General features: G+C 46.6%; 2 protein-coding genes across 8 annotated transcripts; one reads left to right on the top strand and one right to left on the bottom strand.

Moving 5' to 3' along the window:
- Positions 1 to 3,658: 3,658 nt before the first annotated feature.
- Positions 3,659 to 11,200, bottom strand: AP2S1 (adaptor related protein complex 2 subunit sigma 1). 3 transcript variants are annotated; one of them, XM_081515553.1, is made up of 5 exons: positions 11,118 to 11,200; positions 8,573 to 8,722; positions 4,727 to 4,840; positions 4,212 to 4,271; positions 3,659 to 4,034 (listed from the first exon to the last, which is right to left on the bottom strand). In XM_081515553.1, the coding sequence occupies exons 1-5, from the start codon at positions 11,118 to 11,120 to the stop codon at positions 3,933 to 3,935; spliced, it is 429 nt and encodes a 142-aa protein (XP_081371679.1). In that variant the 5' UTR covers positions 11,121 to 11,200; the 3' UTR covers positions 3,659 to 3,932. The 3 variants fall into 3 exon arrangements, with proteins under 3 accessions (XP_081371679.1, XP_081371680.1, XP_081371681.1); XM_081515554.1 differs by lacking the exon at positions 11,118 to 11,200 and adding an exon at positions 11,007 to 11,015; XM_081515555.1 differs by lacking the exon at positions 4,727 to 4,840.
- Positions 11,201 to 23,877: 12,677 nt separating this feature from the next.
- Positions 23,878 to 139,461, top strand: ARHGAP35 (Rho GTPase activating protein 35). Of its 5 annotated transcripts, none has more exons than XR_014060855.1 (8): positions 23,878 to 24,093; positions 63,263 to 67,139; positions 80,211 to 80,355; positions 125,761 to 125,838; positions 127,349 to 127,480; positions 134,140 to 134,245; positions 134,975 to 137,158; positions 138,774 to 139,461. XR_014060855.1 is itself a non-coding variant. In XM_081515551.1 (8 exons), the coding sequence occupies exons 3-8, from the start codon at positions 63,456 to 63,458 to the stop codon at positions 135,330 to 135,332; spliced, it is 4,503 nt and encodes a 1,500-aa protein (XP_081371677.1). In that variant the 5' UTR covers positions 23,878 to 24,093; positions 61,223 to 61,365; positions 63,263 to 63,455; the 3' UTR covers positions 135,333 to 139,461. The 5 variants fall into 5 exon arrangements, 3 of the variants coding, with proteins under 3 accessions (XP_081371677.1, XP_081371678.1, XP_081371676.1); XR_014060854.1 differs by having other exon boundaries at positions 134,975 to 138,642; XM_081515551.1 differs by adding an exon at positions 61,223 to 61,365 and having other exon boundaries at positions 134,975 to 139,461.
- Positions 139,462 to 142,363: the final 2,902 nt, after the last annotated feature.

Raw genomic sequence — 142,363 nt, 5'->3', positions numbered from 1 at the left:
AGCCATTCTCAATCATTAATCTGCTCTTGTCTACTCGGATCGGCCTAGGACTTCCCTGGTGGTCCAGTGGATGAGACTCCACCTGCCAATGCAGGGGATACACGTTTGACCCCTAGTCGGGGAAGATCCCACATGCCACAGGGCAACTAAACCCATGAGCCACAACTACTGAGCCCTCACTCCAGAGCCTGTGCTCTGAAACAAGAGAAGCCGCTGCAACGAGAAGCCCCAGTACCACAACTAGAGAGTGGCCCCCCACTCACTGCAACTGGAAAAACCTGCGCATAGCTACGAAGAGCCAGGGCAGCCAAAAATAAATAAATAAACACACACAGGAGTTTTAAAAACATGGACTATTCTGGAAATTTCATATGATACAGAATCATGTAATATGTGGTCTTTTACCACTGTCTTCTTTCAGTCCTCATACATTTTCAGAGTTCATCCATATTGCAGTATGTATCAATGTTTCATTCTTTTTACACAGTTAATAATCATCCATGTAGACATAGAATATCTTACTTATCCCTTCATCAGTTCACAAGTCTCTGGGTTGTCTCCATCTTTTGGCTAAGGTGAGTAATGCTGCTATGAACAATCACGGACAAGTTTCTGCATGAAACTAGGTCTTCATTTAACTTGGGTTTAGGTAGAAATTTTGTACATCAGTTTTTATTTCCCTTGGGTAAACAAATAGGAGTGGGATTGCTGAGTCATAAAGTAAATGTAATGTTTAACTTTCTAAGAACCTGCCAGATCCTTCCAGAGAACCTGCCCCGTTTTCCATTCCAAGCAGCAATGTACAAGAGTTCTGGTTGCTCTGTGAGCTTGCCTGGCAAGCTCTGCATTCTTTTTAAATATTTATTTTTTATTTAACTGTGCCAGGTCTTCGTTGTGGCGTGCAAACACTTCGTTGTGGCATGTGGGATCTAGTTTCCTGACCAGGGATCCAATTTGGGCCCCCTGCATTGGTAGCTCAGAGTCTTAACCATTGCACCACCAGGTAAGTCCTTTGCACTTGGTATATTTAATGAACCATTCTCATAGAGCTGTGGTGATCTCAACAGCATTTAATGTGTGAATACTCTCTTTTCCTGAGCACGCTTTTTTCTCTGCTTCCAGGATGCTGCACTGAACAGTTTTCCTTCTTTCTCATTGGCTGTCCCGCCTCGGGTTCATTTTCTGATTTCTCCTCTTCCTAATCTTGGTCTGTAGATCTTTTTTCCCTTCGCACCTGTCCCCTCGGTGATTTTGGCTGATCTCATGGCAGTAAACACCAACAGCGTTGTAGTGTGTTCAAATATCTCTCTCTTGCATCTGTCTTCTGAACCCCAGACCCACTGCCTCCCCAGCATCTCCTCCTGGAGGCCCAAGAACTCAAACTTGACCTGTTTCCCCTGCCACTGACTTCTCACTTCTGGAATAGGTGATTCAAGTCTTCCAGATGCTCAGCTTATAAAATTAGGAGTGATCCCTGACTTCTCTCCCACCCTACATCAAATCATCAGCAAATTCTATTGATTCTACCTCCAAAATGGATCCAGAATCTGATCACGTCTCTCTGCTCCCATCATCTCGTCCCTGGCTTGTCCCAAGCCAGCATCACCTCTCACCTGGATCATTGTAGTCACCTCCTGACTGTTCCCGGCTCTCACCCTTGACTTCCTACATTGAACATGGCTGATAGTTGTCCCTCCTCAGCTCAAAACATTCCCACTCCCCACACAGTGTACAATTCCATCTCTATGAAATGTCCAAAATGCGCAAATCCACAGAGTAGATTGTGGACTAGTAAATTGACTCAGGGCTGGGGTGGGGGGAGGAGGGGATGGAGGGATTGAGGGGTGGTAGCTTAGCGTACGGGTTTCTTTTGGGAGTGATGAAATGTTCTGGAAAATATTTTCAATTTTATTACTCATTTATTTAGGCTGTGCTGGGTCTTCCGTTGTGGCACATGGAGATGACCTCGCCTCCCACCCTGTATCACCCAGCTGCAGGTCCAAGCCTCGGCTGGGTGCCCTCCTGCCATGCTCTCAGTCCTTACGAGCAATCACAGTCCTGTTGGTTTAAGCCACCCAGCTCGTGATAGCTTGTTACAGCAGCAACAAGAAACAAATGCACTGTTGGAACGATTTATCTATAAAAAGAATTCACCTCCCCAAGCCTCAGTGTCCCAAGTAACATGAAGATGATTATGTGCTCACCACCCACGTCTATAGGCATCTTGTGTCTCTCATAGGGCCATGCACACAGCAGGCACTTAATGTCTGTGCAGTGAATGCGTGCCGACCTATGCTAGGTACTACCCAGGATTAATTCATTTACTCCTCAGGGACACTCCATGAGAGTAAAAACTATAGTCGACCCACTTGCCAGATGAAGAAACAGAGGCAAGAGGGGTTAAGTGACTGACCCCACGGTTGCACAGCGCGCCTGTGACTGAGCTGGGACATGCCCGTCCCCTGCAGGTGGGAGACTGACACGAAGCTGTGTCACATTAGTAGGAGCGGATGCCACATGCCTGACATTCTCAGCTCTGCCAAGGGTGCCAGCCATGGCTGCAGCTGGTGGCCACCACTCTGTTCTCAATGGGCATGGGGGGAGGGGGCACGGCCACTTCAGAGGGCAATAGAAACATGTGTGGGGGAATTCCCTGGTGATCCAGTGGTTAGGACTTGGTGCTTTCACTGTCAGGGTCCCGGGTTTAATTCCTGGTCGGGAAACTAAGATCCTGCAAGGTAAGCGAGGTGGCCAAAAAACAAGAAAACACGCAGGAGTGTTTGCTGTTGTCAGAAGGGCTGAGGGCCACTTGGTGCTGGCACCTAGCAGACTGGGGCGGGCAGGCCAACCATGCCTGGGGCAGCCTCACACAGTGAAGAACTGACCTGCCTGACGGCCGGCAGTGTGGCAGCTGAGAACCACTGAACGCGGGGCCTGGAGCCTGCACCTCGGGCCTTGTGCCTGAGAACTAGGATTCTGGAGCTGCCTGCCTGGGCTTAAAACCAACCTGGTTCAGGACTTCCCTGGTGGTCTAGTGGTTAAGAATCCACCTGCCAACGCAGGGGACACAGGTTCGATCCCTGGTCTGGGAAGATCCCACGTGCTGCGGGGGCAACTAACGCTATGCCACGATGATTGAGCCTGAGCCCCACAGCAAGAGAAACCACTGTGGTGAGAAGCCCGTGCCCCTACTCGCTGCAAGCCCCTGCGTAGCCATGAAGACCCAGCACAGCCAAAAATAAAATAAACAAGTAAAATGTTTTTAAAAAATCAAAAAACCTGGTTCAGTCGCAGACTCATTCTGTTACTGACTCTGAGCTGAGTGATCCCCTCTAACCGTCCCTTCCGCATCCTCCTGTGAGGATTAACCAAGGCACGACGTGTCATGGCTTAGAACCGCCTGAGATGTCGGCGTTGGCTCTGAGTGGCATTATTTAAGGAGCGAGAGCTCAGTGTCTAAATCTGTCACCCTTTCCAGTCCCCTGGGGCTGTGTGTGGGCAGCAGCAGGTATGAATGCCCCTGCCCCCACCCCACTACCTGAGGACTCAGCCCAAGGTGCGCTTGTTGACTGACTACCCGACGCACCAATGGCAGGGCCCCTGGAGCTGCCTGTGGTTCCCAGGGAGGACAGGCAGAGGCGCAAGGACACGAGGCCAGGCGGGGACCACAGGTTTATTGGGGGCTCCACGCACACGCTCACGGCATCACACGAGGACAGCACGGTTACTCGGTACACGCGAGGTGGCCTCCGCCCACAGCTGGGGCCCCGAGGCCGTGGGGTGTGGCCTCCTCCCTGGTGGCCCAGACCCAGCTGGGTGCCTTCCTCCTGGGCAGCTGAGGGAGGGGGCCACTGGGGTGGACCCCGGGCCCGGAAAGGGGAAGCGAGCAGGCTAGTCCGGGGAGGGACCGGGGCGGGAGGGGCCGGCCACCCTCACTCCAGGGACTGCAACATCAGCAACTGTTTGAGCACCTTCGTCTGGCTGGTCTCACGGATCTCGCCGGCCAGGAACATCTCGTCCACGACCGTGTAAACCTGAGGGAAGGGAGGGCGTGGGGAGACCCTGGGGTTAGCCGTGGGGGGGACCCCCGGGGAGCTGGGGAGTTCTGATGCCTGGGAACTAGGAAACAGACCCCAGCAGAGGCACCGGGGCTTCTGGCCCCCCACTGACCGCCTCCTCTGACTCCCTCCTCATCTTCCTCAGGAGCCCACCTTGTAGAAGTTGAATACCAGGTCCAGTTCACAGACGTTGTGGAAATATTCATTTAAGACCTAGGAGAAGAAGACAGAGATGGTGAGAGATGAGCAAGGAGACACACTCACACACACACACAGAGACAGGAGCAGAGGCATCAGAGAGAGATGGCACAAGAGCAAGGCAGACGGGGACTTCCCTGGGGGTCCAGGGGCTAAGACGCCGCGCCCCCAAGGCAGGGGGCCCGGGTTCGATCCCTGGTCAGGGAATCAGATGCCACACGCCACAACTAGGGAATCCTGCATGCTGCAATGAAGACTGAAGATCCCAAGCGCTGCAACTAAGTTCTGGTGCAGGCGAAATGAATAAGTAAATATTAAAAGGAAAGAAACAAGGCAGAGAGAAACTGAAGGGAAACAGAGACCTGAGGAAGGTGGGCAGAGAAAGACAGTGTCCCCTCCCCGCAAGCGGAGGGCCCTGCATCCTAACGGAGGGGATCCAGATGGTGCCCGCCGCCCACCTGCCCACGCACCTCCACGAAGTTGTGGATGGCCTCCAGGTAGGCCAGGTTGTTGTCGTTGACGTCCACACAGATGCAGAAGTAGAGGCCGGCATAGCGGCGGTAAATGATCTTGAAGTTCCGGAACTGCGGGGCAGAGAGGCCGGCGGTCAGCGACAGGGCATGCCCATGACCCCGCGTCCTGGGCAGGATGGTACCAACATGTGCCGTCCTGCGTTCCGCACGTGGTCCTGGAGGCCCTGCTCTGTTGTCTGACTCTGTGCTGGGGACAGAGGGGTGGCCTGGCTCTCCCTGCCTCAGGCTCACAGTCCAGCGGAGTGTCATCCTTAGTCACCCTCTGAGTGGGCAGCAAGGGGCTGTAGGTGCTCAGAGGGGACAAGAGGCTGACCCACCCTGGGAGTCCGGGAGGGCTTCCTGGAAGAGAGGGCATCTGCACTGAGATCTGGAGGATAAGCAGGAGTGATCGGGCAGGAGTGCTTTAGGCAGAGGGAACAGTACCATGCAAAAGCCCAGAGCCGAGAAGTGCGGGTGTTCCAGGGTATCCATCTCCCTCTTTCCGTGACTCGCTCTTGCCTCTGGAAGGAGTCAAACTCCTCAGCATGGAACTAATCTAGCAAATCCTTCCACAAACACTGCCTGAGTACATGATGTGTGGCAGGCTCTGTGCTGAGCAGTGCAGGCTCACTGCCTCCTGTAACCAAGACAATCCTAGTCCTGCCCTTAACTGAACCGTAATATAAATATTCCTACCATAACACAGAAATGCAACCCAGGAATAAATATTCATGAGCCAGGAACGCAAACTCTAATTTTATACCATGTGGAAGTAGATAAAGCCATAGACAGAGATCCATGATGTACTGGAGGGCAAAGCATCTGAAAAATCCAGTCCAGCATGTGTGTGTGGCGCCATCTGCTGGCAACTGCAAAAGCTAACTCAAGCCCCTGATTTTTCTTCATTTCCCCCCCAGCTGATCCTTTTGTGAATGCCTATACTTTTGAGCTGTTGTTGTTTAGTCCTTTAGTCCCTAAGTTGTGTCCGATTCTTTTGAGACTCCAGGGACTTCAGTCCGTTGGGCTCCTCTGTCCGTGGGATTTCCCAGGCAAGAATACTGGAACAGGTTGCCATTTCCTTTTCCAGGAGATCTTCTCGACCCAGCGATCGAACCCACATCTCCTGCATTGGCAGGCGGATTCTTTACTGCTGAGTCACCAGGGAAGCCCAATATTATTACAGTAGCTCCTGCACATAATCCATGGGTTAGTAAGAATATATCAGGATGTTAACTCTACTTAAAAAAAAAATAGATACACGATCAAATGTTTGAAGGCCCTTGCTCTGGAGGGGCGGGTTCAAGACAAGAAGCCACGAGGGCAGGAAGACTTGATCAGGAGACGTTACCAACCAACCGTCACAGCTGGCGTGGCCTTGGCAGGGTCTAACGCTGAACAGCACTCTTTTCTTTCCTGCTATCATCCGCCTGGCTCCTTCCTGTCACTGCTGTGTCACCAGTGCTGCCCTGCACAGGGCTACAGTCTGGAGTGGGCCTGGGTCGGGAGGGATCTAAGATGGTCCGGCCCCCTTGTAACATTCTCACCTGGCATCAAACCTTTCTGGCTCCTCCTGTCTGATCCACCTCCCTGCCCACTCAGGGTCCCTCAGATGCTGTCGTTTCCAGCACTCAGCGTGGGACTGGCCCTGCGCTGGTAGCATGGTGCCCCGGGAGAACTGACATCCCTTACACCCTGGCTCCCTTCCCTTCATCATCCCGCCTCCCACAACTCCGCTGGGTTGGGAATGGACACCTCACTGCTGATCTTCCCTGGACCTGTTCTTTGCTAAATCAGCCCACCTGATAAAAATGACAGCGCCCCCTACTGGTGGCCCCCTTCTCTTTCCCACACCTCCTCCAACCTTTGGCCCTTCAGTTGGCTCTCCTTTCAAAATGCTTCTCGCCACCTCCACTGTTTCCATGACTGTGCAAGTCCCCAGCATCTCTCACCTGGGCCGCAGCAGTCACCTCCTGAGCAGTCCCCCTGATTCTGCTCCTGCCCCTTAGAGAGGGATCCCTAAAGCCTAAGCTAGCTTACCTCCCTCCTCAGCTCAAAAGCCTCTTGTGGCTCCCTTCTTGCTCAGAGTAAGGGCCCAAGTCCTCATGACAGGTCACCAGGCCCTGAACCTCCTGCTTCTGTTCTTGGATCTCATGTGCTCCCACCTTCCGCCCTAGCTTACTCCACCTCAGATACTGGCTTTCTTGCTATTCCAGGAATGCCCTTGTACGCCCTGCTGCCTCAGGGCCTTTGCACTTATTGTTCCCTGGGCTTGGAATGTTCCTTTCTCAGATATCATCTCCTTCCACTTCTCCATTCCTTCCAGTCTGGGTTCAAACGACCCCTCTTCAATGAAGACTTCCTGATCAAACCATTTAAACCTACCTTCCACTCCCCAGCCCCCACTGTATACACCCCAGGCATTCCATCCCCCACAGCTGCTTCCTTTTTCTCCCTGGCATCTATCATACCTGATACACTATATCTTCATTATAATAACAGCCTCCCATCAACTAAAAAACGTCAGCGGTCAGCTCTCCGAGGGAAGGGGCTGGGTCTGTTTCATTTCCTGCTGTATCACCACTGCGTAGAACAGCACATAGCGAGCCGTCAATAAATATCTATTGAACTCTACATGGACAGAGGAGCCTGGCGGGCCACAGTCAACAGGGTCACAGAGAGTCAGACACGACTGAGCGCGCACACACACACACACACACACACACACAGGACAATCAGCCTGGTCTCTTAACAGGCTAATACCATGAGAATTACAGCTAGAAGCATCTCAATAAAGAGACCAAAAGCAATGCCAAGATCCTTGACTGGCTTTGGACCATCAGTTTTGATGACCTGTGCTATGCTAAGTTGCTTCAGTTGTGTTTGCCTCTTTGTGACCCCATGGACTGTAGCCTGCCAGGCTCCTCAGTCCATGGGATTCTTCAGGCAAGAATGCTGGAGTGGGTTGCCATGCCCTCCTCCAGGGGGTCTTCCTGACCTAGGGATGGAACTTGGCGTCTCTTACGTCTCCTGCATTGGCAGGCGGGTTCTTTACCACCAGGGCCACCTGGGAAGCCCTCTGATGATCTGGGGGAAATTTAAATATTGGTTGGGTTTAGAGTAATATTAGTAAGGAAGTATGACTCCTTTTATCAGGCCTGATGATACTGTGATCATGGAAGGCAGTGTCTTTATTTTCTGAGATGTACCCTGAAATATTTCGAGATGAAATGTCATTATCTCTATACCTTTCTTTTTGACTGCAATACCTAGCTTGTGCAAGCTTAGTTCCTCAATCAGGGACTGAACCCACACCTTTGGAAGTGACAGCACGCAATCCTACGCTCCAGACGGCCAGGGGACTCCCCCATGATCTCTCTAACTTAACTGAAAGCACCACAGCCAGGGATGGTTCGTTATACCATTCTCTACGCTTATGTGTTTGAGCATTTTCGTAGTAAGTTTTTAAAAGGAACGAGAAAAAAAAAAAGTTCTTTGGCTAAAAAAAATAAAAAGAACAAAAGAACAAAAATGCAAACTCTTAATACTGATGAGAACTGGGGGAGTTTTCAGCTGACTTCTCATTATACTAACCCGTATGTCTGGAAATGTTCACCCTGAAAAGTAACCCACTCTCCTCAAAGGAAAGAAGACAGCAGGCAAGCTGAATAAATGAATGCGGGGGTAGGAAGGAGAATCTGAGGGGTTATTGCCATCTGAGGCTGGGCAGGAGGCTGGGAAGGGGGGGGCGTCAAAAGAAAGCAGGGGAGTGTGGGAGGCACTGGCGGGGGTGGGGGTAGCTGTCACCTCCACAAAGTTGGTGTGTTTGGCGTCTCGGACAGTGACCACGGCGTGCACCTCCTCGATCAGCTTCTGTTTCTCGTCATCATCGAACTGCATGTACCACTTGGCCAGGCGCGTCTTGCCTGCTCGGTTCTGGATGAGGATGAAGCGGATCTGGGGGTGGCAAGAGGAGGAGGCGGGGAGAGAGGTGGGGTGGGTGAGTGAGTGCAGGGCGGCCCTGCCCAACAGCCCCACCCAGCCCCACGGGGAAGATAGGGTCCGTGTGTCCCAGCTGCCTGCCTTCCAAGGGTCTCGGCCACTCCCTGGAGCCCAGCCAGGCTGACCTGGCCACATGCTCCGGTCCCAGGTCCCTCCAACACCCCATGGAGTGATTTCTCGTCCACTGGCCAACTCTGTGGTCGTTTCTAGGGCGCTGAGTCCCAAGCTCCACCAAGTCTTGTCTCCCTGACCTTGGACAAAAGATCCGCCCATCAATGCCTCAGTTTCCCCATGGTGAAACAAGTTTTCCTTAGAAGACTCACCTTGTCAGGGTGTTTAGAAGGTTAAATAAGTTTACAAATTTAGTGGCTGGCACTAACAGGCAAGCCAGGTGTCAGCGGCAATTATCATCAGTGATAGCTAGGAGACGTGAGGTGTTTTTAAGATTCTGAAAAGCCAGCTCAACTGTCACAGGGCTACTGTGAACACTGAATAAGTTGATCCCGGAAGTGTTTTGTATAGTCCCATTTATACTGAGTGTTCAATAAAATTAACTATTATGACTGATGCATTTGATCAAGTGGTTAAAAACACAGACTCTAGAGCCCAAATGAATCCTGGCACTGTTGGCTGTGAATCTGTAGGCAAGTTACTTCACCTCTCTGGAGCTCAGTTTCACTGTCTGCACAATGGACATAATGAGAGCACTTCCTTCATGAGACCATTGCATGAGTTCATGAACACAACAGGGATAAAACAGTGACTAGCACATACCAAGCACTATACAAATACTGGTTCTTAGTGATATAATTCATTGTCATTTGACTTTAAGAAAACCACAGGCCAAGTGCATGCAGCTAGGAAGCTGTCTTTGAGCCCAGTTCTGTTGGAGATGGGCAAGCTCTTGTCCATTTTATAGATGAAGAAATCGAGGCTCAGAGAATGGAAGTCTCACAGCCAGAAAGCAGAGCTGGGAGTCCAAAGGCTTTGCTCTGAATCCCCTTACCCTGACTTGTGGAAGCCTCCACTGGGTCATGAGAGGCTGCTCTCTTTCGTAAGCCTCATTCTCCACATACTCCATCCCTCCTCCCCCAATTCATCTGAGCTGGACGGGAACAGGATATTACACTCTCCTTCCAAGAACCCCTTCTGCTGAGCCAGGGAAAACCACTTCCTAGCAAGGCAGGGGTCCTGGCAGGCAGGCAAAGGGCATGGGGTGGGGAGTGGGGCTGGGACCCACGCCAGGCAGCCACACCTAGGGGCCAGAGCCAGAGATAGATGGAGGATAGAGGGAGGAGAGATGGGAGCAAGGCTACAGAACTAAGGGAGAGCTCTGTCTCTGACTCCTGAATTCCCTTATACACCTCTTCCTGTTTCTCCTCCCAACTAGTCTCTCCATCTCAGGGAATCCACACTGAGAAGTCCCATCCTTTCTGTATCCTCACCCCTCTGATGTCCCCTCTCAGTGACCACCCACTCCCAGCCTTCTCTACCTCCAAGTCCCCCCTCCCCCAACCCCGGCCCCTGGGAGTTGCTCTCTTTTGACTCTTGCTTTCTCAGTTTCAGTGCTTTCTGTCAGGGTGCCCCATCCCTGGGGATTGGTGCCAGCTCCAACGTCCAGTCCTTGCTCCCCAAACCCCCTCCCCACCTTTCACTTCCATGCTTACTCCCTACTCTCCTCTTGCAGAGACCTGTTCCATTGCTCCCCATTCATGTGTAATATTCACTCTGTACTCCAAGCCTTCTTCCCTCTTACAGCACACTTTCTCTAACTCTAAAGCCCCATTCCCTACAGGACTTCCTGTCTCCAGGGTCCAGTCTCTTACCCTTGAGACTCTCTCTCACCAGCAGTATCCCACCCAGTTCCAACACCCCCTCTCCGCCTGCAACATCAGCTTCCTGCCCCTAGAGACCCCCTCTCTCCTATCCCAACGTCTCCCATTCTTCTCCAGCTCTTCTGATGCACTCCCGGAAAACCCTCCTCTTGGGACGCCCCCTCCCCACCTCCAGTTCCTTCTCTCCGCTTCTGAGATCCTGCCTCGTGAGTTGCCTCCCTGTTTCAAAACCCTCCAACCATCTCGAAAGTCTCCCTCCCGCACAGCCCTCTCCCCTGGCCCCTGGTCTTCAAAAGCTCCCCTAGCCTCAATAACCTCAGCACATACTCGCGCCCAGAACCACCCCCCAGTTGCCCCCTTAGCCGGCCTTTGATCGGCCCCAATCCCGAGAGCCCGCGCCCGGCCCAGACCATCGCACCGCAGCAGGAGCGGCTTGTCAGTATCCCACCGAGCCTGGAGTACCTGCACGTGGACCCACCCTTCGCCCGTCCCCAGCGTGGGCGCGCCCTCGTTACCATGGCGACCCCCGTCCGGACCCCGGCGGCCCCGGTCCCGCGGCTTCTGGGTGGCTCCGGCTCTGGCAGCTGTTGGGGGATCCAGGGCTAGAGCGGACTTCCGGCAGAAGAACTCGCCCGCCCTCTCGCGCACAGCTCGCTGGGAATTGTAGTCCTAAAAAAAAAAACACACACAAGCTCGCCCGTCCGGGAGGCAAGCCGGGAAAAGAGCCGGACCCGCTTCCCAGCATGCCGCGCGACTGGGCTTTTCCTACGGCAAGGTTCAGGCTCCAAATGCATGTTGGGAGCCGTGGGTTAGTATCTCCTCGGAGGACTACAGTTCCCGACATGCTTGACAACAAGCGAGACGAGAGTTGCATCCTGGGAAAGGTAGTTCCGTCAGCCCTCCCTCCACCTCCCCGCCTAGGCGAGAAGGACGTGTTGGGAATAGCTGTTTTAAATAAAAAACTGCGTTGGTAAATGTAATTACCTTTCCGTGCTTGCCTAGTGCTCTGTTTAAAATGTGTTGAGTGTTTTCTCTGGGAGACAGACAGTGGTTTAATAGCATCAATTTGGAAGTCAGAACTGTGTGCAATCCTGCCGTCGCATTTCCTAGCTCTGTGACTTTGGGCGAGCAATTTCACCTCTTAACTCAATTTCGTCATCTATTAAAGAGAAGTGATCAAAGGGTCACCTCAGTAGGGTGGTTTTAAAGCTTCGGTCAGTTTCCCAAGTACTTAGCACAGTGCTCGACACAGGGTAAGCGCTCAAAAAGTATGAGGTACAATCATGAATGTTCACTGTTTATATCAGGTAATGGGGTCTTCTTGCTTCCTATCCACAGGTACACCTGTCTTCTTACGCGGCCCGGCTGTTGGGGACCCCTGACTAGAACATGGTGGCACATAGTAAGCACTCGATAAAGGTATTGCTACTGAGGGGAGACTTGCCATAATAAAAACAAAACATATCCTGGATGTAAATTAAAAGTGTAGTATTAGCAGAAGAACTAACACATAGGTGTTGAATAACTGTAGGGGCAGAAAGAGGTAAGAGATCATTTTCAGTTCTTGCACTCCTCTATCTTCTACAGGGTTGGGACCAGGATAAAGTAAGCAATGTGCCCAGGGTGCAAAATTTTAAAAGGCACTCACTCTTAGATGTTGACCCAGTCCTTGCAAGAGCCTGAAAGTGAGCAGCTGGCTTGCCTCCCCTTGGTCCCAGCCCTGATCTCTAGCACTCAGCTAAGTGCCTGGCACAAGTCTGGTGTTTGACAAGTTTCCTGAATGAATGAATGAATAGGAATCAAGGAAACAGACATCCTTAAGGCTAAGTAAAAGAAGTTTTACAGGAATGAGTAGTTAGTATGTAATTTGTTTGAATGACCATGAAGACTAAAGTTGGTAAAACTGATCTATGATGTAAAAACAGGAGCAGTGATTATCTCTGTGGGCAGGGGGCTAGGAGGCGAGGGTTATCCTGGATTTGGCATAGTAATATTCTGTATCTTGAAAGAGGTTTTAGTTACATAGATGTAGATGCTCGTCAAAAATCAGCAAACAATACACAGGATTTGTGCATTTCACCTTACATAAAATTTACCTAAGGGGTTTCCATTGACTGTGCCCCCACCCCAAAATTGTTTTTACCTGAACAAAAAAAGTCAAAAATATTGAACCTAGTTGATGATATGCATACTGTTTTGTTTTTTGTGTTTTGGCTGTGCTGCACAGCATGCGGGATCTTAGTTCTCAGACCAGGAATCGGAACCATAGACTCCCACAGTGGAAGCGCAGATTCTTAACCATTGGACTGCCAGGAAAGTCCTGGCAATTAACCTTAAAATACATCAGAAAAATAAGTTAGATTAGTGGATAGAGAGATTAAAGGATAGAGAGGTGAAAAATAAATCAACCAAAATTATAGACTCTAGACGCTGAGTATATGGGTATACACTGTGTAAAGCTTTCAAACTTTATGCTTGGAATTGCCATAATAAAAAAAATGAAAGAAAAGAAAACAGACACTGTCCCCACCCCAGCAGCATTCATGGTCTAGCAGAGGAAATAGACATATGCAATAGACTTAAATGACAATATGCAATAAACTTAAATGACATATGCAAATAAATAACAAATTGCTGAACAAACAATGACAAATATTTCTTATCTTCCGTAGATTGGGAATTTGGGAGCTGCTTACCTAGGTGATTCTGGGTGGTGTCTCTCCTAAGGTTGCAGTCAAGATGTCAGCTAGGAATGAGGTCATTTGAAGACTCGACTGGCGCTGAAGGATCTCCCTCCCAGGGGCTCCCTAACAGCGTTGGCTGATTGATGCTGGCTGTTGGCAGGAGGCCTCAGTTCTTCACCAGGTGGCCCTCTCCACAAGGACACGTGAGTGTCCTCACGTGACAGTGGTTTTCCCCCAGAGTGAATGAGCCAAGAAGGGGCAGGTCAATAGCTGCCCTATTTTTTATGACCTGGCCTCAAAGTCACACCCTGTCATTTCTGCAATATCTTATCAGTACGCGGAACTGCCCTATCCAATGTTGGGGACCTGAATACCAAGTGAGAATCAGTGGGGTCCGTCTTGGAGGCCCGGCTACCACAATTGCTTCAAGTAGAAGCACCTGGCCCAGATGAGGTGTTAGGGACAAAGTCAGGTAGAGTGTGCAAGCAGGGAACAGACTTTGTCTCTGCTCTCAAGAATCTCATGGCTTGGGTGGTTTGGAGTGTGCGTCTGTCTATATATAATATGTGTGTGTGTGTGTGTGTGTGTGTGTGTGTGTGTGTGTGTGTGTATGTATACACATATATATATAACAATATATGGGAGCTTCCCTGATGGCTCAGTCAGTAAAGACTCCAGCTGCGATGCAGAAGATACCGGAGACTTGGGTTTGATCCCTGGGTTAGGAAGATCCCCTGGAGAAGGAAATGGTAACCTGCTCCAGTATTCTTGCCTGGAAAATCCCATGGACAGTGGGGCCTGGTGGACTACAGTCCATGGGGTTGCAAAGAGCCAGACACAACTGAGTGACTAAGCACAAGCACGTGGCAATATATATACGTATATATTACAATATATGTAACAGATATCTAACAATATACCTATGTATTCTATAAATATAGACCGAAATCTGTCTGGAATATATATCTATATTCTATTTTTTAAAATCTTTTTTGAGCATCTGATATCTTAGTTCCCCAACCAGGAATTGAACCTGCACCCCCTGCAGTGGAAGCGTGCAGTCTTAACCGCTGGGATGCCTGGGAAGTCCCTATCTATTTTCTGTAGCTACAGACAGAAAGGGCCAGTCCCAGCTCTTCCTCTTTAGAACCGAGAAGGATCCTCTCCTTTCAATCCCATTACAACATGTTTGTCATAGATAAAAATTGGAAAGAGACAAAATGCGCATTGATAGGAGGAAAGTCAACTAGTACATATGCAGTCACAACAAAATACTTGCATTCAGGCAAATATATAGAGAAGTCTAGAAGAAAACACATTTTGGGAGAGGCAAGAGGATGGGGTTGGGTTGTCCAAGGAGACTCCATCTTAGCTGGAGTATTTTTTGCAAGGATGAGAAATTAATGTGTTATTAGGTATTAAAAGTAATTAAGAGTATATAGCAATAGAAAATGGGCAAAGATTTGAACAGCATTTCACAAAAGCTGCTATTCAGGAGGTTCATGTATGTATGAAATGATGTTCAACCTCATTAGTCACTGGGGAAAGACAAATTAAGATCACAATGAGATACCACTACACAGCCATTAGAAGGGCCAACATTAAAAGGATTGGACAATATCAAGTGTTTGGGAAAACATGGAGCAGCTGAAATTTTTCTAAATGTCTCTAAGAATATAAATAACATCCACTTTGGGAAACTGGTTGGAGTGCTCATGTACACCCTGTGACCAGCAATCCCACTCTTAGGTACATACCTAGCAGGAATGAGTACACATATTTGCCAAAAGATATGCTCTAGACTGTCCATAGTAGCACTATTCACGATAGCCAAAAAGTGGAAACTACTCAGATGCTCGCCAACGGGAGAATGAATAAATACATTTTGTGTTTGTGTGTGTGTGTGTGTGCGCGCGCGCGTGCGTGCGCTCAGTCGTGTCTGACTCTGCGACCCCATGGACTGTATGGCCTGCCAGGCACCTCTGCCCATGGAATTTTCCAGTCAAGAATACTGGAGTAGGTTGCCATTTCCTTCTCCAGGACATCTTCCTGACCCAGGGTTTGAACCCATGTCTCTTGTGTCTCCTGCATTGGCAGGTGAATTCTTTACTAGCTGAGTCGCCGGGGAAGCAAATACATCCTGGAGCCTTCATTCTGTGGAATACTACACAGCACCAAGAATGAACAATCTCCATTTATTTAAAATAATATGGGTAAATCCAACAAACTATGTTGATCAAAAGACGTCACTTAATTCCGTTTATGTAGAATATTAAAACAGACAAAACTAAAAAAGGCATAGAAATAGATGACTGGAAAGGGACACGGAGGGAGGTCTTCTCAGAGATTGGTCATATTCTGTTTTTTTTTACCTGGGTGCTGGTTACAGGGGGGTGTTCTTTTGGAATATTCATTGAACTATACACTTATGATTTGTGTTCTTAGTATACATGTTATATTTCCATTTTAAAATATAGGATCTATCAGGACTTTCCCTGCAGGGGGCGCTGGTCTGGAACATGCCACACCTCAGGACTAAAATAAATAAATTAATTTAAAGACAAAGACTTTTAAAAAAGAAAAGAATAGGATCAATCTTTTCTTTTTTTTTTTCACTTCTCACAAACTTTGTTTAAAAGAAAAAAATCTGAAGACACTTGAGGCAAAAATTACAATATCCAATATGGTGCTCAGTATACAATGAGAAACTATTTAGAACAACTATATTAAAAACAGGGAATGTAAAAGAACCCTAATGAAATCAAGGTCTCTATAAATCAAAGTGCTGAAATACTGATAACAGTCTGGGATTAAGTTATATATATGTAATACACTACACAGAGTAAAAAAATTGAGATACATACTCAAAAGCATTATAGATACATCAAGTGGAATTCTAAAAAATGTTAATGTAACACACAGGAAGGACGGGAAAGCGAAATAACAAGAACTAGAAAACAAGAGTAACACTATAAAGGGAATACAACAAAAAAACAACTAAAATGGTACACTTAAGCTCTAATGTATCATTAATTATTTTAAATTTAGATGATCTAAATTTACGAGTTAAAAGAGAGTGGCAAAATGGATTACAAAAAATATGACCCCAACTATTGCTGTTACAAAAAACTTAAAAAATATAAACTGCAAACATTACAATTTCTTAATTATACTTCAAGACTTCATCATTCCTCTCTCTGCAACTGACTAGAAATACTACACAGAAAGTCAGCAAGGATATAGAAAATCTGAAAAATATCCCCAACAAAGAAAATTGTGTAGACATTTATAGAAACTCCACCCAATGACAGCAGAACACACATTCTTTTCAAGAAGTCTTACAGAACATTCAACAAGATAGACCACACGCAAGGGCAATAAACAAACTTCAACAAATTTAAACAGACAAACCAAACGTGATACAAACAAGAAATCAACAACAAAATACCAGAAAATGGTTCAAACAGTAGAATATAAAACAATAAACTTCTAAATAATCCACAGGTGACAGAGGAAGTCCCTAAAGGAATCAAGGGATATTCAGAACTGAATAAACTGTAATAAAACCTTGTGGGATAAAGCTTGAACAGTGCTGTGGTAGAACTTTATAATACTTAATGCTTCATAAGAAAACAAAAAGTGTCGAATCAATAATCTCAGCATCTCTCAAAAAATAAAAAGTGCAAAATACAATCAGAGAAAAGTAGAAGATAGGCTATCATAAAGACTGGAATAGAAATCAGTGAAAGTAAAGACAGAAAGGAACAGAAAAAAATCAATAAAGTGCTGGTTCTTCAAAATGATTAGTAAGATTGCTGCTGCTGCTGCTGCTGCTAAGTCGCTTCAGTCGTGTCCGACTCTGTGCGACCACGTAGACGGCAGCCCACCAGGCTCCCCTGTCCCTGGGATTCTCCAGGCAAGAACACTGGAGTGGGTTGCCATTTCCTTCTCCACAATCTTTTCTTTGTTTCTATTTTCTGGCCACGCTGTGTGGCATGTGGTAATCTTAGTTCTCTGACCGGAGATCGAACCGGCGCCCCCTGCAGTGGAAGCGTGGTCTTAACCACTGGACTGCCAGGAAAGTCCAGGATCTGTCTCTTTTTAAATTAATTTTTTAAGCTGTAAAATTTTATTTTTTGGTCCAGCGGAACGGCTTGTGGGATCTTAGTTCCCTTATCAGGGATTGAGAGCACCAGGGAATTCCCTCCATTGTAAAGCTGATAGAAATTGGGAGGTTCATCATCGATCTTTCCATCAGACGTTTATCGTGTACCCACCATGCCCGGATTTTGCAGTGAATCCATGCATCCCCGCTTCCTGTTCCTTCCTCGTTATTGGCTGCTCTTCCGGCCAATGGCAGAAGAGTTCACCCTAGAAGCGTCAGCTAGCTGTAGCTTCCCCAGTTCGGTTTGTAGGCGGCGCTGTGAGCTCACTGACTCTTTGGTCAATGTGAGACCTGGTCCCCACCCTTTGATTCTTTCAGACTCGGAGGAATGGAGAGAGAATATGCCCTAGCACTTACACCCTCTGCGCAAAACTCTTTTGCAGACTTTTCTATCTGTGCATCTCTCGAATGTGGAGCTAGATTCTCGGGTCCTTCCTCTGACCTACTCCAGCTCCACGGTTAGTGGGAAATCCAGTCCCAGCTATCTGGGCCTCTAGGGCCATGCTGGGGAAATTTTGACAACTTGACAATGGCCTACGTTGACAGTCGGCACCTCTCTCTGTCAGCTAATTGTTTACTCGCTTATCTATTTATCCTGCAGTGGAAGTTAGCTGGGTGCGAGGGAGGGGTGGGGGTCGTGCGGCTGCCCCCAGGGAAACCTGCTTCCGGTGCTTGGCTTGCTCAGCTAACACCCGCTCTTTTGTGCACTGGAAAGAAATGCAGAGCTGGGAAGGCCCTCCTTGATGGTTCCCTTTGTTCATCCAGGGAAACACTGCCCGCGCCCCTGCCTTGTGCCTAGACAGGTGCTAGGAACATTAGCGTCAACTGAGACAGCCTCAGCTGAGTCTTGTCCTCATGGGGCTCACAGTCTGGTGGGAAAGACCTATCACTATATGGGGAACCCAGGGAGGTCAGGGCTTGGTTGGAGGACCCAAAGGTGCTGTGGAAGCCTAGTTCAGTCGCTCAGTCGTGTCTGACTCTTTTCGACCCCATGGATTGCAGCACGCCGGTTTGCCCTGTCCATTGCTCAAACTCATGTCCATCGAGTAGATGATGCCATCCAACCATCTCATCCTCTGTTATCCCCTTCTCCTCCTGCCTTCAGTCTTTCCCAACATCAGGGTCTTTTCTAATGAGTCAGTTCTTCACATCAGGTGGCCAAAGTATTGGAGTTTCAGCTTCAGCATCAGTCCTTCCAATGAATATTCAAGACTGATTTCCTCTAGGATGGACTGGTTTGATCTCCTTGCAGTCCAACGGACTCTCAAGAGACTTCTCCAACACCACAGTTCAAATGCATCAATTCTTCGGCATTTTTCGGCGCTCGGCTTTCTTTATGGTCCAACTTGCACATCCACACATGACCCCTGGAAAAACCATAGCTTTGACTAGACAGACCTTTGTTGGCAAAATTATATCTCTGCTTTTTTTTTTTTTTCAGTAAACAACTTAGCCTTTTATTTGCCCAAGGCCAGTTGTTGCAGGCACTGAGGCCCTAAGACTTCCAGGAGGGATTGGGGAGGGGGCGAGCCATCCTGCCTCCCAGGTGCTGCCTGCCCCGTCTTGCTTCTTACAGGAGATGGGAGAGTAGATAAAGTGTACCCTTGCACCATCAAATATCTCTTCAACTTTGTCTATGCGTCAGTCACTCAGTTGTGTCTGACTCTGTGACCCCATGGACTGTAGCCCACCAGGCTCCTCTGTCCAAGGGATTCTGCAGCCAAGAGTACTGGAGTGGGTTGCCATTTCCTTCTCCAATGTCTCTGCTTTTTAATATGCTGTCCAGGTTTGTCATAGCTTTTCTTCCAAGGAGCAAACGTCTTTTAATTTCATGGCTGCAGTCACCATCTGCAGTGATTTCAGAGCCCAAGAAAATAAAGCCTCTCTCTTTCAGTGTTTCCCCATCTATCTGCCATGAAGTGATGTGACCTGATGCCATGATCTTGGTTTTTTGAATGTTGAGTTTCAAGCCAGCTTTTTCCACTCTCCTCTTTCACTTTCATCAAAAGACTCTTCAGTTCCTCTTCGCTTTCTGCCATAGGGGTGGTATCATCTGAATATCTGAGGTTATTGATATTTCTCCTGCCAATCCTGATTCCAGCTTGTGCTTCATCCAGCCGGCATTTCACATAATGTACTCTGCATATAAGTTAAATAAGCAGGGTGACAATATACAGCCTTGACTACTCCTTTCCCAATTTGGAAACAGTCTGTGGGAGGGCCTCTTGGAAGAGGGGACATCTGAACTAGTATCTGAAAGAGGATTAGAGTTAGTTATAAAACAAAGATTGTGTCCTGGCTACCATGCCCTCAGTGCCAGCCATCATTCCCTTTGTTCACCATTGGATTCACTCATTTATTCATTAGCAAGTATTTAGTGTGGGTCATTTTTCAGACTGAGGATCTAGCCAGAGTTCCTGGCTTCGAAGGGTTCCCACATAATATGGTGATGCCAATACTTCAACCTCTGATGGAGTGCTATGAAAAAGAACAAAGTGTGTAACTATCTGACCCCTGTTGTCTGAGTTTGAATCTCACATTTGCCACTCACTAGCTGTGTAACCTCTCTGTGCCTTAGTTTAATAGAATAATAACAATCCCAACCTACCTGTAAGGTGTGAGGATTAAGTGAGTTAATATATTTGAAGTGCTTTAGAATGTTGCCTAGCATAAAGTGCCCATTTTTATAAAGTATGAGGGGTCAGGTCACATCTGGGAGGCCACCCAGAGGAAGTGACCTCAGGCGAGACTTGGATAAGGCAGAGTTGATGGGCTCCAAAAGAAGGGGAGAAGGGCATCTGGATCCAGAGTGAGCCCAGGCTTCTCTCTTACCTAGGTGCTGCCAGTTCAAAAATTTCCCAATATTCAACGGACCTAGAACACTGCATTGGAGTTATAAACACATATTAATTTGAGGTAGGGGAATCCGATGTCCCTTCTCCCCAGGTTTTTCTGGTGTTCTCAAGTGATAGATCTCAAAATCACTTACAAATCAGGGCTTGCAGTGACATGTAAAGCAAATCTGGCCCAGGCACTGGATTTGTTTCGCCTACAATGCTAAAAAACAAACTTTCAATAATCAGAAAATCTTTATTTAGTGGGACACTTTATATAAAATTTGAGCGCATCTAGCACAACATTGTAAATCAACTATACTTCAATTTTTAAAAAGCAATAAGACCTCCAAAAAAACCCACCAAAAAACACAATTTGAGAGCATGTAATTTTATTTATCAACGTTTATAGAGCAAGGAAAGATAAGAAAGCCTTCCTCAGTGATCAATGCAAAGAAATAGAGGAAAACAATAGAAGGGAAAGACTAGAGATCTCTTCATGAAAATTAGAGATACCAAGGGAACATTTTATGCAAAGATGGGCTCAATAAAGGACAGAAATGGTAGGGACCTAACAGAAGCAGAAGATATTAAGAAGAGGTGGCAAGAATACACAGAAGAACTGTACAAAAAAGATCTTCACGACACAGATAATCACGATGGTGTGATCACTCACCTAGAGCCAGACATCCTGGAATGTGAAGTCAAGTCGGCCTTAGGAAGCATCACTATGAACAAAGCTAGTGGAGGTGATGGAATTCCAGTTGAGCTATTTCAAATCCTGAAAGATGTTGCTGTGAAAGTGCTGCAGTCAATATGCCAGCAAATTTGGAAAACTCAGCAGTGGCCACAGGACTGGAAAAGTCAGTTTTCTTTCCAATCCCAAAGAAAGGCAATGCCAAAGAATGCTCAAACTACCGCACAATTGCACTCATCTCACACACTAGTAAAGTAATGCTTAAAATTCTCCAAGCCAGGTTTCAGCAATATGTGAACCGTGAACTTCCAGATGTTCAAGCTGGTTTTAGAAAAGGCAGAGGAACCAGAGATCAAATTGCCAATATCCACTAGATCATTGAAAAAGCAAGAGAGGTCCAGAAAAACATCTATTTCTGCTTTATTGACTATGCCAAAGCCTTTGACTGTGTGGATCACAATAAACTGTGGAAAGTTCTTAAAGAGATGGGAATACCAGCCCACCTGACCTGCCTCTTGAGAAATCTGTATGCAGATCAGGAAGCAACAGTTAGAACTGGACATGGAACAACAGACTGGTTCCAAATAGGAAAAGGAGTACGTCAAGGCTGTATACTGTCACCCTACTTATTTAACTTATATGCAGAGTACCTCATGAGAAACGCTGGGCTGGAAGAAGCACAAGCTGGAATCAAGATTGCTGGGAGAAATATCAATAACCTCAGATATGCAGATGACACCACCCTTATGGCAGAAAGTGAAGAAGAACTAAAGAGCCTCTTGATGAAAGTGAAAGAGGAGAGTGAAAAAGTTGGCTTAAAGCTCAACATCCAGAAAACTAAGATCATGGCATCCGGTCCCATCACTTCATGGCAAATAGATGGGGAAACAGTGGAAACAGTGGCTGAATTTATTTTGGGGGGCCCCAAAATCACTGCAGATGGTAATTGCAGCCATGAAATTAAAAGACGCTTACTCCTTGGAAGGAAAGTTATGACCAACCTAGAGAGCATATTAAAAAGCAGAGACATTACTTTGCCAACAAAGGTCCGTCTAGTCAAGGCTGTGGTTTTTTCAGTAGTCATGTATGGATGTGAGAGTTGGACTATAAAGAAAGCTGAGCACCGAAGTATTGATGCTTTCGAACTGTGGTGTTGGAGAAGACTCTTGAGAGTCACTTGGACTGCAAGGAGATCCAATCAGTCCATCCTAAAGGAGATCAGTCCTGGGTGCTCATTGGAAGGACTGATGTTGAAGCTGAAACTCCAATACTTTGGCCACCTGAGAAGCTGACTGATTGGAAAAGACCCTGATGCTGGGAAAGATTGAGGGCAGGAGAAGGGGACGACAGAGGATGAGATGGTTGGATGGCATCACCGACTCAATGGACATGGGTTTGGGTGAACTCCGGGAGTTGGTGATGGACAGGGAGGCCTGGCGTGCTGCGGTTCATGGGGTCGCAAAGAGTCGGACACGACTGAGCGACTGAACTGAACTGAACTGAGAGAGCAAGGCATGATTTTCAGCGCTTTACAAATAGAACTCATTTAATTCTCCCAACAAATCTTACTAAGAGATAGGATTATCATTCTACTTTTAAGATGAAGAGACTGAGTAAAGGAACGAAAAATGCAATAAGAAACATAGCTTTTCTTCATGCATTCCTTAAATATTGACTGGGTTCCCAGAACACTCATCTTCCACGATCCGTACTTCCGGAGGGCTCCCAGAGGAACCCCTCTTCAGTTCAGAGGAAGGAACTCAGGGGTTACAGCGGTGCCCCTTCCCTTCACTACTGTTTCCCCTCTGGGCGCCCAAACTGACATTTGATTTGCAGTCATTGGCACAATGCTGACTTGGAGGCCAGGGCTGTATACGGGACCAGGCCCTCTCCCGTCTCCCGAGATTTGGCGATCACCGAACCCAAAGCAATTTGTAATAATGCGCGCGTTGCCTGCAGATTTTCTTCGCTGCCAGGGAAAAGAGCACGCGCTTCGCAGCCCCGCCCCTTCTTCCGGAACGACGAATTTTGAGGCTCCTATTGGGCTGAGGCGGGCCACGCCCCCCGTGTCCCCCAATCACCTCCCCACTGGTTGCGCTCCCTCCTCCTCAGCCCCGCCCCACCGCCCCACCGCCCCACCGCCCCACGTTACGTCGCTCTTTCTCTCCGCCTCTGTTGTCCCGGGGGCTGCGCTCGCGCGGCAAACCCACCTCCCCTTGCCTCTCATTGGCCGGTCAGGTCCCGCGCGAGCGGGATCGCGCCCTTCGCCCCCCCCCCCAAAGCCCGGCCATGCCTCTCCCCTCCCGCTTTCTCCAGGAGCCGGCGCGAGAAGGGTTTTGGCTGCTTCTGGCGCGCGCAAGGGTGCGCGCGCCTCCCGAGGACCACTCCCTCCGCCTCGCGCGAGTAGCCGCAGCGGCTGGCAACCGCTCCCGCGCACGCGTGCTGGCCCACCCCAGTCCTCTGCCCGGTCGCGGGTCTCCTCGCGCCCTGTCTGGCGCTGCAGCGACCGCAGTAGCGGCATTTTTTTTTTTTTTGGTTGTGGGGGGAGCGCACGCGCACTGCTCCCTCCGCGCCCGTTCCCTGGACGCGGCCGCTGCGGTGGCAGTGAGTTCCTCGGGCGCGCACGCGCTCTCGCTTCTCCCCGCCACGCGCCGGTTATCCCCTCGCGGCGCGCGCTTCAGGGGCCGTTATCCCCCTACAACGGTCCCCGCGCCACGCACGCGCAGTAGCGAGGGGGAGCGCGCGCGGGAGCGGCGGCCGCAGGAAGGAGGCGCCGCCGCCGCCGCCGCCGCCGCCGCCGCCATTGCGAGGGAGGGAGGGAGGGAGCGAGCGATCGAGGCTGGTCCGCCCTCCCCCTGGTTCCCGCCCCTCCCCCCTTCCCCTCCCCGCCCCCCCGCCCCGAGGGAGAGCAGCGGAGCGGCGGGAGGAGGAGGTGGAGGAGGCGGAGGAGGGAGCCCGCGAGGGAGGGTCCGCCCGGCCCCCCGCCGCCGGAGCTGCCGCCGCCGCCGCCTCAGCCGCCGCTGGACGAGAAGCAGCAGAACATGGCGCCGGGGCCGCCGTCGCCGCTGCCGGGATCCCGAAGGCCAGGGCCGCGCTGAGAGCGCCCAGCTGGTGAGTGCGCGAGCTCGCGGGCCCGGGCGGCGAGGCCGGGCGCCGCCCCGCTGCGGGGTCCAGGGGGAGGCGGGGACGGCGGGGCCCGGAGCCCGCGAACAATGGAGGAGCCGGAGGGGGAGGGGAAGGAGCGGCCCCCCAGCCCCCCGGGCCCCGCCGGCCCCGCCGCCTCGCGCTGCGGCCCGGCCCGCCGGGGCCCGCCTGCCCTTCGGACTTGCCCCTGCCCGCCGCAGCCCTGCTGTCGCCGCGTCTGCCCCCACCCTCCAATCCTTTGAGATCTCCGTATCTGCCTCGGCTCCCCCCCACTTCAGCCACTCTGCTCCCAATTCTGCGCCTCCGCCTTCTCTCTTCCGCCCCTCAGTAATGCCCTTCGCCCCCCCACCCCCCACCCCTAGACTCTGCAGTGCTCTTGGGACCCTTCCGCATCCCTGAATTCTGGACCCCCACGTTCAGATTCGTGACCGTTCTGCTTTCTCCGATTACGCTCTCACCACCATGGGTCCGTCCCCTTCTTTGGCCATGTCCTGTTCCCCTCCGCTGTTGCACCCCCAGGAGCTGTCCGTCTAGGACCTGCGGTTCCACCTCCTCGGTGATTCATCCGAGACCCTCTTCGTCTTGGCACTGGTGCCCCCAGATCTTCTCCTTGGGCTTAACTCCACGTCCCTCTTGGGCCCTACTGCCCACTGACAGAACCTGCCGCCTCCCCCCGGCCCCACTCCCCACGGGATACCCCTGGACTCTGGCCTCTGCCGATCTCGAGGCAGTCCCCTGCCCCCTCTTGGACTCCGACGCGCCATGCTCGCCTCCTCCCCTCCGATCTTGCTCCATTTTTTGCCATTCAGATCCTTTCCGCTCTTCCAGACCCTTCTGCCTCCCCACTCTGTCCCTCGTCCAGTCTCCGATCTTGCGGTGCCCTCCAGCCTGCTTGCTTTTTGACTTGGCCTTCCTTGAAGCAGCCTCCACCCCCTTCTCTAACCCTGCAGCCGCAGCCTGACGGCCTGCAGTCCCCGGTTGAGATTTCTTCTCTCCCCCACCTCCTTATTGGCCCTCTTTTGAGCCGTTGCATTCATTTGTTCCTGCTTCTTTTGACTTGTCTCCCCTTCATTTCTTCTTTGCTGAAGACCTGCTTGCAGCCTGTTTCTCCAAGGCCTGTCCTCTCCGTTTTGGCCCTCACTGAAAGACTGGGAATTTCTCTCTGATCCATTACCCCTCTTCCCTTCCCATTCTGCACCCCAGACCTGCCCCAGATCCTTTTTGCACCTGCTCTTGGCATTTGTTCAGTTCCACTCCATCCTCTCTAATGTTTTCCTCCCAGCTCTGCCCCTTTGGGAGCTGTCCACACTTGTCCACCTATGTTTTGGACCCATTTTAATTTTCCTACTGCTGTCTCCTCTTGGAGTGGTCCTCTTTAACTCTGGTCATCTTATAACTGCCTCACCTCTCTGTTGCCTCTCAGTTCTAAGTTTTCCCCCGATCTTCTCCCCCCACCCCATTTTGATTCAGCCCTCAATCTCTGCTTTCTCCTTTCTTGTATGGGTCCTCCCCCTTTTGCCCTGCCTCTTCCCTCCTTTTTGAGTCTCCTTCCCCCCAGGTCTGCTCAGTATAGAGATGTTTCCCCAAGCCTCCTACCTGTCACTCCCCCCAGCCCAGCTTCCTCTTGAAGCTGAGTTCTTAGCTAGGTCTCTGTCTCTTTTGTGATCCTTCTGTCCCAGTTCTGGTCTTCATTGCCTGGTTTTCTCCCTCATCTTTTCTTTCCTGTTGTATCTTGCTAGACTGCTTCTCTTCCCTTGTAGTTCCTATCAAATTTGCTTCTCCCAGCTCCCCTCTTGACCTGCCTATTCCCCACTGGGTTACTTCACTTCTTCAGGTATGCGTTTCTCTAGTCTCCATCTCACAGCTTTTGGGGGGAAGGGACTGGGTTGGGCCTAGGCTGCTTATGTTCACATTTAGACTACAGATTCGCTCAGCACTCTGACTCTGAGGGTTTTATCTCCAGGGATCCTGTGAGATCTGGGTAGATAGCTGGGGTTGGTTGATTAACTACTGCTCTCTGAGTCTGGTAGGGTCGCCCCTATTTCCCCCACTTTTACGAAGCGTAGTGGTGGAGGTAGTTCTCTTTCCATTGCTCCACTTTTCTTTCCCACTCCCGTTTTGCTTCCCCGCCCCTTTGAGTCCTGAGGCTTTGCAGTTTTGTGTCCTTTGGAAAAGGAGAATGCAGCTGCTCACAGGTCTGTCTTTTCTTTCTCACTTTCTCTCCCTCCTCCTCTCAGCTATCGTAAAGAACAGTTGTACCCTCTCCCTCTTTCACTTCCAAGCCAGTATCTTTTGGGAGAACTTAGGAGTGTGTTTTCCAGCTGACAAGTCCTATTTTTGTTTCACCTTTAGCTGGAGAAATGCCAGTTCTCAACTTCTCCCCAGCCCCACAAAGGTTATGGCCACACTTGGTGTTTACTGCTCTGGGTCTGCAGAAGCTGCTAGTCTTGCTTGGCTTCGGTGATGGCCTCTGGTTTGCTGTGTGACCTTTGGGAAGGGTTGGAGGCAGGGGGGCTTATTTCTTTTTCACCTCTGCCCCAGGAAGGATTCAGCTTCCTGGTCTTCAAAATGGTGAGGGCCTGGCTTTGGAAAGCTCTTTGCGGTTGTTTGTTGAAACAGAGAGTGCCAAGTGTCACTCAGATTTCTGCCCTCTGGTATTGCAGGCGCTTCCAGCCGCAGAAGCTGAATTCTCTAGATAGCTCCATGCTTGGGAGAAGGAGGGAACTCATTGGTGAACCAGGAGTACGTGGGTGGGCCCTGACACTCCCAGGCCTTTTGACTGCCCTGATTTGGTAGAGAAATGAGTGCCAGGAATGGGCTGATATGATTGGGTTTTTGGTTTATTGCCTTAAAAATGTTATCTTTGCTACCTTTCCCTGAGCTGTTTTCTCCAGTGATCTTCTGTTGGAGGTGGAATATAGGAAATTCATTCAGAGGAAGAGGTGGTTTTACAGAAAACCGTCCAAGCATTTTCCTTCCTTAACTTGGGAGAGGGGAACCTTTTGCATGTTCTAGGTTTATTTATTTTATTTCTTAAGTAGATCGAAAGCCTGATCTTTTTTTCCCCCTGTGGCCTAGGGCAATTGCATATTAAAGCAGCCATCCAGCTGTGAAGGAGCATTTACTGGAAGGACTTTCTTAACTGAGCTATGATCAAACTTTGTTTACTTCACTTAAATTTAGAAATAGTTCTGTATGAATACATGTGAAATAAAAAACATTCGTTGTCATCTGCAGAATTAGACCACTGACTCATCAAACGTTAGGGCATTTGTGTATGAGACAGTGAAAGGGAATGAATAGTAGATCTTTATGGCTCCTAAGTTCTCAGGACTTTCAATTTTGTGACAAGCAGAATCTGGTAAATTATCTTTGACATTTGTCTTCACCATTGTTGACTTGAAGGGTTTTGGTTCATTTTGTTCATTTCTGTTCATTTGATGAACAGAATTCTGATGAATTCTCTGAATTTATTTGAGTTTTTATGTTCCCTATGTTGGTATAAATAGTTGTTTTGGTTTTTATTCTTAATGTCCAAGTGACAGCTAATTAAAAATAAAAACAACTGTGTATGCAGTACTGCTTAAATTTGTGTTCCAGGGTTTTCACATCACTGTCAGCATAGGAAGTTTTTGCGTGCCCAAAGCCTAAGTTTACATAATAGGAGGAGAGGAGACAGAAGAACAAAGAGCTGTTTTTCTTCTGAAACTGGTAACTGATGTTCCAGAGATTGTCAGATTTCTCTGATGGTGACAGAGGCTCCAACCCCTGTATCAACATTTGTTTTCATGATGGAATTGGGTGCTGCAGAAATCTGAGGTGATAGCCTTGGCCTTCTGGAACATTTAATGTGCCAGTTGAGGGTGGGGTGTGGAGTAGAGGGAAGGCAGTAGATGACTGTTTTCAACCTAGTAATGTGTCTTCAAGGGCTCTTGCCCTGCTTAGAAAATCTTTGTATTACTGGCCTAATTAGAATTCTATCTTCATTTTTTATACTAGCCTTTACTTTTGGCTACGTCCCCTCTCCCTTATCTGTTGCCCCTTTTTTCTTGCCATGATGAAGGCCAAAGATTTAGGACAATAAAAGGATCAGAAAATAGTCATTCCTGGGATTCCCTGGCAGTCCAGCGGTTGGGATTCTGCCCTTCCACTGCAGAAGGGTGCAGATCCCTGGTTGGGGAACTAAGATTTCATATGCTGTGAGGCATGTGGCCACACACAAAAAAATAGTTGTTCTTCTTGGTACTGGACACATGGAACGAGTTGTCCATGTGCATATCCATGGACCTGATGGTGACTTTCTGACAAAGGACAGTCTGGGGAGAGGGAGGGTTGTATAGGTGACTGAACTATAGCCTCATAGGTGTGGTCAGTCTGTATATAATGAGGAAATGCATCGGGCCAATACAGTTGGAGATTGAAAAGGTGAGCGTGGTGGTTTCCCTCTAGTCTTGTCTGCTTTCCCCTCCTCCGTCTGCTGTGGTGTTAGGGCCTTTCGTTGGTAATGTGCTCCGACTATTGTCATTCACCCACTGACAGTCTAAACAGTGTGTTAATAGACCCAGTCCCTGTGACAGTTCATTGACCATCTAGTTCAGTCACTTAAAATTTCTTTTTCACACTATATGAAACAAACTTGGAGAGTCTCCGTTTGAAGAGGGAAAGTGACCAGGAGAAATCCTTTGGCTTTGAAACAGCAGTTTGAGGATCAGTGCCTAGTCTAGCCTCCTCGGTTATAGTTGGGGAAATGGAAAGCTTGCAAGGGGCATGATGACAAGGCTTCCTGTCATAGCTGAAATAGTATTGGGCATACAGGTAGAAGACCTGGTCCAGGCTCTAACCTAATTAGATGGACTCTTGGACAAAATGCTTTACCTCTCTGGGCTTCTCGTTCCCAGCCTGAAGTCTTGTGTGCCATCCAGCTCTAATTGTAGATTCTTGTTCTGGATCACAGACAGCAGGACACCTGGGATTGGCCTCCTGGTTCTACTCGTAACCCCCCCCCCCCCCCCCCGTCCTGCCCCCATCAAATCCTGTAACCCAGAATGGGCCAGGCAGTGGTGGGGCAGGGGGGCTCTTCCCCCAGGGAATGCAGTAAAATGAATTGGATTATTTTTGTTGTATGCTTTTTCAAATATAAAATAAACACTTGCCTCTTTTTCAGCCATTCACATGAAGATAGTTTATAATTTGGGGAGAAAGGAGCATCCAGATTGTATTAACTACATAACTAAAACCATATACCTCCTAAAAAACAGTATGAAATTTTTCAAGCTGAGTCATTGTTGACCTAGACTCTCAAATAGCAGTGGTTTGAATAGCACTTGAATTGCTGTATTAAGAAATGCAAACAAATCTTTCATGTTCATCTTCCCCAAAATTTATTTCTATTTAATTTTTGACAAAATGCTTTATCAGACTTCGTCTATGAAGAGTTCTTGAAAATAGTATTTGGCATCTGTCAGTCTCATCTTCATTTCTTTGCTTTGCTAATGTTAAGAGACATCATTAATTTGATGTACTAGCAGAGAACCAGCCATGAAACATCCTCACAGGAAAGTAGTATTTGTTTTAGTCAAAAGTAGCCAGACTTGCCTGTCTGCTTTATCTTCCTTTATTGAAATGGACACATTGTCATTTTATGAAATTTGCAGCAGTTGTGATGTTGCATCATGCATCTATAGGTACTTCAGACTGTTTCTGCTTTCCTAGTGTCTGCATTCTTTTTTGGAAACTGTTCTCTTACTAGTCACTATTGTAATATTTGTGCTTGGTAATCAAACTTGAATAATTGAGAGACAGCTTCCTATGGTAAAGAATGTTGAATTGATCATGAAGAAACCTGGGTCCTAGCCCTGGCTCTTGCGCTTACCAGCTGTGTGACTTTGGCCAAGTCATTTTACTTCTGGGCTGCAGTTTCTTCATGAGAAAAATGAAGGTATTATACTAGTTGGTTTCCATTTCCCATCCTACCTAAATATCTTGTGCGTAGTAGGCCCTCACTACTGCTGACTGAAACCACACTGGTGCCAAAGACTTTTCTTTTTTGGGGGGGCATGCCTGCCGCTTAAGAATTTCAAGCCTAAAAATGGCCATTATGGTTAGTGTACACATCTCCCTGACGTTTTTGACTTGCCCTCCTGGTCAGCATTTAATCCCTATACACACACACAGCCACACACATGCACACATATAAATGTCTTGACCAGGGCTGCACAACTAATATATGAGCTAATGTATGGTAAGCTCATGCTATGAATCCATATCTGTCTGACTCTAAAATCTGTCTTTATTTTATTAGACTGCCTTGCCTCTCTGGGCTATAAGAGTAAGCTGTAGTTCAATTCCTTGAGGAATTGTAGTCAGTTATAAACAATTAACTATATATGTAATATGGGGTGGGGTGAGGGAAGTAAATGTTGAATAGACTATTCTTAATAATTTCTAGCTGTTCCGGAGGTGGTCCCATAGTAATCTGAAAGATTCTCATATTCAGAGACTGAGCACACATCAGGTTCCATATCTCAATATTTTAAAAGGGATCCACAGCCACAAGTACCAGCTTGTCTTTGTAGTCAGTGTATTGAAGACGTTGAGCATTTTATTTCTGACCTGGATTCACACTTGAGGTAGCAAAACTGTAAGTAAATTTATCTAACAGAAATAAGGTAGAAATGTTTGGTTATGGAGTGGCCTTAAATCTGTCTTTTCTTTAGCAAATAGAGAAGTGTCTGAATAGCCCCTAATTGAGAGATTTTATTCTGAGAAAACTCTCTAGGCAGCTAGAAATATATAGATAAAAATATACTTTGCTCCTTGGACTTATTTGTATGGAGCTCCCTATAATTTTTTAAAAATTGCAATTCAAAAAGTTCTTAAATGATGTTGGGGTGCAAGAATGTTTCCCAGCTACAGTTAATAGCCTCCTGAAGTGTAAAATACTATCGTTGCATGGTACTTCTTCCTATCTCTATTTAGAGATAGAAAGGTCAAAACCAAGGCTATCTATTTCGGCCTGCACTATTTAAGAGTAAGATAAAGGAAAATGATTACTGTTAATTGCCATGGGCAATTAAAAAGGATTCTTTGTACAGTAACAAATTGATTGTGTACAAATGAAAGTCAGCACTGCATTAATACAAGATTATTAGATTCTTGAAATCAGCATCTTCAACCAGAGTGGCTTTCACTTCAAGGTAATTGTTTCACTGGGAATAGTGTACCTAAATGCTTGGTGATTAAAAGTATCACTAGGTCTTTATTTTTCAAAAATGCTTATTAAGTTTATAGGTAGAAGACTGGTGGGTGCCTCTTTTGTAATACTATTTTTAGTGGACTGATATCATTGAATACTTTAATGCTGCTGACATATAGGAAATTTATTCCACTGATTGGTCAGTCAATTGAAGAATGCAGATAAAACCTTTGATAAATGAGGAAAAGGGCCTCTGACTGCTGTGGGTGTGGGCTGTTGGCATATGCCTAGTGTTAGTCACTAGGCACAAAGGCTTAAAAATGGCCACTTTAGCTAAAGTAGTTATAATTTGATGTGTATACAAGGAAGATGTATTTTCTTACATACATGTTGTACAGACCCCTTTTTCATATGCTGAGGCACAATTTTCTTTTTCACATAATTTTTTTTTCCCCACTCAGTTCTTCTTTTTAAATTTTATTTTCTCCCACACGGTTCTTAATAAATTGAAAACTATTTAAGAGTCTCTATCTATAAGGTACTTCTTAGGGCTTTAATATACAAATGTGAATGAGTGGGATCATATTTTTAACTTTTACAAGTTTGTTCAAAGTCACATACCTGATAATGAATGGGTTAATGATGATCTTGTACAAATTACAAGTGTCAGAGGCATCTTGTACTTACAGATCATTTCTATTTGTGTTGTAATTCCAGATTTTTGGGGTCTTTGTTTACTTGGAATTAAAAGAAGATAGGTATGGTCACTGCTCTGACTTCATGATGGGACTGTCAGACAGGCAGACTGGGGCAAACTTTCTGGATAGCAGTTTGGCAAGAGATACAATCCTTGGTTTGGTTATAGGTATCTACATGGACCAAGAACTGGAGATGAGGACCAAAATTTCATATGAATATGTTAATTATAGTGATGTGTATTGGGGAAAAAAAAGAAACAATTTAAATGTTTTAACTTTATGGGAATGGTCACTTTATGTAAAAGTCTGGAGTCATAAAAAAAGATGATTTTGGAGAATTCTTGACATGGGAAAGTACACACAAAATAAAGTTAAGTATGAGAAAAAAGCAGGATATAGAACTATAAACAGTATGATTCCAGTTATTTTAAAGTATATATGGGAAAAAGTGGAAGAAATATGCCCACATGCTATTAGTATTTATCTCTGTGTTGCAGAAATTTGAGTGATTTTTTACTGAGTTTTCCCAAGTTTTCCAAAATGATTTTCTATTTTTGATTCAGAGAAAAAGGATTAAAAATATATTTTTTGCAGTGTGGTTGTATAATGTTTGGTTTTTCTTGAAAACATGAAGGAAACATTGAGCTGAAAAGCAGGAAATGAGTAATCATGAGATGTGTTGGAGTTTAGCACCTTCGAAGGTAAAGGCAGTTGCACTTCTTAGAGCAGTGATTAAATTGATGACAGCAGTATAGCCTTCCTGGACGGCAACTAGTGTTGAAGAACCCACCTGCCGATGCAAGAGATGTGGGTTTGATCCTCGGGTTGGGAAGATCCCCTGGTGGAGGAAATGGCAACCCATTCCAGTATTCTTGCCTGGGAGATCCTGTGAACAGAGGAGCCTGGCGGACTACGGTCCATAGGGTCACAAAGAGTTGGACACGACTGAAGCAACTTAGCACGCACGCATGCATAGCAGTATTACCATGTAATAGCAACAGTTGCTTCTTGAGTACCAGGAGATTCCTGTGTGTTCCCTCACATCCTCCTCACCATAATCCTCTGCTCTGAGGTAGGTGGTACAACATTGGGGGAACTGAGGCTCCCTAAGGGTACTTACCCAAGGCCACCGGGCTGACAGGTCAGCAGTCTGGTTCAGAGCCTTTGCTTGGAGCCCCTACTTTCTAGCACTTTCTCTGGTGTGCCATATACTTTACAGAACTGATTTCACCCCAGAGATGAGAAGAATAGAAGTCTTACTTCCTTACTGATTTGCTATGCCGTAGTCACTCAGTCGTGTCCACCTCTTTGCAACCCCATGAACTATAGCCTGCCAGGCTCCTCTGTCCATGGAATTCTCCAGGTAAGAATACTGGAATGGGTTGCCATTCCTTCCTCCAGGGGATCTTCCCGACCCAGGGATCTAATCCAGATCTCCTGCATTGCAGGCAGACTCTTTACCATCTGAGTCACCAGGGAAGCTCTGTTCTCTTCAGCATGATGATATCCCCCTGCCCTCAACCACGCTTGTTTTAAAGGAACCGTTAGTGTATCACTTTTTTCTTTTCTCAGTCACAGGAACGGACATGGAACTAGTTACGTCCTCCCTTTTATGGGCTAAAAATCTTTAAGAGTTAAATTATTTCACATTTGATTAATTTTAGTATTAAAATAAATTAAGGACTGTAGAGCAGAAGAGGAAAAGAAGAGGGAACGTACTAATTCTTTGTAGCTCCAGAGGATAGAGGTGTAGGGAGACAAGTATTTTTCCTTTTTTCCTCCCTGTTCAGCCAGTGTTTAGGGGAGGGTCTATACCATGTAGAGTACCAGTTGTACAGAACATGCCTTCTCTCTGAGAGTTGACACACCATTTATAAAACAAAAGCAGTTCTTCCTTTAGAGGTAACAGAAGGAACACCCTGTTTCTGTACCAGAAAGTAAAAAATTTAGAAGACAGTGGCTTGAGGTTTTTTTTATCTTATCTTAAGGAATTAAGTGTGATTGAACATTCAAACACAATGCGTTGACCAGGGAGGTAGATTTCATCTTATTATGAGAAAGAAAGTGGTCTAAGTTCATGTTTTGTTTTGAATAAGGAATAATTTGGAAATTTAAATTTTCACCTTCTTTGTATTGTTGTTACCAACAAGACATTTGCACACATATATACCTATTCTTTTACTGGTCATTCTTTGTTTCACCAGGGAGAGCACTGAAGACCTGATGTGCATTTGTAGCGGGGGTAGCGGGGAGAGGGGGGTTGACAGTTAGATATCAGGAAGAAATTGGAAAACAGCTCGGAAGCTCCACAGGACTTTTCGTTTTGTTCTCCCGTTTATCCTGTGAACCCATCGCTTTTATCCTAGAACACGTCAATAGGTGCACAGTATTTGTTGAATTAAAGATAGGACTTTAGAGAGAAACCAGGGAAAATAAAGCCTCTGAAGTCTTTCAGTCCTTAGACTCTTGGGTTTCCTCTAGTGACGTAAAGAACCCTTTCTGCTGTTAGTTTTCATTTTGCTTCTTACCAGCTTTTGACCTTGGACATCATTTATCTCAAGTTCTTATATGTAAAATGGGCCTCAATACTATTCTGCCTGCTGCGGAGACTTTTTGTGTCCAGATTATTTTTTTTTTGAGAACTAAATGCCAACAGTGGATGTGGAAATTCTGTCACATTGGACAGCCTTTCAGTTTTCTGGGAGGATGAAAAGGAGCAGTTTGATTAATGAAGCTGTTTAGGTAAGCCAGCATGTTAGAGTGCCTCAAGAGGAGCCTGGAGACTGTTCTGAATCAGTGGAGCAGCAGTGCTATTGATTGGTCATCTTGTAATTACGGCTGCAGCAGCCGGTTTTAGGGTCTTCCCGGGGTCTCACACATCTAAATGTTGTAGGTCACAGGCCACAGAGCAGTGTTAGGACTGAGGCCTCAGTTACTCCTCCTCCCATCATGACACATGACATCAGGTTTCATCCCAGTCCCATCTCCTGGCAGCTCTGCACCCTCACATTGGTGCCTTCAAGCACCTCATCCATAAAAAGGGGGAACAGTGTCTACTCACAGGTTCACTGTGCAAATTAAAACAGTTCATTTAAGAAGCTTAAGATCATGCCTGGGTCACAGTAAATGCTTTGTAATGTCATTATTTGTGCAGTGGTCTTGACTATTACAGGTCAGCTGACAATATGGTGGTGGGGCAAAAAAAGTATTAATTTATGAATTTTTAGTTTCGCCAAGGAGGACATTAAAAAAACAGGGCAGGGGGGAACTACTCACTGTATTTTGTTAAAAGAAAAGGATCCACTGTCAGAGTAAAAGATTGCCATTTTCCTTTTTTGGCGGGAGGGGCGGGAGACGCACTTCTGGCTTGTAGGATCTTAGTTCCCCGACCAGGGATCAAACCCTGGTCCCCCTGCAGTGGCAGCGCGGACTTCTAGCCACTGGACCACCAAGAATTCCCAAAAGGTAACCTTTTTCAAGGAAGATGGCAGCTTTACACGGACATACATGAGTGTATGTTTCTAATTCTCATTTTTACATAGACTGGGGAAAACTGCCACAGGCCAGCACCAGTTGTATGTAGACAGGCATGAAACAGATTCCTGTCCTAGTTCCTCCATTTATTGTCACCTTAAATAAGCTCTTTGACCTCTCTGAGCCTTCTTTTTCTTGTGTAAAATAAAGATACTAATCGCTATCTCACAGGGTTGTGAGAAACCAGGGTAACTTATGAAAAATGTTTGGCATACAGTAAGTGTTCGGTTGATAGAGATCGTCACTCTCAAATGGTTAGTTAAGTATTAAGCCAGGTAAGCAAAATCCCCTGTGCTTTGTGCCATTGGGAATTCCAAGAAGTAGGGTTATCAGGCTCGATTGCAGAATGTCCTCCAGAAGCGTCCTCTCCATTCTGTCCTCTCTCGTTTGTTCTTAGCAAGTCGCTGGAGGCACTAAGCAGAAGCTGACTGTTGCTCCCCCTCTTTCAAACCTTGAGTGCTTTTCTGTGGCCTGTAAGATGAAGTCCAGATCGCTAGTGTGGTCTGTGTCTTCCTTTACGGTTTGGCCCAGCCTGGTCACTCCTGGTCTCCAGAACGCTCTCTGTTCTTTCTCTGCCTCTGTTTTTGGTGAAGCTGGTTCCTCTTGAGAGTCCCTTTACCTTTCCTCCGATTGGTGAATTTCCTGCTCACCCTCCACATCCTCTCAAGTGTCCACTATTCTGAGGCCTTTCTTCCAGGGGGTTTTCCTCAGCTCTGTTCCATTAGCACTTTGCTGGTGGCGTTAGACACATGCCTTGTTTCGTGTAGTGATATGTTTGTGCAGTTCTGAGTCAGCAGTCACAGAACACCTCTGTTGTTTCCTTATCCCTGCCCCCCTCCGCCCCCACCAGCCCAGCCATACAGTTGTTCTCTTTGGAGACATCAGTTTTCTACCAGGGATTTTTTTTTTTCCTTCCAGAGTTGCCTTTTGCACACATAAACGAGCAAATAGAAATGATATATGCGTTCCAATAGAAGCATACTGTGATTCCTGTTCTGCGTCTTCCTTTTTTTCACTTAATATTTTGGGAGATGGTCAGTGTTAACACAAAGGAAGCTTCCTTGTTCTTTTTCAACAGTTTCATGGTACTCCACCATACAGATACACTGTAATTAGCCAATCTCCTAGTGATGGACATTGGATTTGTTTCCAGTTCTTTGCTTTTGCAATCAGTGCCGTAGGGGAAACTTGAAAATAATTTGCACAAGTGAAATTATTCCTGGAGGTGAAATTCCTAGAAGTAGAAAAGTTGTCTTCTTCTTTTTTGGCCGAATGGCTTGTGGGATCTTAGTTCCCTGACCAGTGATTGAACCCGGGCTACCGCAGTGAAACCGCTGAGTCCTAAGCACTAGACCGCCAGGGAATTCCGTCTCCTACTTCTTCTTTTTTTAAAAAATATTTATTTTTGGCTGTGTCGGGTCTCCGTTGCTGCGTGGGCTTTTTTCTAGTTGCGGTGAGTGGGGGACTTCTCATTACGGTTGCTTCTCTTGTTGTGGAGCACAGTCTCTAGGGCGCACGGGCTTCAGTAGTTGCTGGTAAGCCAAGATGGATTTTTGAAGCACATTTTGATACCCTGAGTCCTGATATTGGGGGTCTGCGGCTAGATACTAAAGCTTGCTGAAGTTCTGGCAGCGGTCCCCCCATGGCTTTGGGTATTCTGGTGGCCCGTAGGACACGGTTGGAAGATGTCTGTGTAGCTCACTCAGCTTGGGACAGATTGGACTTTTCAAAAGCCCCCTCCCAACATGACAGTCAGTACAACATCCCTTTCCCCTGTGAGCTCACTCCTGGGGAAATCCTTTTACCCTTCACCAAGTGAAACTAGGTCCTCAGGGACTCCTGCACTAATAATAGCCAGTACTTGCTTAGTCTTCTATATCCTAGGCACTATCTTTTGCATTTTGCATGTATTAACTCAAGGTATCCACCTAACAACTCTCAGAAATAGGTGCTGGTACTATTCCTGTGCCCGTTTTACAGATGAGGGAACTGAGGCATCTTGTGTTTAGGTAATGTAGGTAGACTCAGAGAAAAGAGAGTAAGCAAACCCTTGCTCTTTAGAAACCCGTTGTGCTTCAGTTTTACCACACTGGTTTTGTGTGTGTGCTGTTTTCTCTGTCTCTGCAATGTCACCTTAATTGTTGACCTTGATTATTGGGTAATGGTTCTTCCCCTGAAGGGTATTTGGATGAGCATAGTGCGTTCTTTTGTTTGTCCCCTTGATCCCTAGTTTAGCTTACCTGTTAAAGATTTCCAGAATGATCTAGCAGTTAATTCCACTTCCGTTTCCCACTCCTTTTTAGTGAGATCCTAATTGGACTTTATAATCCAGTTTTTTCATCAAAGCTTATCTTAGCAAACTACAGCCAAAGCTTGTTATTACTCAATTCTTTCTGTAATGCTGTCTTGAAACACTTTGTTTTTGGTTTGGGGGAAATAGCCCTGGAAATTTTGATATTGCATGATGCTCAAGGGGAGGGCCAGTGGCATGTGTTATGTGTCATCAGCCGGCCTGGAATGCTCACTTTAATAACCATGTCAGATGCCTGTCTTCCCAGAAGCCTTCCCCCGATCCTTCCTCTGCTTCCAAGATCTGAGTTAGCATCAGGGCTTCTTTTAGATCAGCCCTGTCTAGTCAGCCCTGTCCTTGACAACAGCTACTAGCCACATGTCTCTGCTTGACATGTAACTAGGGGGACCAAGAAACTGAATTTTTAATTTTACTTAATTTTGATTAAACTTTAAATAGACAAAGTATCGGGGAGTGCAGATGTAGACAGTATCCTCCACAAGGGAGGGGTTTTTCTTTTTCTGCTTCTAATTCTGACACAGGGCCATACTTATGTGTTTGACGAACGTTTGATCAGTAGCCCTCAGTGGCTGAAATACACAGGGAAATTAAAATATTCCTTAAATTCTACTTCCTAGGGATAGCCATTTTTACGAATTGTGTTTTAGTTGTATAAAAAATTGCCGGTTTTCATTGGCATTTCAGTGATTTTTGCACAGGATTCATCCTTGATTCTAGGAATTGACATTAAACAGGGTTGTTGTAGGTTTGGGAATTTTAGGAGATGGAGGCTTAGAATAAATGTAATAGAATGGGTCATAAGTTTAACAGAAGTATGACTAATATTGGTCAGGTAGCTTTATGAAGATTGTTGTGACATAATGGAATTCTGTCCTCATGATTCAGGTCCTTAGTGAAAGTCTAAGAGGATAAACCATCATTCATCTTTCCACTTCCACTTTCCACATGATTTTGCTGGCATTTTGTTTTGAGGATAAATTGGATGTTCAGGTGTTTTGGCTTGACTTCTTGGAGTGGTTGGACTCTTTAGAGAGAGAGGTTAAAGGATTCACGACGTGGTAGCAAGACTAAAGAAGCAGAAGTGTATCTGCTAGAATTTCTTCTGTCTTTCATAGTGGAAGCAGCGCTGTAGGCCAAATCTTTTTTGTAAAGGGGAGGATGGGGTGTGTGTGTGCATGCGCGTGCTCACGCACATAGGCTTCTTGCCCGTGTAAAGCTGTCACTGGTTTAGTTTTTATTACATTTCTTTGAATCCCTAATAGTGTTCTCTAAATCATTTGTTTTTGGGAACTTCTCTTCTGTTCTGAAATGATGTGGTATTTACATTCTAAGTGGGCTGGTGATGTTCAGGCACAGCGAGGCATGGATAAAAAAGAGGGATGAAAAATGGCAAACTGTGGTGCTCAGAAGTAAAGAAAGGAATTTTATAAAAGTCGTTGAATTAATGGAATATGGCATTGAATCTTGGAACAGAAAAGAGAATTAATGGAAAACTGAAATCCAAATAAAGTCTGCAGTTTAATTTTTTTGTACCAAAGATAAAATCTTTGTTTTGACACGTGTACCATGATTATGTTAACATTAGGGGAAGCTGGGGAAGGGCATATGAGAACTGTCTGTAATATCTGAAGCTTTTCTGTAAGTCTAAAATTATTCCAGACTTAAGTTTTTTTTTTTTTAAAGAAGCCAGGAAGAGCATGAGCATTTAGGGCTGTGACTTCATTAAGGGGGTGGGGTCTATATAAATTTAGATTATGTAAGGGCCCTCTGGGAGCTCTGCTTCTCTCCCCACTTCCCTCCTTAAACTCAGTGTTGCAGCCATGTTGGATGACGGCAGCTCTCCCAGAGATCCTTGCTTCTGACACTTTATGTACTGTTTTCTTTTTTATGGTATGCTTTCCTGCTACCCCAACCCAACCAAAAATAAAATAATAAAAACAACTCCTAAAAACAAGCCCCCCCAAAACAACCCACTTAACTAATTCCTGTTAATTCTTTAGGTCTGCCTTAGATTTTATTTTCCTCAGAAAGCCGCTCCTGACCTGCAGTGGTCAGCCTCTTGCCTGAGTTTATTCCTAATGTGGTACTTAGCACTCTGTGTTCTAATTGGCTGTTTTCTTTCCTCTTTATCCAGCTACATTTTAAACACCTTAAAACGACAGGGGCTGTGCTTTCCTTCATTTTATCTCTAAGCATATGACCCAGGAATATAGACATCATTGATGTTCAGGAAATATTTCTTGAATAAATATCTTTACAATGAGAAGCAAGACACCTGCTCACACCCCCTCAGACCTCTTCAGTGAGGCAGTTTCCCTCGCTCCCTTAGGGAATGGTGGCTGTAGTTGGCTGTACGCTGGCATGTATACCATAGATGGCCACATCCCTGCCAGAAAGAGAAATCAGGACTATGGAGATGAGAAAGGCCTTTTTTAACAAACTTAGTCTTTTATTTCAAGCTCCCAGGAGTCCAATTGAGGAAAATATTTTGTTTTAAAATCTGCTAGTTATGTACCAAATTATCTTTTCCTGTACTACGTTAATTTATATCTCACTTTACTATAAGAAATAATGTGTAGGTTATTTTAAATCTGTTCTTTAAGTAAACCATTATCTAGATAATTAAGACTGTCAGATATGGCCCCTGCTTTTGAATTTCTTACATTCTATTTGGAGGAGAGTAAGCGTGCTTACGTCACAGTTTTGTGGCGTAAAAACATGATTCAGGTAGTGAGATGATCAGGGGCCTTTCACCGTGGTGGGCAGTGAGGCAGCGCCGGGGTAAGCTGTAGCCTCTGTCTTCAGTGTCCTTTATGTTGGTAGGACCGCTAATGAACAAAAAGGTTGATGAATTTGGGTTGCCTCTAGCACAGCTTCCCTGGTGGCTCAGACGGTAAAGTGTCTGCCTGCAATTCGGGAGACCTTGGTTCGATCCCTAGGTTGGGAAGATCCCCTGGAGAAGGAAATGGCAACCCACTCCAGTACTCTTGCCTGGAAAATCCCATGGGTGGAGGAGTCTGGTAGGCTACAGTCCATGGGGTTGCTAAGAGTCGGACATGACTGAGCGACTTCACTTTTCTAGCACAACAGGGATTAGACATGCAGATTCTAAGGAAAAGTTATGAACTCAAGGGTCTGTGGACCCTTAAGTGATTAAAATGGGGGAGTGTCCATGATGCTGTCAAGGGTATGTGCTGAATTTGGTTCTGTTTATTTTCTGTGAAGAGAGGATCTGTAGCTTTCATTTAATTCTCAAAGGAATCCATGACCCAAAAAAGATTAGAACCCTCACTGGTTTAGCGTAACACTGAGACCCATGACCTCATTTTGTCTCCCTTTTATTTCACCCTTTTAGATAGAGCACTGCGTTTTGTTTTTCCCTGATACTTATTTGGAGGAGTCAACTGTCGAACATCTAAGGGAGGCATGTGTAAATTTTCTTTTTGGAAGCTTGGCTTATGGCTCTTAAGCCTTCATCTGTTCTCTCATTGTTTAGTAAAAATGACTTTGTATTTGAAATATGAGCACTGCTTTCCTGGGTCTGAGTAGCTGAGCAGTGGTCATATAAAGATGAAAATGACTAGGTTCTGACCTTAACTAGGCTTTCAGTGATATACAGTTTAAGTGCTCTGAAATGGTAGCTAATAGTCTCATGGGAACAACTATCATGTAGTGTCATGGTTACAGTCTTGGAAGGTGTACAGGGTAGAATAGGAACATGTGGGAAAGGTTATCTTGACTTTGTTTCATTGAAATTTCACTGTTGATTTATTTCATTACCTCACTGGTATTTTGCAAACCTTTGCATGTGAGGCTGTAACATAGCTGAGGTGCATAGGGTCATTGACAAGCCGGAGAGGCCCAGCTGGAAATAAAACAGTGACTGAGGTCCACACTGTAACACATGCATTCATGTGGCACTCTTAAAGACTGTTGACACCATTTCCCCCTTCTGTGGACAAGGTTCTCATTGCCCTTGGTCACTCAGCAGGTGTTTATTGGCCAGCCATAGGGTGTGTAATACTGGACTGGAACCTTGGACTGGACTGTTTACTTACTAGGAGATGGCAGTGTCTTCTGGTTGCTCCCCATAATCAATATGGTGACAAGGTCCTTTTTGTTGGGAGGCAATATAGATGGACTTTGGAAGTCAAAATGCCAGAGTTCTAAACCTAACTTTGCCATTTTCCAGTTAAGTAGCCTTGAATCAGGTCAGTTGACCCCTCTGAGCTTCTGTTTCCTCATGTGTATACAGAGATATAACTATTATGTAGGGCTTTTGTATTATATACTACATATCAACTGTTTTACAGAGGACATGTCATAGCTGGGCCCAATAAGTGGAAGATATATTGTTGGCTGATGGGCATTGTAAAACTGGAGAAATTCTCTCATTTTATTTAGTCACTAAGGATAATTACTATGTCATTTGAAAGAAAGATTCTGTATATGTGAATGGGGAGAATGGGGTACTCCTGGTTAGTATTAGAAACAGTGGTGATGTCTTTTTTTTTGGTTGGTCTTGTTTATTCCATTATTTTTACTAGGGAAAGGTTCTGGGTCTGGGTTCCTGAATTTTTTTGTGTAAGTGCATTTTTCTGAGAGAGGGTCCATATTTTCATCAGATTGTCAAAGAGATCCTTAACTGTCAAATGATTAAGAGTTAGTTAATTGACCTAAGTCACAATTAATACACTTGGTCTGAAATTATCCATTAAAGTAAGAACTGAGAGAGAACTTCTCCACATAAAAAGAATGTAATGAGGCTATATAGTGAATATGCAAAGCCTTTTATGTGCTGCTCTTTTTTGTTTATTTTTTAGGCTGGGAGGAAGTGGGACAAGTAGGAAGGGAAGAGGGGTGTCAGAGGGAGTAGTAAGGAACCCCCTGAAGAATTAAATGCCAGCTTCTTGCCTGAATATTCCACAGATTGATTCTAGGTTATCGCTCAGCCTCCTCTCCCTGTACTCTAACTTCCGATCAGACTGGATCACTTGTTTTCTTCTGAACACGCTTTAAAGTTTTATTAGCTCATGCTGGTCCCTCTGTCTGGACTCTCCCTTCTCCCATAATTCGCTGGTCCAGTTCTCTGTGCTTCAGACCCCCTTTCTGATGCTGCCTTTCTTAATTGTCATCAGTTTATAAATCCCTTTAAAGCACTCGCTCATTCAGCTTTTGTCCATCAGAGGCACAGTTCTTTGCATAGAGTTAGGCATTTAATAAAAGGTTGTAGAACTAAGGTGAAGAATGATGCCTAAGATGGAACTAAGTTTGTGACTCATGCACTGTAGCCTGATAGGCTCCTCTTTACATGGGATTCTCCAGGCAAAAATACTGGAGTGGGCTGTCATTTCCTTCTCCAGGGGGTCTTCCCAACCCAGCGATCAAACCCGGGTCTCCTGCAGATTCTTTACCATCTGAGCCACCAGGGAAGCCCATAGGTTCAAATGATTGAAAACAAAAAAAAAATGATCAGATGCCAGTGTGAGTTCTGAGTTCTGGGAGAGAGTTTGGGGAACCTTTTTATAGCCTCAGTGACAGTCTGGCTACCCTGAATTAGGAAGCAGGAATGTGGAGAACTAGTAGCCAGCATTATAGCCTTGGCCAGGTGGTATTTTTGGATTGGGGTTATCTTCCTGGAAGGTGGGTTGGACTTTTTGAGTATGTAATAGCGATGGTATTGATGAGCATCTGCCATGTACCAGGTGCTGTGAGAGTATGATAGGGAACAACCAGGCAAGACCCCTGCTTCTATTCTAGTAGGGGATATTGGGTAGGCTAGTCCTTCATCAGCCTTAAAATTCTGTGATCTGGAGAATGGGGCACCAGCCCCTGCTTGGGATTGTTGTGAGGATTAAACGAGAAAGTGCTTTGAAGATTATATAAAGTCCTCTTATTTATTTTGAGTACCCTCCACCCACCCACCCCCATCTTTGAGCTATAACTTAAACAGATTAAAAATGTTTAAAATGTGTATGAAGGTCACTGGCAGCATTTTTGCATTAGCCAATCCCCAGTGAGTTTTTCATGCCGTATTGTAAGCACATTAGCATAGGAAGATTGGTAGAAGCTTTTTGCACCAGTAGGAGTATGAACTAATGATCCCAGGGTTTAAGTAGATTCAGGCACTTAATTCTTTCCATTATAAGTGAATCCCTTAACAGGATTGGGACATAGATTTGTAATACCATCTTCCCCCAACTCTGAGGAGTACATTTATTTATGAATGTTTTTTTTGGCTGTCTCTTAAATTCTTAAATGCAATTTCATGCTGGTGAAGGCTGCATGTTGGGGAAAACCAAACTTCTGTACTGATTTGGGGCTTTTTTTGACCATAAATGGGGGGATACAGTTATTCTGCTTCCATTTTGTGATTAGGATGAAAATTTTAAAACACACCTCCCTTGTCCCCAGAATCCTTACCACAAAGAGCAAATGATGCAATTAGGACGCAATCCATTGCCTGTGGATTTCAAGGGAAATTATTTTCTACACAACTTGGAAGCTCATGGATAAAGTCATGCTTCCTTTTAGTTCTGGTGAGTTTTGTCAAAACTGACCTGATAAGGTGAGATTCCTACCTTGAGGTTAGAATTTTTGGTGTTAAGCAGTGCTGTGAAATTTCTAAGGTAGCTTTGATTTATGAATAAAGTGTCACTTCTGATTCATTCTTTGAATTATTTTTATTCTTTTTTCCTTGAAACTATAAATGGAATTGACTTTGTTCGTACTGTATTCTGATCTGGTGTTTTTCATTTTCGGTAAAAGCAACAACTTGGCTCCCTTCCCGCTGCCTCCTGTGTTAGGTCTACTCTGCTGTTCTGTGAGTTCTTGGGATTGAGATAAAAGATGAATTTTTACCTACCCACTGATTTTTAGTACAGGTATTTTAATTTCTTTAAATTTGAGACTGACTTTCTTTCCATAGAATTTAATTTGATGATTGTCCCTATTTGGGGCCAAACCCCTCAGGACCCATATGAACACTGCCCTCTGATCAGTAAGAGATACTTTTTCCAGAGTCTTGAAAGAGTATTTCTGTAATAGTGGAGTCACAATTTCACTTTTTTTGGTGACTTTTCAGGTGTATTTTCTGTATGAGTAGAATTGAATTTTTGCAATGGGTTGAGGAAAAAAATGAGGTTAAATTTAAGGGCAGAAACTTAAAGCATCTTCTCCCGTCCATTGTTTGAGAACTGAAGAAAGGTACAAGTTAGTGTTTTTTCACAATTTAATGCTCAGTTGACTGAAGTCATAGTAATTCTTAATTGCAAATAACTTAAGTTTTAAAGACCACCATTTTCCATCAAATTTCATTTTGGGAATGGTCTTTGTGGTTAAAACCAAGGGAAGACACTCTGTTTCTGCTGTGTCTTGGGTGACATCTGTGTGTCCATTGAGGGGACAGCATATTGAATCCTGACTTACCTTCCCTTCCCAGGTGGGTTTGAAAAGCTGTAAGACAAGATATGTAATAGTACTTTGAGCAACATAAGGCACACACACATTTTTATGGGGAGTATATTATTAAGGTTTTGCCTCTAGGTAAATAAGTGACTGCCCCCCTTACAATGGAGAGCTCTGCTAAAAGAGGCTGTGGATTATAGGGAGAGTCAGTTCTATTTTCTCCAGAAAACCCATGCTGCACCGCTGGTTTTGTCCATTCTGTCTTTGCTGAGGGCAGCGTTGGGGTTAAGCCATGGGCTTAGGTTTCAGAAGCAGGCAGCTAGGGCCGCATGAAGCTTGGGTGATCTAGAATGAGTCACTTGACCTCTCAGAGCCTGTTCTTTTTCTCATCTGTAAAATGAGGATTATAATAATACCTGACTTGGGTTATTGTGAAAAATGAAATGAAATCACATATGCATATTGTTTATTTGGTACCGTGCCTGACTCATGAATATTTGCTGTTATTACTTATATAAAAGAGATGACTAAATGGGAAAACAGCTAGCGTAGGCGTGTGTATGTGTGTTTAAAGCCAGTTCTAGGGCATCTTCTGTTTGGTCATTTACTTACTGTGCAGTGGGAAGACTTTACGTTGGCATGGAACTCCTGCTCTGATGGTCCTTTCATTTCTCATCTGGCCCCAAGAAGGCCTTCAGTAAATGTTAAATAAGGGATGTACCTGAAGCCCTTCATTGAAAAGTGCTGGCTTATTTATCAGAGAAAGGTGTGGTTTTCTGTGGTAACTGCTAGATATATTTTTGTATATTCCAGTTTGTTGAGAGTTGATTATCTATGAAGCATTCAGCAAACCCCATCTTTTCATTTTGCAGTCTCTGAATTTATTGTGCCTGACACTTGGAAAGGCTTCTCTTGGGTTGTACAGCATGGTTTCCTGTGGTGAGGTTGTTAGAAGTAGTAATGGACTAGCTAACAGTGTTCAAGCATTTATCTGTGAGGTATGTTGGCAAATGAAGTATGAAAATGACAACAGCTGGATGGCCCAGTTTCATCAGTCAGCCTGGAAATCAGCGAGAATCAAGCTTCTTTGTTCCCTGGTTGGAGGTTATATCTTCTGTAAGGTTTCATCTCATGGAACATTTTTTTGTTGTTGTTAATGGAAATCTGGGTCCCCAGATGCTGTGATGAAGCGCCATAGGTGTGGTTTTCATAATTGTTAATCTCCAGAGTTACTGGGTTTTTCTTTAGCCTTTTAAAAAGTTTATACTCTCCAGCCCTTCTCACCCTTATCTAGGTTTAAAATAATACCTGAATTTGGATTTAAGAGAAGACTTAGAGATGTTTAAGTGGTCTCTGAGCAGGTTGGAAACACACACACTTTCAGGAGCCAGAGATTTGCATCTGTTCTAGATTGATTCAGTTCTTCCTCTTTCTGAGAAAGGTATTTTCAGGCTAGGTGTTTAACCAAAAAAAAAAAAAAAGAAATAGAGACCCTCATCAGAAATACAGGTTCAAGGGTGGCTTCAGCAAGGAAGAAGCAAAAAATCCTGCCTCGTCTGCCAATTGAATTCCTCCACCTCCCCTCCTTAGTGGCTGCATTTCAGGACTTGAAAGAGCTTTGGAATCCTTTGTTGGGTGCTTCAGATGAGATTTGTATTCAAGTTGCTTCTTAGAACTAGGCTGACTGTTTGCTTGGCCTTCATCCCCAATCTCTATGAATTCCAACGCTGCGTAACAGACATCAGTTTTGGACACCAGATACCTAAGAAGTACCTCCTGTGTGTGAGGTTCTGGGGAAACAGAAGCAAACACATAGAAGAATTCTAGTCCCTAGAAACTCAGTGAGTCAAGCAGAGAAGCGATACTGACTTCCTTTAAAAAAAAAAGCACAGCTAAACTACACTGTAAATATACACCTAAATAAATATATAGCTAAACTAGCATTTTAATCTTGCGAACTCAAAAATGACGTTGTATAATACACCTTAGGACACATTTTCTAGGATTTCATTTTATGAAATTAAAAAAAAATGGTGGTCTTCATTCTTTTGCTGTTTTATATTTTCATTTTTTTAGTTGCTGTTACTATTTTTATTTCCTCATTATCTGCTGTTGTATCAGCCGTTGTCCAATCAGGTGGACAGTAATTGGTGGTCCAAGCGGAAACCACTCTAGATCCTTCAAGTAGAGAGGGATTCAAATGCAAGAGATTTGTGCAGAATTAGAGACACAGACAAACTTATGGATATCAAGGGGGAAAGGAGAGATGGAAGGAACTGGAAGACTGGGATTGACATATATACACTATTGATACTATGTATAAAATAGATAATTAATGAGAGCCTACTGAATAGCACAGGAAATTCTGTGGTGATTCTCAGTTCTCTGTGGTGACCTAAGTAGGAAGGAAATCCAAAAAAGAGAGGATATATGTATATGTATAGCTAGTACATATACTTCACTTTGCTGAGCAGTTGAAACTCACACAACGTTGTAAAGCAACTATATGCCAATAAAAATTATTTTAAAAATTATTTTAAAAATTAAAAAAAATTGCAAAGGCTATGTTATAGAGGTGTTAGAAGGGCTGAAGGAGCTAAAAGAGGAAAGGAGGTATGTGTGGCAGAGCACAGGGGAGAAGGGAGTGCCTAGCCAGAGAGCAGAAAGCTGCCTTTGGGCTGAAGTCCAGGCGTCTGCACTCACAGATGAGCTGGGAGCCATATTGCCACAGTTTAGCAGGAACCCAGAAGGCTGTGCTCCACCAATGCTGCTGGAGCCTGGGGTGTGTGCAGTTGCCTGCAGTCCTCCACAGTTGCTGACAGCTGCTGCAGATATACCAGAAGCAGGAAAAAAATTTTGCATCCCTCTTCCTGAAATCCAGCCTCCAGCAGAATCTTAACTGGAAGCTAGCTAGCAAAGGAGTCTGGGAAATGTAGTTTGTAGGCTTTCAGTTCTGGTGATACAGAGAACAGTATAGGAAGTGCCAAGTGTGGCCAGTGAGTAGGGATGCACTGCTTGGGGATGATGAATTTGTCATGTGGTCCTGAGTGCAGAAGGCATTATTTTAATAAACTGATAACATTCAGACAGGAGGAGAAATGGAATGGCATTCCAGCTAATGGGTATAGCCTGGGTAGAGGTGTGAAAGCAGGAATGCACACGACATGTTCAGGGAATAGTGTCTCTGGAGCTTGAAATTCTTATTGAAGGAGAGTTGGAAATAAGGTTGGAAAGGTAGGTTTTAGAGTCAAATTGGGGAGGAAGTATTGTGACAGAACTGTCTTAAAATTAACATGGAGCAATGATTTGGCCTCGGAGAGACCACTGAGGAAACCCACATGATAGTGTGTTTGTGATGAAAAGGACACAACTAAGGTCACAGTAGTGGTGTTGGAGAGGAAAATGCAGTCCAAGGTAGGTAAACTTTTAACTGGTATATGTATCAGGGTGTTGGGGCCAGCCATTGGAGTAAATAATGAATTCTGATTGTCTCTTAGTTTTTCCGCATAAATTGACAGTGTTAATTACTTCATGATCATTGAAGGTCTCTGTTTTCTACTTTATATGCTTTTCCCTCTCTGGGATGATCCTTTAGTGAGTAAGGTTCTTCATAACTTGTATGGATCTCTGTCAAAGTGGCACTTCGTTAATTGTGATCAGAAACTGTATTAGTAAATCTGCAACCTGTGTAACCTCTGCAGGGGCCTGGATTACTTGAGGTGACACTTTTATTACTTGGGGACACCTTTTTGGCCTTTTCTTTAGACATGAATTCACTTATCCAATTTAGCGAGTAATTATTAAGCCCTCTACTGTATGCGGTGCTGAAATTGAATGGGGAGTGGGATGGATAGGACACTGGTCCTCCTCTAGTTGGAGTTAACAATTTTAACACACATGTTAAAGGGAAAATATTGCTCAGCCTTAGAGCCTTTACATTTGCTGTTCACTCTGCCTGGAACGCTCTCCTTTCGGCCTCCCACCGTATTAACTCCCTCACTTTTTTGTTCTGTGATTTTTTTCCCTTTGTTAGAATATGAACTCCGTGAGGGCAAGGATCTTTGGCTCTTTTGTTCATTGCTATATCCCTAGTGCCTAGTGTAGTGCCTGGCACAATAGTAGGTAATTGACAAAGGCTCAGTATTTTTTATTTATTTATTTATTTTAATTGGAGGCTAATTACTTTACAATATTGTGGTGGTTTTTGCTATACATTGACATGAATCAGCCATGAGTGTACGTGTGTCCCCCATCCTGAAACCCTTCCCACCTCCCTCCCCATCCCATCCCTCAGGGTCATCCCAGTGCACCAGCCCTGAGCACCCTGTCTAATGCATTGAACCTGGACAAGGCTCAGTGTTTTTCTGTTGAGTGAAGAAGTGAATAGGGGCATCTCGGGAAGTGAATAAAGGCCACAGTAGTTAGTCTAGTGAGAACTAGAATGGCAGGGATGAGATCCCACAGGGATGGGTAAGACTTTGGGGTTTTATTAGAAGGACAGAGGGACGTTCTGAGGGGTTGTCAGCAGGAACTGATCTGTACTCGTAAAAAGGTAATCTGCCGCTCTACAGAGTACGGGATCGCAGAGAGCAGTAGAGTAGGAAGGGCACTTGAGGCTATGGGGATCTTAGCTTCCCTGCCTGCGGGTATGTTTTCTTTCTCAGCTGTTGAATTCGAGTGTCTGTTCCAAGGGTAGGGATTGATTGTTATCAGTCTGATTATAATTGCATGCACTCAGGTTATCATTTGCCCCAAGAGACCTACCTGTCTCCTTGAAGAACGTCATTGTCCAGTGAGCCTGCTGACGGACAAAACCTGTCAAGATAGCTTGGTTGTGAGATGCCATTTAGCTAGTTTGTATCTGTGTGCGCCTCCCCTCCCTTCTGTGAGATTTAATGAGCTAGTTGGGGAGAAAGTCCAGGCCGCTTGGCTACTCTCCAAGTGTTCTACCACTAAAATGTTGATATTACCTTTCTCAGAATTCTTCTGAATCATTTGCAGGCATGGTAAGTGGTTTTTTAAACTTTGATTTTGCCACTTTAAAGACTGTGTGTACTAGTACTTCTCGCTGTAGGAATTTGAGTTTCTTTGGTTACTGGAAGAAGGCCTTTTCACTTGCCTCTGCTGTTTAGAATGGAGTTGAGTAGTTCGTGATAGGTAGGAATGTTTCTGCCTCCTGACATGGTAGTTGGCAAAGTAGGAGAGGCAGCTCTGCATAAAGGTCACTTTGGAAGAGTATTATTTAGGTACTTAGCATTCCTGGCATTCTTGTGGAATGATACAGGTTTATGGCCTTTTTATTAAGTTCTTAAAATTGAATGATCTTTAATTAGAAGCAAGCACATATAAAATTTTGTGACTCCAGACAACACTGGCCTTACTGTATTAGATTGTAGAGTAAGGTTTGCGCCTGTAGAAATAGGGGCTTTGGAGGAGGAATCAGAAGGGGTGTGAGAAGGCTATATTGAACACATCCTAGCCCTGTCCAGGCCATCAGCTCACTGCAGCCTTGACTATGTGGAATGTGGAACATACACTTTTAAAGCTCAATTGCCTTTTGATTGCTCCTGACTAGACTGTTAGCTCTCATGATTCAACTGGTTGAATTTGAGCTTTTGTTACTAGTGTAGAGAATGGCATTCAGTAACTTAAAAAAAAATTTTTTTTAACTCATGTTACTATAAGACTTGACAAACCGTGATACATAGATTTGAATCATCATCTTTGAAATGGTCTGCCCTTATGTTTTAAATAAGACATTGGAGGAATATATAAATTGAAGGACTAAGTTATTACAACCCCCTTCCCACCCTCAGCGGCCACCCCCCCCCCCGCAACAACAAAAAAGAGACAACAGCAAGAGAAGTCCCACCGTATTCTTGTGTAAAATTCTTGACAAAAAGGACTCAGAAAAGTGTGTATCATCTCTTCATCCAAGTGTAACTCAGAATGTCCTTAATGAGGAAAACTGACTGGTTGGTGTATTTGACAGACATTTTGGTATAAACAAGTTGTATAAAAGTTCACCTGCTGATTCCTGTGCTCTTTAGGGAAGTTGGTAGCCAGAGGGATCATCCTGTCATGGACAACAAAATTAAGCCTTTGACAGACTCTCTTAATGGTGGGTTTTCTTAGCAAAAAAGTTGAAATAACAGTTGGATTGCAGGAGCAAGTAAGCGGTCTGAAGATTTGGGAAGAAAGCCCCCTGGATGCTGAATGTGAAGGAGCTGAGCTGAGTCGCATCTGTTCATCACAAGACTTCTCTTCCTTCTACCGATGGTAGTAGTCACATAACCATGTTATAAACGTTTTCATTTAAACATAGCTGGTGCTGTAGGTAGGTAAAGTCAGTCTACTGATAGGATTGTAAAATGTTGCTATATTTTTCTATTCTGTTTTTTCAAGTGTGAGTTAGAAATCAGTAGCTGTTTGTTGTACATCAATTTTAAGACTTTTCCAAAGAAAGTAGCTGTGCTGTGTTCCCAGGGCCGTGTGTAACCTGGGGAGTGGGAGGTGAAGTCAAGGAGGGGGGCACTCACAGGTTTATGTTGGAATGGAACAATGTGAGCCTGTGCACAGATAACTGAGAAAGGTGTGGTGTCACCTAATGTGAGTATAGTTTTGATAATTTGAACTCAGAGATGTGGTTTTCTGAGTAGCAGCCAAATCCACGAGGTCAGGTGATTTCCTCTTATAGGTAGGACAGCCGTCATGGAAGAGTAGGCTGGACCTGTTTTCTTTCTGAAGTCTGAGGGTTGCAGCACTGGTTAGAGATGACTCATTGGCTTTGATGAAAGTTACTGGCTAAGGGCTTTCAAGGAATGGTGGTTGATAAGGAGGAACTAGGTACTATTCTGGTGAGTTATCCAAGGGAAAATCATGAAGCTAGCATTTTATAGAAAATGCCGTTTATTATATTCCTCATATGACCACGGTGTTTTCTTATTTTTGAACTCCCCAGTAGGACGTTGTACTTTGAGAGTTTGATGTTTATGTTGAAGTAATAGGTGCTGTATGTATGGAACGTCCAGGAGAAACTCATGAAAGTATAGCTACGGTGTGAGACAGGTTGTAGCTGCGATCAACGGTACTGACTGGAGGACACTCCCTTTTTGTCCCCTTCCTGATCATCTTGATTCTAGGATTTTATTAACCTGCCCCTGGCAGGGAGCGATGTGTAGAAACAGCCCTGGGCTGGGGGTGACATGGGGGAGGCCTCGCCTGGAGCTGGGCTGACTGCAGCCCGGGTGACTTCCCTTTTCGTCTTCAGCTTCCGCATCTGTTACCTGAAGGAGTCGGCTGCCAGCTGTCCGCAGCTCTGCACAGATCAGTTCATCTAGACGTCCTCTTAGTTGTTGATCCCGAGAAGAATCTTAGGAATTTTTTTGGCCAGTTTTCTTCAGATTTTGCTTCTTATTTATCTGCCCTTTCCCCTTGGCCGGCTTCCTTGACAGTGAGACACAGGGTCATCGGCTTAAGTATGGGAAGGAAATTATGGCCTTGAGCACAGTCAGAAAGAATCTGGCTCTCAGGCACTTCCTGTGAGCCACCACTAGATTACAAAGACTGGGCCCTGACAAGGCTTTTCAAAGGGGCGTCGTACACCGCCACTGTGTCAGCAATTCCATCGTAAGCAGTTGTTTTTCATGGTGCTTATTACAACCAGGTTTGAAGTGGCCTTTACACGGAAAGCATTTACCCAGTAGGGTGAGTGAGGGTAAAATAGCGGAGAGAGAGAGATGGAGGGAGGCGGAGACTACAAAGATTGCTTTCAGAATTCCCTCTTTCAACCTGCACTAACTGTGCCATTCTTGCTTAGAATCCTGGGGCTTCCTTAGAGGATGAAGTCCAGACTCTCCTTATTGTGACAGGGCCTACCACACAGGTTTGCCCCCCACCTCTCCCACCTTCCATGCCTTATGCTCTCTGTTCCAGTTCTTTGGCCAGGACAGTGTGGTAGAGTGGGGAGACAGGGCTGGGTGTAGGGATTTAGGGGTGGGGGAGCTGGCAGACCTGGGCCTGTCAAATGAGGCTGCTGCCCTACTAGCCACCTTACTTCCTTGCTCTGTGTGTCACTAGTCACTCCACGGCCTAAGTTTCCTGAAGGAGAGTTTCACAAAGGCTCCTTTGCCTTTGGGGACAGGCAAGAGACTCTTTTTTGACCCTTGTTTCTTTGGTAGAATCTGGGGAATTAGACCACCAATGTCTGATCATTAGATTGGTTTTTGAACCATAAAGTTTTTTTGAGCTTTAAAAAAGTTTTTTGAGCTTTTTTTTTTTTTTATAAAAACAACTATAGAAGTTGAAAATTTTTTTCCTTTTTATGTGGAATCTTAGCATATAAAGTAGATCAAATTGAGCTGCTCTGCTTAAATGCTGGGAGGTCTGATGTTCCACCTGTTCAGCCTTCTCCATGGCCCTGAAGAACTGCCAGTTGCATCTGGGGCCCTCCAGGGCACTGCTCCTCAACCCTTCTTCTCATTGATACGTGAGGATTAGAGTCACCGGTTTGACAGGACCCCAGGCAGAGGCCTGGTATAGAAGGGGGAGAATGCATCCCAGTGGTAGAGAGAGGGCTGGGTTCAGATTCCAGCTCTACTTGTTAGCTCTGTGAACCTGTGTTTCTTCATTTCTCCGAACTATATCCTTTTGTAAAACAAAAAACTGTAAAGAAAACTATATAAAGCATGCGCAGTTGGAACAGTTATGAAGTGAATGCCCTACCCATGTAACCAACCCAGGTCAGGAAATAGGAGCTCCATTCATGCCCTTTTTCTATCACACCTCCTTTCCTAGCCTCAAATAGTGAGGTGATAAATATTCAAATAAGAAATAATGTTTTTCATAATGCCTGTTTGTTAATAGTGCCTATATGTAACATTTTTTCATTCAAAAAATCATTTTGTGTTATATTAATTTACAAGTCCATCACCTTTAGAAGATTGGGATAAACACCTCAATTTAGAAGATTTTTAAAAATGATGAATATGAGTCTAAGGCATGATTTTTGTCCTAATTCCAGGCTCCTTCCCATGTTCTGTCTTGTAACTGTTCATTTTCCATTTCTCTCAGACCTCTGCTTTCAACTGTGTTTTGAAACAAGGCAAGTATATAAGTAACTGAAGCTTATGAAAAATGGGAAGGAGAAATATAAGTACTGGTTTTGTTAGTGTGAGTCCTAAATAAGTTTTTTTAAGCTGTGAATTCTGATTGTTCCCTACTAAAATTTAGTGGATTTAGAAGTTCTTTTCTGTTTCTGTGTGACCATTGTTCTTATCTTCAGTACAGGAGGTAAAAATAAATAACAATAATAAAACCAACTGTTCTTATTTAAAAAGTTTATACCTGTGCATAACTTATTACTAGCAGTGGTCTGTTTTAGGACTGGCAGTTTATAGAGTCATGCAGATAAGTTCAGTTCAGTTCAGTTGCTCAGTCGTGTCCGACTCTTTGCGACCCCATGAATTGCAGCACGCCAGGCCTCTCTGTCCATCACCAACTCCCGGAGTCTACCCAAACCCATGTCCATCAAGTCGGTGATGCCATCCAACCATCTCATCCTCTGTCGTCCCCTTCTCCTCCCGCCCCCAATCCTACCCAGCATTAGGGTCTTTTCCAATGAGTCAACCCTTCGCATGAGGTGGCCAAAGTATTGGAGCTTCAGCTTCAACATCAGACCTTCCAATGAACACCCAGGATTGATCTCTTTTAGGATGGATTGATTGGATCTCCTTGCAGTCCAAGGGACTCTCAAGAGTCTTCTCCAACACCACAATTCAAAAGCATCAATTCTTCGGCGCTCAGCTTTCTTCACCGTCCAACTCTCACATCCATACATGACCACTGGAAAAACCATAGCCTTGACTAGACGGACCTTTGTTGGCAAAGTAATGTCTCTGCTTTTAAATATGCTATCTAGGTTGGCCATAACCTTCCTTCCAAGGAGTAAGCGTCTTTTAATTTCATGGCTGCAGTCACCATCAGCAGTGATTCTGGAGCCCAAAAAAATAAAGTCTGACACTGTTTCCACTGTTTCCCCATCTATTTCCCATGAAGTGATGGGACCAGATGCCATGATCTTAGTTTTCTGAACACTGAGCTTTAAGCCAACCTTTTCACTCTCCTCTTTCATCTTCATCAAGAGGCTCTTCAGTTCTTCTTCACTTTCTGCCATAAGGGTGGTGTCATCCACATATCTGAGGTTATTGATCTTTCTCCTGGCAATCTTGATTCCAGCTTGTGTTTCTTCCAGCCCAGCGTTTCTCATGATGTACTCTGCATATAAGTTAAATAAGCAGGGTAACAATATACAGCCTTGACGTACTCCTTTTCCTATTCCATCTGACCTGTCTCTTGAGAAACCTGTATGCAGGTCAGGAAGCAACAGTTAGAACTGGGCATGGAACAACAGACTGCTTCCAAATAGGAAAAGGAGTATGTCAAGGCTGTATATTGTCACCCTGCTTATTTAACTTATATGCAGAGTACATCATGCAAATAAGTAGTGAAGAATAATTAGAAATAATGGGCTGAAATCCTCCTGTCATCTTAAACTGCCACCAGGGGTATTGAATAGTGAGGCTTACTGTTGGACTTGGATAATTCGACCTATTTTCCCCAATTGAAGAAATGCCTGTTTCTCCCTCAGCAAGACACATTTGGCTGGACGGTGCCTCCAACTCTTGTATATTCAGATAAGTTTTTATGGAGAATGTTCCTTCAAAAAAGTTTTTTGTTTTTCTGCTGAGTTTTTTTTTAACTGAATAGATCAGAAGTGCTCAGAAGCAACTGCTGAGATAAATTTATAGCTTTACCGTTTCAAAATTTAAATGTAAAATTGACCTGAATATCAGGGAATTCAAAGGTAAGACATGGCTGTATTTTTGTGTCTTGGTTTGGTAAGAATCTCAGCTCACTCTATTAATGGTAGATAGGCTGTAATACCAAGGCGGATTCGAGTGATCTCAGTTTCCATTTGGTCTCGGTGTTACATTTCCTTTGGCATGGAGTGTTTTTGAATGTTATTAGAAGTTGTATGTTGTTGTTGTTAATGTAGGTAACTGGGAGAAACTGTACTGCATCAGTGAGAAGGGTTTCTTAGCCTTTGGTTTTGTCTTTGTTTATAGTGGCTTTGATCAGAGCCTGATCAGAACTCCAGAATTATCTGAGAGAAAGCTGCTGAGGATAAAGTTTAAGGAAGTGCTTTTGCTGAAAGCAACTCCCTTCATTCATCAGGGGAATTTGATTTCATCCTGTGAATAACTTGGCTTAGAAATTTTGTTTCTTTGGGGACCGGCTTGTGGAGTTCTGCATGAGAACTGTGTCATGGTGGAAAATGGGCTATTTGCTTTATTCTGTGTGGGCCGGCTCTGATGGTAAGATAACATAGCTATGTTTTTCTACCTTGGAACATGGCGGTATCTTTACCAGGGTTTGCGGGGGGAAATGAATCAAGAGGAGCATTAAGGGACATTGGTAAAAAATTATATATCTAACGTCAGAGAATCTTTCATAGCTGTTCTTTAAAAAATTAACTTTGGGCCAGATTATTTTCAAAACAGACATCTGAATCATCAGTCCTTGAAAATTGTTTTTGATCCCTTTGTATTTTCTGCATTGCGCTCTCTGGAGAGTGCTGTCCATTGCGTTTGCATGGGGCATAGTAAGAGCTGACTGCACATGGATACCCAGTGTCCAAGAATAGCCCATCTGTTGTATGAGATTACATGTTTCAAGACCAGGTTGGTAAAACACTTAGTCTTTCCAAAGATGCAGATGACCCATTTCAGAGATTTCCTGTACTCAGAGCCCTGGGGATAGATGGGTTGCGGTGGCCATGAGGAAATCCTCCCCCCTTCACTAACCAGGTATAGTGTCTGTAGCCAGTGCAACCAGAGGCCTGTGGAGCACTGTAGGGTGGGAGCACCACCGGACTGTTCTGGGCTAATATGTACTCTTTGCTTCCTTTGTAAATCTGTGGCTTTCTGCCCTTTCCGCATCATACTATTTTAATTTGCGTTGGCCTGAATGGTAGAAATATAATTGCCAGATTCAAATGATGTTTTCTTTCATGTATTGATAAGATGATCAGTCCCTTAGACTGTGTTGATTTGTTTGGTGAGGAGTTGAGGTAGCAGTGTTACCAACAATAAATCACACTAGTGGAATAAAAGATTATTTTCATGTTAGATGCTCACGGGTAAAAATACAGTCGGTCCATCGTCTGAGCCCTGCTGCCCTTTTTCTACCTTCCATGCTTGGAGAACTCTGTGCCGGACAGTATGTCCATTTTGGTCACCATCATTCATACCTTTTCACGTCTTTAGAATACCTGGCCATCTCTCCCAGCCCTGCCAGTCTTTTCTCTACCAGTTCAGATTTTACTTCTGCTCTGACGCCATTCCCAGTCTACCCCAGATCTGAATGATTGCCCCTTCTTTCTCTGGATCCGCGAAAGTGGTCTATGCCATTTATTGTCTGTGGTCTAGTTATTTTCTAAGTTTAAAATATTGTGTGTCTCTGATAAATTATTAGATTCCCACCAGCAAGTGCAGTGCCCTGTTTCTACTTTGTTTCATCGCATTGTCTTAGATGTAAGGATGTATTTGATTTGGTTGGTAGACAGGTTCTCAATTCTAAGAACTAGAGACTAGAGAAATAAAAAAATGGTTAAGGCGCTCTGAAATACTATGAAGGAAGGAGAGAATTTCGCTGCTCTGTAAGTGAGGTCATCAAATGGCCTACCTTTCTCTTTTATTCAGCCTTAAAGACTCTGTTGTGCTTGTCGGGTATGATGTAGTCATTTCAAAAGACACTTCTGCAGTAAAGAAAAGGGCATTACTTCAGATTTTGACAGAAATCACACAGAAAATGAAGACTCACTCTGATTGTATTTTGTTGTCACGTTCATAGGATGATAATTCCTATTTATAGTTAAATACTCTGATACACTGTGCACATCACTAGCTTTAAGGTTCTGTAAATTTATCTGGATTTCACAGATGAATGAGTTGAATAAACGAGGACCTTAGACTCTTTTAATTTCTTTTTGTAAAGAAAAACCCAGCTAAAACCTTAAGAAATTTTACTTTAACATTTAATAGTATGAAAATAGAAACATTGGGTTTTTAAAGACTATTTTGTTTCAATTCAGTGGCTCAGTGAACTAGAGAGTAGTGTTTTCTTCTTATTGGAGCTTTTATAGCACATCCTTTCTGGCCTGATTGGAAAGTAAATTCCTCTGAAAAATTCTCCTTGTGAAATTTCTCTTACGGGGAAAGTGCTTCCTGGTTACATCCCCTCTTTTTGTTCTCCCTCTCCCCTCTGGAGCTGTGAGTCTTACCATGTGTCCTTAATGCAGACATTTTAACCAGCTGCTGATGGTAATTCATAGCTTTGAAAATCCATTCAGAAACTGAATGTGGTGAGAAGTATGAGGTATTGAGGACATTTAGAAAATGCTCTGCTTTCTGTTAGATTACAATGTGTATTTCCAATCCTTTCTCCTATTGGAACTAAGAAAACTTGTGGTAACAAGGGTTTTGCTTCCTTTGCTAGTGGCTCACTATGAAATTATTTCCTTATATTATCGTATAACATATAATTATTACACGGTGCTATCTTATTAGTTTTGGTGGTGTTTGGTATATGGTTGTTTGAAATGAAATGCCTCTCTATTCTTCTCGTAGGTAGAGAGAGTCGTTTGGGTTACGAATAGTGGTGGTAGCTCTGTCTTACAGGGCATTCCCGATTACAGAGCGCGCAGCGTTTCCTCTTGGGTGGGGGTAGGGAGTGTGAGGTCGGGGACGGGAGGGTGAGGCACACGCTGACAGAGCCGTTGCCAGTATGAACTTGAGCAGTCATGGTGCCGCTGGATCACAGTGGCATTCTGTGTCCCGTGAAATGTGTACTATCTTGGGAATGTTACCGCTTCTTGCCCTGGGTGTTTTGTAGAGGTGTTAAAAACAAGAGCACCCTCCTCTTACCTTCCAGTTGAGGTGCTCTTTGGGGAGCTAGTGTCTTGGTTAAACAAGTCACATAAACAACGATGGAAGCTTGGTGACAGGTTCTAAAAGAGTTCTCAGAAGTTGGCATTATGTTTTAGTTCAGCATGTATTTGTGACAACGAACTGAGAATACTTCTGAAGTGTTTTCCTTTGTGAAGTAGTTGACCTATGCGAAGCTAAATGTTAGGTTCTGTGTTTTTATTTTTCCAATGCAAGTAGCTCAGTAAAGCTTAAAGATAAAAGGAGTTACTGTTTAAAGGAATATTTTTTTCCTCCTCTGCCGTTAATTCTTCAGTTTTGAAAGGATTAGTATTGGCAAATTATTAGAATGGGTGTTCAGGTTGTGCTGTTTGAGTAGCTTAGTTGCCCGGGAAGAACACTGGTTCCCATCAGATTTAAACTGTGAAGACATTGTGAAGTCTTGAACATATCCCGTCTTCTACTTTCTCTTTCTTTGTGGCCTTCAGATCATTAAATTTAGTGACTCAGCTAATTCTTTTTACCCACCTCTTAGAAAAGTTGAACGTGTTTGTGACCAAGCACTTAAGGTTATTTCCTTTAAACCAAGTGTTGAGACGTTTTTAGATTTATAACAGTCTTTGTTTACCATGTAATTCAGTCCAATTGAGGAACGAGTAAAACTGCATTATCCAGACATCAAAGCAGACGTGTTAAGAAGAGTATACTTACACCAGGGAAACTATTAGGTTTCTAACAAGTGGGAAGTTACCAGATGTCCAAAAATTAACCACTCCTGTGCCAGCTAATTTTCATTTCTTACAGCTTTTTTAGTTTAGCCAGCAGCATTCTGGGTTTAAAATATCAGTTGCCACATTCTTGAGAGTTGAGAGTGTTTTCTTTTCCTTAGCATCATTCAGATAACTGAAACTTTGACTTGAATGGGCCAAATAGAAACCCTGCCATTAAAAATTGTTAAGTGACTGGGCGTTGAATGGACTATACTTTTTAATTTGGTTCAGAATTGAGCCACTGTCTATTTCTTGAGGTTTACAAGCAGGTTGTGGTTTTGTTTTCCTGAGATGATTATTCAGCCCACTTTCCAGAGGGTAAGTGGGATGATTTGCCAGCTGCATGTACCATTGGCTTGAAGTAGGACCCATGTCGCCAAGTTACATTTCAAGATTGGTGAAGTGGGTGACCTTGAGTCTTGCCAGACCCTGAGATGAGGGATTATAGAGAAAGGCTCTGGTAGGGGAGCACCCTTGACTTCTTTAAACTTCCATCAGCATTCCTACCTGAGGCTCTGTTGAACCTCAGTCTCCTCATTAAAACAAAATTGTATATGTATGCGACTGAGTAATGTGCAAAAAGCAGTTGGATTTTGTACAAATCTTTCCTTTTCAGATATTTCAGAGATGTATGTAAACATGCATTAGATATTCATAAGCATCTTTTAATTTCACTTATGTGAACAATCACCTAGAGAAGTGGAGGGTTGGGAGACTGGGTTTTTCTCTTTCCCAAAGATCCTGTGCTTGTTCCTGCTGAAGTTTGGAGCTCAGCTTTTACAGGAGCAGGCCATTAGGTTATCTGGAGGCTGTTGCTTGCCGGCTCTGAGATTTCTCTTTTGAAAATGGTCACTTTTTACATACCATCTAGCAACATTTTGTCTCCAATAGAGGGCTTGACTTTCTGGTTTATCAAAGGAAGACACGGATGTTTGGGAAAGGTCTTTGACCTTTCAAAGTTATCATCACAGGGGCCAGCTGCTCTCCCATTTGTTACCCCCTTGAATCAGTCAGAGTAACATGTGGTGGTCTGACTTCCTGTGGCATTTCTTGTGAGACAGGCTCACAGAAGTATATTAAGGTTGTAGAAATGCTGAGTTCCTACCAAGCATAAATGAGATTCAAAAGAAAATTGCTCTGTTATTTCACAATCTTCTCTTTGGAAATGTCTCAGGAGACTGTTTGTTTGGCTACAGGTGCGGCAGTTACACAGTCACGTTTACCTGTGTAAGCAGACTGCGGTGCGGTGTAAACTGTAGCAGCCAGAAGACCATTTACGCAGAGGTGGCCAAAGATCACGCATTTTCCTTATTTCAGCTGGAAGGTTGCTGAAGACTTCGTAAGGCATTATCATAACTTCGTTACTTCAACTGTTCAGACTTCAGGTGCTTTAAGGTGCCACTTCTCAGCCACACTCTGTGACTCCCCGTAGCTCTTGGGGAAGAATCCGAGCTCTTTGAAAGTGGCTTCGTCTGGTCCCTGCTTACCTGCTAATGCATCTCACCCGTCTCCCCCCACACGCTCTGTTTCAGTTGATTCCCCCGTGGGCTGCGCCCTTTTCTGGGGAGAGAGGAGTCTTTGCACATCTCATCCCCTCTACATCTCACCTGAGGTGGAACTTCCTACAGCAAGGCTTTCCTGAATCTAAAAGCCTGAGTTTGGGGACTCTTTAATATGCTCGAAGAGTCATTCATTAATTCATTCCTTTAGTAAATATTTGTGTCAAACATGGCATCATAGCCTGAAGACACAGAAGTGAACAAGGTGGGGTGATAGGTTCTGTCCTCTGAGTTTATGTTCTTGTCAGGGAAACAAGCCCATATTCACAACCCGCACCCCCCTCCTCCCGTTTTTGTTTTTGTTTTTAAAAAGCTTTTTATTTGGAAATAATTACAAACTTTAAAAAATGAAAACAATACAAAGGAATATCCTGTGCATTTTACCCAGATTCACGTATTGTTAATATTTTACTTTATTTGCATTATTCTTTCTCAATATATAGATGTAATGTTTTTTGAACCAGTCATGTCCATTATGGTCTTTTTCCCTCTTAATACTTCAGTGTGCATTTCCTAAGAAAAGGGCTCTTCTCTCACGTGATAGTAATAAACTTCATAAATTTACACTGATAAAATACTTTTAATCTAATTCCAGTCATAGTATAGTGTCATTAAATGATCTAATGATGTGCTGTGTAGCCTTCCTCCTCCAGCCCCTCCACCCCGACCCCATATAGAATTCAGTCTAGGATCTGATAATCGCACTTACTTATAATGTCTCTGTAGCCTCCTGTTGTCTGGAATATTTCTTTACAAAGCCATTCTTTGTCTAGTATGACACTGGTTTTTTTTTTTTAAACAGGACCCCACCACCACCACCATCACCTTAGTAGAATATTGCTCATTTTGTGTTTGTCTGGGGTTTCCTGGTGATTAGGCTGAGGTGTAAGGGACTCCAGGCCATCTACTGCATGGAGATGTTGTGTCCTCCGGGGGTGTCACATCTGGAGGCCCCTGGTGGCCTTCTGGCCTGTTTGATGGTGATCGTTTTCATTAGTCAGAGTGTTGTCCAGTATCTCCACTGTATAATTAGCATTTGTTTTTCTTCTTCCCTTTGCATCTATTAAGTAGTCTGTCAGGAGAAACCTCACTTCTGTTCAAAATCCTGCTCCTAATCAAAATTTCCCCCATAGATTAGCGTTAAGTGATAATTGTCTGATGCAGTAGTATGAACCCCAGTTCCTGTTTGTTGCAGTGGATCGTAATTCGTTTCTGTACTTAATCACTTTGGTGTCCAGAGTGTCCCAGACTTGACCAGTCGGGGCCCCTTTAGACCAGTTCCCGTGTCCTCGTGAGGTACCCCGTCATCCTTTCAAGCACGTCCTTCCCTTCTTGTACAACAAGTTGTTCCAAGTTCATATTGTGCCACTCCTGCCCTAGCCCTGGAGTCAACCGTCTCTCCACGGAGCGTACAAGCCCTTGTTTTAGTCCTCAGCACATTGCTTACTGAGGGGTCTTCCTCCAGTAGATGATGCCATACCTCTCTGAAGGCACACAGATGCCAGTCTTACTTTCCTTGCTCTTATAGCTTTACCTAGCTTAAGTCCTGGTATATTTGATGTTTACTATAATTATTTATTTGTTGAAGAATAAAATTGGTTTTTGCTCGTTTGGTGATTAAAACTGGGTTCAAAATTATGATACTGATTGGTTTTCTTTTTTCTCTCCCCCATCTAGGAAGAAATGTTGGCTATTTGGCGATGAGAAGTGGCAAAAACTGACCTCATACTGGTATATGAACACTATGAGATCTGACACTTTTGCTTCGTGGGCAGCCAGCCCCCATTGATAATGTGGGGAAGCCTTTGGGTCCACAGGAAAACACTAATCTGATCTTGGAAGTGGCGGATTGTGGCAGGATGTGTCGACGATGATGATGGCAAGAAAGCAAGATGTCCGCATTCCCACCTACAACATCAGCGTGGTGGGATTGTCTGGGACGGAGAAGGAAAAGGGCCAGTGCGGCATTGGAAAGTCTTGTTTGTGCAACCGCTTCGTGCGCCCAAGCGCGGACGAGTTTCATTTGGACCATACCTCTGTCCTTAGCACCAGTGACTTTGGTGGACGAGTGGTCAATAATGACCACTTTCTCTACTGGGGAGAAGTCAGCCGTTCCCTGGAGGATTGTGTGGAATGTAAGATGCACGTTGTGGAGCAGACCGAATTCATTGATGATCAGACTTTTCAACCTCATCGGAGCACGACCCTGCAGCCGTATATCAAGAGAGCCGCTGCAACCAAGCTTGCGTCAGCTGAAAAACTCATGTACTTTTGCACTGACCAGCTGGGGCTGGAGCAGGACTTTGAGCAGAAGCAAATGCCAGATGGAAAGCTGCTGATTGATGGTTTTCTTCTTGGTATTGATGTTAGCAGGGGCATGAATAGGAACTTTGATGACCAGCTCAAGTTTGTCTCCAATCTCTACAATCAGCTCGCAAAAACAAAAAAGCCCATAGTAGTGGTTCTGACCAAGTGTGATGAGGGTGTTGAGCGGTACATTAGAGATGCGCATACTTTTGCCTTAAGCAAAAAGAACCTCCAGGTTGTGGAAACCTCAGCAAGATCCAATGTAAATGTGGACTTAGCTTTTAGCACCTTAGTGCAACTCATTGACAAGAGTCGGGGAAAGACAAAAATCATTCCGTACTTTGAAGCTCTTAAGCAGCAGAGCCAACAGATAGCTACAGCAAAAGACAAATATGAGTGGCTGGTGAGTCGCATTGTGAAAAACCACAACGAGAACTGGTTGAGCGTCAGCCGAAAGATGCAGGCCTCTCCTGAGTACCAGGACTATGTCTACCTGGAAGGGACTCAGAAAGCCAAGAAGCTGTTTCTCCAGCACATCCATCGCCTCAAGCACGAGCACATTGAGCGCAGGAGGAAGCTGTACCTGGCAGCCCTGCCCTTAGCTTTTGAAGCTCTTATCCCCAACCTAGATGAAATAGACCACCTAAGCTGCATAAAAGCCAAAAAGCTGCTGGAGACCAAGCCAGAATTCTTGAAGTGGTTTGTCGTGCTTGAGGAGACGCCGTGGGATGCCACCAGCCACATTGACAACATGGAGAATGAGCGGATTCCCTTTGACTTAATGGACACTGTCCCCGCAGAGCAGCTGTACGAGGCCCACTTAGAGAAGCTGCGGAACGAGAGGAAACGAGCTGAGATGAGAAGGGCGTTTAAAGAAAACCTGGAGACCTCTCCTTTCATCACTCCTGGCAAGCCTTGGGAAGAGGCCCGCAGTTTTATTATGAACGAAGATTTCTACCAGTGGCTAGAGGAATCTGTATACATGGATATTTATGGCAAACACCAAAAGCAGATTATAGACAAAGCAAAGGAAGAGTTTCAGGAGCTGCTGCTGGAATATTCAGAGTTGTTTTATGAGCTGGAGCTGGATGCTAAGCCCAGCAAGGAGAAGATGGGTGTCATCCAGGATGTGCTTGGGGAGGAACAGCGGTTTAAAGCGTTGCAGAAGCTCCAAGCGGAGCGGGATGCCCTTATTCTGAAGCACATTCATTTCGTATACCACCCTACCAAGGAGACATGCCCTAGCTGCCCCGCCTGCGTGGACGCTAAGATCGAGCACTTGGTTAGTTCTCGGTTTATCCGACCGTCTGACCGGAATCAGAAGAATTCACTCTCCGACCCCAACATTGATAGAATCAACTTGGTGATCTTGGGCAAAGACGGCCTTGCCCGGGAGTTGGCCAATGAGATTCGAGCTCTTTGTACAAATGATGACAAGTATGTAATAGACGGGAAAATGTATGAGCTCTCCCTGAGGCCAATAGAAGGGAATGTCAGGCTTCCCGTGAACTCTTTCCAGACACCAACGTTTCAGCCCCATGGTTGTCTCTGCCTTTACAATTCAAAGGAGTCTCTGTCGTATGTGGTGGAGAGTATAGAGAAGAGCAGAGAGTCCACACTTGGCCGGCGAGATAATCATTTAGCCCATCTCCCCCTGACCTTAATTTTGGTTAACAAAAGAGGAGACACCAGTGGAGAGACCCTGCACAGCTTAATACAGCAAGGTCAGCAGATTGCTAGCAAACTTCAGTGCGTCTTTCTCGACCCTGCTTCCGCTGGCATCGGTTACGGGCGCAACATCAACGAGAAGCAGATCAGTCAGGTTTTGAAAGGTCTCCTGGACTCCAAGCGTAACTTAAACCTGGTCAGTTCTACTGCTAGCATCAAAGACCTGGCTGACGTTGACCTGCGAATTGTCATGTGTCTGATGTGTGGGGATCCTTTTAGTGCAGACGACATACTCTTTCCTGTCCTTCAGTCCCAAACCTGTAAGTCTTCCCACTGTGGAAGCAACAACTCTGTTTTACTTGAACTCCCAATCGGACTACACAAGAAGCGCATCGAACTGTCTATTCTTTCATACCATTCCTCATTTAGCATCCGAAAAAGCCGATTGGTCCATGGGTACATTGTTTTTTACTCAGCCAAACGTAAGGCCTCCTTGGCTATGTTACGTGCCTTTCTCTGTGAAGTGCAAGATATTATCCCCATTCAGCTGGTTGCACTCACTGACGGCGCTATAGATGTCCTGGATAATGACTTAAGTCGGGAGCAGCTGACCGAGGGGGAGGAGATTGCTCAAGAAATTGATGGGAGGTTCACGAGTATTCCCTGTAGCCAACCCCAGCATAAACTTGAGATCTTCCACCCCTTTTTTAAAGATGTGGTGGACAAAAAGAACATCATTGAGGCTACGCATATGTACGACAATGCTGCCGAGGCCTGCAGCACCACGGAAGAGGTGTTTAACTCCCCCCGGGCAGGCTCCCCGCTCTGCAACTCCAACCTGCAGGACTCAGAGGAGGACATCGAGACTCCGTCCTACAGCATGTTTCGAGAAGACACACCACTGCCCTCTCTGTCCAAAGACCATTCCAAGCTCTCTATGGAACTGGAGGGAAATGATGGGCTGTCCTTCATCATGAGCAACTTTGAGAGTAAACTGAACAACAAGGTACCTCCGCCAGTCAAACCAAAGCCTCCTGTCCATTTTGAAATCACCAAGGGGGATCTGTCTTACTTAGACCAGGGCCACAGAGATGGACAGAGGAAGTCCGTCTCGTCGAGCACCTGGCTACCTCCAGATGGGTTCGACCCTTCTGATTATGCTGAACCCATGGATGCTGTGGTCAAGCCAAGGAATGAAGAAGAAAACATATACTCGGTGCCCCACGACAGCACACAGGGTAAGATCATCACCATTCGGAACATCAACAAAGCCCAGTCCAACGGCAGCGGTAACGGTTCCGACAGCGAAATGGACACCAGCTCCTTGGAGCGGGGCCGCAAGGTATCCATCGTGAGCAAGCCAGTGCTGTACAGGACGAGATGCAGCCGGCTGGGGAGGTTTGCCAGTTACCGAACCAGCTTCAGCGTGGGGAGCGATGACGAGCTTGGGCCCATCCGAAAGAAAGAGGAGGATCCGGCATCCCAGGGTTATAAAGGAGACAACGCCGTCATTCCATATGAGACTGACGAAGACCCGAGGAGGAGGAATATCCTTCGCAGTCTAAGAAGAAACACTAAGGTAAGACGCGACTTTAGAGCTCTAGGAGTGATCTGCACAGTGTCGTGGTGAGAATTCACTGATGATGACAGAGGTTTTCAGGGACAGCTTACCGTGGTTAAAAACCGCTCTGTGTGGGTTTCCTGCTTGACTTGCGTTAAAAAGTAAGCAGTGTTAAAACGATACAAATGAACTCACAGAACAGAAAGAGGCAGACTTAGGGAAGGAACTTACAGCTGGAGAATAGAAGGGGCATTTAGGGAGTTGGGGATACACGTACACACGGCTGTATTGAAAATGGATCACCAACAGGGACTGTGGTGCAGCATGTGGAACTCGGCTCAAGGTTATGTGGCAGCCTGGATGGAAGGGAGTTTGCGGGGAGAATGGATGCATATATATGTGCGGCTGAGTTTCTTCCTTGTTTACCTGAAACTATCGCAACATTGTTAATTGGCCATACCCTAACACAAAATAAGAAGTTGGAAAAAAGTAAGTAAACAGTGTCTCAGAAAGCTACTACTGGTAGCTCTCAAGTGGTAAGGACTTTTTGGAGAGAGAACCTGGGAAGTCTTTGTCCAAGACAGTAGTTAGGTAATTACTGAAATGAGCAGATCGCGTAGAACTTGTCAGTATCCGGACAAGTAGCCAAGCCGGTAACGACGTGCTTGGCCTTTCTTCACTGAAACACCAGAATCCAGCATCATGGTCCTTAGTCTTTGTCTGAGAAAGGAACATTTCATCCATACATCTCTTAAATACTCCTTTTTCCCCTTGATGATCTGTAAAGGTTGCTGCATTTTAGATAATGAAAAATTGGATGATTATTTTATTTGCACACGTAAATCATTGAAAGGTCTTCAGGTACATAAATGAAAAATAATCTTGTCTCTGCAGGTTATAAACCTGTCCCATGTTTACGAAATCAAAGTGCTCTCCAGCTCTTTAAGTGAGTTGCTGCTACTTGCAGAGCTTTGGATTTGATTTAGGGACCACAGGAGGGGTGGAAAGGGGGAAAAGTCAGCTCTGTGTGTTAGGAATGTCAGGCCTGCTGTCAGATGTAGAGGAAGAAGCCCCCAGTGCAGTGGCAGGTGAAGTCTCTTTACCTTGTGTGGAATTGCAGTGTGCAGGGCCGAGTGCTCTGTCCTTGTGGACTTAGACCTTGAGATCTAAAAGACATTTCCCAACTTTATTTTTCCCCTCAGAGTAGGGGAAGCACCCTTTATTTCTCAGAGGAGGCCATGTCAGTGAGACACCACAACAGAACTCTTACATGCATGCCCTCCCCCCAGCATCGTGTATGCAGGGGTCCCCAGCCTCCAGGCTGCCAACTGGTACCTCCTGTCAGATCTGCAGCAACATTAGATTAGAAATAAAGTGCACCCTAAATGTAATGTGCGTGAATCACCTGGAAACCATCCTCCACCTCCTTCCCAGTCTGTGGAAAAATTATCTTCCACATAATTGGTCCCTGGTGCCAAAAAGATAGGGGACCACTGGCATACAGGATGGTTTCTCTTCATGGAAAGCTTTTGCTCCTCTCCCTGCTGTGAAATGGCAGAGAACAAAGTCACTTATCTGAACGTGTTTCAGGGAATTTTGGAAGAAAGGTTGTCCCAAACTTTCATCATTGCAAGATATACCAAACCAGAGGGCTCTTGAGTCCAGACTGTTTTGAGAGCTGTCAATTCTGATGTAGAATACTATCTGGAGGCCAGTTCTGCAGCTCATATTGGCTGAGAGGGCCCTTGGAGATGGAGGAACTTGGTGCTGTGGCCCTCACAGGGAACGCCTGTTCACACCCTGCCTGTTCCCGGATAGCATACAGCCTGCTCCTCTGTCACCACTGGCCAGAGCTTCCAGAGTTCTCTGACCTGTGGAGTGTCAGAAAGGGCAGGGCAGGATCATTGTGTGTTCTGTTCCCCTCCCTTTCTGAGCTGAATGTTAATAAATAGCATGGACATTCTTCTGTTTGCTCTCCCCATGGTTTGGTTTTACGTTTGTCAACCTTCATCTGCCATCAGTATTTTGTTCTCTAAGCTGGTAGTGGGCAGGCCAGTAGAAAGCAGTTCTTATTTCAGAAGCCAGAAAGTAGCCTGACCAGCCTGCCAGTGGTTCCCCGGAGCTCTCCTGTTTGATGATCCTGGAATCCAAACATTTTGAACGCTGTGACTTTCCTCTCCTCCTCCACCACTCCCAGTGAAGACTGTTGCCAGCACAGCTTATCGAAATGCTGACAGTCTCCTAATTGTGGGGGTGTTTGCACACCTGGGGATTAGGAAGGGGGCATAATACCACACTGTGGATCAGAACTGTTTTTCTGACTTCTAGCCACATTTATAATACTGTTGAAAATAATGCTTGTAAAGCGCATCCCCAAACAAGCTGTTCTCTAAAGAGTAGGCTCTGCAGAGAACAGCTGGCTTCAGGGACCTCTGAGATAGCTGCCCCTGTGCTGGTCACGCGCATCTCCTCACCTAGAACTGCCTCAGATGGGGTTGCTGGGTCAGCGTGCAAGAAGTGACCAGCTTCCCGTCCCTCCTGGTTATGTGGGCCCCACCTCTTCAAGTCGAACAGAAACGATTACCTCTGGCCCCAGAGCAATAGCGTGCCAGAAGTCATTTAGGAGTATCCTTTGGAAAGAGTGAGTAAAAGGTGAAAATGTCTTTTCCTGCCTTGGAAAATGGTGCCTTAAAAGGAGGCTTGCTGCTTTGTCATCCTAATGCAGAGAGAAGCGGAGTCTTGATTCTGTTCTTGATTGGCGCAAACCTTCTATTAAAATCTGCTGCCGTTAAGGAATCAGACTGACACTTGTTCCACTGGAAAAGCAAGACCTCGTGGGGCAGAGAGTGCCAAATCCCCCTATACGGGGGAATCTGGTCTCTAACTTTTATTGTCATGACAAAGCAGTACAGTATTTATTTGAAGTGAGAGGAGAGCCAGGTGGTAATGGGAAACACACTTAGTCCCTCCCGCACGCCAGACACCACTGGGGAAATGGCACAGATCGCTCCCACCCACGCCGCAGCACCCAGGTGAGGCAGCGAGAGGTGCACAGCTTCTGAAGATAGGTGGTCTGCCTTGGAGGGCGAGGGGAGCAGGTCTGTGTTGGGGCAGAGCAGGCATCCTGTGCTGGGGCTGGTTAAAGTCGTGCAGTGTCGGGTGATGGGGAGCTTGGGCTCTGGGAATCTGGGGCCCTACGTCAAATGCCAGTTCCTCCAATTCCTCCTCGTCCTGGCTGGGCCTTTGGGCCCGTGATTCACCTTCTGCGTCTCTTCAGCAAGAGGAGCCGATGCAGTAGCACTTTTCTCATGGAGTGTGAGAAGTGGAATGAGACTGTGCGTGTGAAACACAGCGTGCTGCGTGCTGCGTGCTGCGTGCTGGATGGGCGTCCGTTGCTGTTATTATTTAACTTGACCTTGAAGAATGAGTAGAATTGAAGAAGTGCTGTGAGGAAAGGAAAAGCTTGACGGTGAAAAGATGCATGTTGACTTCAAGGACAGGAGAACACGGGTCTGGTCTAGCTGAGAGCTTTAGGGACCCAACACTGTCCCTCCCTTTTCTGTAAGTTTTAACCCTGTATGTCTCTTAGCTGCTTTATCAGCCCTTACCTTAGCAACAAGGCTAACAACAGCCAGAAAAGCTATGCTCCGGGTACCTGTGTCATGTGGAGAAAGAAAAATTGCTCAGTGCCCTTGGCTGATATGCTGGATTAGCTCTTTACTGTAAAACTGGAGTTGGAGTTCAGGGAATGGCTTTCGTTTCTAATAATCAAAGTGCAGACTGTGACGCTCGCTCTCATTCCGGGTCCTTTTCCCAGCTGAACCATTTAGCAACCCACCCTCATAGTGGGAGCCTTCCGCACTCAGCTGAATGAAATTGAAAACCTACGATTGCACTTCAGTGGGGTCCATGAATAGACGCTTTGTCTGTAGAGAGTTGTCGTTGCACATGGTCTCTGTCTCCCAGCACCGTGCGTTTGCAAAGATGAGATCAGGAGCAGCAGGGTCTTATTTTAAAGCCAAAAAACAGGCTGGGGTGCCTTGGTCCACAAAATGTACTGTTTGGGCAAGCTCAAATTGCTGAATTCAGTGTGCTTGACCACAGACTTAAAGAGAAGACATTATTGGCCCTTTACCCTTCTATCTGGTGTGTTCTTATTTTGTGTTTAAAAAAAAAATAGACAAAACAGAATCATAAAGAAAATCTTTCAGTCACTCTAGCTACCACATGACAAGACAACCTATTGAAAAGCAAACCAATTCAATCACGCATTGTTTGGTCTATAAGGCACCAAGTAACCAGTTTGACAGTTTGTGTCCCCCCCCCCCCCGGTGAATTGGCTTATTTCATCGGATTCAGTGAATTGGCTGGTTGTTGTGGCTTTGTGTGGACACAGCTCTCATTTTGTGAGGCCTAGAACGGAGTTAAAGTTTCTAGTGTGAATAAAAAACCAGCTGGGGAATTGGACTGCTTGCTCGACTGGGAGGGATGTTGCATTTTGACAGGCTGAATGGTGTGAAATATGAGCTCTTTGTAACCTACCCGGGAAAGACTCCCAGTGTGTGCTTCAGAAAAGGCTGGCCCTACTCTGAGCTGTCTAAGGCCAGATGAATACGTTGATCTTAAAAATGGTATTGGGATGCCGACTGGACCTTGGATTTTCTGATTCCTGAAAGAATTTTTTCTTTGAAAAGAAATACTCCTGCTCCAAGGGCTTCCCGGATGCTGCTAGGGGTAAAAAAAAAAAAAAAAAAAGCCGCCTGCCAATGCATGAGACATAAGTGATGCAGATTTGATGCTTGGGTTGGGAAGATCCCCTAGAGGAGGGCATAGCAGCCCACTCCAGTATTCTTGCCTGGAGAATCCCATGGACAGAGGGGCCTGACAGGCTATAGTCCACAGGGTCACAAAGAGTTGGACATGACTGAAGCGACTTAGCACGCATGCACTCTTGCTCCAAAGCTCATGTCCATTCATTCTTGTAGGAAAGAAACGTTCAGCTCCATGCATGGGTGTTCCCTGAGCACTTGTATGCCTGGCGTTGTGCTGAGTATCATACGTGTGGTAGTTGTGTTCGTGTTCATCTAGTTTACCGTAACAGAGAATGTTAGATTTTTATCCATGTATTTACATGCATTTTGAACGTGGCCGGAGTGAAGGTACAGGGTGCTAAGGAATTGTACAGCAAGGAGTTTTGCCCACAACTAGGGTAGGACATCCGGGAAAGCGCCCTGGGGAAAGGATGCATAAAGCTGAGGCTTACTGTTTTTAATAATTTATTTCTGGCTGTACTGGGTCTTGGTTGGCGCATGCAGGGCTTTTTCTAACTGCAGCAAGAGGGGGCTACTCTTTGTTGCAGTGCGTGGGCTTCTCGTCGTGGGGGCTTCTCTTGTTGTGGAGCACGGGCTCCGGGTGCGCGGGCTGAGTAGCTGTGTTGCACAGGCTTGATGGCTCTGAGGCATGTGGAATCTTCCTGGACCAAGGGTGAAGCCTGTGTCCCCTGCACTGGCAGGCAGATTCTTAACCACTGGACCGCCAGGGAAGTCCTGAAACTGAGATTTAAGGGGTAAAGCAGGCAAAAGTCAGTGAACATGGAGGCTTCTTGGGGTAAAGTTTTGAGAAAAAGGTGTGGAACTTGGAGCTGAGAAAACGTGGCATGTGCAGAGTGAGGGAGAACCAGGCAGAATAACAGAAGGCTATGGATCCCTGTGAAAGGCTCTGCATATACTTTCCTACATTCGTTGGATACCTCCTGTGTGCCAGGTCCAGTGCCAGGCATTCTCACATCCAGTTTTTCATCATCTTTTTCTTTTACCAGTCTTAAGGAAGTGATTTTTTTAAAATCCAGGTGTTGGAGATGAGGACACTGAGGCTCATTTAGTGCCCCAAGTTAGTGTGGTTACTAAGCGGAGGAGTTGAGATTTGGGAGCCCCAGTCTTCTGACTTCCGTTTTCTGTGGGTTTTTAGAGTCCAGTCTCTGAGAAAGATGGTAATATTCAATAGCCAGGCACACACTTGGAGCACTCAGTCAACCCAGTCAACTTGTTCATTTCAGACAAAGGACTCTGGTTATTATCTAGAAACATCTATTTCCCCACACTGCCCCCTAAGAACAGCGTGGTGGTTTGTTTCTAGCTTCAGTGTCTGCTTGAATAGAGGACAAAAAAGGCATGGAGACGCTGAAATAGCAACTGGAACTTTGAGAAATTGTTTTGTACTGGTGTCACTCAGTTCTCAGTTTATTTTAAGCCCAAAGAACTGCTGTAGTTTGTTTTTGGTGACAAAAATAGGCTATCTTTAACTATCTGCTTTAGCTTAGCACACCTGTTCTTTTAAAAAAAAATGACAATAGGCAACCTAAATCTATTTTTCAAAGAACAGAAAATTGCTCTGATCTTCACTGAGCCAACTTGTTCTCCTCTACGGCCAAGTAATACTGACATATCTTCGTAGAAACTCAGGTTATTTCAGCTCGAGTCAGGGAAAGGCCTTCTGAATACTTTGTATCCAGTATTTGAGAGGAAGCTAGCAGGTAAATAATGAGCCCCACAGCTCTGAGAAGTCCAGATTCAGTGAGTGGCAAATCGGGCAGGAATGTTTATGAACATTTCCTGAAACTAGTGGACCTTCCTCTCTGCCTAGCCCCCTGTTGCATTGGCCATTCAGCAGGGATTGACCCAGATTCATGCCCATGTAGAGCAAAAAGCTATGGTCTCAGTTTACCTAGGGCCTTTGAGGGAATGAGGTGCCTTTCTTTCCTTTCCCATCTTGCAAGAAGGAGGGTTAGGGCTGCTGGGAGACTTCATGCTGCTCTGTGGTTCCTCCCTAAATGAAGATGCTCCAAGCTTGAAGGAGACAAGGCTAAGCGTTTGTGCTTTCGTAATAGAGTTTGCCAGTAAGAACAATTCCATCCTTGGGTTTTCTGTTAAACTTGGGCTTAGATTTTTTTTCAGAGCCAGAAGCGGGAGCAGCAGTCAGCCAAGAATACATCTGGGGCGTGAACGAGTAACTTAATTGAAAAGGTCCTTTGGAATCTGTGTTGGAAATACGCAAGAATCATCACCAATCAGAAAGCTGTAATGTTGGATATGGAATGCAAGAGAACACTTTGCGAAAAACCTGGAGTAATGTAGTTTACGGAATCCCTAGGTTTTTCTAAGATTTCGCCCACTTTACAGTCATTTCAGGGTGGGCCACTGTACAGCTTGGCAAACCATATGGGGGATCCTCTCGGGCTTTGCTTATTGTATCACTTTCACTCTCAAGAGGGAGAATTGCTCCATTCAGAGGACACTGTCCCGGTTCCAGACTATGCTCTATATATGACATTCCTCCTCAAAAATCAAAAACACAGGCTGGATTCTGTTTTTTATTTACTTTTTTAGGTAGGTTACCAAGCATTTAGAAGGCTGTTCTAGGTGGTACAACTGCAGTGACCATATTTTCTGACCTTAAAATCTGGATAAGTAATTTAACATGGATAGGAGTGTTTATGGAGACTGGGAGAGAATATTTGAAGTTGACAGTTTCGGATCACTACGTAGTTGTTCCTGCTGTTTCCATAGAAGATAGAATATTCTTTATCCAGAAAGGGTGGTTGAGCTCCCCATTGAAGCTATGGGAGACTGTTTTTCCTTTGTGATTGATTTGGTATTTATCTGATACCTAGATCACCTTTGCTTGCTGTAGATACACATCTTCTCTGATACCAATTAGATTATAAGTTCATCGAGGGTGAGAGATGACTTTGGTCTTAGTATTAGCCCTGCTGCTAGACTGTTATGTGACATTGGGTGTAATTCATTAAAAAGGAAAAAATAGGGGCTTCCCTGGTGGCGCAGTGGATAAGAATCTGCCTGCCAGCGCAGGGGACACGGGTTTGATCCCTTGTCCGGGAAGATTCCACCTGCCGCTGAGCAACTAAACTATGTGCTGCAGCTGCTAAGCCTGAGCTCTAGAGCCCGTGCTCTGCAGCACGAGAAGCCGCTACAGTGAGAAGCTCGTGCACCGCAACGAAGGGACGCCCCTGCGCACCGCAGCTAGAGAGGGCCCACATGCAGCAACGAAGACCCAGCTCAGCCAAAAATAGAATAAGCAAGTTTTTTTGAAAAAAGGAAAATTGCCTAGATTCCTGCGTACTAGGAACTTAGCCCATTAGGAAAATGGTCCTGTGTGTGTATAGATGCCTATTCCTTGTTCAGTGCTCACAGAGGGACACAGGGAATTGATTACCTCATGTGTTTCTTTAAACAGAGTCTGTGATATAGTACTGTCAGTATGAACAAGACGTTTTGAACCTCAATTCCTCACATCCTAGGACAGGCAGCACAATCTCAGAAGAAGGAAAAAAAACACTCTCCCCACAGAGATGGTCCTCATCTCAGCTAAACTTGAAAAAGTATGAAGAAACATTGGCCTTGTACTTTATTGGAAACGGTTTTTGTTCAAGTGTCAACTGCGCATGAGGCCCTAGAACCCAGTCATCTTACAGACGGGTAGAAGGGCACCTTCTCTTGGCTTTTCCTTGCTATTTGGCTGGCATTCTAATCTTTTTCTTGCCCTGTGAACTTGGAGGACGGAGAAGGCAATGGCACCCCACTCCAGTACTCTTGCCTGGGAAACCCCATGGACGGAGGAGCCTGGTAGGCTACAGCCCATGGGGTCGCGAAGAGTCAGACATGACTGAGCGACTTCACTTTCACTTTTCACTTTCATGCACTGGAGAAGGAAATGGCAACCCACTCCAGTATTCTTGCCTGGAGAATCCCAGGGACGAAGGAGCCTGGTGGGCTGCCGTCTATGGGGTCGCACAGAGTCAGACACGACTAAAGCGACTTAGCAGCAGCAGCAGCAGCAGAACTTGGAGGAGCTGTGGGGTGGGCTTACTGTCCCATAAGCAGGAGTTTCCCCTTTACGCTCTTGTTTCGGGAAAGCCAAGAGGCCTGGGGCAGATTCCAACCACTACTTCTCCCCACCGCAACACTGGCATAAACTGTTGGTTTCTTTCTTTCGTTGCTACTTGGTTAGTATCAGGCCTAAGCATCAGGCATTAAGGAAACTTCTTTTAAAGAAAAAAAGTTTTTTCCTTAAAAAAAACTTCACAGGTTTTTAAGGAAACTGTGAAGTAAAGAACAATGGACTATGTTATTTATTCAAAAAAATACCTATCCATCGGACAAAGTGAAGATGTTTTGAGCTGACCCAGTCCCTTGTTTGTGTCAGTGGTGTTTCATCATGGAGATAGGTCGCGAAGGAGAGAGAACATGAGGCTTTGACGTTTGTAGGTCGCTGGCCTCTGAATCCCGGCTCTCTCAGTGCTGGGTGTGAATCTCTCTGAGCCTCTGATTTCACATCCGTTCAAAGGGGCTAATAACCCTTACCTTGAAGGGCGGTTGTGAGGTTTCAGATAAGTGCAGATCACCTAGCACAGAGAGTCTAGCACATGGCCACTCCTGATAAATTCCTCTTATTTTCCCATTTTGCACCCAGTCAGAGTCTTAAACTTAGACACACAGATGTGTAGCTTATTCTCAGGGCTTGGTTTCCTCTAGCTGGCTGCTTTTTTCAGTCCAGCCCACTAATGAGCGAGCCCAGAGGAAGATAGCTGTTGGGATGGCGTTATTTTCTTCTCTCCAAGGACCTGCTGCTGAGAGCACTCTGCCGACGCCCTAATGAGTGACACATGTCTGACCTGGGACTGAGACATCTGGCAGACCGCTCAGGAGAATGGCATTTCCATCTCGACATGTGCCCAGTAACCCTTCAGATGCCTGTGGGGTTGCCTGTCACAGCAACAGTCCTGCCCGACTCTTGGCCTGGACCGCAGTCTTGATTTCCTTCCTCAGAAGGCTTGGAATTAGTTGCGCAAGAATCCCTGCCTGGTTTTGTGACACCCTAGAGAGCCTTCGGTTATTTCAAGGGAATATTTTGGCGTTCTGTAAAGCAGAGTTTGTGTAAATCTTAGAGAGAGAGAGAGAATGAGCGTGAACATCCGTGTCATTCAATAAGGGGCGCTGATGCTGTTGCCAGAGCTCACATTCCATTTGTAAGTTGGAGTGCTGAGCTTGATTAGATCTTATTAGACTTTCTGAGGTGAGAGGGTAAGAGCAGCTCTCTAATTTAGCCCTCCATCTGAAGGCAGGGTCTCCTTGACAATGAGTGTTACCCGTCGGTTGCAGCCTCTGCTTTGAACACTGACTGAGCAGTCCTTTCCTTTTTAAACAGCTGGGGGGGGGGGGTGTTTGTTTTTTGAATTTCTCTGGCCAAAATTGCCTCTTCGTCTTTGTCTCATCTCTCCCAACATGACTGTACAAGATAATCTGCTCTCTTTCCATGAAATAGTCCTGGTAGCTGTTTGAAATAGCTATCATCATGCCCCATTCTTTCTTTGACCAGCTTAAACATCCCTGGTATATTTTATGTGAGACTTTATTACCTTTAGAAGTTCAGATTGTCAGTGTACCCTCAGTCATTTATTTAATCATCCGTTTGTTCTCCATATCTCAAGGACTTTCAGGGGAAGGTAATGAACCATAGTGGTTAAGAGTGCAGGTTTTGTAGTCGGAACTGACTGGGGCAAATAACTGAATTTTTCTGGGATTCAGTTTCTTCATCTGTGAAATGGAGTTTTAAACACCTATACCCACAGATCTATTGTGAATCTGGAATGAAATATACAGGTAAAGAATTTAAGCCAGAATCTGGTACCTTAGTAAGTGTTCAGGTGATGGAAGCTAAATTTTCTAGCTAACTTAAAACTGTTAGAACATACCTCATCAGCTCGAGTATTGAGAGGGTGGAGGAAGTATGACATTAACATTTACTGTCTGTTTACTAGAACTATGGTCAGAGGCGTTATAGTGATTAGAAATAGCTTCCTGGCAACTCTCTTAAAGTTTTTTTTTTTTTTCCATTCCATAACAACAGTTTATTTGGAAGCCTCGAGGTTTTACTGAAGAACAATGGTATTGTTATGGTCGTTTTGACTGGCAGATTCTGCCTGATTGGGGTTGGCCAAAAGAATGCCACTTAAATCCAGATGGTCTTCCTTGTGTGTTCAGATTCTGCAGCGTATAGTTTAAATGCTGCGGCCTTAAGAGAGAGCCTCGGTTGACTCATTGTTGTCCGGTCGCTGCTGTGTGTAATGATGGAAAACGCTCAGTCCTTCTCTTTCTTTTAGTAACAGCTCACACTCTTGAGTGACTGTGTCCTCTAGGCACCGAGCCACTTCCAGTACATTATATCATTTCACCCTCAGGACCACCTTGTGAGGAGGGTACTGTCCCCAGGGTGCTAAGCAACTTGACCAAAGTCATAGAACCTGTCACTTGGGATTCAAACCCAAATTCTGTTAGATTTGGAAGCTTAAATTCTTTGTGTTATACTTCTTGTAAGTAGAAGATGCTGGAGAGAGGCGAGGTTGCTTAAATTATTTCATGTGAAGATAAATTGTAAGTCACTTTCTTTTCCATACTTCTTTGATCAAAAGTGTGAAGTCAGGGCCTGTTTGCTTCAGGCAGTCTATACGGGGGAGATAGCAGCAGCCACGCCCCACAACCTGAGAGACCATGGCAGTGATTTTACCAGGAATGGGCGTGTTGCAACAACAGGGATGGGTAGGCTGTGTGGAGTGCAGGTTCTTCTCTGGGACCCTTGGATCCACTCACATGGCATTACAGTCCTCCACATCAGTTAGCCGGATGTATGAGGATTGGACCATCTTTGCCTTTGGTCTGTCATGTCAGATAGTATCAACCAGCAGCCCAGAATAGCCTTGTTCCTTCGTGTACATTTTATTCGCACCTGTTCTTTTTTTTTTTTTTTTTGCCACGTGTTTGCAGAGGAAGTCCTCAGTGAATCTCAGACTAAATAGGAAGTGATTTGTTCCCATGTAAAGGGGGTACGAAAAGAAATGAGGATGAGCAGGATGAGGAAAGGGAACGATCGATACTGACCTATTTAAGCTAGTTAGCTGTCCCCTTTAGTGGACTTTATCCAAAGATCCCTAAGTACTTTTAAAAGTTGGACATATTGGTAAGTAAACCTGCCTTTCTAGTCTCATTAACTGTTAATGAAACTGAATTGCTAGAGATATACCTGGGCGCATTTACCTTGATCCTATTTGGTTATCCTCCTCTTTAGTAGATACTTTAACAGCATGCCAAAATTTCAGGTATATTTCTGTAGCTTTAGAAAACTTAGCATTGGTTTAGAGCATTTTTTTTTTCCCTCGTGTGATCTTCAAAATAAAAGGTTTGAATAATTTTGGAGCAAAATATCTCGGTAATGTTTATGAGCATGGACTTTGGAGATAGACCCTCCTGGGTTTGGATCCTCGCCCTGTCACTCACTCGCTGTGTCCTGTGAGACATTTTCCTGGGAAAATGGAATGCCATAAGGTTGAATAGAAATGGTATCTGGAACTTTCTTGGTACATAGTAAGCTCTCCAGTAGTTGTTGCTGCTTCTGCTACTTCTACTTCATGAGGGAGGTGACTTCTAGGAAGGAACAAGGAATTATCTTATTTGTCATATGTGATTAGTTGGTTTTACCCTCTCCCAATGCAGAAGCCATTGGGAGTTAACCCCAGACTGATATATCAGAGTGAGTTCTTCCTGGGAACTTTCAGCAGAATGTGTGCTCTCTTGTCTTGAAGGAGGAAATTACTAGTTTTCAATTCTACTTTTTAATCTTTTAAAAAGATTTTAGCCATCTTTTGAGTATATAGTATCTATTATCTGTATGGAATGTTTGGGATATTTCCTGTTTACTCCATTGCACACCTGATAAAGGATGTTGGCCAGTCATCTCATTGTTATTAAATAAACATGGCCTGCTTCTTATAAACACCTTTGTTATGATAATGCAGTTTCACACTCAAGGTGTGACTACCTGGCAGCTTGCCAGCGTCTTGTGTGATACTTGGAGGAGTGAGATGAGGAGGTGAGTCTCTTTTATCTCGCTTGAGGTCTTTTTTCTAACAGTTTCCATACCACTGTGAGTTCCCTTCTGAAAGCCTTACTGATGTTTGAGTTATGTGTTGAGACTCACTTTGTTTTTGTGCTTTTTTTTTCCCTTTTTCCTGGACAGAAACCAAAGCCCAAACCCCGGCCATCCATCACAAAGGCGACCTGGGAGAGTAACTATTTTGGGGTGCCCTTGACAACTGTAGTGACTCCGGAGAAGCCAATTCCTGTGTTTATTGAGCGATGTATCGAGTACATTGAAGCCACAGGTAAGTGTCACCTCAGAGAAGTTACAGTTTTCACTGTCTGCAGGCTGCTTTCTAGAGGGTAAGCCATGTGGAGATTCTGGAATCATGTCTTGTTTCCGTGAGATGCTTTCTGAGAAGGCGCCGAGTAATCCCAACAGCTGTCGGACTTGTGGCTCCTCCGTCTTCATGTAGTTGTGAGACCCTTCGGTGCATGGGAGCAGCCGTGGTGTCAGGACTGCAGTTGAAGCTGGTTTAAATACCCTCTCTGTGCTCCCTCAGCTCCCTGTCGTAGCGTGCGGCCTGTCTGTCCCCTCTAGGTCTCTCAGCAGGGAAAGGGTCTTATTTAATATCAGTGACCTCGATGCTGTTCTGGACACAAATAGTAAAACATATTTTGGTTGAACAAAAGGAATGTGTAGTTGGCCATCAGTCAGGTGCCTGAAATTCATATATTGATAGAGTTTTTTTCCTGCAGTAAAAAAATGAATCCTTAGATACCATCTTATCAAGCAGCTACATTTCCAGTTCCATTGACACCTTGGTGTTATCACAAATGTTAACTGTCTTAAAATTTTCTGTGTTGCTGTTGAAGTGATAAAAGTTTTACCTGTGTTAAAAAACATTTATTTTGTTCATTTAGAGCTCCTCTAATGTGTCTCCTTGGCGTTTCTCCCTCCCTCCCCACAACACTTTTTTTTTCTTTTTGGCCATGTCTCATGACTTATGCGATCTTAGTTCCCCGACCAGGGATTGAACTCAGCCCCCGGCAGTGAAAGCACAGAAGCCTAACCGTTGGACGTCCAGGGAACTCCCATCCTTGGCATTTCTTTTGTAACCCCTGGAGCTTCCTTGTTTCCCTTGATTTTCTCCTGGATACTGTGAAAGCTGATGAGCTTTGAGGAGGAGGTATAGTGGGCACATGGTTATGTGGATTCTTGAGCTTTAGGAGTTGAGCTCAAGAATATTATAGGCTTGTACTAATTTGAAACCAAGGTAGGGATCATAATCTCCCTATGTGTTCTTTCTAATTCCGTTATTACCTGTAATGATATTAAGTATTGTGTGGTATGGACAGCCTACTGATAATTTCAGTAGCATATTAAGCTGAGTGATGGTGTTAATATTTATTTACTCAGGTTATGCCAAATCAGGGGAACTGGATTTCAAATTGAAGAGTTCTGTAGACTTTGAGTTGTTACCAGGGTTTCCTCAGTCACCCCAGGATTGACTTTGCGTGATTATGACAGATCTGCAATTTTGTCCTTCTGTATCCAGAGCCTTTTGTCAGGGTCCATCTTCTTGACCTTGGTTTTGTATCAGCTTCTTCCTGCACCTCTGCCTTGGGCAAGGAGGAAGTGTGCAGGAAGCAAGTTTGGGTAATTCAAGCCTCTCCTTGTTGACAGAGCACTTCAGAGAGATAGTTTGTATCATTTAGAGGGGTTGTTCCCTAACTTTATTTTGAAGTAATTTCAGATTTATAAGAAAGTTACCAAAATTTTAAGTTGTAAGAAATTTAAAAGTTACAATTCCCAGGTTCCTTAAATGTTAACATTTTACCACATTGCCCCTGCATGTCTTTGTATCTTTTTTCTGAAGTGGTTGAAAGCTGCAGACATGATATACCTTTACTTCTAAACACTTCAGTGGATGTTTCCTAAAAGCATTCTCTTTATGTAACCACCATGCAGTTATCAAAATTATGACATTAATACCCAGTACTAACCTATCTAATCTATAAAAGTTTCATTTCATTAGTTGCCACATTAACATCCTTTAATAGCAAATGACAAAACCTTTTTTGGTCCAGGAGCTAATCTCAGACCACATGGTACATTTAATTATGGAGTCTCTTCAGTCTCCTTTAATTTAGAACATGAAATTAAAAGACGCTTACTCCTTGGAAGGAAAGTTATGACCAACCTACACAGCATATTGAAAAGCAGAGACATTACTTTGTCAACAAAGGTCCGTCTAGTCAAGGCTATGGTTTTTCCAGTAGTCATGTATGGATGTGAGAGTTGGACTATAAAGAAAGCTGAGTGCTGAGGAATTGATGCTTTTGAACTGTGGTGTTGAAGAAGACTCTTGAGAGTCCCTTGGACTGCAGGGAGATCCAAACCAGTCCATCCATCCTAAAGGAAATCAGTCCCGAATATTCATTCATTGGTAGGACTGGTGCTGAAGCTGAAACTCCAGTACTTTGGCTACCTGATCCAAAAAGCTGACTCATTTGAAAAGACCCTGATGCTGGGGAAGATTGAGGGCAGGAGGGGAAGGGGACAACAGAGGATGAGATGGTTGGATGGCATCACCGACTCAGTGAACATGGGTTTGGGTGGACTCTGGGAGTTGGTGATGGACAGGGAGGCCTGGCATGCTTCGGTTCATGGGGTCGCAAAGAGTCGGGCACGACTGAGCGACTGAACTGAACTGAATCTAGAACAGTTCAGTTGATCTGTTTTTCATGGTCTTGATAATTTTAAAAAATACAGATCAGTCATTTGGAGGAGCTTTCTCAACTTGGATTTTTTTTTTTTTTTGATGTTTCCTTATGATTAGGTTCATGTTTGCCCTTTTGGAAGAAACGTCAGGGAAGCGAGGCTGTGTCCTCGGAGCATCATACCAGTGGCATGTGTTGTCAGTGTGTCCCATCACTGGAGATCTTCTCTTTGATCCCTTGATTAAAGTGGTGGTGTCTGCTGAGCTTCTCCACTGGAACGCTACTCTTTCTCCCGTTATCTGAATAAGTACTTTGTAGGGAGATGCTTTGAGACTGTGTAAATACCTGTTTTCTCCTACTGTTTTCACCTTTCTTGGTGGCTCAGATGGTAAAGAATCCGCCTGCCAATGCAGGAGACCCAGGTTCAATCCCTGGGTCAGGAAGATCCCCTGGAGGAGGGCATGGCAACCCACTCCAGTATTCTTGCCTGGAGAATCCCATGGACAGAGGAGCCTGGGGTCCTCTACAGTCCGTGGGGTTGCAGAGAGTCAGACACAACTGAGCGACTAACACACGCACATAGTTTTAGCATCCATTGATGCTTCTTCCCTGAGACAACGGTCGCTCTAATTCCTTCTTCATTTATTGGTTAGGATTCTCCTGTCAGGGTGAGCTTCCCTTTTCAGGGGGAGCCTCTTAGGAGTGGGCTCCTTGACTGGCTCGCCTGTGGTAGCAACAAATGCTTGAAGTCATCCGCTAGGGTAGCACTCACTAGCTTAGCACCTCAGTGGGCTTGATCTATCATACCTGTCTTGCTTGTTCCAGCTCTTAGACTGGGCTTAGCATTTTTTCCATCCACCACTTCTCAATACTCTCTCTTACCCGAGAATCCTTTCAGGTGTGAAGACCTCTTCAGCCCTGCCTCCAGGTCACCAGCAGCCCGCACTGACCCTCTGCTTCTCTTAAAGTTCCATTAGATGCCCCGTTGCTCACCCTGACACCCCAGAGCTTGGGACTTCAGCGTCCTCTCTGCCTCATCGCATCAGTTCCCAAGTATGTCGCTTCCCTGCCATCATCTCTTGGCTCTGTCTCCTCCACTTCATTTCTGCTGCCCCACCATCACGCTCCTCCTCAGTCCATCCCAATTCTGTGACAGTCCCTCTCCTGTAAACCTCTCCTTGCTTCCTCATTGCCTCCCAGATGCCAACTCCTGCCTCCTGCCCACAGTCTTGCCGTGGTTGTCTGCCTGCCTTCTTCCCTCAGGAAGAAGGGGGAGGGCATGGGTTTCTTTCTTTCCCTCCCTCCCTCCCCTTCTTTGTCTTATACCACTGCAGGCATTAATTTTAAAATTGTTTTACAAGAATACACACAGTGTATTAGAAGGGTATGGCCAGAGCAGAATTTCTTTGCGTTTCTCTGCTTTGCGTATGTCCTTTGTGTGGTTTGAAATGCGTCCCACATTCCTCCTTGCCTCTGGAACTTGTCCTCATTCTTCAAGACTCTTCCACCCCCAGTAGCCCTTGGAGTGTAACCTCCCTGGTAGCTTTTCTTAGCATGTTTCAGTCCTGAGAACAGGATTCTCTGTTCCTCTTGACTTGGAGAGCCTGGCACACAGTGTCTATTAGTTGTTGATGGAGTGATTGGTTTTCGACGTAGAATACCGTAATTCCATTGGTTTTCTTCTTTCTTACCTTCTCCCCTTAAATTCTAGTCACAAATTCTGGTCACATGCTTCCCTTCATTGGCATTAATTTCTATTTTTATAGAATTTTAAGAAAAAATTTAGATGTGATATCTGTGAGCTTAACGTGTGTTGGAAGCAGATGTCTTTTGAGTACTCAGTTTCCTGAAAGAACTTGTTTTCCACTTCCTAAAATTTAAGCGTGTTTGTTGTAAAAATTCAACAGAAGGCAAAAACCGTGAAAAAGAATTTAAAGAGTCATTGATCTTCCGTTTAATGAAAACCACTGTAGGTATTTTGATGTATCACCTTGTAGTCTTGTTTCTCTGCATGTGTGTGTGCTTAGTCGCTCATTGTCTCTGACTCTTTGTGGCTCGTGGACTGTAGCTCTCCAGACTCCTCTGTCCATGGGGATTCTCCAGGCAAGAATGTTAGAGTGGGTTGCCATGCCCCTCTCCAGGGGATCGTCTCAACCCAGGGATCAAACCCAGGTCTCCCACTTTGCAGGCGGATTCTTTACCGTCTCAGCTACCAGAGAAGCCCAAAAATACTGGAGTGGGTAGCCTATCCCTTCTCCAGGGAATCTTTCCCACCCAGGAATCGAACTGGGGTCTCTTGCATTGGAGGCGGATTCTTTACCAGCTGAGCTAGCAGGGAATCACCTGTGCATGTGTATAGGTTTTTGATTTTACATAATTCAGATTCTGTGGTATTATAGTTCTCAGAAATTGTGTAGCATAACTCAGATGACGCTAAAGAGCCCTGAGTTTACCAGCTTACGTACTCCTGTTCCCCTGCAGAAAAAAGAACTCAATAACCAAGAGTTATATCAGAGGACCATTTTTTGAGATCCATTGTTTTTAAACCAGACATTGTTTTGTGAGTGTGTTCCCCTGCCATTAAATACTCTGTGAAAATACGACTTTTAATTGCTGTACAGCGTTCCATTAAATGGCTGTATTACTGAAAATTCAACCGTTCCTCTGTTTTCAGGCCCCTGTAGCATTTTCTCTTTATATACTTAAAACAGATTCACTAGGAGAGGCGTTTGGGAAGAGTGATACATCGCTTCAGATCTGCAGTTAGACCGAATTTAGAATCTTTGTTCTGCCATTTGCTCATCTGTGAACTGAAGGTGATGACAGGAGCGGCCTCCTCGGGCTGCCAGGGTTCGGGGGACCTTGCACGTCGGGCAGCGAGTGTGGCGCCTGGCCCGCGGAAGTGCTCTCGGCGCGTGCTGCTCGTCATGGTTAGCTTCACCTGTAGTGTGTTGGCCTTCCTGTTGCTGGTCACCTTTGCTGGGTTGTGACTCTTCTCTTTTCTCCCTAACTTTTACATGTGAAAATGGTAAAATCCATGGAAAGAGTAGTACAGTAATCTCCCAGTACTCACCAGTGGTTACCATTTTGCCACTTCTACCCTTTCTCCCCACAATTTGTATTGTTGTTAAGCCATTTGAAAGTGAGCTCCAGACACCATGTCACTTTACTCCCAGAAAATCTCAGGATATATCCCTAAGCTTAAGAACTTTTTCCTCCATAACTGCAATAACATTAACAATTTTAAGAATTGTTCAGTCACTCAGTCGTGTCCGACTCTGTGACCCCATGGACTGCAGCACGCCAGCCTTCCCTGATGAGTTCATCACCAACTCCCAGAGCTTGCTCAAACTTACGTCCATCGAGTCGGTGATGCCATCCAACCATCTTGTCCTCTGTCGTCCCCTTCTCTTCCTACCTTCAGTCTTTCCCAGCATCAGGGTCTTTTCCAATGAATCGGCTCTTCGCATCAGGTGGCTAAAGTATTGGAGTTTCAGCTTCAGTGTTAGTCCTTCCAGTGAATATTCAGGATTGATTTTCTTTAAGATTGACTGGTTTGATCTCCTTTCTCTCGAAGGGACTCTCAAGAGTCTTCTCCAATACCACAGTTCAAAAGCATCAATTCTTTGGCCCTCAGACTTCTTTAAGAATATTAGCATTAATTCAAGAGCATTTCTTATGCTGTGTTGACTCAGATGTACTCCATTGACTTAAAACTGCCTCTTATAGCTGAATTTTTTGTGCTAGAATCCTATCAGTATTCACAATGCATTTAGTGATTGCCTCCTTAGTCCCTTCCAGTTGAGAACAGTTCTCTCTGCCTTTTTTTTTCAATGATGCCTTTTTTTGAAGAGTCTAGACAGTTGTCCTGTAGACTGTCCCCTTCTGTGGTGTGCTGTCTGTACCTCTCCAGTGTCCTCAGCCCCCTTCTGACACCACCGGTAGCCACCTCATCATCACGTGGCTCCTGTCTGAGCTGAGAGCTGGACCACAGACACGGTGGGCAGGCCGCAGCTCTGCCCCCTCCCTCCCTGGACAGAGCACAGCTGTAAATTGCACATAGGAACTCTCTTACATTTTGATGAATGAATAAATTATGGATCAGGTTTTTTCCCCAGCTTGGACTGATTTATACTGAACTGATACTTTTTCTTTTAAACTTTTTGTTTTGTATTAGAATATAACTAATTACCAATGTTGTGATAGTTTCAGCCAGACAGCAAAGGGACTCAGCCATACATAACACATGTATCCATTCTCCCACAAACTCCCCTCCCATCTAAGTTGCCATATAACATTGAGCAGAGTTCCCTGTGCTATACAGTAGGTCCTTGTTGATTATCCATTTTAAATACAGCACTGTGTAAATGTCTGTCGCAGACTCCCTGACTCTCCCTTCCTCCATCCTTCCCCCTGGCAGCCATAAGTCTGTAAGTCTTGAACTTGCACTTTTCTTAAGGGCAGTCTGTGCTGCGCCTGACCCCCACCCCTTACTCAGGGTAGACATTATTACCACACGCCCCCGTTTCCACACTGTAGTCCAGGGAGCCACTGCCAGTCAATCCAGATGATGTTCCCAATGAAACTTGTTTGTCAGGACTGGCCCATGCAGGTCAGAGTCAAAAGTCATTGTGTCCTGTTTCTGTGTCCGTCTCCTGCATCTTGGCACTGTGCTCATCCAGGCAAATAAAATACTGCATCGTGACTTTGAAGGGCAGTGCCTGGGAGTCGGTGTTCCGCCAGCCACGGGGAGGCCTTCCGTACCCCAGAACCTCTGTTGCTACTCGCTTGCCGCTTCACAGCCAGTGTCACGGTGGGAACCAAAGCAGAGCCTTGCAGTGGAAGAACTGGTGTGAACGTTATGAATTGGGACCACTTCAGCCATCCCATCACCTTAACAGTATTTTTGGGGGGGTCTTCCCTGGCATGCAATGGTTCTACACTTCCAAGGCAGGGGGCTTGGGTTCATTCCCTGGTCTGGGAACTAAGATCCTGCAAGCTGTGCAGCACAGCCAAAAATTTAAAAAAAAAAAAGGTATTATGAGAGCAGTACACTTGCAGTGTAAAAAAATTGTTATAAACATGATATTGTGTAGGTATGTAACAGAAAGTCCCTTATAATCCCAGCTCTCCAGAAGTAATCTGCATTAATAGTTGGATTATATTTTCTGCTAATACTGCCCCCCAAAATGTTTAAAAACATGAGGTCACATTGCTGTTCCACACTTGTTTTTTTGTTTTAATACTGTGTTTCTTGTGCATCATCTTTTAAGATTTCATCTCCAAGCCGACTGTGTTTTAACCTTTGACCTGAGAAAGGGTGGCAAGAGTTGGGCTCGCTGGGGTCCTTGGGAATATAGGGAGAGGAGCTTTGTTTGCAGCCAGTTCTATCTTCCTGGGACTGCTGGATTGCGATCCCACATTGTGTGAGAAAATTGCCTGCTCTTCCTAAATACGAACCAGGAAGAAAGGATCGCTGCCTTCTCACCTCCAAATGCACTGCCCCTGCGTTCCTAGGGTTCTGTTGGAGCTCCTCCTCTGTATCCTTAGGTTAGCTCGTAACGTTGTGGGTGGAGATTGGTCCTGGCTTGCACCTGTTTTTTTCCCTGAGCTTTCTGACCAGTTCATTTATCCTTGTTCCATATTTTCTAAAATTGGAATGTGTTCAAGAAAGGGCCAGTAGGTAGAAGAGCGTTCAGATTGATCTGCAGATGCCTTTAGCCCAGCCCAGGCCCAGGGCCAGCCCCTGCGCTCACCGTGCTCGTAGGACGACGTTAGGTTCTCCCTCTCCTGGCTCTGGTTACACAGAGGGCTGGGAAAGGCACTACTCCTGCAGCCTTTCTGGGGCCTGCCCAGCAGTGAGCGGAGGCACTGGCTGGGGGTCAGACTGACTTTATGTTTCTGGCTTTTTTTTTGGAGGGAACTTTTTCTTCCAGTTTTCACCCACGTGAGAAATGGATCGGGGCTGTGGGGCCCCTGCTTTCCTTCCATAGCAATGGGACTTCTCGGTACAGGGGTGCATCGGCCCAGCTGACCGTAGGTCTCCGTGCCGGGCAGGAAGTGGGAATTTTCACTTCTGGGCAGTTTATCTCCCTTGAGTTGGGGTGAGGACTCACATGGGGAGTCTGCTCACCATCCTGAGACTAGTTTCTGAGGATAAGGATGCTGTCTTTACACCTCACGGTGGTCACAAAACTGAGGTTTTAAATCCCGAGTCTCTGGGCCAGTTTTGAGTCAAAGCTCCCTTCCCCAAGTTGGGGGAAATGGCCCCGTCGCACAGCACAGACACTCCCCAAGGGAGCTTCCAGGGGTCACCCCTCCCCGTCCCGGAAGGGCTAGTGCGCTGCAGACTGAGAGCCCAGTGCCTGCTCATCCGTGCTCTGCGGCACAGCCTCCCCAGGCCCTCAGCCTTATGTGTCAACCATTTCACTAAAAATAGAATGCTCTAGGAATGAGTTCTTTGAATAATGTGTAAGATCAAACCTTCTTGCCCTGTCTGTGGTTTTTAATCTTTCTCTTTTGGCAGTGGGAGGCGGGGACAGGGTGACAGCGGCATCCAGCAGCCTTTCTTCATCGCTTCGCTTACTGAGAGGTGAGCGGTCCGCAGCGCCTGTAGCAGGTGCCACAGGCAGCTGAGAAGAATTGTTCTGAGGGAGAAGCAGTTTCATTTGGACAGAAGGCCCTTCCCTCTTTTGCATCTTGAATTATAATGTATTCAGACTGTACCATGTAAATAATTGGTAGGCCCTGGTATGGTTAGGGCATCTTAATTTCTGTTGGTCTCTACGGAGTGAGAAACTCCCTGTAGTCAAGGAAGCCTGCAGCTGTGTAAAATATAATGCCAAGATGGCCTGCCATCATGTTAACTCTCCACATCTTCTATTCCTGACACATTTGTTCATCGAGTGCTTGCCGTGATCCAGGTGCTGTACTGGGCACTTGGCATCCATGATCTCCTCTCACTCAAGATTGTTTTCTTGCTGTAAGAACCCAGATGAGGGAAGGTGACTCTTGGGAGGTGCAGTCAGGGGCCATCACGGTCTTTTATCATTGCAGGGAGGACCTCTGTGTCAATAAAGTGCAAGGTAAGCTTGGCTGGAGAGAAGGTGGCAGCATTTATATTCTCTTCCCCTGCTCTCTGGGAGGAGTCCTACCCCAAAATCTGGTAAGAGCACCGGGACTCTGCCTTTCAAGGCAGCACCTGCCTGGGCACAACATTGCCCCTGAAATTCACATTTATTTCAGAGTCTGGCATTGAGCCACACTACCCTGCATTGGGGTATCAGTTCCTACATTTAGCAGGCTGTGAAATGCAAAAGGGTTTTTTTCTGTCTGACTTCCAGGGGCACTCCTTGATAGTCAAGCTTGACATTTCTGATGGAGTGGAAAAATCCAGATACAGTCCCAAGTGGTTGTAGAAAGACAGAAATGTCCTGATAATTCATTAATAGGTTTAAAAATATTTAGCTTACCATCTTTTGGTGCTGGTGGTGATGGTGGTGGCGGAGGATGGCAGATTCCATTCAGTCAGCAGATATTTATTGGATTAATCCATTACTATATTAATTAATGCTAGGCACTGTGTTGAACTAAAGTTGCCCTCATGATATCCAGGGATGGACGAGATAGGCGTAATTACACAAATGAATAATTAATTCAAGCAAGGAACATGACTGGATTTTAAAGTCACTGGAGAATAACACAACTGACAGGACCAAGTGACGATAGGGAGCAGTTAGAACCCTCGCCGCTGCTGCTCAGGTGAATAAACAAACCGGTTCATCCACCCCTTGGAATACTACTCAGAGGCCAAAAGGGATGAATTACTGCTACACCTGGCTACACTGTCAGGCCTCAGGATCATTATATGCTGAGAGGGATGGAAGCCAGACACAAAAGATTACAAATTATGGTTCCATTTCTGTATGGCTCTGGAAAATGCACACTAATCTAGAGTGACAGGAGGCGAATCAGTGGTTGCCTGGGAGCTGGGGGTGACAAGAAGAATTGGTTGCAAAGGGCCGTGGGAAAGCTTCTGGGGCTGATGGGAACGTTGCATATCTCGATTGTGGTGATGATTTTACTCATGTATATGAATTTCAGAATGATCAAACTGTATGCTTTTGGCTGCATCGGGTCTTGGTTGTGGCATTTCATTGCAGCACACGGGCTCTCTAGTTGTGGTGTGGGTCTAGTTGCCCTACCACACATGGAATCTTAGTTCCCCAACCAGGGATTGAACCCATGTCCCCTGCGTCAGAAGGCAGATTCTTAGCCACTCTACCACCAGGGGAGTCCCTTAAGCTGTACACTTTTCATGTAAACAGTTTATTATATATAAATTATGCCTCAATGGTTAATCACTGGGAAAAAGTACAGAGAGAACTTGATGTTTGCACAGTCTCAAAATACCACCCAATGCTTTACTAATTGTAAAGGAAAAACGGACCTTTTTAATGGAGAGATGTAGGGGGTGACCACTTAACCAAAAGGTAATCAGGACTGGTACTACCAGTAGCAGTTCATCCTAACACCGTGTGCCTCCTTGCCAAAAACACTTAGTCTGAATCTTAGCATGAGGAAATAATCAGACAAAATCTGAGTGTGATACATTTTACAAGACAGTTGGCCTGGACTCAATAACAAGATTAAGTGTCATGAAAAAGAAAAATGGGGGCATAGTGCAGTTTCTGTGTTTATAATGTGAACCCCTTTCCCATTCAGGTAGCCAAGTGTTAAGTCCATGAACTTGTGAGTCACCCCTGGTGTCCTGACTTTCGCAAGCAGTAGCTGACCTTAAACTGTCTAAGCCTCATTCCTGTTCCGTCAAATTGGGAATAAAAATAATAGCTCTTTGAAAGGGAATTTTTTAGAATGAAATGAACTTCTGTTTGTAATGTTCTTACCATATTGCCTGGTACACGGTACTCAGTCTGTGTTGGCCATCATTTTGTGGCTCCTGTTACTGAGTTACTGTGGTTGTGGAAAGCCCAACAGTACACTTCCCCAGAACAGTAATGGATGAGGTTAGACAGTGGCTATATGCAGTTGTGGTTTTTTTATTTTTTGTTTTTAATTTGTAATTTTTTTTTTTTAATGGGAAAGGAGGAGGTGGCAGAATCAAGTGTTTTTATTTAGTTGTTTGTTTGTTTATTTATTTATTAGCCATGTAGACTTGCAGGATCTTAGTTCCCAAACCAGGGATTGAACCCATGCCCACTGCAGTAGCAGCATGGAGTCCTAATCACTGGACCACCAGGGAATTCCCTGTAAGCAGTTTTTAAAAAACTTTTCATGAAAGTATATATCACTGACTCAATGGACGTGAGTTTGAGCAAACCCGAGGAGATAGTGAAGGACAGGGAAGCCTGGTGTGTCGCAGTCCATGGGGTTGCAAAGAGTCGGATACAACTTAGCAACTGAACAACAACAAACAGCACAGTATAGTATCCATTAAGAAAAGGGCACTCATGATAAGTACAGCTCAATGAATAACCGCTAACTGCATACACCTGGATAACCAGTACCCAGTACTGAAGATGACCAACTCTCTCCAGAACTTGCCAGGGTCACCACTACCCTGGCTCCTGACAGTTACAGAGGAGTTCTGCCTGCTTTTATACTTTACTGATGGCCTCATCCCAAATGCATCACTGTGGCCTAGCTTCTTTGACTCAGCATTATGTCTGCGATTTATCTGTGGGTGGATCTGTAAACTCACTCATGACTGCGTGACTCACTCATTCTCATTGCTGTATACTGTTCCTTCATGTGACTAGTTCACTATTTATTTATTCATTCTTTTCTTCATGGATATTTGAGCACTTGCCAATTTGGGGCTGTTATGAATAGTGCTGCTGTGAACATTCTTGTCTGTGAAATTCAGTGCATGTATGTACACTCGTGTACTGTGAGTATATACCCAGGGGTGAGGCCATTTTTAATCATTACTTTTAGCATGTTGAACACGTTGGTTTAAAAGCTGTCTTGAAGCACATATCAGTTCTTGAAGCGGCAATGAGTCAGTGAGGCTGAGAGCTAAAGCAGTAAGGGGATCTCTGCTACCTATTTATGGCTTTGTGTTTCCCATCTTTTAAGGGGTAGGGGGTAGTTCTGGCAGGGGTGGGTGTGGGTACATAAAGCTGTGTCATACATTGTTTTAGCAGCTAGATCATTCCTATTGCAAAGTGTGCCTGGCTGGAAGAATCTTGAATTCTTCCAGTACCTTGTGGTGTAGCTCTTTGCTGGGGCTCTCCTTGTGGTTCTGAGTTGAGACTGTGGTTAGCACAGATCCTGATAACCCTGTGGGTTTTACTTGACAGGCCATCACGGGGCATTGCTCTGATTCAGTTTTAGCCATTTGTGGCACAGATAAGTAGGTGTTCTTGTTGACACCTTCCAGTGAGACTCTGAGATGAAAGATTCAACCCCGCGGGCAGTTTGTGAGGGGAGGAAGGGTGAGGCAGAGTCTGAAAGCGAGGCTCTTCCCCCAGGGTCTCTGGGGGTGGGGGTGGGGCCCGGCAGCCGGGGCTGGAGATCAGCTTGTCCGCTTTGTTGGCGGGTCAGAGGTGGTCCGTGGCTCCTCTGTGCAAATGGAGCCCTCTGTAAAGTGCTCGTTGACAAATACTGAGAGCTGTGACCTTCCTCCTGATTGAGCTCGTTGGCCTGGGCAAATGAGCAGAGTGCTGTCTGCACGGCAGATTTAAATTTCACCACTAATTGAGGGGAGCATCTTTGGGGAGAAACGCCTGCCATTAGATCAGAGGCCTTTGGGAGACAGCCTGGCAACAAGCACATCAGGGCAGATTAAGGCAGGGGGCGGAGGCGGGGAGAGGACAGATTGCAACTGTTCTTAGTAACCGGGGACGGGCCACGGAGAAGCCACGGGAGAACTTCGCCATGTGCCTGTGGGGACTGTGCGCCTGTGCACATACGTGGGGCATATGCTTTGATGGCCTTTCCCCCCCTTTTTTCTTGCTACTGAATAATCTGTACAGTATGAACCTGGAGCCAGACTGCCTGGATCCCAATCTCTGTTTCGCTGCTTGTGAACTAGTGTTTAGCCTCTCTGTGACTCAGTTTCCTTAACTGTAAGATGAGGATAATGATATTACTTTGAATCACTGAGGTCATTCAGTATGTTAAAAAACCTTACAACAGTACCTGGCAGGCTGTAAGTGGTCAGATAGCTTTTCTCGCTGCTGCTCTTAGTGCTGATGCTGCAGGGCGTCTTCACTCCCACTGGGCCTCTCAGCTTGCCAGAGCCCAGGCTTGCCAAGCCCTCTCCCTCACCGGGCTTTGTTCCCCTCCCCCCATGCAGAGGTACCTGCATCCAGAGGTACCTGGGTCCAGCCCAGGCCTCTCCCTCCAGGAGGAGTAGCCCCTTGACTCGGAGTTTCAAAGGGCTTGTGAGCCAAAGAGCTTGTGGTCACACCTGGTTCGCAAGCCCAGCTCAGCTGCATTTCTTAGTTAAACCGCTTCACATCTCTGAGCTCTGTGCTTCCTCTGTCAAATGCAGCTAATGATAATACCCACCTTATTAGGGTTATGAGGACTGAATGAGATCATGTGTGTAAGGCACTTGGCCTGTCACATCCTAAACACTCAGAAAAGGGGAGACCTTGTCATTTTGTGGAGAAATTTTCAGTAGTGACTTCTTGCTTGTCCTTCAATCATTTGTTGGATTGGTTTTTAATCCCTCTGTAGGTGTTCACCCCTTACAGTCAGAGGCGTTTGTTACGTCTACTTGGGGATCTTTTTTTCCACTGAGCCGCCTTCAGCTCTATATTACCTCACTCGTTAGATAACTCTGTACATTTATTGCTCTGCCTGGTTCCAGAGTGCCGGAGGACTGGAGTGCGTGAGGATCCTGTCCTTTCTCATTCATTCAGCACATTGATAACCGAGCACCGTCTGTACTGTGTGCCGTGTGCAGTTGAAGATGCTGATGATACAGTATTGGACAAAAGAGATAGAGATCCTTGCCCTCGTGCAGCATGTGGTGCATTCTGGTGGGGCAGACAATGACAAACAAAATATAAAGAATCTTTGTGATTAGTGCTTGAGAGGAAAAAATGAAGCAGGAGAGTGCTGTGTGAAATGTCTGGGCTGAGTGTTAAAATTTTAGACAGGGAGGCTGGGTGAGGGTGCCTTTTGATGAGAGCCTGAAGTCAGTGAGGAAAGGAGACATGCAGTTACCCAGGGAGGAGCCTTCCAGACGGAACATCACGTATCAAATTCCTGAGACGATGCACTCCTGGGTAAGGACCTTGGCTTTTATTCTGAGTGAGGTAAGAAGCCTTTGGAGGGCTTTAAGTGAAGGGACAGTAATTGGCCTTTGTTCAGTGAAACAACCTTGGGCGCTGTGTGGAGAGCAGTTCTGACCCTTGAAAACTTAAATGCACTTGATCTTAAAAAGTTGCAGTTGATCTAGCTGCCTGTCTGCAAATCTTCCTCCATTCTGCGCTTCCTTTCTCTGCATATGTGCCCAGTCTCTCATAATGCTATTGGGTTCACCTAAACCTTTAGACCTGAAAGGGTGGAGGTGTGTAATTCAGCATGTAGGGGGGGCGGTGGGGGAGCAGCCTGGATTAAGGCCAGAACTGGAAGAATGCCAGAAATGGTAAGCAGATGGGTCACTTCCTGATTCTGGCAGGCCATTCCAGCCTCGTCTTTCTTACTGCTTCGCAATCTCTCACCTCCAGGTCTTCCCTCATAGGTTATTTCCCCTCCCACTTGACAGATCCCCCTCTTTCTTAACCTTCCCTCTCTAGACATGCCTCTGTTACAGCTAGTTTTCCCTTGTTAATTGAAGTCATATGGGTGGGCCCCTGGTCTAATAGGATTAGTGTCCTTGTAAGAGGAGACTTGAGAGATCTCTCACCAGAAACCAGATTGGCCAGCACCTTGGTCTTGGACTGCCCAGGCTGTGACGTTTTGTCATGGTAGCCTAAGCAGAAGACTAGAGATGGCAGGATGATTGATGCAGATATCACAACCCCTGAGGTCCTTAAGGGCTGGCTTTCTTCATTTATGCCTCCCCTTGGGGCCTAGCTCTCCAGAGACCACAGTCAGGGATCTTTGTGTTCCCTTGACCAGAACAGAGCAATTGGGTCAGTAGGAGTGGGAACTGAGGCAATAGAAAGTCAGGAGGACTGAAGCTGGTGGAAGAAGACGTGGAAGAGTATCACTTGAGAATCCTGGTCTGAAAAGATCAGCTCACTCTTTTGTGTTGAATCAGGTGCTCAGGTGGTTTATTTGTTTGAAATGTAAGATTACTTGGATATCAGACAATTGAATCCACTTTTTCAAACAGAGATGGTACAAAGCTTTGTGATTTCACCCCAGTTTGCATTCTTTCCCTCTTGGCCGGACTCCTTTGTCTATTTAAATTCTGTGGCCTCCCAGCAGTTTAAAAACAAACTCACACAATTTATCTTTTTAGGTGAGCTGCAGTTTGTTTGAAACAAGACATTTCTAGTATGTAGCTTCTGATAACTGCACCTACAATCAGTGTTTCTGTTTTGTGTTTCAAAAGCCACAACAAAAAACTCTTTCTTCTTTTGCGGTTGTCAAGAGCCGGCATTTGGGTTGTGGCACCCAGAGAGTGTTTTTGTGGAAACTTAATCTGTAATGAGGTATTTCACTTCCTAGCTTGGGCTTTCTGTGAAAAGCATGTGTTCCTTCATCACCCATGAAAGGGGTGAAGGACCCCCAAATCTGAGTAAATTCAGAATTCTTCTGAGCTTTGAAAAATGTAGGTTATGTAGTTATTGTGGTTGTTTTAATGTCTAAGACTACGTGAAGAAAAACAAGGTGAAAACAGCCAATCTGAATTGAATTGAATATAATGATTTTGAGTTCTAAGAAGCCCCTCGGTTCTAAGCTGCCCCCATCCGTGTGATAACAGCTGCTGGGGGAAGGACTGTGGGGCAGTACAGAAAGTGTAGGTATTAGTGCTAAGTTGGCCTAGTGTGGCAGACGTGAAAATGGGCCAAGGTGTCCATCCTCCAAGGGAAGGAATGTGGTAGTAGCTGTTCTAACAGCAGTTATGATGAGGGTAATTAACATTAAGGAGGCCCAGTCCTAAGTTCTTTATCAGGATCATTTCACTCCATCCTCACTGTGAAGAGTTGTCGTTTGCCCGCACTCAGCTAACCTTTCAACAGCCTTCTTGGCAGCAGTTATGTAAGGCTGACGATATCTTCCTAATCTGAACATCACTATTTCATATTTCCTGTGTTTGGGTTAAGGAAGCCCTATCTTTAGAGTGATCTTTGAAGGGAAGGACTGACACAGCATTTAAATAATACAAGCAAGCTTATCGGGGAACCCCTTAAACCATTTAGGAAAAAAACGGTTGTCTTTTTTACAAAATGGAAATTGCTTTAGTACTGTCATAATTTTTTCCTGGAAGGATATAAAGAAGAAAATAAAAATGAGCCTTAATGCTGCCACCCAGTTATAATCCTCATTTCACAGAGGATAACACAGCAGAGTGGTTAAGAAAGCCCCCTGGAGTCTGCCTGCTTGGGTGCCAGGCTTAGTCCTGCCACCTCGCTGGATCTGCGATCTGAGTCAGGTTACTTCCCAGGCTCAGCCATAGTGGCCTCATCTGTTAAATGCAGGCGCTGATAAAAACACTTACTTTGAGATATCCAAATACTCTCTTAGATTTAACCAACTATATCTGAGCATTTCAGGAGTACTTTCTTATAGCTCTCAACATACTAATCACAGATGACTTTTGGTTATTCTGGAAACAGGCCTTCTAACACTGCTGTTCAGATGGTACCATCCTTCATCTCCCCCCGCCCCCCACCCCAAAGTCTGATTTAAACTATTAAATTTGTAGCTTAGGTGTTTTATTCATCCAAGTAGGCTTTCTCAATTACTTCAGATTTATGAAGTCGGGCATGGTGACCATTTTGGTATGATGACAAGGTGACAGATGGCAGGCATCAGAACATCTGACTCGCGTTCTGGATATGTTGCTCACTCATTCAGGCCATGAGGGTGTTTGATGAGCATCTTCAGGAATCCAGAAGACAATGAACAGAACATGAGCTTTGCCCTTAGGAGTTAGGAAATGAGAGTGGGGGAGGGGTACGCCCATGTTCAAGACCATGAGCCCCCAGAGCCGGGGCTGGAGTCCTCTCGTCTCTCTGATCCTTCATTTCTCCAGTGCAGAATGGAGATAGTATCTGCCTTACCTGTGCTGCCTGGTGTGATAGAAGATCAAAGAAGAGACACACAGAAATGTTTTTAAATGATGAAACTTTGCAACTATTCTTGCCTTGAGGCATGTTGGTCTCAATTTGAAAGGTAACAGTAAGGCCTTCTATTCCTCTTGAATAGGCATGTGCTAGGTGCTGTATCTCATCTCATCTTTACAGCAGCCATGTGAGGTGGACCATCTGATAATGGCGTAAAAGTTAGAGGTGATTGGCAGCTGTGCCTTCCCGAAGGGTAGGGAGCAGACTCACCACAACTTTGATCTGATGGCTTGTATCAGTTCAGTCGCTCAGTCGTGTCTGTTAAGAGGTTGTCAATTTAATCATAGCCACTACTTCAGCAGCGCCCAGACTCTTTGATTTGGTGGACTAGTGCTGTTACCCTCAGCATTTTGGGGATGACGGAGGGTTGCCAGCCAGCTTTTTTATTGTTCCTTTTGGCTTCAGTCTACCATAGCTTTTCCCTGCTGTTTTATGGTTTTATCTGAAATGTGTTCTGTGGAGGATGCAGCATTATTTCAGATGTGACAACGTTGTTTATTGCATCTTCTGTCTTCTACTGATTTGAAAGCCACTGGTATATATTACATACACACTACCGAATTCTAGTATTGGAGTATCTTTTTGAACCCTCTCATCTCACTGATCTAGCTAGCTAGCTAGCTACACATCTATTTTGTCCCAGAACTATACTGTTTTAGTGTCTGAGTTTTCTAGGTAGCCACTTTGGAATTATCTTGGCTTTTTTTGCTTGTTTAATTTTCTGTATGAACTTTAGAATCTGTTTAATTTTTAAAGTAAGCCTTTTGTAATCCTGCTGGGATCATATTAAATCATACATTAACTGTTGACATCTTTATGATGTTATGTTGGTTTTTTTTTTTTTGTCTCTCAGTATTTTAAATTTCATGTAGCTCTTGGCTTTTCTTGGGGGGGATCACATGTATAAAAAGGGACTAACATGTGTGCTTATATAGATGAAGACTTTTGATTTCTGCATATTAACTTTGTATTCAGACTCCTTACTGAATATTTTATTGCTCTTAATAGTGTTTCAAATGATTCATTTGGGTTTATTGAGACATAATTTACATATAATAAAACTCAGCAATTTTAAGTTTACACCCAAAGAATTTTGACAAATTGTATAGTTTTGTAATGCTCACCACAGTCAAGATATAGAACTTCTTGGGGTTTTTTTTAGGTAAATAAGTAATGCACTTGTAAATATCATTTGACTTCTTTTCCTCATGTTTATTCCTCTGATTTTACCCCCCTTTGAACTAATTATATTGGCCAATAGTATCTCCAGGACAATATCACATAACGCTAGTTAGTGATAGTGGATATTCTTGCCTTGTTCCTTGTTGCCTTTGAGATGAAATAATCTTTTTTTTTTTTCATTTTTAAGAATTTACCATCCATCCTTTTTCACTGTTTTTTTTTTTTTTTTTTAGTTTTCATAAAGATGCAGTCATAATTTTTCACTTTTGATCTATTTGGGAATATATTAATAATTTTCTACTGTTGATCCACTCTAGCAGTCCTAGAATGAATTATACTTGGTGTGATATACTGGGAAATAGATTATTTGGTATTTGTTTTCAGGTTCTGACTCATGGATCTCTGGACAGGCGAGTGTCTTTTATTGGCTAATGAGATGACTGGTGACTTAGGGCCCCTAGAGAGCTTCAGGATGGGACTGGTCACCAGAAAGACCAAGGCCTAATTAGAAGGTTGGAAGTTTTAGCCCCACCACCCCCGCCAACCTCTGGGGAGAGAGGCAAGTGGCTGGAGACTGAGTTCACTCAGCAGTGGCCAGTGCTTTAAGCAGTCATACCTATGTAGTGAAGCCTCTATAAAAACCCCTAAATGATGGAGTTCAAAGAGCTTTCTGGTTGAGGTGTTGGGAAGGTGCTCAGAGAGGGCATAGAAGCCCCATGCCTCTTTCCCCACACCTTGCCTTGTGCATCTTTTCCACTTGCCTGTTCCTGAGTTGTTTCCTTCATGTCCGTACATGCTGTCACTTCAGTCATGTCCAACTCTTTGCCACCCAGACTGTAGCCCGCCAGGTTCCTCTGACCATGGGATTCTCTAAGCAAGAATACTGGAGTGGGTTGCCATGTCCTACTTCAGGGATCTTCCTGACCCAGGGATCAAACTGACATCTCTTAGGTCTCCTGCATTGGCAGGCGAGTTCTTTACCATTGATGCCACCTGGGATGCCTTGTATTCTTCATAATAAACCAGCAATATTATTAAGCAAAAATGTGTTCTTGAGTTTGCCAGCTGTTTTGGCAAGTTATCAAACCTGAAAAGGGGGTCATGGGAACTCCTGACTTGCAGTCTGTCGGCCAGAAGTATAGGAGGTCTGGGACTTGTGACTGGTATCCAAAGTGGGGGCCAGTCTTGTGGGACTGAACCCTTAACCTGGGGATCTGCCCTGACTCCAGGTGTAGTTAGTGTCGGAACTGAATTGTTTGGGACATCCAGCTGGTCTCCGGAGAGCTGGAGGATTAGTCGGTGTGAGAAAAAACCCACACACGTTTGGTGTCAGAAGTGTGAGTGAAAACAGATGCCTTGGTTATAGAGTATTAATTTTAAATGTGCTGCTGATTGCTAGTTTTTACATCAGTGTGCATAAATGCGGTTATTCTGTAGAGATTTGTTTTTCCTCTTGAACATTGAGAGATGTTTATTGTCTTTATATTTAAATAGAAGTCTTGCTGTGTATAAAATTGGGTTAGCCTTTCTTTCCTCGAGGCCTTTCTAGGCATGCTTTGCTATCTTCTAGTGTGGGTTCTGCAGCAGAGCAGTCTGAAGCCAGCCTGTGTTTCGCCTCAGTGCCTTGAAGATTGCCTTTCTTCACTCTCTCTTTTTAAAGTTTAATAAGTTTACCAGGACATATCTTGTTAATTGAATTAAGTCAGTTTTTCCTGGAACAGAGTGAGCCCCTTTAATCTGTAGATTGAAGTCATCCTGACTTCTGTTCTGCACATCCCTTCCAGGTTTTTCAGCAGTGTTGTTTCTTTTCCATGTGTTTTTGGTTTTTGTAATGGAAAAGGATTTATTTTTCTCTCCTACTTCCCGAGCTCTGCCCTTAAATGTTTTATCTACTTTTTGTCGTCTCATATCTTTTCTAAGTATATCTCTGCTTTACACATTGTTTCACAAAGGAGATTGCATTGTTCCTTTGTCTTTTATTTCATGGGAATATATTTTTATTTACTAATGGCAACATTTTTGGATGAATGTTCTTTGCAGTTGGTTTTTCTTGCGGGTTTTCTTGTTTTGTTTGATTTTTGCTAGTAGTCTTGTGCTGGTTCCTTTTTTTAAAATTGTGATAAAATATGCATAACAAAGTTTACCATCAGCCAATTTTGAAATGTACAGTTCAGTACATGCTAGATCCTTTTATAAAATTGTCATCCATCTTTTTTTTTTTTTGGTCATCCATCCTTGAATGGGATAATTCCTTCCAGTCTAGCAATCTGTAGAAAATTCTTTTGGGGAGGGGCTAGCCTAGCAGGGGGTTTTCTTGAATATTCTACCAGCCTTTCTTGCCCTCAGACATCTGGAAATGGCAGTTGTAATGCCCCAGGCAGTCTCACTCTTGTCACCCCTTGACAGACTGCTTCCTGTAGGTTTGACTTGTGTGTATGATTCTTCATGCTGGACTGGGTCTGAGGAAGCCCCAGTCACCAATCCCTGAGCCAGTTCCCACTGTTAGAAACAATGGCTTGCTGGTCTTGCCCCCCTTAGAATGAAGCGTTTACTTTTTAGAAAAGGACTTGCCTGCTTTGTCCGACATCTGTAACAACAGGCGTTCTCTTTCATCGCTTTCCCACACCCTTATTTTGACCTTTACGGCATTTGATGGTTCTTACTCATGTATTGGGGTTTGGGGTCACAAAGTCTCTAGTTTTGTCAAAGACGTGCTATTTCTGTTTCTCATTCTCCTGGTTGCTTTTGTGTGGTTCATTAGTGGAGAAAGGGGTCAAGTCTCTATTCTGCCATTTGAAAACCAAGTACAGTCTTCTAACTTTAGTAAATTTAGCATTCTGAAAAACTCATTTTTTACAGTCCTTAGTTTTTGCTTACTGATGAGGACTTCCACTAGCATTGGTGGGGAAGTGGCTGCTGCTGTGTCACTTAAAGGTAATCTGATCTCGTTCAGGGGCCGCTTGAGGGTTTAGAGAGAGAGATGTGTTTAGACCCTTTCCTGCCTTCTCTCCATTGCCCGTTTCTGTCTCCCTGGTTTTATTAGCATTTCAGTTAGGTCTCTGTCCTCAGTTACCTGTGTGTGTGTGTCTGTGTGTGGGTGTGTATCACTTTGCTGAGAAACTTAAGAAGGATATGTCTCCTGTATGATCTGACAGTGTGTGGGGCGGGAGTAAATGCAGACCAGTCCAATCACCGGAACAGGAAGCTCTTTGTGAGTCTGTGGATAAGAGCTGCGCAGACCCTGTGGCTTCCTTAGGTCAATGGAGAATTTCACAGGTTTTCATTCTTTAGTCTACATAAAGAAAGATCCTTTTTAGAGAATAGGTTTTATTTTTCACCCCAGCCTTAATTATTACTGTCATTTCTTTAGCTAAATTTTTCTTTTCCACTGGCCATAGTATATATCATTCAGATGAGGCCAGATTAAAATTTCAGTGCCTTAAAAGAGCAAAGATTTTTTCCCCCCTCATTCATGTTTTTTCTGGCTCCTGTGCTCTGCATTGTCCTCACTCAAGGACCCAGACGATGGAGCAGGCACCCTCTTGAATGATGCTAGGTGCAAAGGGAAAGAAACTTCTGGAGAAACTCATTCTAGCAATTAAATGTTTCAGCCTCACCTCACTTCTACTGAGAAGTCACTGGTCACGTGGCTTTACCCAGCCACAGTGGCGCAAAGGAGCTTATTCTCCCTTGTTCGCAGGAAAGGAGAGTGGACACTGGAGAAGCGCTGAGGATGACCATGGCTGCCTGTCAGTGGTTTCAGCAGAGATGGCAAGGATTCCAGTTAGAATTCCTGGTGTTTGTACATTTTTCTTTTAGCATCCCAGTGGATTGGAATGTCTCTGCATGCCCAGCTCTGCAGAGAACTTCCTGAGTGGTTTTGCGGAGGAAAAAGGTTCTGAGCTCTTTTCTCTTCTGCATGATCTTGCTTAATCCCCATGCACGCTTAAGAGACAGAGGCTATTAGTTTCCTATTGCAATGATGAGCTAGTATTGAGAAAAATTAGGTCATTTGCCCAAAAGTAGCTTAACTTATAAGTAGCAGATTCAGCTCAAATGTAGATCTGTCTAATTCCAGAACTCAAGCTCTTAATCTTCATTACTTATATCTTAAGACCCGAGTATCCCCAACTTTTAAATGGAGGGCTTCTTAGACTAGCCTGTGTATGACGATGGCCTTGCTGACTTAAAAATCTGCCTACCTTCCTATAACTAGCATAACAGCCCTGATTGTCTGTGCTTTGAAATGCTAGCCCTTAACAACATTTGGCATTTCCTAGAAGAAGGGAGCCAAAACCCAAATCATTTTAAAAGGAAGTCTTGACAGGGCAGAGAAACACAATTCATGACAACACGAACTGTACTGCTCTTGTCTGATTGTCGCATGGACCTCAGCAGCCAGCAAGTGTTGTGACCTGATGGCTTCTGATCATAATGTCCAGGGCCAGCATTCTTTGTGGGTGGGATAAGTCAGGTGCTTTCTTTGGCCTTCTAAGTAAATCTGGCAGGTGGGACACCAGCTTTTAAAACAGGTTAAACGTAAGACTTTTTTTTTTTTTTTTTTTGCTAGATCCTAAACATAAAGGTTTCTATTCCTTTTCATTATGACACTTGTTGTTCTTGTTGTAAGATAGGTACTCCTTGTTAAAAATATAATCAAAGGCAGAATATTTAGAATTTGGTGTACTTGTGTACTGTTGGTGGTAATATAAATAGTCATAACCTTTTAAAAAGATAATTTGGCACCATCTGTTAAAAATTTAGAACTATTACTTTCTCAATCCCAGCCATAGGCCCTTCTGGGAATTTGTCCTATGGAAATGGTTGCATGTGTCCTCAAAGATGTGTACAAGGATGTCTGTTAATAGAATAGTGCATCCGTACAGAGGATCTCTAGGCAGATGTTAAAAAGATAAGGTTTGTCTAACCAGTATGGGATTGTGTGTCCAAGATTGATTTTAAGGTGGGAAAAGCAAGTTGCAAAATAGTGTGTGTAGTGTGATCCCATGATCAGGTAGAGTGAACCTATGTGTATATGCTTGTGACTTGATGTGAAACTGTTTGAAAATAGCAAAGGTTTTAGGAGTGCCTCCCAGACGGCTCTGGGTGAGGGGGGAGATTTTCAGTAGGGGTAGTGCTGAAAAAGAGGGCTTTTATCTGTTTACTTCTGTATGTAATTGCTATATTGTATGAAAAGAAGTTCAACAACACATGTATTACTTTAAAAAACTAAACTGTATAGAAACTGAAGTGGAAAAGTAAAGTTGCTTCTCACTCATAGTTACCTGCGGTTAGGAGTTTGAGAGGTCCTCTTGCAGAGTTATTTTCTGTGCACATGTACACACACACACACACGTAACAAACATCATGTGCACAGTGTGTTTGTACACAGTTGTAGCAGCACGAAACGTATTGTTCTGTGACTTATTTTTTTCCACCTGAAAAATACATTGGGCACGTTTTCCCGTATTGGTGAGTATAAATACTACTATGACTTCTTTTTCCTCTTGCACTTCTGCTTCCTCCTCCTCCTCTCTTTCACTGCAGAGGATTTCTTGGCCTGGATGTATCATAATTTATTTGCTGTTGAGGGACATTGTTTGTTTCTAGTCTTTTATTATAAACAGTACTGCAGTGGATATCTGTCTATAACCAGGTGTATTCAGACACATACAGGGGTACAAATATATCTGAAGGAGAAATACACTTAGTAAAATGTCCACTAAGTGGATGTTTTGTGTTTCGATGGGTATTGCCAAAATACTGTTCAGTGTGTAAGGGCAGCACGGTGTCTTTAAAACGGCGATACGTTAGAGTTGCAAGATGCCTTGAGAATCTTCTTATTCAACTCTCTACAATATTGGTGAATTTCATGAACGTATGGAACAGAAGAAGCCAGAGACAAAAGAATGCATACTATATGATTCTGTTTATACAAAGAAGAAAAACAGGAGAAACTTACCTATGCTATTATAAGTCAGCACAGTGGTTATCCTTGGTGAGGAATAGAGACAATGAGGGGGCTTCTGGAAGGCTGGAAATGCTCTGTGTCTTGGTCTGGATGCTGTTCCACATGTTCATGAAATTCACCAATATTGTAGAGAGCTGAACAAGATGATTTTTTTTAATCATCTTATCATTTACATTTATCATTGTACACTTCTCTATAAATTTACAAATGTGTATTATGAGAGTTTTAATATATAAATGAGAGGTTTTTTTGGTTTTTTAGGCCTCTGGCCCAACTCTTTGGTTTTATAGACGAAGACCCCAAAAGTTGAAGGGTTTACTCCCCTTCCTGCCAGATGCAGCTGAGGCTTCCTGAGAGCTTCTCCCTGGAAGCTGGAGCCCCAGCCTGTCTTGCCAAGATTGGACTAGTGATGCTGTTGGCACTCAGGAAGGCTGTGAATGTGTGACAGCGTCTCTCACCTTCAGGCCCTTGAACAATAATGGTGTGGCTGAGAGCCAGCTGAGGTGTCAAATGGGAGTTTCTGGTCTTACAGCTTACATCGCTTTGTTTGGGAAAACCCTAGCACAGGCCTCACACACCCAGTGGATAAGACAAGCTCAGAAGGTCTATAGTTCTCTGTCATTCCTGCCAGCCTCTCTCTCATTTCTTGAGACTTCTCATTGCATCCTAATCTGTCCTTTCCACTGCTTATTTCTGGTTGTTTCCAGGCCAGTCCCTGTTTCAGATAGTTATATCTTTTTCAGTAAAACTGTTTGTTCAGAGTAGAAAGGAAACAGATTTCTGAATTATCCTTCCCGGCCTGCTTTAGGAGAGTGGTGGATTCCAAGGAATTGTTTGCATGCTGTGTGACTCCCAAGATGGGTGATTTTCAGCATCCAGGAGTCCTTTATTTTGCTATGGAGATTGTATCTGGAAACCTTCTGTGAGTCAAAGCATAGCTGGTTATTTGAGCATTTCCTGTGGTCAGAAATTTTCCTTGTGGTCAAGAAATTGATCGGAGATTAAGATGCATTCTGAGCGTTTGCTGGCATGAACACACCTACTGACTTTGCTAGTGCTAGCAGCACATCTGTGTCAGATGTCCTGTTTGATCATGAGTTAGAAATAGTGGCTAAATTACACAGCCCTCTTAATATTATTAAGACAGCCTTATCATGGTCTAGTCCATGTCCTGACAATACCAAGAGATTTGTGCAAACTTTAGCTAAGTCCAGACTGTCTGCCTCTTAAATCTTAAACATCCCTGACACATGGAGGAAGTGTTAAAGACAGTTCCTGATCTATTGTAAAGAGGCACTGGTAAATACAGAGCTGGGGGAAGACATTCTGGGTATGAAACTGAAGAGACACCAAACTGAAAAGTCCTGATTTTGAACCAAAGGAGGCCTTCTGTAAGTGGGCACTCTCAGTAGAAAACTCCCATGTGGGACCTCACTCCAGGCCCCTAGCCCACCTCATTGCTTTCACCCCTTTTGTTTCCCTTCACCCTCTGCCCTCCTCTACTCTGGCCTCAGCAAATCAATTTGTTACCAGAGATCAAGTTTGAATCATGCCTTCTCACTGATTGGTCATCCTTACTTCTGTTGACCTCCCTCTCCCTCTTCTGGACTTCCTGCCGATATTGTCTGTGTACTCTGCTTAGCAGGCACCATGTTGCACCTTATTTGTTGTTACTCACTCACTCATTGGTGTCCGACTCTTTGTGACCCCATGGACTGCAGCACACCAGGCTTCCCTGTCCATCACCAACTCCCGGAATTTGCTCAAACTCGTGTCCATTCAGTTGGTGATGCCGTTCAACCATCTCATCCTCTGTCATCCCCTTTGCCTCCTGCCTTCAATCTTTCCCCGCATCAGGGTCTTTTCCAGTGAGTTGGCTCTTTGCATCAGGTGGCCAAAGGATTGGAGCTTCAGTGTCGGTCCTTCCAATGAATATTCAGGGTTAATTTCCTTTAGGATTGACTGGTTTGCTCTCCTTGCAGTCCAAGGGACTCTCGAGAGTCTTCTCCAACGCCACAGTTCAAAAGCATCGATTCTTTGGCGCTCAGCCTTCTTTGTGGTCGAACTCACATCCATACATGACTACTGAAAAAACCATAACTTTTTATATGGACCATAACTTTTTTATATGGACCTTTGGCAGCAAAGTAATGTCTGCTTTTTAATGTACTATCTAGGTTTGTCATAGCTTTTCTTCCAAGGACCAGGCATCTTTTCATTTTATGGCTGTCGTCACTGTCAGTAGTTCTGCCTTATGGCTTATCTTGTATTGTCTTTAATTTGATTACACTTTTCACATCTTTACCTTGTCTTCCTAGATTGTTGCCTTCTGAAAGGATGTGACAGTGTTGGTGATTTTTCTATCCCAGCTGTACGTGGAATTTAGTGTGCTGTCACCCAGGTAGTGTGCTTTCAGTAGTGATTTGTTGCTCTGATACCCTGTTGCCCAGATGCTGCCGTGTGTCATATCGTCAGAGATGAGATTACCATAAACAGAAAATTCAATTGCTAATTTATTTTGCGAACTTGTGCGGGTGGCATCTTTCTTTGTCTTCCTTTGCACCATCGGTCAATCTCTTTTGAAAAACTGTGCCAAAATTATTTTCAAGTTCTGTCTGACTTAACTGACCCTCTGGATTTAGGGTAATATATGACTGTCAGGGCAGTTTCCATTCAGCACAAGAGTTGACGTGGCTTGTTGGAGCTTAGTGGAAGAAGATCTTACCCATATTTATTCAATATGTGAATTCTTTGAAAGGAATGAATAGACAGGTATAAGCAACATGAGCCCAAGGTGAGACTTTAAAAGACTCACAAACTTTTTGCAGAAATGCATAGTCCTGGTAAGTCTTTGGTAGCCTGTTCAAATCTGAAGCATTGATCTAAATTTTTATTCAGTTATCATTGTACTACCTTTTAATCCTTCCCCTGTATCTTGTGAAAATTACTTTAGCAACTGTGAAATCCTAAAAATTGGTTCTTTTCTAAGTTTTTTGTTTTGTTTTGTTTTTACAAATTTCACTTTCTTGTTTTTATACCAGAATCGTGTGTCCTAAATTCTTATTTTATCAAGTGTTCTAATAACTGGTAGAATTCATTTTCAACTCTTTACCAGAATATTCTGTAGGGATAAATATTCTGTCCTAAAAGTTAAAGACCTGTTATGTGCCAGTTCCCCCTTAGGCGCTGCAGGTTCAGAGACTAAAGACAGTTGATGTTGTCCTCACAAGGGTCTCAGTAAAGGAAGTAGTTGGCGGCAAAGCTTTGATTTTTTCTCCAGCCCCAGTGCCTGGCTGCTTCTACATGCCTGACAACCACCAGGGTCTACAGGCCAACCTTCCAACCACTCTATGTGGTATTTTTCTATTGGATCTTTTAAAGTTAGTTTTGCTATTTTTTTTTCTTTTGGCAAAGTATCTTAAGTGACTTTCTAAATTATTTTTCTTTAGTGTGTTTAACTCTTCCTTTGAGATTTTAATTTGGTTTATGTTTGATATGCAGTTGAACATCTTTGTCCAGTATATGCTCCATTTTTTCTCTTCGTTTTTCTCATAGTCAATTGCATTTATTTGTCTTTACTTTCTAAGGTGGATAAGGTGGTTTAAGTGTAATAGATTAGTTTGTCAGCCTGTAAGTATCTGGGCCTAGTGAGTAATTTCAATGCTGAGGAGATCCTGAGCCTGAGGCCAAGTTCTGTTGAAAACAGCTACATGAAAGAGGAAATTAATAGTTAATAGTTTAAGGCATGAAAAAAAAGAAAGTGAAAGTGAAGTCGCTCAGTTGTGTCCAGCTCTTTGAGACCCCATGGACTGTAGCTTACTAGGCTCCTCAATCCATGGAATTTTTCAGTCAAGAGTACTGGAGTGGGGTGCCATTTCTTTCTCCAGGGGATCTTCCCAACCCAGGGATCGAACTCATGTCAAGGCATGAGTTTGCCTCAAGTCTATGACGCTTAAGCTTTAGGTGGAGTCAGGGATGGAAGAAAATCCCTTGAGCTGGCTTGTTAGTGTCAGGGCTGGGGGCTTGGCCTGAAAGATAAGTTGGATTCTGTAAAAAAGAAAGGATGGGAAAGAACCTTCTGGGTAGGGAAGGTGGCCTGAAGGAGATTCAGGTGTAGAGGGGAAGGGTGCTGTTGACCACATAGCTGTGTTGCCTAGAATCTTTGAATATCAGGCTCAACGTTTAGGCTTGGCTGAGGGTTTTCAGACTCGCTGTCCTGGTTCCCTAGGATTCTAAGGATATGCTTCTGTGTGGAAACCAGAAGAAAGGCCACTAGGACTTCTGGGGCCTTCACCCGTAAGGTTCAGTTTAAGATTTTATTGGGAAAAAAGATTTTGATGCCCCTGAGAAGGTTTATCAGCCCTTGTTCTCCTCAGTGGGAAGGCAGGGTTCAGAGGTTTTTATCTGAGAGAATTTGCAGGAACTCTCAGAGGTCGTTCCCTTGTAACCTCCCCACATCACTCAGCCTAATGAATCGATCCTGTTGTTGTTCCCACTTAAGTGGGTCTTGAATCCGGCCTCTGCTAGTGCTATTAGTCTCACTCTCTTCCTGGTTTATGATCATAGCCTCTTGGTAATTGGGCTTTCTCCTTCTGGTCTCATGTCCGCTCAGCCCTTTATCCACACTGCTACAAATATCTTCCTAAAGTGAACGAGATCATGCCACCTCCCTTGTTTAAAGTTCTTCAGTGGCTGTCCATTACCTTCAGGGTAAAATTGAATACCATTCCCACCAGAATCTGGTATCTAGCCTCACCTCTTGCCATTTTCATCCCCAATGATAAACTTCAGCCACACAGGTTGGAACAACCTTCAGCTGTTGTGCTGTTTCTCACCCGCATCGCCTTTACTTGCTGACCCCTCCATGAGTCCCCTCTGGAGTCCTTCTCTGGCCCGTCCTCTGAGCCAGTGCCCACTGCCCCGTGTTCTGCAGTGCTCTGTGAGCACGTCCACACTGGACCCTGACTGTCCTCCTTCCTCAATAGAGCCTAAGTTCCTTGAGGCAGTGGACTGGGTCTTCATCATTGTATCCTCCAAACCAAGGACACAGGGCTCTCATAAATGATTCTGAATGCATGAATGGTGTCGAGACATTCAGAAGACCTCTTTCCTCAAAAGTGCCATTCAGTGGAAACGTGGGATTGTGTCTAAAAAAGGGAGAAGTTAAAAGATGCATAAAATACTAAGGTCTTGAGCACAGTTGCAGCCTCTCAGTGGGAACTAGTTCCCCTGCGTTCTTAGTGTGAAGGGTGGAGGGTGTATTGCTAACAGTCCACGGAACCTGTGAAACTTTCCAGGTGGGATGTTTAAATAGAGGGGCTCCGAGGAAGGAAGGTGTGCGCCAGCAGAGCAGGGGAAGGAGAGCCGGCAGCCGGGGCTAGTGGGAGACATGGGGTCCCAAGGGTGCAGCTCACCATGAAGATTCGGGGGCACCTTTCCTGAGTTGGGGGACATGTGTGTGAATGACTTCAGAATTTAGAGTTCAAAAATAAGGGACTTGCCTAGCAGTCCATCAGTTAAGACTCCACGCTCCCAACGCAGGAGGCATGAGTTCAGTCCCTGGTCTGGGAACTGGGATCCCACGTGTCGCACAAGTGTGGCCAGAATAGTAATAACAGCAGCAGTAATAGTCATGATAACATGGAGACACAGCTTTATTCATTATAGGCAAAGAGAATGGTAACAGCCCAAAAGTCCAGCAGGTGAGTGGGTAAACAATGGTCTGTCCATACGGTAGAATGTTATTCCACCATAAAAAAGAATGATGTACCTATGTGTATTACAACATGGATGACCTTTGAAAACAGTATACTGAGTGAAAGAAGCCAGTCACAAAAGACCAAATATTTTAGGATCCCATTTATATGAAATGTCCAGAGTAGGCACATCTACAGAGACAGAAAGTAGATTAGTGGTTGCCAGGGGTTTCCAGGTGGGAGAATCTGAAGTTTCTTGTGGGGTTGATGAAAATGTTCTAAAAGTGATTGTGGATGATGGTTACACAGCTCTGTAAAATTTACTAAAAATCATTGAATTGTATACTTTCAGTGGGTGAATTATGTGGTATGTGAATTATATTTCAGTAACGCTTGTTATAGGAAATTCCCTGGTGATCCAGTGCTTAGGACTCAGTGCTTTCACGGCCGTGACCAAATTCAGTCCCTGGTCAGGGAACTTAAGATTCTGCAAGCCATGTGGCATGTTCCGCCGCCACCTCCACCCCCACCCCCCACCTCCACCCCCACCCCCCCAAGAAAAAGCTGTTAGAATAATAATGCTGATGATAATAAATGGAGGCTAGGCAGATAGATGTTTTACCCCAGGGGATTTGGTGCTTAAAATTTTTCAGTCCCCTGCAGCCTGTCTGAATTCAGAGGTCCTTAGAGAAGAGACCTGCTCTGACAAAGACTCCTCATTCCCTGGTGATGTCTCTTCTCCAGATGCACTCTGGGAGGTGGTGTTCTACTGCCTGGAGCAAGGGCGGGGAGGCTGGGCAGAGACAGCCTTGGAGGCTCCATGATCTGAGCAGCAGATGGTTAGGGAAGACTCTCCCTTCAAGGGTGTAAAGACAAGACAGAGAGCTTGACCATCCTGTCCTAACTAACAGCTGAATGAATTGTCTGTGGGGTGTTGTCAGCCTCAAAAAAGCAATCCATTTTCTCTCCTTGCCCTCTGAAAAAGATCTGTTCACGCCATTGTTAGATCTCTTTGCTACAAGTCCTCTTGGGTTGGCTTCTGAATTTATCTCCTTTTTCAGGAATCCTTCCCTGAATCCCCACCCTCCCAGCTGCCCCCGGTGAGGGAAGCTGTGGCTGCTGGCAGAGCCAGTAGGCTCGCTACTGCTAGTGTGCAGCCCTGCTGTCACCACTCTGCCTTGTCCTTCTCACTTTGCTTCTTTGTTTCCTGCAACGCTGAGATCAGAGGGCTGGGAAGTAGACTTGTTAGGACTTAAAGGATGAGGAGCACTGAAGTGATCAAGACCAGATCACATTGTTTTCACAGCTCTCCACTGAGGACCTCAAGAGCAGAGACTGTCTCTTTGCCATCACCTGGCATAGCACCTGACATACTGTAGGCAGTTGTTGTTTATTGAAGGAATAAGTGATTTCTTTTGTCCTGTGTACTAAATTAGTTAGATTAGGGGAGATAACGTAATAATCACTAGATAGAAGATGAATTCTTGAGGATTGATCCTTAAAGATCTCTCACTGGTGAGTCTGTCTACATTTCTGCTTTTTTCGCTGCTCTTTTTCTTTGCCCAGGTGAAACAAAACGCATAAGGTTTTGTTTCACTTTGAATGCTGTAGGATGCTGCTGCCACAGGAGCCATCTTTGGAGTTTGTTTGCTTGAGTATTTGTTGTCCAAGGGACAGTTGGAGCAGGGAACTTGGGAGAGAACAGATTCTCAAACCCCTGGAATCTATAGCCTGAAGGACTATGCAGGTTTATTTTTACTTAGAGGTGCATAACCTGGAGACTATGGATAGGCTTCTTGGAGGTCTGTGAACCCCTGAAATTCAGTGCAGAGATTGTACGTGTGTGTATGCATGTGCAGTGGGGCTGGACCATAAGCTACAGTCTTCATCAAGTGATCAAAGTGAGAGGAGTCTCCTCCTCTCAAAAGGTTAAAGGCTCTGTGCAGCCCAGTGGAATACCTACTGTAGCAGCTATAGTATGTTCAGTTCAGTTGCTCAGTCATGCCCCACTCTTTGAGACCCCATGGACTGCAGCACGCCAGGCCTCCCTGTCCATCACCAACTCCCGGAGCTTGCCCAGACTCATGTCCACTGAGTCGGTGTTGCCATCCAACCATCTCATCCTCTGTCTTTCCCTTCTCCCGCCTTCAGTCTTGCATCAGGGTCTTTTCAAATGAGTCAGTTGTTTGCATCAGGTGGCCAAAGTATTAGAGTTTCAGCTTCAGCATCAGTCCTTCCAATGAATATTCAGGACTGATTTCCTTTAGGATGGACTGGTTGGATCTCCTTGCAGTCCAAGGGACTCTCAAGAGTCTCCTTCAACACCACAGTTCAAAAGCATCAATTCTTCAGCACTCAGCTTTCTCTATAGTCCAACTCTCACATCCATACATGACTACTGGAAAAACCATAGCCTTGACTAGACGGACTTTTGTTGGCAGAGTAATGTCTCTGCTTTTTAATATGCCGTCTAGGTTGGTCATAACTTTTCTTCCAAGCAGCAAACATCTTTTAATTGCATGGCTGCAGTCACCATCTGCAGTGATTTTGGAGCCCCAAAAAATAAAGTCTGTCACTGTTTCCACTGTTTCCCCATCTATTTGTCATGAAGTGATGGGACCAGATGTGATGATCTTAGTTTTCTGAATGCTGAGTTTTAAGCCAACTTTTTCACTCTTCTCTTTCACTTTCATCAAGAGGCTCTTTAGTTCTTCTTCACTTTCTGCCATAAGTGGTGTCATATCTGAGGTTCTTGATCTTTCTCCCGGCAGTCTTGATTCCAGCTTGTGCTTCATCCAGTCCAGCATTTCTCATGATGTACTCTGCATATAAGTTAAATAAGCAGAGTGACAATATACAGCCTTGATGTACTCCTTTTCCTATTTGGAACCAGTCTGTTGTTCCATGTCTAGTTCTAACTGTTGCTTCCTGACCTGCATACAGGTTTCTCATGAGGCAGATCAGGTGGTCTGGTATTCCCATCTCTTTAAGAATTTTCCACAGTTTGTTGTGATCCACATAGTCAAAGGCTTTGGTGTAGTCAATAAAGCAGAAGTAGATGTTTTTCTGGAACTCTCGCTTTTTTGATGATCCAGCGGATCTTGGCAATTTGATCTTTGGTTCCTCTGCCTTATCTAAATCCACCTTAAACATCTGGAAGTTCATAGTTCATGTACTGTTGAAGCCTGGCTTGGAGAATTTTGAGCATCACTTTGCTAGTGTGTGAGATGAGTGCAGTTATGAGGTAGCTTGAGCATTCTTTGGCATTGCTTTTCTTTGGGATTGGAGTGAACACTGACCTTTTCCAGTCCTGTGGCCACTGCTGAGTTTTCCAAATTTGCTGTCATCTTGAGTGCAGCACTTTCACAGCATCATCTTTTAGAATTTGAAATAGCTCAGTTGGAATTCCATCACCTCCGCTAGTTTGTTCATAGTGATGCTTCCTAAGGCCGACTTGACTTCACATTCCAGGATGTCTGGCTCTAGGTGAGTGATCACATTTTCAGAGTCTCACCTCCATATTACAGATTGAAAATAGACACCCCTCCTGGGTGCTGGAGTTTAGTGACTCCCCCGGATTCGCCCCTCCCCTCAGGGAGATGGCTCGCGCTCCTCTGCCCCCTTGTGCTCCCGCGGTGCCCGCTAGGCCCAGACGCCCCAGGTCACCCTGCCTGGGGGGTGCGCAGTCCCTCAGAAGACACCACCTGGGCCTTCCTGGCGCTGCCTCCAGAACCCCAGCAAACCATAAACAGAAACTGGCTGCTAAGTGTTCGAGATAAACCCTGGGCCTATATTTTCAGCTTTATAGCTAACTCAGAGCAAATTACAGTGTTGCCCTGACAGGAGACAGCAGGACAAAAGGCCAAACTCTTACTGGAGCTGATTTCCTACAGCTGTTGGGGAAGTCCCAGGTTGCTTAATCTAATTGGGAAATGGTCTTTATTTAGCCCTGGCCTTCGGCACAGAGCCTTGCACAGAGAGGGGCCAAAGTGGCACCTGTGGGCCACGGGGCAGGTGTGACCCTGAGCGCCTTCCTTCACTTCTCGGAGTCTCTGTTTCCACGGCTGTGAGATGAAGATGCAGATTGCTTCCTTGCAGAGTTGTTGTGCGTGGGCATGCCACCCCCTCAGCACCTCGGTGTGTTCACCAGCCTGGAAGCTCCCCAAACCCTGCTGAGGTTTTATGTAGAGGTTCCATTACATAGGCCTGACTGATTCCTTATTGCCCTTTGTTGATTGAGTTCAATCTCCAGCCCCTGTACCCTGCTGGAGGTGGGGGGGTGGGGCTGAATCAGGGTTTGGTCTTTCTGGTAACTAGCCCCTATCCTGAAGCCATATAGGTTCCCCCCCTCAAAAGTCACCTCATTATCATAAACTCAGGTTTCAGGTAACAAGGGGCTTGTTATGGATAGCAGAAGACACTCCTATCAGGAAATTCCAAGGGTTTTAGGAGCTCTGTATCAGGAACTGGGGACAAAGACCAAATAGGTACTTCTTCTGGGTTTTCTTTGGCTGAGCTGGGTCTTTGTCACTTTTTGCTCCAGCTTTCTCTGGTTGCGGCGAGCAAGGGGCAGCTCTGTGCTCGGATGTGGAGCACAGGCTCTAGGCACTCGGGCTTAGTTGCTCCGCAGCGTGTGGGATCTTCCAGGACCAGGAACTGAACTGTGTTCTCTGCACTGGCAGACAGATTCTTACCCACTGTACCACCAGGGAAGTCTTATTTTGTTTTATACCACACTGCCCCTGCCCTCACCTCCCCACGGGGTTCCTATGTTTAAGACCTTGCTGGTGGGTTTCCTCTGCCCTCTGTGGACACTGAGGGCTGACCTGGCCAGTGACCTCAGGCTGGGAAGGAGCAGGAGGAGGAGCCCAGCCCTGGGCCAGCGCCTCTCGTCAGGGTGGGGAGGACTCTGCTCTTTGTCTCCCTAGGGCACCTTACTCTCTTAGCTTTTCTCCCGTGACTTGGAGGACAGTGTTCATCTCACAGGAGCACTGAGCCCTTTATGAAGAGAGGAAACAGAAGCCCTGGAGTCCTCTGGGCAGAGGCCACCTAGAGCCAGCAGTGGAGAGGACCCATGGTCCAGCCCTTTTGTCTGCTCAGGCGGGTAAAGCTGTGAGCTTTATAGCATCAGACCGAATAGATTCACATTTTACCAAGTTCCTTCCCACTTGGGAAACAGCTGCCCTGAAAAAGCCTCCATATTTCCCTCCATATTTATCATAGACATTCTCTCCAGCTCTCGTGGAGGAGAATTGGCGGGACTAGAGCTGTTAAATCTAGTTATTTCCCTGCAGTCAGCCTGGATCTCTGTAATTCTGTCTTGCAGAAAAGGCAGCTAATTTCAGTAGAGATCCTCCCATCTATCACTGTAACAGTTTAATAGGTGCAGTTGCAGCTTGAACACACCAACAGACTTTATGTGAGTAATTGCCATATTTATGCTGCTTTGAATTGATGATAAAGTGCTAAAATATGAGGTATGTGGTTTCATATGCTGTGATTTTATGGGGGTTCTGTGTTACTTAATCCCTTCCCTCCCCCGATAATTCCGGGTTTGTTAGCTAGTTGCTTTCTCATTATCCAGATAGTTTTAAAACAAAGCTTTCTCCACCTTTTTTGACTATTTCCCATGTGCCCATGTCTCACCACCCTCCTGTTTTCTTCTTGCTTTTAAGTTAAACACAAGTCATTTGCATTCCAAAAATGCCTCCTTGCCATAAAGGCAGGCAGTCAGCTCCACTTTGGGCTCTTCCAGATAAGCAGAGTTCACGTGGCTTGTGACTCGGCAGTGCTTGCGGATTTCCTCGGGACCCAGTGCCCTGATCCGAACAGCATGCCCTGGCAAGCTTCCTGGGGAGCCCAGCAGCCAAAGAGAAGCAAAGCCTGTTTCACAGAGTAGTCCTGCCCTTCCATCCAAGACAGAAATGATCTGGGTGGAAGCCCAGCTCCCCGAGACAGTTCCAGCAGGCCTGCCTTGCCTGGCTGTTCCCACCACCCTTCCCCTCCATTCAGCGGTGCGCCTCGGTGGACAGGCCCCTCTGCCCTTCACCAGCCAAGAGGCGACCGGACGAGACGAGGCCGCGTGTGCCCCACAGGCCCTGCGGCAGGCTGTGCTGAGAGCGGCCCAGGGAGCAGCGCCCGCCCTCCCGCTCCCCCTTCTCCCCCTAGTGGTGTGCGTGTGTATGTGGGGTGGGGCGGGGCGGGGGTTCTGTCTAGCTTCCAGGAAGGAGCGCAGCCTTCTTGTGGGGGTCCCTGCCAAAACCATGCCACTGACCCAATCTGTAAAAGTGAGCGGCCCAGATGGGGAGACCACACCTAGAACAGCCAGTGGCTTACCCTGGAGAGCGCAGGAATCCGCTCAGTCCCCTCCACTTCTCTAGGGAGCCGTAGAGGCAGGAGAACCAGTCCACAAAGGAAGGTAGGAGCTGGGCGCCCTGGGTATGACGCACCTTCTCCATGCTGGCCAGGCCTCAGACTTTCTCCTGTATTCCATGAGCAAGGAGGGCCTGCCAGGATGCCTCGAAGCACGAGGCTGGTCAAGAACAAACAACTTTAGTCCACTTCCTCCTTCTCTTCAGCCAGAGAAACTGTGCTTTTATTATCAGGCACGTATCCCTCCTTCCCTCCTTGATTTGGATAGTTACCGAATGCCTTCTCCAGGCACGAGTTACTGTGCCAAGTCCAGGTACATAGAAGGGTAACTGAAAAACATGCCCCTTCTCTCTTCAGGGGGCTGACATTCAGCAATCACACAGCTGTCCAGTGACTTTCAAGTTGTACCCAATGCTGTATAAAGAAAGTTTGTGGGTAGTAGGTGCAGTGGTTAAACCCAGGCTCTGTAGCCCATACGGGAGTAGTTGTAATAGTAGGATACAGCTCACAGGGCCACCGTGAGGGTTGCGGAGATCATGTGTGTAAAATGCTAATCACTGGGCCTGGCCCAGTATGTGTGTTGCATAAATATAAGCAGTTTTATTCTCCTAACTGACTTAATCTGGGGGTCAGGGGAGACGTCTGAGGGAGCAGGGTTTAGCCAGTCAAAAAAGTGGAGGCAGAAGCTGAAGGAGGAAGTCTCCAAGGCAGTGAAGTGGGGGGAGTCACACTAGGAGGCCTTGAAAGGCCAGCATGATTGGAGTTGGGTGGGGGGCAGCAGGTCAGGTGTGGTGCGGGCCCCCCAGGCCACATGTGGACAGCTTTGTATTGTATCCTAGACGCAGAGTGCAAGGATTGTAGCCTGGCGGGGACTGAGATCAGATTTTCTGCCAGAGTGTTATAGGCCTCTAACCTATGATGTGTCCTTTCTTAGTGAGGAAAGAGGCCAGGAAAGGAGGGCCACTGGGCTGTGATGGGTGCCATCTCTGAACCTTTCATGATTTGCTGAGAATCAGGAACCCAAAAGAAGTTCACCTGTGCTCTCGTTAATGCTTACGCGGAATCTGCCTGTGACCTCAGGGGCTTTTCTGCCGCAGGGCCTGCTGCGGAGTGGAAGTTGGCAGTGTTTGATGGAGGTGCTGGTGGTGGTGGTGGTGTGTTGTAAGTACCTGTGTGTTAGTGCAACTGTTTCTTTGTTGGTAGCTCGGCGTTCAGTCAGTAAGGACTCCCACCCCACCCTCAGCCCCAGCTCCGCACTCTGGTGGCACTGGCTCGCCTCCGAGTCACACTGCCATCCCCCACGCCGCTGGGCTTGAGTGTGTTGGCAGAGTCACACTTGGAGCCTGAAGGAGACTCACGTTCTTAGTTGGGGCTCCCATCTGCTCCTGGCTCTGAATATCAAGGGCTGCTTTGCAGAGTACAGTCTGCTCCCCTCAATTTTAGGTCACACTCCTCTCCCCCTCCATCCTAGGCTGCCCAGAACCAGCAGTATCCACTCTGGGCTGGCCTAAGGTTGACTTTGTCGTGGTGGTTTTCTTAAACACATCTGTTGGGGTATGTGTCTTCTTGAAGGTCAGGGACAGAGCCCCTTGCCGGGCTCAGAGCAGAACCCAGAAGCCCTCTTTCACAGTGACGACAGTAAGTACACGGGCAGCTTACAAAGGATCAGCCAGATGCTAGAGCCATATGATGCCCCAGACCTGGTGTGATATTTTCATCTTTTCCTCTCCAGGTCTCTTCTCTCCTTTCTTCCTTAGCCTCAAGATTTATGACACAGCTGTGTGTGCATACAATGGCATTGGAAGTTTATAACGCCACAGGACCCAGTTGTGGGGCTAGCACCCGCTCAGGCTGTCATAATAGAGTGCTAGTGGCGTTCTGTCAGGGGAGAACGGAGGGGCGGCACTGCCGGAAACTGACCTTGATTGCCAAGGGAATCACCCGGGGAAGACAGCTCACAAAGGGGCGCTGGGGGGCCAGAGTGCCCTCAGTGTTCCAGGCACATCCAAAACAGGAAGACAGCAGGGGACCTCGTGGGGCTGCTTTACTGTGATCAATAGTGGAACTTCATCGTAGGAAGAAAGCGCGGACATTGCCCATTGGCTGCTGTCGGTCAGAGAGGAGGTGGCATTTCTCCTCTGGCTCTCCCTGCTTCTCCTCCGACTGACAGATGAGAACACTGAGTGGGTGTGAGTGAGGAGATGAATGCGAGTGAGTAAACAAGGGAGGAACAGAAAAACCTTCTAGCCCGGAATGAATCCAGCATTTATAGGATAAAGCCTACATGTGATATTTAAAGGAGAAGGGAATAGGGAGTTAACATGGGAGGGAGGAGCCTGGCATTTAAATTCACAGTCAGCCAAGATGGAGTGAGCCAGCGCGGAGCTGATCCCCGCCACACACCCAGCTCTCTGGCCTTGGGCTTAGCCTCTCTGAGCTGCTATCTGCTCTCTGTAAAATGGGGATAAAAATAATACTGTTTACCTCAAAGAATTACTGGATGGATTCACCGTGATGATTCTAGTGAAGAGCTGAGGAAAGTGCCTGGCACATAGTAAGCCCTCAGCAAAAGTTAACTGTTGTTATTATTGTTTTATTATCATCATTATTATTTCAGTGTGCCGGCCATTTGTATTACTTGCTCTTCATACCTGTAATCTGAGTATGCACAACATCTTAATAGTCATTTATAAACAGCCCCATTTTTGATGAGGAACCCGAGGCTTAGAGAGGTTGAATGGTTTTCCCCAGTCACCCAGCAGCTATGAGAGAGCCAGGATCAAAACTGAGATCACATGCGTAGAGGCTGTTACACAGAATGAAGTGAATAAGAAAGACAAAAACAACTATGGTGTATTAATGCATATATGTTGAATCTAGAAAAATGGTACAGATGAACCTATTTGCAAAGTAGAAACAGAGACACAGATGTAAAGAACAAATGTATGGATACCAAGGGGGAAGAGGGACTGGGATGAACTGGGAGAGTGGGACTGACATGTATACAACTACTGTGTATAAAATAGATGATTAATAAAAAATACTAGATATTGAAACTTCAACGAAATATCTTAATTTCTCTACTAAAAAAACAATTGTAATATATAGTGAAACTACATGTAACTTTGTGCTATTAAAAAAAAATTCTATTTAAATATCTAAAGGAAAAATATTTGAAGTAAAAAAGAAGCCAGTGCATGTTTTTAACACTTGTCTGCCAGCTGGCCTGTTTTGGCTGAGTCCTCAGAGCAGGCCATGCCTGCAGACTGGTGCTGCTGTTGCAGCTTGTTAAAATGTAAAGAAAAAAAAATAAAAGACAGGCATTATACAGTGGGCTTTACATAAGTTATCTCATTTATTCCTTACAGTAGTCTCCGAAGGTGGGTTTAATCCATCATAGACTCAGAGGAGCAGAAGTTAAGAGTCGGCATCCGAGATCTCCCCGATGGCACAACTCAGGTGTCCTCCACTTGCCAGCTTGCTTTTCCACTTAGGTCATTAGGACCATACCTCCTCCCTTAGCCCTGTGCCAAGACTTCATTACAGTCACCTGTACGGTGCAGAGAAGGCAATGGAAGCACAGTCACCCAGGATCTCACAGCCAGTAAGTGGCTCCCAGCCTAGATGCTCAGCCTCACCCCAGCCCTTTCACCTTCCATCATGGTGGGGGTGCTGCAGTGGGAGCCTCAAAAGGAGATAGGTTGTAGAGATGCTGTTGGCATTTGACCCAGAGTGGGAGCTTCTTATTCTGTTAGAGAGGTCAGCCCTCTTCAAGACAATTTGGACTTGATGCTTGACTTGAGAGGGTTTCCTTTCTCTCTGTGAGTTCTCAGCAGCCCTCTGGCCTTGAAACTTAGCCTGCCCGAGGCTTACCTCTTGGATGCATGAAAGAAAAGGAGAATGGTCTATTAGTTGCATTTCCTTAAAAGTCAGCTTGTCTTGTCATTTAGTAGTTAAAGCCTCTCTGCTGTGGGGCATTTTAGAGCATTGGCAACACCGATTAATTTTTTTTTCTTTAAGGACTAAAGTGCTGACTTTTATATCTAAATATAGAAAGTGAAAAATAAACAAGTCAGAGTTTGTCTTGGAGGAAGTATTGATTTGTTGCTAGAAAGGAAACTCAGGAGGAACTGAGTCCTGGTGTGTGTGAGCAGGGCTGAGAGCCTGGCCCGAGTGGAGTACGGAAAGACTTGAGGCCAAGAGCGCCGGTGCTGAGCAGAGGTACTTGGGATCCAGGAATGAAAAGCTGTTTGCCCGTTTCAGAGAATGGGACACATACCAGAGCAGAAGGTGGAGCCTCCCCCCAGTTCCCAAGCTCCTGCAAGTCCTTTGTACATTTTCCTGGTGCCCGCAGTGTGCCAAGTGCCACAGGCACCTCAGCCGCTGGGACAGGGAAGTCAGAAGAAAAAGAGGCCAGTTCTTAGCCCGTGGGGAACACCTCATGGTTGCCATTGGTGGTGGGTCCTCTAGATGGTTGGATGGCATCACCAACTCGGACATGATTTTGAGCAAGTGCCAGGAGCTTGTGATGGACAGGGAAGCCTGGTGTGGTGCAGTCCATGGGGTCACAAAGAGTTGGACACGACTGAGCGACTGAGCTGAACTGAACTAGCCTTTTGTCGGTGAAATACTTTTGAGGAGGACCACAGCTTGCAGCTCTGTAAAGGAGCTCATCTGCCAAATTGGGTGCTCAGTAAATATTTATTGGAAGAAAAAAAAAGGCCTCTTTACTTTTCCTTTTTATTTTTTTAATGTTCTTTTGAAAAGTCACACATGGCTGTGGTTTAAATAATGTATAAAAACCTTGTTTACGAATAAAAGACGCCAATTTTAATACTTTTTGGAAATGCTTCATTCCTAAAGTCTCTGGTATTTATTTTTCCTTGTGTATTCTCTGCCCCCCTCCCCGATATTATTGAATCATAGATTTTTTTAAGAGTCGGGGGGACTTGGAGGCCTGTCCCATCTTCTAGAGTGACAGGGGTCCTCAGAGGACGACTCCCTGACCAGCAGCAGCATCACCTGGGAACATGTCAGCAGTGCAGATTCTTGGGTCCTGCCCCCAACCAACAGAATCTGAAACCCCATAGGTGCAGCAGTCTTGTAATCTACATTATAACCAGCCCTGATCCTGCTGCATGCTCAAGTTTGAAAGCGCGTGATTTAAAACACCACAGTAAAAGAACTCAGGCTCCAGAAGCAGGTGGGCTTCAGATTGCAATTCATTAGCTCTCTGACCTTGCGAGTATTACTTTACCTCTTAGCCTTGGCATTCCCATCTGTAAAATGAGATTAGTAATAATCTCTCTGAAGGGAATATTGTGAGAACTGATGTTCTTGGCATTATATGCCTCACATATAGTAAGCATTCAGTAAATGGTTGGTCATTATTAACTGTCTTCTTAGACCAGGTATTAATCTTTCTAAGCAGCATCCCAAACAGATGGCTGTCCAGTGAGAAGGGAGTTCAAAAGCTCTGGCCCTTTATAATGAGTGACAGCTGTAGCTAAGATTATGTGTTGAGAGACTATTTGCCTTCCTGTCATTCCCATTCTTCTTGTAGCTCCATTCTCTAGAGTCATTAGAACAAGACTGTTCTTAATAGAAGTTGTTAGATTTTTGAAGACAGCAACCTTGGTGGTTCTAAACTTTCTCTTCTTTTATTCACACAAGATTAAAAGATTCCCAAAGAAGCCAATGGAGCTCAGTTTAAAAAGAAAAAGAAAGAAGGCAGGGCCTGTTCCCGAGATAATGGGTCTTTGGAGATGTCTGGTATATAGAGATGCCTCAGAGCTTACTTAAGGCTGAAGCTTTCTCAGTTGGACCTCTGGCCATGGAACAGACCTTATGGCAAGGAGGTACTGCTCTTTGCCGGCAGGTGTGAGCCAGAGTCAGCCCCGGAGTGTTTCTGGGTGAGTCTCTGGGGCTCAGGATGCACGCTGCTTGGGGCCCAGCGTCTCTGTACCCTAGCCCTTCTCCTGCTCTGGTCTGGGGCTCCTCGGCGAGCTGCCCTTACTCTGACCGGCCTCCTGGCTCTCACCTGTGTTGCTGGCCCTCTGTCTCACTAGCATTCTGCGGTTGGCAGTCTGCTCTGAGGTTTCTGTTTTTATTTTATTGATGTCTAATGAATAGCTGCGAAAAATTGTACTGGCCAAGCAAATGATACCTTTCTTCCATTATGCTGTGTTGTGTAGGTCAGGGCAGAATTGCTGTTTTAAAGTGGGATTTCATAATAGAAGCATGCATCCAGATTACAGGAGATACTAAGGTGGTGATTAGCTGGTGCTGAGGAGCTGGCCTTGTGCTTTCAGGTGCTTCCATTTTTCTGATCATCCATCCAGTGACGTTTCAGCAGGCCCGCACCTCTGATGGTTTCCAGATAGCTAATTTGCAGTGTGTTTTCAGCCCTGTGATACCGGGCAGGTGGCCATTAGGAGACAATGCTGAGGATTCGTGTGTGCAGGTTGCCAGAAGATTGTAAATGGACTGAGGCTGTCAGGATCTTATCTCTGCCGTTCAGAGAGCTCCTCTCCACGCTGGGGCTCAGGCACTGTGGACATGTCCGTCAGGACTTTTGAAGCTCCCGTGTTTGTACCGTTGTTTTCTTTGTATTCTAGAGGAGCTGATATTCAGATAAAGAGAAGAGTGTAGTGATTTCTTTTCAACCTAGAGGGTGAAGATTTGAATCTGTTGACACATACCCAGGGCTTGTCAAAATATGGATGATTTCATTTTGAAGCACGTGATTGTGTGTTACCTGAGATGTGCAGTAGGTAGAAAGTTTTAAGTGTCTGAGAATAGTGTAGAAAAGTCACTGAGGAAAGAGAATTACTGTAGAATTACTAACTGTGGATGGTGAGCAGGGGCCATGCAGACCTCTGACTTCTGGAGGGGATGGACCATCTCTAAAGCTGCCCAGAATACTGAGGGCCTGTGGGCTTCATGGAGATGTGGTGTTTCTCCGGGGGTGGGGGCAGAGGGGGCTGTGGTCTGGACACCAGCCTGATGGTGGATAAACGGCACGCCCCTTCTGAATAGCGTGGGGGCCCTGGACTGAGACCCCCTCTTACCAGCTGTGCAGTTTAGGGCAAGGACTTCCCCTTTCCGAACCCCACTTAAATGAGTGGTGGATGCGGGGAGCATGTAGCCCAGTGCACAGCATGGCGACCGCGCTGGAAACGTTAACTCCCAGAGAGAGGCGTGCAGTGATGGGGCTTCTTGGTAGCGAGTCGTTGCCCAGTAGGGTGTCCTTGAGGCTGGTCCGTTAATGCCCTTGTCTCTGGGGTGAAAGGGCCCATGGGCAATTAACAGCTTCTAGGCCAAGGAATGATGGCTTTTGTTTCGATGATCTTCAGAGTTCACCTGCCACCAATTCAGGGCCCCAGAAACGGATTGACTGCTTTTATCTCGCCCAGCGGGTGCCTCTCCAGCGGCGTCAGTTACAGCGATGACTGACTTCGAGGCCTGGTCCGCTCTGCACTGCCCACACTGCCTTCTGGTGTGCAGCCCTGACTCCAGGATGCTTCCACGGTGCCCCTCCAGCTGTCAGGGTCGCTCAAAACCATGATCTTCAGAAAGGACCCCAGGCTGGTTTGACCATTGTCCTTTAGGCCATGGTCTCGGGGGTGCAGAGTGGACTTTCCTTCATGGAGAGAGGGAGAGCCAAGTTGACCGACAGCGCCTGGAGTCCACTGCAGGCTGCACAGTGCTTCCTGTGCGAGGGGTGCAGGGGGCCCACTCTCCCTTGGTACTTTATCTCCTCTTACATTGTTATTTAGTTGAATTTTAGTGTGTTTTTTTTTTTTCCTCTTACCTAACACCGTACACCAAGTCAGTTCCAGAAGGAACAGGAAAACCCACTCTAACCATAAAAACAAATGAAGATCATAAAGAAGCTGATTGGTCTTGAAAACCTAACATTTTGAATTATGTACGTCAAAAAAAATTCAATACACGAAATTAGAAGACAGATAATGAAAGGGAAAAAAATGTAAAGATATATAACATTAACATAGTTCCTTAATATTAAATACAAAATGAGAACCACTCCATTTGAAAATGAACAAAAACATGAATAGAAAATTCACAAAGTAAGAAATACACACTGGACTTCTGGGAAAACCTAGAGGATTGACAGTAGATGATTTTCAAGTTATTGTATACTGTGTTATCTTTAAAATTATGTTATGAAAGAATATTTAATGGTTAGGTTCACAGTATAGTTTGTAAGTGAAAAGGGTGGGTTAAAACATAGTATTATCTCTATTTTATTAAAATTAAAATTCCAAGGTATATATCAAAATGTGGACAGAAGTTACCTTTGTCTGATGTGTTTCTGTATAAAGTGAGAAAGAAAATGGGCAGGAGTGGGCTGAGGCACCGAGGCAAGACGAGCGCCTTGTGGACCCCCTGCTTCTCCCCTCAAGCCCATCCCCCTCCTGCTCTGCTTTCCACTTCCTGCTCCTAAGGCTCCTGCCTGTTTCTCCCCAGGGCTGAGCACTGAAGGTATCTACCGGGTCAGCGGGAACAAGTCAGAGATGGAGAGTCTGCAGAGACAGTTTGATCAAGGTAAGGCCGTAGCCAGTCAAGGCAGACGCCACTGCCGGCAGAGCCCCCCGGGGTGCTCCTGCCACACAGCTCCAAAGCCAAGAGGTGCTGGCTGTGTGGCTGAGGAGGAGAGAGTGTTTGGCCCCTGTCAGCAAACAGAAGCATCCGCCCTGCAAACCTGCTTAGCCAGGCTGCTCCCCTCTCCACCATCCACAGGCACTGTTGCAGCCCCCAGCACGGGCCTCATTCACGGAGAGCCAGGCCTCACTTCCCTCGGTCTGGGCCGCGCAGAGGTCATGGTGGGCACTGACCACCAAGGTTGGGTTGAGGTGACAGTCCTGTGTTGGCAGGGCCTCTCAACCGTGACTGCCCTCCCCACAGAGTCCTGCAGGAGAGAAACAAAGCAAGGGGGAGCGTCTTGTGGAGCGCTGAGCCTTGGGCCCGGGGCTCCCAAAACTGAACGCTCTGCCTCCTAAGCTAGGTCAGATCTGAGAGGCCGAGGGCCACATGGCCACATCCGTTCCACCCTAACCCGGTTCAGTTAGGGCTGAACACACTGGGATGAGAGGTCACACCCGCCAGTGTCAGACACAAAGAAGCCAAAGAGTAAAACTTGACAGATGCCACTGGCCAAAAAGGAAGGCAAGCAGAAGATCAAAGTAGGGTCCAACTTAGCATGTGACTGGGCCTCGGGAGACCCAGCCAGGCAGTCTGTGCAAGCCTGCAGGCCCAAGCCACTACCCAGTGTGTGGTGGGAGCAGGCACCGCCCCCACCCCCAGCACCCAGCTTCACAGTCTCCACTGGCCGGCAGCGGGAAGGGAAACGTGTGAGTCTTGAAGGATCGGAAGCACAAGGTCAGGATGAGGGCAGAGCCACCCTAGGTTAGACACTTGTGTATATGCCAGGATCTGCAACCCAGGGGATACTCCCAAGCGGAAACAGTTGAGATCTATCAGTAGATGATTTGTTACAAATCAGAAATGCAGTAAAGTATGGAAAGAAAAATTAGAGACAGGAGTTGGTGGTATCATAAGCTGGAAGGGACCAGCAGGAGGAAAGTGAGTCTGGTTGCCTGACCACCACAAGGAGCAGGATGGAGACAGCAGTCAGGGTTGCTGGTACCATTTCTGTAACCTTCCAGGAAAAGGGACTCGGCCTTAGAGGGAAGCCTCCTCTTGTCTCCCCAAGTGGAGAGTGTAAGGAAAGGTAGCAGCATGTCCAGGGCAGACAAGGAGGGTTTCGTGCCACAGAATGGGGGTACAGCTCCTCTGCTCAGAGGCTGATCTGAGCAGGTTGGGTGTCAGTGTGTCTGTGAGTCTCAGAGCTTTTTTTTTTTTTTTTTTTAGCAGCACCCAGGGGTGACACCTTCTGTCCAGTCTGTGATGACCCTGAGTCCCTGTCCAGGCCCCAGGCCGGCTCCGGACAGCACCCCTGGTTCTCCAAGTTTCTCTTGCTTGTTCCCAGCGCCAAGTGTTCCTTGCTTCGGCACAGCCTCGATTGGCCTGGCCTCACTCTCCCAACTTCTTTCAGATCACAACCTGGATTTGGCAGAGAAGGACTTCACAGTGAACACCGTGGCGGGGGCCATGAAGAGCTTTTTCTCAGAACTGCCAGACCCCCTGGTCCCATACAACATGCAGATCGACCTGGTGGAGGCCCACAGTGAGTACCGGGAGCCTGCCTGGCTCGTGGGCCCCTGGCAGCGCCCTAGGCTCACTCTGTAGGGCAAATGGCGGGGGGCAAGGGGGTGGTGCAGCAACACAAGAACGGGTCCTGCCCTCAGAGAGCTGACACTTTGACTCTTGGAACTGAGATTGAAGGACATAGGAAAGAGAACTAGCAAGATGACACCAGAGGGGCTCACAAATTAGACCCCGGCCTTGTCCACCAGAGGTGCTTCGTTCTGTCAAGAAAATTGCAGGCTGCCCCAAAGCTCCCTGGTTGAGAGCCTGGTTTTGATGCCAGACTTGGGGCAAAGCCTCGCTCCTTTGCTTGTTCACAGGGGAACTTTCCTAGCCCTGGGTGTCCTAGGTTGCCATCCCTGCTTGCATTTATGAAATGAGACTCGGAGAGGCCTGGAGGCACAGCTGAGTCACGGACCTGTTGGGTGGAAGGCTGTACTGGCCTCTCCCTCCTCATTCCGTCTCCTCCCAGCTCTCCTGAAAGGAAGTGCACACGCGGTCTGGGCCAGAGAGCCTCTGGAGGGGCGGGGACACTGCAGTGGCCGCTCGGGGCTGCAGATGAGCACCTCTGCTTTCAGTGGTCCTGGCACGCTGTCCTGCCCTGGACTGTCTCTCTCTGGGGGCCTCTCCCACTGGGGGAACCCTGCCCTTGGGAGTCCTTCCCTGAACTTCATGTAGTGCTGCAGGGGGCCTGACCTCTCAGAGCTTTTCATGGATCGACAATTCCAGACTTTTTTAGCCAGAGGCAGCTGCTACTTTGCAGCCGCAGGAGAGAGCTGTGTCCCTCAGACCCCAGGACCTTAGTACCCTGCCGCTGCCCAACTCCAAGGACAGAGCCCTAAGCACACACGGTCTACTCACAAAGCTGATGGATGGTGTGGACAAAAACTGGGGGGAGGGCACAGATTTGCGGGACTTGAAGTCGTGGGTCGTAGACCCTTCGCGGCTTTGGGAAATACAGGTGCTGGTAGAAGCCCAACCCTGAACTGAGGGAGGGGTCCCAGTCAGAATCTGACTGCTGGCAGGGCCGAGGGCCCAGAGTCTCTGTGCTGTGATCTGCCTTTCCCGTGATGTTTGTTTCCACAGTCTCTTCGTAGTTTATGCACACCATTCTTAGCTGCTTGAATTCCTTCGCAGCCACCATCTTACCCAGGCCCACAGAGATGGGGCAGAAGCTCTGGCAGAACAGTCGTGGTGTCCCCTGGTCTGCTCTCCCATCTGCCTGCTCAGGACAGGAGGCTGGGTCTCCCAGATGAGTTAGGGCAGGACCAGCTTCTGCTCTGGTCCTGCCTTCCAGAGATGGAGGTCCTCCCAGCGCTCACTTCTGTAGCAGGCTCTGGGCTGGCTTGGATGTGAGACGCATGGGAGGCCTCTGTCCTCTGTCCGGAGCCAGCTTTCTTTGCCCCTCAGCCAAGCCTCTCTGGGCCGCAGGTAGGAAGCAAGTGTGGGCTGGCACCCAGCTTGCTGGGAGCCTGGAGGTTGGCCGCAGCGTTTGTCTTGACTTGGCGCCATCTAGAGGCTTGTGGCATCCTAGCACCCCGCAGAAAGAATTCCATTGTTTGTGCGGGAATTGCTGACATGGCATCTTTTTGTTTTTGGAGGGTCGCAGAGGGCAGGAGAGGAAGGTGTCACTGATGGGGAATCAGCTGCCTTCCTCTAGCAGCTTCCGCCGGCATCCACTCTGAGGAAGGGAGCTGCTTGCTGCTTCTGCAGCCTGGAAGAGGGTGGAGATTTTCCGCTTCCTCTTCCCATTGTGTGTTTCCTGTGCCCCACGCTAGTCAGCTGTAGCTCGGTTATCTTGAACCTGGTAGAGAGGAGCGTCTCTCACTGACATGGCACCTCACAGCCAGAGTTGAGTGAGCAGTGGGGCTGTGTGTATCAGAGCTTAACACCAACCGGGCAGTGCTGGAGTTCATGGTGAGGGACGTGAGGGAACAAAGATTCTCAGGCCCAGAGTAGATCAGCTCAGCCTGGCTGGGTTTCCATGGCAACATCAACTTGACCAGCTCTTTCCACTTCCTACCTGAGCGCTGTCATATCCGTGTGTGTTCAGGGCTTGGAGATGGTTTCAGATCCTATCACAACAAATATCAGGGTCACTATCAAATTGTTTTGTATACTCCAGAATTTCACAACAGTGTGAAATGTGGCTACAAATACAAGACTTTTGTGATTATTCACCAGTTATCTTCCGGCCACATACAAGATGCCATGTGGGAGATTGAGAAGTGAATAGCAGCCACAGCCCACACTGCCAGGGAGTGGCAAGCCGGGCATGACCTTCTGTGCCAAGACATTTTTCCTGTCTCCCCAGTGCTCATTTAAGTTCTCTGCCAGACCGCGAGAAGCAAGCCGAGCTGGAAGGGCAGAAAGCACAGAGAGGAGGGAGGAAGGGATTGGGCCATAGTGGAAGAGATGGCCGCTGAGCTTGGCTTCAGAGAGGCCCAAGATTTCAGGAGGCAGCGAGAGGGGCCTTGGATTCTCCGTTCTATCTCATCCTCACAGTTCAGCCCAGCCTTCGAGAAACAGTATCATTTATTCCTGCCCCACAGTCTCTCCTTTTCCTCTCACGACCACCCCCACACCTCTGTCCCCACATGTCTGGAATCCCTCCAGTCCTGCCAGTCCCCACACCCCCTGTCCTCTGTCTTCTGTGCTGGCAGAGACCTTCGTGCTGACTCTGTCTCAGGCCAAGAGGCTCTGAGCTTAAGGATCCTTGCCCTCCAGGCCTCATTGTCCCACATAACTATTTGTGAGTTCTGTGTGGACATTATAGCCTACAGAGACCAGTGTTCTTCATTGGATTGTCCAAGGGATGGGGACTCTCTAGTGGTCCAATGGTTAGGACTCCACGCCTTCTCTGCCAAGGGCCCAGGTGTGATCCCTGCTCAGGGAACTATGAGTCCACCAAGAAAAAAAAAAAAGATGGTCAAAATATATGACCCCAGAGGGTTCCGGATGCCAGGGTATCATCTCACCCTTTCCAGCTGCAGACGAACAGCTGAGGGCTGGAGGTTCATAAACGCCTGACTTGCACGGTCTCCAGGTGGACCAGCCTGGCTGCTCGGCGGGCCGGTGTTCACGTGCTGCCTTGTGATGGTGCTGATGCTGGGGTCCTGCTTCCGCTTGTCTGTCCAGATGGCGGCTTAAGAGCCTGGGGTGCTCTCACCCCTAGCGTGTGCCAGGCCCTGTGTGGGTCAGGGACAGGTGGCAGTGGGCAGACGCGTGTGGAGGCCCTGCCCTCGTCTGATGGGTCAGAGACCATTGGACAGGTTATTGGACAGGCAAGGTCACACCTCCAGAAGGGCACCCTGATGCTTCCATTCTGGGCCCAGCAGAGTGAGAGTTCAGCCTGAGTGGTTTGGTGCCGTGGGTGCCAGTGTGTGTCATGGAGGGGGGACCCAAGCCGGTGGTTTGCCTTCTTGATGGTGTGGATGTGCCAGGTGGTCAGAATCCATCAGGAGTTCTCCTCGAGGACAGAGCTGAGATTCCAGCCCGGAGCCTGGCTGACAGCCAGAGGTGGCAGTGGGATGACACGGCCGGGGCGCCACCAGTGTCTGGGATTGGGCCCCCGACACCAGTTCGTGCGACTTTGGACCTGCTATTCTTATTTCTTGGAGCCTGGGTTTATCTGTACACTGCGAAGGGTATGGCCCCTGGCCCTGCCCTCCTCTTCCTCCTGTTATTGGGGCCTGAGTTCCACATTCCCTGGTCTCTGTCCAGACTTCGTCTTGATTCAGCTGACCTCCGAACGCCTCTGCTGATGCCGTCTCAGTTGATAGATACCTAATTTCAAAACGACGATATGCTAGCTGAGGAGGCCTGAGCCCTGCAGAGCCCCTCACCCCTTTCGAAGAGGATTGTTGAAGTTGGCGGCGGGCTCAGAGCCTGGCGGCAGGCAGGTGATCAGAGCAGGGGTGCTGAGCTTGGAGACAGAACTGGGTGCCTCCCTTTCCCCTCACCAGCCCCGTGGCCTGGCTGCTCCCCCTGGAGTGGGCTTTCCAGGCAGCGTGTGGGACACATTGGCGCCACCTCCCCTTGGATGGGGGCTGCCCAGAGAGCACCTGTGGAATATCACCCCACCAACATTCCAGCCCTCGGGCGACATGCCACTGGTGTCGGGACTGCCGTGAAAAGACTGCCAGGTGGAGCCCATAGCGGGTCCCTCAACACTTCCGGGCTCTGTTTGCATGCAGGAAGTCAAGTCAGGACAAGTCAGAAGGCCGTCCTCGAGGTGGCCATGTTCCTGTGCTGGGAGGCCTCCCTTTGCTCCCCTTGGCCGTCATCCGTGCCTCCTGCCGGTGTCTTGATGCTTCCCGGCTCTCAGAGCACCTGCCCTGCGTGGCTAGCGGGGAGGACGAGACAGTCCGTCTCCCTCCACGCTCCCAGGGCGCGCGGCCATCTAGGTCCTGCTTAGGCACCTCGCTGACCCACTACACCAGGAGGTGGAGGGAGGCTGGCGTGCCTGAGGGTGATCCTCGAACTTCCATCCACGCAGGCTCTATAATCTCCACTCCCCCACCCCTGCGAGGAAGAGAGAGAAGGGGCAGCCGTCCTGTTGCCCAGTGGATAGGAAGGAGAGGGGACATCCCGGGCAGGCAGTGACATTATTGGCCCCATTTCCTGCTTCCAGCCAGAAGGACGGGTGAGGCCGGGCTCTTACACGAAGGTGCTGCTGCTCAAATGCTTGATTAAAACAAACACAGCTGTGTTTTTGTCGTGCAGGCACCTAGGAGAGGCCTGTGCCAAGCTTACATCTGGAAGAGGGCACAGTTGGTTTATTAAGTGAGACTCCGTGCCATACGCATGCTTCTCGAGCTCTCCGGGACAGTTGTTCTTCCTCCCAGCCCCGCTCCCACCCTGAGCAGTTTACTTCTTTCCTTTTTATTGAAATTTAACAGTGAAGGGATTTGAAACTCAAGGCGAGACAAAAAAAAGTGTGCCCTTGACGTTGAGCCCTTAAAATAAATCTTGGGTTCAGAGAAATGAAGCTGATAATGGCAGCACATAATTAGTTCCTGTGGGGTTTAGGTTACCAAAACACTGTTTTTATCAAGGCACACACTCAAGTCTAAACATTTGCCGGTTTTCTGCTCTCAGTAGCCCCGTCCTGGCCATCTTTGCAGCCTCCTCTTCCACTGGTTCCCTGAGTCTCAGCCTTGTTCCCAGGTGCTGAGCATGCGTCTGGCTGTGAGCGCTGCATTTCAGGGTGTGGTGTCGCCCAGTGAAGGAGGCGCTGTCCTGAGCCTCTTACAGATGAGGAGACGGCCGTTCAGAGTCATGTCCCCAAGGTCTCGCAGCTGGCTGGTGTCACAGACAGGCTCCAGACCACATGACCCTTCCTCCCACTGCTCCTGCCACCGTTTATGTTCCATCGGTCTTTCCTAGTCTAGCTTGAGGCTCCTCATACCCGCTTGCCTAGACAGTGACCCTCTAGGGCATGTCACTTTCTGCAGGAGTCCTTAACTAGGAGGCCACAGGCTTGCTGAAGAACACATGGGTTTGGAGAGTCTGGGAAGCTCCAGGGATGTAGGCAGATCTGTACACGGGGATCCGGAGTGTTCATCCACCCACAGGAGCCTGTGCCCCAAAGCAGTTAGGCGCCACTGTATTTGTTAATGAACACCTTGTCCCCCCACCCACCAGCACCGTCTCTTCACGGGGTCCTCCTGTAATCTTCATGAGCCCTGGGGTCCTAGAGATAGGCCTCAGCTCCAACAAGTGGCCGCACTCAGATCTCGACCAGATGGGCCCCAGACCATTCTCGTCTTGCTAGTCCAGGCCGACTGTCCCCTCCAGGGCAGGCCAGGTCCGCTCAGGGAGAGGGCACCAAGACCCCAGGAAGCATGGTGGTCCCCACCCAGACTCTGCAGCCATTTGGGCAGGGTCTGATTCCCAGACAAAAAGGCTGATTGCTGCCACCTCTCTGAGCCTCAGATTCCTTATCCTGGAAGTGAGGTGATAAGAGCCCCAGCCTCCTAGGATCATGAGGACTCGCCAAAGCAGGCCTGGCTTGAATGAAGCATTTCATTTGGGCTAGCTTTTCCCTGTCTCAGGACATAAGGATTCCATGATGGGCCAGCTATGAGCGGCAGTGGGGGAAAGGGACACGTAGTCCTTTTGATGAACTCTGTAAGAATTCCCCACCATTTTTTCCGTTAGCTCTTCCAAAGGGCAGATGCGTGGAGGGTCTCTGACACTAGGGACAGGACAGAGCCCTGGTCTCGTGACTCCCTCCCTCCCTCCCAAGACTATTGGCGCGGGTAGGCGGCAGCGCTCACCCGTCTGCTCAGGAAGCAGCAGGCGCTCTGCATCGGGATGCCCGTCTCCAGGGGCAACCAGATGAGCAAAGAATGGTGCCCTTCATGGAAGAATCTCTGGATCATGGGGGCCAGGAAGCCCTGGGCATACAGTGCCCCCCTTCAGGAGCAGGGGCCTGGGACATGGAGGTGGGCCTGGCCCTGGCTCCACGCCACTGCCAAATGTGCCCACCTGGGGCATGGCTTCTGGGAAGAGGATGAGGTTGGGCTGCCCTCTGAGCAGGTACAGTGCGTGGCCCGCTTCCCCCGCTGCCCAGGACCAGTACCTAATCTGAGCCCCAGGCCCATCAGCCTTGGTCTTGGTTTTCTCTTTCCTCAGAAATCAATGACCGGGAGCAGAAGTTACACGCCCTTAAGGAGGTACTCAAGAAGTTTCCAAAAGAGAACCATGAAGTCTTCAAATACGTCATCTCTCACCTGAACAAGTACGTTGCAGGGCTTGCTGTTTATCTTTCCCTCCTTGGAAACCCTCCAGTCAGGGCCAGTCGGCCGCAGGATGAAGCTGAGCAGGGCTCTGTCCTCGGCCTGTCGGGTGCTGGCTCCTCCTCCTCAGGCTCTGTCCTGCTTCTGTCTGAGAGGGGCCTGCACGGCCCCCGCCCACCCGAAGCTCGCTCTCCAGGATCCGTACTCCCTGACCGGTGTGACCAAGCACTGGGCCCAGACAGGTGTCCTGTGGGAAAGAGCGCACAGGAGCCAGGCAAGCACGTGCAGGGAGCCACGGTCCGTTCCCACCTTTACTCCCACAGAGTAGGGTTGTTTTCCAGCCAGACCTGTTCCTCTCTCGACAGAGTGGTGTTACGTGAACCCTGGTATGGGACAGACGCTGCCTTTCTGTGCAGCCAGAGCAGTGTCCCCCACTTCGGGGGCCTAGGGGAGAGTCCCCAGCCCAGGGCATTCTGCCCGCCCACAGGGCTGGTCGGGGGCGTCCCCCAAGCTGGGGCCTCAGAGCCGCTTGAAGACACTGGATCAGAGGACGGGGCCAGGGGAGCTCGGGCCTCGACTCCCAGGCCTGGGGCCTCTTCGGTTCTCAACTTGCGGGGTGGGAGTTGGGGGCAGGAGAGCAGCCGGGGAGGCGGTGACCGTGAGCACAGGTGGCCAGAGCCTCGACCAGGCCCGCCACGGAGCTCTGACCTCGAGTCTGGTGTCGCCCACAGAGTCAGCCACAACAACAAGGTGAACCTCATGACCAGTGAGAACCTGTCCATCTGCTTCTGGCCCACCCTGATGAGGCCCGACTTCAGCACCATGGACGCCCTCACGGCCACGCGCACCTACCAGACAATCATTGAGCTCTTCATCCAGCAGTGCCCCTTCTTCTTCCACAACCGGCCCATCAGCGAACCCCCTGGCGCCACGCCCAGCTCTCCCTCTGCCCTGGCCTCTACCGTGCCCTTCCTCACCTCCACACCCGTCACAAGTCAGCCATCGCCCCCCCAGTCGCCTCCACCCACCCCCCAGTCCCCAATGCAGCCGCTGCTCCCCTCCCAACTTCAAGCCGAACACACGCTGTGAGCCCCCGAGGCCTCGGGCTGAAGGAGACAAGGTCTTCTCTCTTGATGGGGTGGCACTGGGCCTTGAACAGAACCAGGCCTGCGGGGGCGGGGTGGGGAGGGTCCCCCTCTCATCTCGCCTTCTCCAGCCCACAGCACTAGCCGCAGCCGACAAGGCCACAGGCTGGGCCAGCCGGTGCCCTGCGCCCAGCACTGCAGGCCTGGGGTTGGCCGCAGGCCGTGGCGGGAGCCCTGACCTGTGACATGAACCCTTTTGAGGACTGAAGGAGGCAGGCAGGGGCCCTCCACACCCTCACTGCTCCCCGGACCCCTCCCCGCCCTCTGTGCACACCAGCCTCGGGGCCTCCGCCCGCTGGGCAGAACCTGGGCCCGGCCAGGAGGAGGAGATCCTGAGGTCCGGATGCCCCAGGGCAGGGCCAGCAGCCCCTCACAAGGACACGTCCCTCTGCTGCGCTTGACGCTCCCCACTTGTGGTCCGCACCCCACCCCTGGGGGGCACGGCCTGTCCGGCGGCCTCTTTGGGAACACGTGGGCCGTGGCTCTGCCACCTGAGGTACAGCCCCCGTATGAGGGCGTTTGCCCAGCGGGTCAGGACAGAGGGAGCGCAGCTCTGCCTGGACCAGGGAGTGTGGCCAGCGTTCGCCCCCGTCCGCGCCTGCCCTACTTCACAGGCTATGGGGATCCATTCCCTTTAAAACAAAGGAACACTGGAAGAAAAATGGAAAGACATCCCTCTCCCAATAATTTTTAAAAAAGAAGAAAAACTACAGGAAGAAAACTACAGACCTCAAGATGAAGCTCTCTCCCCACCTCTGCCAAGAGGCACACAAGTGGAGGGCAACCCTTGTCTTTGTGACAGCAAGACGGGTGCCCAGGGGTGGCTGCCTGAGAGCCTGTTGGGGTCCCACTTACGTCCTGTCACTAGATCCCCCTCCCCCACCCCAAGCATACAGTTCGAGCCCTTGGCAGGAAGAGCTGGGGAGACCCCTGTCTTGGAGTGCTGCGGGAACACCGCCCCCTGCGCGCGTGCACGGGGTGGGGGTGGCGGGAGGTGCCCGCAGGCACTTCGGGTTTGGTTCTGCGTGTTTGGTGTTGAAGTAGAATCATTTTCCTCTTGGCCAGCAGGGCTGTCCGTGGGAAGTGGGCCGTGTCAGGGGACTCCCAGCATGTGACGATGGCTGGTGCTGTGCAGGGCCGGCCTTCTTGCTCCCCGGCCGTCAGCGCCCAGAGGAGCAGCCGGTACAGAGGCCGTCAGTCAGGACGAGGCAGCATGCCTGCCCGTCACCATCCTCCATGGCCTCCCCCGCCCTTCCTGGCCTTTCCACTGGCCCTGGAAGAACCCTCTTCCTCATGCCCCCCTCCACCACACCCCACCCCCAGACAGCGACCCTGCTAAGGCTGCTACAGATACGGCTGCCCCCGTCCCATGGCTGGGCTGTGGCCTCCGCAGGGGAGAAGCCTGACCAAGGTACCCTGGGCGCGGGGCGGAGGCCCGCCCGCCACACAGCCCTGCACAGCCCTCCAGGTCTCTTTGCACTTTAAGATGCAGCACCTGTGGTATGTTCGAGGCCGCCCTGGGTCGCCTCCGCCAGGCAGCCTGACAAAGGGAGAGACGCCTCAGAACAGTCTCGGCCACCCCTGGCCCCAGACGCTTCCCGCTGGCTGTTGGAGGGTGGGCCCGGCCCTGTGCTCACTGACTCTTCCTCTGGATAAGCTGGATGTCGCACTGTCTCTAGGTCTTGTACGGCAAAATAAGGTGCTTGGAAAAACTACATGTCCCCAGCGCGTTTTACCGCCTCCTTAAGGACACAAGTCAGAAAACCTAAGGTACATGAACGTCTTAACGTAAATGTCGGATGCCAGACCTCATCTCTTCTGGCGGATCTGTATCTGATGCTTTCTCGGTCAGGGCTTGGCTGGAGGGGGACGTTGCTTAGTTTTGACTTGAGGTCGGCAGACTCCTGCTTCTCTAGCCCTGCAGTTGCCCCAGTGCTGAGTCCCAGGCAGATGCGCAAATTACTCCATTGACTAATCTCAGCCTTTTCCTAGGTCATGCTCGCATATTCCCAGGCAGCCCATCAAGGTATTGGGTGGGGGTGGAAGGGAAGCCGTGAGAGTGGCCTGGGGCCACCGTCCCATGTGTCAGCTAAAGCAGAAGAGAAGAGGCTTGCTTCCCTCCCACGGCCCAGTCTATGCTGCCACCTCTGTGTTGGCACCCTGGGCCACACCACCACCTGCAACCTTGGCTCGGCACCAGGAACTTCACGAGCCCCCAGCTGTCCTGCCTTCCCACGCCCCCTTCCCTGAGACTGCAGTTCTGTGAGTGGTAGGTGACTCTTCTGGAAGAAGAAAGGGTACAGTAAGGGTGGACACCTGTGCTTTGCACCCTTAACCCTTGTGGGAGTAGCGGAGACCAGGCTTCCACATCTCCAAGGGGTCTCCTCCGGTCCCACAGCGCCCCCTGCTAGCCAGCCCGGGCGGCTGCAGGGGCCCCTCAGGCCTGCCCCCCAGAATCCTGCCAGGGCTTTAACCGCAGATGGGGACTGGTGGCTCGCTCCCAAAGAGCCACAGTTGGACAGGAAGTTCCAGGGGTTCCTCTGTGTTTCCTCTGCTGACTCTTAACTTCTCATTTTCTGCTTCTCAGACTGGCTTGGGCTTGGAGGACATTTCTTGGTCGTTCCGAGCTGGCATTCCCACCAGCACCAGTGCTAGTTGGGGGGCGGGGAGTGGTCGGTATTTGGACCAAGTGGGCACTTGCAGGGGGACCCATGAAGGAGAGTGGGTGTGTGCGAGGGCAGGCCGACCTTAACGGGAACTCTGCCCACTCCACCCATTCATCTAGTGTGCTAAGCTCTAGAAAGTTCTTTCACAGGTCATTCTCATGTGAGCAGCACCACAGCTCTAGGAATTGAGGGAAGGGCGGGTGTTAATTAGCCTTGGCCAAAGTGGGAAAGCCTGTTGGTGGGGGTACAGGACTTGTTCCCTGCCCCGCAGTGAAATACGGGGCACCCGGAAGCTCTTCCCCGTCCAGTGTTCTTTAGGTCCCCGACAGTGCAGACCCCGAGGCCAGAAGTAAACAGCCCTGACTAAATGTTAGGCTGGCTCTGGAGGGAGGCTTCACGGAAGGAAGCGGTCCCAGGTTGGGGCCGTGCCTTGTGAATTTGCCCTCAGTTCTTGGCTGTGTTGCATGTGGGTATCACAGTGCATTTGTTCCTGCATTCTGTCGAGTTCTTCCCAACACTTGACCTTTCAAGGAGGAATGCTGAAATGCTGTTTCCCGGGTTTACCTCCAGGCTGAACATGTGCCGCGGGTGAGGTTCTTCTAGCAGGCTGTATCTTGGCCAGGGTGGGCAGAGGGTGACCTCAGAGCAGCACCCTGGCCAGAGGGGCTGGAGGGCACGCCTCCGCCCGTCCCTACAGGTGCCTCCGCTCGTCCCTACAGGTCGGTTGCCTGTGGAGGGGGCAGCCCTCGTGGGCTGCCTGCCCCTAGGCCAGGAGGTCAAGCCAGTTCGCTGCAGCACTTGTGATCCGAGCTCCTCTCCACCTGCACCCTCCCCCGTCCCCTCCTGCAAGGAGATCCACACTGCCTGGGGGCTGTCTCAGGTGTCGGCTCTGCTCGGCCAGTGGCTGTCTTCCCAGGAGAAGGAGGCTCCAGGGACTTGGGCTGGCCGCTGGAGACAGCCATGGCGCTCGCCCCCAGGGCCTCCAGTTCCCGCAGCCGGTGAACGGAGGTCTTGCCCTCCTGTTGCTTGGCAGGTTCAAGCCGTGCATTCATGCTTAGGTGAAAGGACGACTGAGTCTTGTGTGCCGGAGACCTAGGTCACATCTGCTGGTGATCCCATGGCAGAAGGCCTGGGGCAGGGAGGGGTCTGCACCAATGTCCTGTCACCTCCCGGAGCCGTCTTTCCACCGGCTGCTGGCTGCAGACTCCTCGAGGCTCCAAGGTGACTGCCCGCACCTCCTGCCCAAGAGCCCACCTCGGCCAGCTCCAACAGCAGTGATGTTACACCTCAGTGTAGTCGAGACAGGGCGTAAATTATTGTTTGCATTAAGAAGAATCATGTTCCCTGTGTACATTAAAAAAAAAAGTCTGAATTGTATGGGAATAAAACTTGTTTGAAAATTTGGAATAGTGCTGCTGCCAGCTTATTTTTCTGGTACTTGTATTTTCACATGTTAAATGATCTTTATATATGTTGGATTAACATATTTTGAGTTTCCTGAGGGTGTGGGGGGGAAACATTAATGGTATTGAAATGTGTTAGTAGTCTGGCTGTGTGCCCAAAATTCTGTTTCGCAGCAAAAGTGGAGAACTGTATGTAAAGAAAGTATAACAATTATTTCTTTGTATTTTAGGGGCTTTAACCAGGACATCCTCTAGTTGGTGTTAGGAATGTTTGCTTAATTTCCAGACTTTTTTTTTTAAACACATCGTGGGTTTTTTGAGGCTCCAACCTGATTAGTGCATGGTCAGCCGTCAGCAGAGGCTGAGCATCTCGGACCGAGGTGTTCTCCTTCTGGTTTTGGTTTTTAAAATCATGTATTTGCTACAAAGTATTGTACTTGTCTCAATGGGAATGGTGTACAAAACTGAAAAGGCCTTACGTGATATGTATCATAGTTAATAAATCAATCTTGTAAAAAACCAAACCTGAGAGAGAGATGAAGACGGCCCCTCCCCAGCCCCTGGGCGCACGCCCACCGGGCAGGCCCCCTGGGGACACCGGCTCCAGCCTCGGCCCATCAGGAGGAGCGCGGGGAGCCTCTGACCCCCCAGCACCCCGGGGAGAAGGCATCTCGAGCAGAGCCAGGGCGCACGGGGGCTGTGGGCACCTTCCCCCTCCGTCCCCAGGACTGCTGCCGGGAGCCCCCGCCCCACCAGCCCTGGAGAAGGGAATGGTGGCCTACTCTAGTATTCTTGCCTGGAGAATCCGTGGACGGAGGAGCCTGGTGGGCCCCAGTCCGTGGGATTATAAAGAGCTGGACACGACTTGAGCGCAAGCTGAGTGATCTGCCTTCCCCAGGTCTTGCCCCAGGTTGCTCCCGCAGTTTATTCTAGGTCATCAGGCCAAGCACCACCCACAGAGACCTGTGGCCACGGGGGCGCCCAGCAGGCCAGACACCCTTCCCCACGCCGGTGGCTCTGGGGTGGGGCCCAGGGTTTACTCCCAGGTGACCCAGGGGAGTTAACCTCTCAGGACAGCACCTCATAGACGCCTCAGCCACTCAGGCTCCGTCTGCCCCGTGCTGTCCCCTCCTCGCCCCTTCCTCCACGGCCCCCTTGGTCACCTCCCAGATGCCACCTTCAGCCACCAGGTCTGTTCTGTCCCAGGTCCTAATTCTGGCTCCCCTGGCCTCCGATGGACACTCCCACACCTTAAGTGGCCTCCCAGCCCTCAGTCTTTGAACCAAGAAGTTATCTCAAAGACCCGGCTTTGCATTACCTACGGCAGTAGTGTGGACTAGTCACCCTGAGAGATGCCTTGCCCCTCCCCTGCCTGAGCGCAGGCCAGGCAGGGGCCCCTCCCTCTGGCCCCAGCCCGCCCTCCTCTCCCTGTCCTCCAGTCAGACTCCAGCTTCTGTCTGAGTCATTCCCATTTTCCCAATGCACTTGGTTGCTTCCAAGGCTTTGCACTGTTTCCTCTGCCTGAAATGCCCTCTATTCCTCACGCTCCCAAATCTCAGCACTGCCCATCACATCCCCACCCATCCTTCAAAGCCAGTCTTCCTCTAGAAATTCTTCCCAGGCCCTTTTACCCGTTGATGGACCCAACGACTACTGATCCGCTGTGGGGATTTATGTGACTCCCAGAAAGTCTTCAACATTTGTTCCTTGTTTTTTTGGCCACTCCAGACAGCAGGCGAGATTTTAGCTCCCCCACCGGGGATCGAACCTGTGTCCCCTGCAGTGGAAGCATGGTCCCAGCATTTGCTTTAAAAAAAAAAAAAAGTTTCTACAATATACAGTTGGCACTCAATATGTACACTGACATCATAAACCCGTCTTTAGTTCTTGCTGTTCAAGTGTACTTGCATACTTAACACCTCCCAGCCACCATCCACCCAAGTGGAGAGCTTTGGGGGGCAGGGCCTGTGGCTTCCCCATATGTGTCTCAGCATCAAGCAGGTGCCTCAAACATAGCAGGACTTCCGTCTGCAGAACTCAACGGTCAGTTTCAACCTTGCCCTTGCCTCGCTTATGCCTTGCGCGTTCTCAGTTGTGTCCGACTCTGACCTGATGGACTGTATGTAGCCTGCCAGCCTCCTCTATCCATGCTTTCAAAGAAAAAAGCTTTCTCCTCTTCAACAGCGTGTTTCTGTCTGTTACTCCTTTAAGTTGTATTCAGCCATTTAACACACGTTTCCTGAGCGTTTTTACTCTGTGCTAGTCCCCAGGGACAAAGCTGGGATCTGACCCCTAGTGGAACAGACACAGAAAACAGTTCAAGAAATGAATGTATGCCTTAATGTCGGGCACGGATAAGATATTAAGGAGGATGTGAATTTGGGGGAGCAGAGCTGTTATTTGGAATGGTCTGGAAGACCTCCCTGGGGACGTGACATCAAGAGACCAGGATGAGGTGAGTCAGGCATTTGCCTCAGATACAAAACCTAAAGGGACAAGGGATCAGAGATCAAGACAAAAAATTATTTCAATTCATTTTTTAAAAAATCAAAGTCAGGGACTTCCCTGATAGTCCAGGGGCTAAGACTCCCAGCCCCTAATGCAGCGGGCCCGGGTTTGATCCCTGGTCAGTGAACTAGACCCCACCTCCCACAACTAACGGTCCACATGCTGCGGCGGAAGATCCCACATGCTGCAACTGAGACCCGGTGCAGCCACATAAATAAATAAACAAACACTTAAAAAAAAAAAAAATCAAAGTCAGTCTCCCAAAATCCATGATGATCAAAATTTTAAGTAAAAAAAAAAAAGCAAAAAAACAGGACTTCCCTGGTAGTCCAGTGGTTAAGATTCTGCCCTTCTAATGCAGGAGGTATAGGTTCAATCCTTGTTGGGAAAGTTCCACA

Source organism: Giraffa tippelskirchi, chromosome 7, assembly GCF_054371585.1.
Source record: "Giraffa tippelskirchi isolate mGirTip1 chromosome 7, T2T-mGirTip1v1.2.pri, whole genome shotgun sequence".
Lineage (NCBI taxonomy): Eukaryota > Metazoa > Chordata > Mammalia > Artiodactyla > Giraffidae > Giraffa > Giraffa tippelskirchi.
Note: the sequence above shows the minus strand (reverse complement) of the source record. Positions and strands in the feature narration are given on the sequence as shown.

Excerpts from the sequence above, each read along its gene's own strand:
- AP2S1 (XM_081515554.1), bottom strand. Across the intron at positions 4,272-4,726 it reads CCATCCACAACTTCGTGGAG|GTCTTAAATGAATATTTCCA; the intron begins GTGCGTGGGCAG and ends TTCTTCTCCTAG. Across the intron at positions 4,035-4,211 it reads TGGTATTCAACTTCTACAAG|GTTTACACGGTCGTGGACGA; the intron begins GTGGGCTCCTGA and ends CCCTTCCCTCAG.
- ARHGAP35 (XM_081515550.1), top strand. The coding sequence starts at position 63,456 with ATGATGATGGCAAGAAAGCAAGATGTCCGCATTCCCACCTACAACATC. Across the intron at positions 67,140-80,210 it reads GTCTAAGAAGAAACACTAAG|AAACCAAAGCCCAAACCCCG; the intron begins GTAAGACGCGAC and ends TTTCCTGGACAG. Across the intron at positions 127,481-134,139 it reads CGACCTGGTGGAGGCCCACA|AAATCAATGACCGGGAGCAG; the intron begins GTGAGTACCGGG and ends CTCTTTCCTCAG.